General features: G+C 38.7%; 2 protein-coding genes and 1 long non-coding RNA gene across 3 annotated transcripts in view; 2 read left to right on the top strand and 1 right to left on the bottom strand.

Moving 5' to 3' along the window:
• The first annotated feature begins 23,752 nt into the window (after positions 1–23,752).
• On the top strand, positions 23,753–90,968 carry LOC121384666. The gene is made up of 2 exons (XR_005959419.1): positions 23,753–23,836; positions 90,484–90,968. It is a non-coding gene; the product is annotated as an uncharacterized LOC121384666 (long non-coding RNA).
• A 287-nt stretch (positions 90,969–91,255) lies between these two features.
• On the top strand, positions 91,256–92,992 carry LOC121384689 (neuropeptide Y receptor type 5-like). The gene has a single exon (XM_041515179.1). The coding sequence runs from the start codon at positions 91,366–91,368 to the stop codon at positions 92,521–92,523; it is 1,158 nt and encodes a 385-aa protein (XP_041371113.1). The 5' UTR covers positions 91,256–91,365; the 3' UTR covers positions 92,524–92,992.
• Positions 92,993–142,061: 49,069 nt separating this feature from the next.
• LOC121383770 (orexin receptor type 2-like) overlaps positions 142,062–144,179 on the bottom strand; it is a 62,378-nt gene continuing 60,260 nt past the window's right edge. Inside the window, exon 3 of the mRNA XM_041513865.1 lies at positions 142,062–142,259. Coding sequence (XP_041369799.1) covers positions 142,062–142,259 — 198 coding nt within the window. The remainder of the gene's footprint in view (positions 142,260–144,179) is intronic.

Below are 144,179 nucleotides of genomic sequence, written 5' to 3'. Positions count from 1 at the left end.
GTCTATAAGAAAAAAAAAGAAGACGGTTTCGGCGTATTTTAAAATTTTAATCCAACAGATACTAATATATCAACATCGTGGTAGTCGTCACGTCGTCGCCATCACCATCATTACCAGGGCCGTAGCTAGCGGAAAGCATTAAACAAAATAATTCTTAACTGTTTACGGAGTTTTAGACTATTAACTACTCAGTTGCCTCTCCCCCCCCCCCCTCCCCGAACAAAATATCCTAGCTACGGCCCTGATTACCATGCAACCTTGCTTCCTATTGACCTGCTAACCCTTACCTGATAATTCGAAGTGTTATCATGTCACTAGGAAATGAGTTATGCGCATGACTGGTGTTTGTTCAATTTTCAGGTAGATCGTTTTTTAATTTTTCAAACATCCATTTAAGGACATCAGGCGAGCTAAATATCATCCCAGTATATCAAACGGGGTATTATGGGTGTCTGTCTATACGTCCACGCATAATGGGTACCTATTTTTATTACAAAATGGGCACCTAGTTTTATTACAAAATGGGCCTTTTATTATTACAAAATGGATACTTATTACAAAATGGGTCTTTTTTTATTACAAAATGGGCCCCAAGAGCCGTTCTTTGGGATATATATATATATATATATATATATATATATATATATATATATATATATATATATATATATTCAGTTATTTGGGGGTAAATACTGTACAGATAAACACATAAAAAAGTCTTATGGATTTCTTAATTTTGTTTTCGACAGAGAAAAATACTCCAATAACACATAATAACAATAAAGATAGTATATTTCTCTTTCAGCGAATGTGACTAATGTGTCGGTATGTGCTGGAGTTTGGCTACAAGCCACTACGTTTTAATCACTTAATGCCCATTTGCTGGCACCAAGAGAACTACTAATGCACTCCCTTCTGAATGAGACATAGCATCTTTTAGCAGGGTTTGTGCATTTGTTTACAAGATAGCGAGCGCGTGGCGATTCTAACGGCTATGTCAGAAGCACGTGATGAACAAATCAATCTTCATATGCTAAAAGTAGCTTAAACACCTGCACGATATTTCAATCATGCAGTGGAAATGAGAAACTAGCAGACTGTTAGACAACTGCCTGTGAACATGTTCTGTCGTCTTCGTAATGAAACGTAACCGACGGATCTTGATACGGTGAAACTTCTCAAAACCGGACCCTCTGTAAATCGAAATTCCCCCATAACCGGACATTTTTCAATGGTCCGGGTTTTTTTTTTTTAATCAGTACAGAACTTAACCTCTCTAAACCGAATACTTCTTTAAACCGGACATTTTACTTGGTCCCGAGGGTGTCCGGTTTAAAGGGGTTTCACTGTATAAGACTTTTTTTCAAACGCCCTGATGTGCCTTTGCTGCTTATGGGCAAAAGTATTCTTCCTAGCCGGAAGTGTTCGTGTGATTTTAGTCCAGGTATCGAAGATATCCGATGTCAGCCATGTGATTTCAGCCGACTGGCGGAGAATCGATAACAATTGTTTTCCTCACATGCGATTGATGTCTGTATGTCTAAATCAGACATTCCTTTTTGAAAACCAAACCCACAAAAAAAAAATACACAAAGCCCCACAAACACACACCGAAAACCAAAATAAAAAATCAACAAATCAACAAAACAACAAAACAACAGAAACACACACACACACACACACACACACACACACACACACAGAAACACACACACACACACACACACACACACACAGAGAAAGATTAAAAAAAAGATATTAATAAATAATAATAATAATAATAATAATAATAATAAAACTTTAAAAAAGAAAGAAAAAAATATAAAGTAATCAAACAAAAACTAGCCCCAAACAAACCAAATAATAAAAAAAAAACCTGAGGAAAGAAAGAAGGAAACAAACAAAACACATAAAAAACAAACCCCATAAAACAACATATATTAAAAATACACACACACACACACACACACACACACACACGAACCCCCCCCCCCCAAAAAAAAAAAAAAAAAAAAAAAACACAACAAAAACAAAACAAAAACAACGCATTGGAACAACAGGAATAAAAATTGGCACATCTCAGAATGACGTGGATTGTCAGATCATTAGAGAGGAAGGACGCACTCAACACATTTTATTTAAGGTTATATGGCGTCAGACATATGGTTAAGGACCACACATATAATGAAAGAGGAAACCCGCTGTCGTCACGCAATGGGTTACTCTTTTCGATTAGCAGCAAGGGATATTTTATATGCATCATCCCATTGACAGGATAGCACATACCACAGCCTTTGATATACCAGTCGAACGAGAAATAGCCCAATGGGCCCACCGACGTGGATCGATCCTAGACCGACCGCAAATCAAGCGAGCGCTTTACCACTGGGCTACCCCCCGCCCTACTGAATCAGATGATGACGTCCAGTTTATGAACTACTGAACAAATTATATCCCATTTGTAATGACGGAATGATATAACTGGCACCATTGACACCGTGTGGAAACAAACACACAAACAAACAAACAACCAAACATACATGCATACAGGACAAGAAACCCCCCACAAAAAACCCAACAAAAGAGCACAAAAACAATGGCAATACAAAACATAAAAAAAACACAAACACATTTATAAACAACACCACCTACAAGCAAAAGAAGACAAAATATAATGAAAACAACAACAAACAAAAACATATTTAAAAAATGAAAACAACAAAAACCATAAAACATCAACAAAAAATAGTGTACATCATTATATTATATTTCTCGGGACATATTGACCCTATAGGAACAGTAATCAATGGTAGATTGGTAATCCAGTTCGATACGATAAACTGTATTATAGATGTTCCAGAAATAACCCAGAACGCCAAGTTTCTCTTCTGCGTAATGTAAAACTTAATGGATCGAGCTACAGTAAATTGGGACGACAGCAACGTTTACTCTCTCCACTGGTCTGTGTCAGTGGGTCAGTGCTGGGAACCTCTTAGGAGTTTGCCAAAACCAATTATCATCAATGTAGCTCTAACCCCTTTACCATGGAATATCCTGTTACGGAAATGCAAAAACAGAAAAGAAAAAAGAAAAGAAAGGACAGCAAAACAAGCGTGGTAACTAGAAAAACGTGTTCACTTAAAGGGTAAGACCAAGCGAGGTCCAATCTATTTTTAATGTCACAAACGTTGGTATATCACGTGACCGTTATAATTTTGGTTCGGTTTGTTTTCTCGTGCACGGTTCGCGCAATCAACATCCGATTTGTTGTTGTTCATTTGTGAGATTTTTCTTCACAGTAAGTGTCTCAATACAAAACGTTACAAACCCTTAAAACCAATAATTTTGCTAAGTCTTACGATATCTGGAGAGGGGATACAACCAGGACAGAACAGTTGGAACATGTCCAGGAGAGGTGAAACGAACGCACCCCAAGTCTGTGAAATTTGTCGTGACGTAGGCATTGTTGTGCTTCTACCGGTGACATCAGAATACTAACTTTCAAAATTATTTCAAGCAATTGGGACATGGGGATTCCCATGGTATTTATCGATATAAAACCTGCTTTTTCACTCCATTTGATAAAAACGTGATCTAAGTGTGTTACAGGTTTGTAGATTAACCAAATTATAATTTATTTTCGCTGGATGGAACTAGGGTGTGCGGCTTTAATGAAAGGCAAACAGATATTTTATTAAAGGGATATTCCTGAGTTTGCTGCAATGTTTAAGATGTTATCGACTAACAGAGACTTTATAACGATTGTAATTACATATCAAATACATTTTTCTGCATAAAATATTAGTGGCTGTATAGTAAACGTATTTCTGGTCGTTCTAATATTTGTACTAGGTTAAAAAAAAAAAAATATTTCCTAAAAAAGATTGTTTCGTACGTACGAAATCATTTGAAGACAAACTCCAGTTTGGGCTTCTTACAAATATTGAGAGGACCAGAAACACATTGAATATACAGATACTGATATTCTAAACAATTTTTTTTATTTAATATGTAAGTTTAATCGTAGAAATATTTTATTAGTCGGAAACATCTTACAATGCAGCAAACTCGGGAATGCCCCTTTAAAGTCTCACCTTATGTACACAATATTAAAATGCAAATGCGGTTTAGTGAAAGGCAGGCAGATATTTTATTAAAGTCTCATCTTATGTACACAATGTTAAAATGTAAATTAAAATACAGTATAACAGTACATAAGCCATTCCTTACAGGAATTATAAGAGATTGTGTACGTGTAGTGTTTTGTGTGTGTTTTTGTGGATGTTTTTTGTGTGTGTTTTGTAGTTTTTCTGTGTGTTTGGGGTTTGGGTTTTAATGATATACTTTTCTGTTCCAACTATTTATCCAGAGATATCGTTTACGTCTGTGAGTGTATGTATTCCGTCAACTTATTTTGTCACTGACAACTCATTACTTAAAACTTGTAGTTTTGTATTGCTAGAAATATCATGGAATCATTAAAGGGACATTCCTGCGTTTACTGCAATTTTAAAGATATTATTGACTAACAGAGATCTTTTAACGATTGTAATTACATATCAAATATATTTTTCTTTACAAAGTATTAGTGGGTGTATATAAACGTGTTTCTGATCGTTCTAATATTTGAACAAGGTTACATTTCATTATTTGTTTCGTATGTACGAAATTATTTGAAGACAAAATCCAGTTTGGGCTTCTTACAAATATTAAGACGACCAGAAACACATTGAATATACAGACAATGAAATTCTAAACTAGAAAACTTATTTAATATGTAAGTTTAATCGTACAAATATTTTATTAATTGGAAACATCTTACAATGCAGCAAACTCAGGAATGGGTCTTTAATTTTATACCTTCAAACTTGCCTAAAAACCTGCAATCTATAAAGAGATTTAAAGAAGATCTATCAGACCAGCAAATATTATAATGAATACAATCGCACTGAACTGAAAAGAAATCAAGCGTAATCAAAATACAACAAACACTGGAACGACATTGAACTTAATCATTTACATACCTCCATGTACAGTGTTCATTTGTACCGGATGTTTATACTTTATAGGGGTCGGAAGCGGGAAGGGGCAGGTGCAATGGACATCCTTCTAACTCTGAATATAGTCAATATACCCGTCCAGTTGGCGACTAGGGGCGGGACGTAGCCCAGTGGTAAAGCGCTCACTTATTGCGCGATCAGTTGGTATCGTCGGTTGGCCTATTTAGCTATTTCTCGTTCCAGCCAGTGCACCACCACTGGTATATCAAAGGTCGTGGTATGTGCTATCCTGTATGTGGGGTGGTACATATAAATGATCTCGAGCTAGTAATGGATCAGTTTTGCGGGTTTCCTCTCTAAGACTATATGTAAAACAATTAGCAAATGTATGATGTACAACAACCGATGATTAATACATCAATGTGGTCTAGTGGTGTAGCTAAGCAAAACAAACTAACTAACTACTGATGTATTCCGTTGGCGTGGGAAGCGGTGAGGGCACTGTGGAGACTGACCCCAAACTCGCTAAGTAATGCATCCCATGCCCGATGAAAGGCGAAGTAATATACAACTAGCCCCACCTCAGTTGCTTTTAGCTTCGACGCCTATGTATTTTTAGTTGCCTTTCACTGCGAAGATAAAACATGAATGGAATGAATGAATGAATGAATGAATGAATGTTTAACGACACCCCAGCACGAAAAATACATCGGCTATTGGGTGTCAAACTATGGTAATGCAAATAAATAAAGTGATGATCAACATCAATATAAAAATTCAAGGTTTAAACAAAAACAGTGTAAAGAACTGTTCAAAAATACAAATACAAATATCACAGAATTTTACGGACAACACATTTTACTCTAAACTTCAATTTGTGCTGTATTGGCCATTCTCAAAGAGGTGAGGTTACAGCACGCGCAGGGGAAACATGAATGGCTTCCAACTGAATATTACAAAAGACTTAATGAAGCTTGCCCTACCCACTTCACTCTGTCTAGTCTTGTTTCTTTAGAAACGTCTTAATATCTTCTAATATGAAAATTATATTTAGGTATTTTCCAAACAAATCCATTAATTACTCAACACTTGTAACATTGTGAACTGAATCACACGATAGACACAAATTAATCTAATCTATAGTTCTAAGCCAAGCCAAAGACACCCCTCTTTCTGTAGGTATCTCTCTATGTCTGTCTGTCTGCATGTATGATGTGTGTATGTATGCATCTCTCCGTCTGTCTGCATGTATGATGTGTGTATGTATGCATCTCTCCGTCTGTCTGCATGTATGATGTGTGTATGTATGCATCTCTCCGTCTGTCTGCATGTATGATGTGTGTATGTATGCATCTCTCCGTCTGTCTGCATGTATGATGTGTGTATGTATGCATCTCTCCGTCTGTCTGCATGTATGATGTGTGTATGTATGCATCTCTCCGTCTGTCTGCATGTATGATGTCTCTCTCTCTCTCTCTCTCTCTCTCTCTCTCTCTCTCTCTCTCTCTCTCTCTCTCTCTCTCTCTCTCTCTCTCTCATATTCATATTCATATTCATATATATATATATATATAGAAACTGACGATCAAAAGAAAGTATACCAATTAATTTTTCAAAGTATTAAAAACAACACAAAACACAAGTTGATGCAAATGTTATATTTTGAAAGTATAATAATTTGGCGATAAACAAACACGAGTATACTCAATGAAACCCACACAATGATAATATCACAGTGCACAACAGCACTAGGGGTGAAATGTTCGATTTCATAAAGGACCACTCATAACGAAGGTGAATAAATTTGACCACAAAGAACATGTTTCAATAGCGTGTATGTCCACCATGTGCAAGTATGCAAGCATGGACCCGACGTCGGACAGAGTTTGTTAAGCGCCTAATGACGACATCAGGTATTGCCCTCCACTCCTGCCTCAGTGCCTGTACTAACTGATCCCTGTCCATTGGAGGGTTAGGACGACGTCGAATTCGCTGGCCAAGATGATCCCACAAATGTACTATCGGTGACAGGTCAGGTGAACGGGCAGGCCATGACAAAACACTGACGTTGTTTGCGGCGAAGAACTGTTGCACCACACGAGCTGTGTGAGGTGTGGCATTGTCCTGTTGAAACAATGAGTCCAGGATGCTGTTGCACGAACGGTAACAGGACGGGACGTAAAATCTGTTTGATGTAACGGTGTGCGTTAAGATTTCCGTCAATGACAATAAGGTCTGTCCGCTGTTGGCCACAGACACTGCCCCAAACCATCACAGATCCACCACCAAACGGTTCAGTCTCCTGAACACAGCACGGAGCTGTTATCTCTCCTGCACGACGGTATATCCGAGTCCTGCCATCAGCTCTGAATAACTGGAACCTGCTCTCATCAGAAAAGAGTACACGTTGCCAGTTCCGATGTTGCCAACGTTGAAACTGACGTGCCCAACGTAAAGGTCGAAGTCGATGTTGCCTCGACAATGTCATCCCTCTGAATGGTCGATAGGCCCTGATACCATGCTGTCGTAGTCGACGTACAGTGTGACGACTGATGACATGTCCAAGGCCAGTCGCTGCAGATGACGTCACAGTGAGGAATCTGTTACGTAAGTGTAAGATGCGGAGATGGCGGTCCTCGTTGGCTGTTGTGACGCGGGATCTTCCACTTCATGGTCTGTCTGCAGTCCAGCCAGTCACCCTGTAACGCTGTATTAACCTGGTGATCGTCAATGTTGTGCAATTCAGGATTATTGCCACATGGGCATAACTCACACCCACCTGCACCATACCAATAGCTCTCTCTCTCTTTCTTCAGCAGTTAGCCTTGCCACGTTCGCTGGTGTTTTGCTGTTGACTGAGGGGTGTGCTAAGCAATGTCACCCTTTTTTATACCCTTATGTGCACGAGTATCATGTTTCTCGTGCAGTATAAATTTGATGAATAAACTCATTTTGCACGTGCGGCATCGCCCAAACCCAGCAATGTGCGACTATTCGTCATTGATTGCATTATAACGAACAATACTGGAACCTATCTAACCTTCCATGAACGTGTATTGTGTTTATTTATAATAAAAATAATTGGCATACTTTCTTTTGATCGTCAGTTTATATATATATATATATATATATATATATATATATATATATATATATATATATATATATATATATATATATATGAATTCTTTAACACAACAAATACTATATATACAAATCGGAAGTTTCTTTTTTTTTGTTCAGTATATATATATACTTTCTTTTGATCGTCAGTTTATATATAGTATTTGTTGTGTTAAAGAATTCATTGTGTAATGAAATTATATATGTAGTATTAGCCTTGAGCTGTATTATCAGGATTCATGAATTTTATAGATTACTTTTGCACTGTTAATCGTCGACAACATGAAATTCAATTTGCACGTGCATGCATGGTTCGACATGTCCCGTGTAGTTTTCGGTCAATTTGTTTTACTTATCTTACTGACATTGTTGTCAAGTGAACGAAAACGCTTTAAAATGTGTAAAAAAAATAACGTTTTTTACATTGTAGCATTTTTAGTATGCCAAGAATACCCAATAATTTACGCGAACGGGCGATTGGCATGCTTGATGCTGGCATGTCGACAGAAGACGTTGCAAGGCATGTTGGGAGTTCTAGTCGAGCGATACGAAGTCTTCGCGTAAGATTTCGAACGACAGGATGCACGAACGACTTGCCACGTCGTGGACGTCCGCGTGTTACAACGCGTGGTCAAGACCGCTATATCATGAACACGCATTTGCGCAATCGATTCCAAACTGCCACTGCTACTGCTGCTAACACACCTGGGCTTCATAATAACCGAATCAGTGGGCAAACTGTTCGTAATCGTCTGCGGGAGAACGGTTTACATGCACGACGTCCTTACGTCGGATGCGGTTTAACGCAACGTCATCGTCTAAATCGTCTTAATTGGGCACGTGTACACACTCGTTGGATACGGCGACGCTAGAATACCGTTCTTTTTTCGGATGAATCCAGATTTTCTATACAACGTGGTGATGGCAGGGTGCGCGTCTACCGTAGGAGAAATGAACGCTATGTTGACTGTTGTGTTCTTGAACAAGATCGTTTCGGGGGTGGGGGTTGTGTCATGGTCTGGGCAGCCATTGCCCATGGTTATCGTTCACCACTAGTGGTCATTGATGGCAATTTAAATGCTCAACGTTACCGCGATGACATTCTCGCTCATCACGTCATTCCTCTGTTCCATAACAACGCCAACATCTCGATTTTTCACCATGATAATGCCACCTTTCATACAGCTAGAGACACTGTAATTTTTTTAGGACAAATATCATTGATTTCATTGATGACTGGCCCGCTAAAAGTCCTGATCTCAACCCCATCGAGCATGTCTGGGATAGTCTGGACAGACGATTGAGACGTCGTCCCAACCCACCCACTAACGTCAACGAACTTCGTCAAGCGGTCATTCAGGAATGGAAGAATATTCCACAGGCAGAAATCAACACTTTAGTCAATTCTATGCGCCTGCGATGCACTGCAGTGGTCAATTCAAGAGGTGGTCATACCCGTTATTAAGTGGGTGTTTTTGTTTTTAACCCCTACCACACTTGGTCAAAATTTCTCCCAGTTTCTGTTAACCTATGGCCATGATTTTTGCACCAAACGATGCATCATGGAACACTCTTTAAACGCATATATAACAATTATTCCCCCGGTTTGTTTTCATCAAGTTATGTTCAAGCAAAGTTAGCGGAAGTTTCTTATTTTGTTCAGTATATATATGTATATATACTCTTCAGAAAAAAGTAGGGGAACCTGAGATATTAATGTTAATATCAACTATTAGACCGAACATACGTTTTGACCACAGATATCCTAGTAAAGAACGTTCAGGTCTGTTTATCAACACACCGAAACACATGCCATAGTTTGCACATGTATCACGCAGTTGCCCCGTACACGTGTGTGGTGTCATTCTCGATTTTAACAATTTCCAGAAAGGTCCATTAATTACTGTGGAACATTATTTCTGTCAATCTTTTTCATTCTGTTAATCTTACAGTTGTTATTGTTTTGGTTTTAGTCATTTTTATTATTTGAAGTTGCGATACACTGATAAAAAAGCCCTACTGTAATACTGAACTACCGGTTTCCCAATTAATTCACTATTATCATATAACCATTCCCCACAGCTAATATACCTTACAATTTTGGCAATTGTAAATTCTTATTAGAGTTCCCCTACTTTTTTTGAAGAATATATATATATATATATATATATATATATATATATATATATATATATATATATATATATCATTCTCTCTCTCTCAAAACAAAACCCACCAACAAAAGCAAAAGCAAGACGAACCACCAAACTCACACCAACGAAATAAGCTGCTGAAACTATTTAGTTTCCGCGCAATAAGCTGAAATTAAATATTAGATTCATATTAAAGAATTAATAACCTGCGGTAAGATGCGATATTCGCGCTGACATTTTACCGCTGAAACAAAAGAGCAGCAGCGCTCGCGGTAATTAGTATTTGCAGCCAATTTAATCACGATGCTCTAGGGAAGCTGTGGTGTGCGTTTGCTTGTGCACCGTGCACAGTTCGAAATTAAATGCCAAATGTCATCGAGTATTGGCTGCTGTAAAAGTACAACACATGCGAGAGAAATTTAATCGACTGATTAAACTTTGCTATACTCGTAATTAGACCCCGCGGCGAAAAACGAATACGGCAATATCCCGAAACATGTCCGAAAATGATCATTTGAAGCATGGCGTTTTTGTTGTGTTGTAGTCCCTAAGGCGAAGCAGTGAAATCATTCCTGCAAAGAGAACAAAAGGGTTTTGACATGTAAGGAGCATTACATTCCGAAGCCGGGATGCTTCATTACATAACTGAGTTTAGCGATGCTTTTTTCATCTTTCTGGTGGAAAAATTCTTACATAATTGTCACTGTTATAGATGAAAAACAACGGACGTGATAATTATAAATAAGCTGAGTTTATAACGCCCCATCAGTGGAGGAGGCTATGCCCACATCTCGCGAACACCTGATATCATCACAGTTTGACGGTCAGTGATCAAATGTCAAACTAATCCACGATAGGCTTGAAAACGTAGTCTGGGAGTGGCAGTCCTCTTTACAGAGTAGCAAGGTGTATCATCACAGAGAGTGGCTGTCCTCCTACAAATAAAATGTCCGACAGTAATTCATGAGTAAAAACATCTTGCAAAAATATCCTTTGGCGATTACACGACCTCTCAATATTGTAGCGGTTTTTTTATCGTCCAGATTAGACAGAGCTTGTTAATAACATGATAGAACTCTTGAAGAGTGATACTGCATTGCACACAATAGCGTAGAACAGACATAATTAACAAAAACACATCTAGATAAGATAATTTATTTCCTATAAACATTCCACATTTGTAAAAGCATGAACGCAATGACAAAACCGTTTAAAACTATCATTACAAAATGATAAAAAAAACTATGTTTTTAAAGCATTAATTATTATTAATAACATATCTAGTTAATTTATTCATTAAACTGGAAAACCAGCTTGCAAATAATACCTTTCTGGCTAGGTGTTGTACTTAAGAAAGATTGTAGCTGTAAATAAACTGAACTAATGTTGACCGTTGACATTAATAGTGTTTGCATTGTACATGTACCACGTGGTGAAGTAATTCATTAAACTTCAATGGCATTGCACTTATCACACAGGCGCTGTTCAAGAGGAGCGTAAGGTTATGTAATCATAGTTATTATTAAAATTCCAACATATATATTGAACTTTGCGCATCTAACAAGTTTGTGTACAGCACTGACTCATTCGACGAGACAATGCCAAGTACACTTTAGAGATCGACTGCTAGTGCTGACGCCTGTCTGTCCATGTCTGGCAATGGTAGTCGATAAAACGCACTTTCAGCGGCAAGGGGTCGTTCGAATATGACATGTTTTGTGAATATCTCTATTCATTTGGCGTGGACATCGTTCGACTGGAATTGTAAAAAGGTATTTTAATGCATTCATCTAGGCTCTTTTCCTAACAAAAGTATTCAGCATTTGCGAGTTTTCACAACCACACAATTACTTTACAAAGACTGTTTATGTGTTACGAGCGTGCAAACTACATGCATTTACAAGGCTTAAACACTAGCCTTTAACAGATAAAGAACAAAAGAGGCTTCGTAAATTCGACCCAATTAATGATTCTGTAACTACTCATCGTTTAGCTAGGTTCGCAGATCGGCTCAGTTGTTGACTTACAAATGGTGACTTTATCAGAAGGTTTTTTAAAATTATATATTAGCCACGGAATATAATATAAATACCCTTTAATCAAAAAGAGTGGAAGCAAATTGCGGTGACGTCACCAGCTACACACAAAGTGGTGACCTATCACTATCCGTAACAGTAACAGGTGTGGTTGAAATAGAGAATAATACAGGTTTCATAGTACCAAAGAAGAGAGTTCCGTGTCAAAAGTTGAGGTGCACCGTCAAATATTTAAGGAGTAAAAGCAGCTGTGGGTGTGATTGGCAGTAGTATGTGACATTGATTATTTGTGCAAATACTATTATCCATTGACAATAAATAAATACACTTTTATTTGTTATACAGTTGTTATGTAGTATACTAGTATACCAGAGGTTGAATCTAATGCGGGGTACCCCGAAAAATGGAACTGCAATTTTCAGCAAAAACGACGGTTAATTAAATCTCTTAAATAATACGTAAGCCCTAATTTTTTTGCAGGTAGATTAGTTGTGGGGTGCCACACTTTCTATTGCTGTACTTCCTGGGTGTGTTGATACGGTGCTTATATCAGTTTTATTAGTAAACGTTAACATTATCGGCAATAGGAATTGATTTGGTCTATTAGAATCTATAGCATATATTCACTATATTATTATTATTTTATATTGTGTGCCATTTACTGTTATTTGACAGTCATAATTGCGTAATTAGGTTACACTCAGGCATGGGAGTTCATAATGACCTTGACCTTGGCATTAATTTACTGTGCACTGCTGAGAATAAAGTTTGAAAAAAGTCTGTGCTGACGAATTGGAGATTTTGGCCCATATTGTTTTAAGCTTATTTATCCAAGGTGATGGACATATCATATAACACTAATCTTATTTAAGATAATAAGTCTAGGCAAGATGAAATAAGCTGTTAGTAATAATTCATTTTTATTTTTAAAATAATGTTAGCTGATATTAGGTTAATCTCTTAGATCTCCATTAACAATGTGTATTTGAATGCAATTGACACTGAAATGACTATATTTAAAGAACCTGACTACTGCTGTAATTTTAACTTACTTTTTAGATTGGTGAATTATGTTTTAGGCAAATATGGATTTCTTTACAATTGTTATTGTGAGTTTGGCAAAAACATTAAAATCTACAGAAGTGGGTTCTGTGTAGCCACTTTGCATTCTCTTCTTTATTTGTACAAAAATATAAGCTTGGTAATGATAGCTTTAGGTCAATTCATTAAATCTTGTCCATATATTCAGTGAGTCTTCTATAGTAAAGGGTATTTGAAGTATATACCAAGTACAAGAGCGATTTTGACACATTTGCTATCTACCTAGAAGTGGTTAGTATTATCTTCCATTATTACCACAGTTGTAAAGCTATATTTTCCAATATTGCTATGTATATGATTTTTTACATTACAGATTGTAGTAATGCATACAATATAAATATTATATTCAGTTAAAACAGAAAACAATTAAAGAAAAATGACTTTCGCACACTTTTGATGCTTTGAATGTGTTTTTCTCACAACAAATACAAAATAAAAATATAAAACACAAATGATAACTCTAGATATGATAAATGTCTGTAAACACCAATCACTGGAGATTATTAATAAAATATCAACAGATATATTGGTAGCTGTCAGTGGAATTAATAATGCATATATAAAAACCAACTACGCTGATGGGTTTGAAAATATTGCACTCAGTGACTTGACATCTAAGCATATTCCATACTTTGGTGTTTTCCCCACCATGATGTGTACCACATTAATTTACTACTGTTTGTGGATACAGTGGTGTTCATTTCAGATGCCACATGTAATATGGGTTTTTTTTCTAGTGAAGTTCTTATCATATGCCCATTAAAGTCTTTCAAAACACAGGGTCACTGCAATAAATGAGGTTTAAGGTAATTATTTTTTTGGAAATGAGAGACTCTGACTATGCATGCATACACTACATATACAACTATGCATACACAACCAACCCATAGTATGTATCTTCAAGAGTAGTATTTTTATTTATTATTTGTTTTAAATATGATACGTTGCATAACATTGATGCTTCCCGAGGTGTACATTAAATCAGGTTGCACTCTAGGAACAACACGTTCAATTATGTTGTCACATCATATCAGAACACAGAAGATCCCGATAGTCATGAAAACACCCAATTGGACACTTTTTTTTGGGGGGGGGGGGGGGGGGGTATAGGTTGCATAGTACCAAAGAAGAGAGTTCCGTGTCACAGTTCGAGGTGCACCGTCAAATATTTACGGAGTAAAAGCAGCTGTGGGTGTGACATTGATTATTTGTGCAAATACTATTATCCATTGACAATAAATAAATACACTTTTATTTGTTATACATTTATGCAGTATATACCAGAGGTTGAAACTAATGCGGGGTACCCCAAAAATGGAACTGCAATTTTCAGCAAAAATTACGGTTGCTATTAAAAACATTAATTAAATCTCTTAAATGATACGTGAACCCCCATTTTCTTGCAGGTAGATTAGATGTGAGGTGCCACACTTGCTGTTGCTGTACTTCCTGGGTGTATTGATACGCTGCTTATATCAGTTTTATTAGTAAACGTTAACATTATCGGCAATAGGAATTGATTTGGTCTATTAGAATCTACATGAGTGTCCGTTAGATACCATTTATCTCACAACGAGTTGTTTTAAAATGTATCTAACGAGCGAAAGCGAGTTTGATACGTTTTTAAACAACGAGTTGTGAGCTAAATGGTATCTAACGGACACTAATGCATTATTTTATTTGTTACATATCCTCAAAAACCAGGTTTTAAGCAAATTGTAACATCTTTATAGACTAAAATATATTTACAACCCTTTGAACTTGTAGCTGACTTACGCGTCACAGACACATGCTTGCCAGGTTAACTATACGCCACAGTGTACTCGATTTCCACCGTGCTGGGTTTTTTTATTAGACGTATGGCACTGGTGACCTGGTCATTACGTAAATGCAACCAGTCGTATGTCTTGAACTCGTTAACACATGTGTGTAAACAACTATGTGTTATCAAAAATAACGCATGCTGTTCTCACCAACGGGTGTGTAAGAAAACTCTGTCTATTAATATTAGTTTGACTCTATATAGTGAGTGACACGAACCCAGTGGGTGAGGTGAAGAAACAGAACTTGAAACGTGAACGCAGATTGATATTCCAACAAATGTTTCTTCAGATCTTCAGAGAAAAAGTAGGATATTGGATTTTGTTTTTATATCCAACCAATATTCTAGAAGACCATAGCGTTGGATATTGTGTATCTAAATGAAAAGTTAAAAAATATATTTTATTTAACGACACCACTTTATTAGTAATGATCAGCTATTTGGTCATTATGTCATATAGTCTCAAGGAAGAAACCCGCAACATTTAGTAGCAAGGGATCTTTTACATGCGCCATCTCACAGACACGAGAGTACACACCACTGCCTTTGATACACCAATAGTGGCGCACCGGCTGGAATGATAAATAGCCCAGGGATCGAGCTCTTTACCACTGGGCTACGTCCAGTCTCGTTAATTTGAATGCACCACCATCGTATTTAACTGCAATCGACTGTAGTCTTTTTATCCTCCCAGGCTTTACACTCTAATGTGTTTAGTCTGTTCCAGGGTAACGAAAGATCAACGGTTGATACCGTCTAACACAAAGGGCTAGATAGTCAGCAAGTCTAGTTAGACGAGCAGCAAATAACTACAATTCTACATTTGCAACTCACTTTTGTGAATGAAAGAAAGAAATGTTTTATTTAACGACGCACTCAACACATTTTATTTACGGTTATATGGCGTCAGACATATGGTTAAGGACTACACAGATATTAAGAGAGGAACCCCGCTGTCGCCACGTCATGGGCTACTCATTTCGATTAGTAGCAAGGGATCTTTTATAGGCACCATCCCACAGACAGTGTAGTACATACCACGGCCTTTGATATACCAGTCGTGGTGCACTGGCTGGAACGAGAAATAGCCCAATGGGCCCACTGACGGGGATCGATCCTACACCGACCGCGCATCGAGCGAGCGCTGTACCACTGGGCTACGTCTTTTGTGAATGTGGCTTATATCATCTACGCTAACGTAATAACATCCATTGTATTCCAGGGCCAGTGTTACTTGTATACTCTCTCGTGAGAATTTAATGAATTAATGAATGAATGTTGTTTAAACAACACCCCAGCGCAAACAACAAACGCGGCAGTTGGGGGCGTTAGACAAAGGTATATAAAGGAATGACAGTAGATACAATTTGTTTACTTCAAAATAATGCATGGAGATATGGTGAATAATGAATGAATGAATAACATTTATTTGTATAACTTTATTTTAAATGTTATTATCAAAAATAGTGTTTATATTTAATACACGAACGAAAGCTACAGACACACATCTCATAATTCCATCAATCACAGAACCAAGACTACGCAGCATAAAATAAAAGTCTACAATCAAATCATAGATACTCTGTACTGATTCCTGTTATAAGGTATGTAAACAAGACATGGCATTTGGGTGATAAAGGATATATTTCTAATGACGAAAATCGAAATTGTTGATCAGATCCACATAACATATACAAGTCCCAAATACCGACTACTTAACCATGGTCATCCTATCCACCACTGATCAAAGAAAAATGTATTAGTTTCAAATTAAAGCTCTGAATTGTACAGGGAGATGTCCAGTTTCTAACCATTGTAACTGTTTTTTGTGCCAATATAACAGCTTTAATTAAAGGGGCATTCCTGAGTTTGCTGCAATTTTTAAGATGACTAACAGAGACTTTTTAACGATTGTAATTACATGTCAAATATATTTTTCTGCATAAATTATTAGTGACTGTATATTAAACGTGTTTCTGATCGCTCTAATATTTGTACGAAGTTAAATTTCATTTTATTTCCTAAAAATGTTTTTTTTGTACGTACGAAATCATTTGAAGACAAAATCCAGTTTGGGCTTCTTACAAATATTAAGACGACCAGAAACACATTGAATATACAGACACTGATATTCTAAACAAGAAAATATATTTAATATGTAAGTTTAATCGTAAAACTATTTTATTAGTCGGAAACATCTTACAATGCAGTAATCAATACAATCAATGCATTTCTGGCCATCTTAATGTTTTTGATATCTCAATATGGAGGGGCGGGGAGTGGCTTAGTGGTAAAGTGCTCGCCTGATGTGCGGTCAGTCTAGGATCGCTCCCCGTCGGTGGACAAATTGGACTTTTTCTCTTTCCAGTCAGTGCTGCTAATGGACAAATGTGCGGGTTTTGTATCTAAGACCATTCGTCATAATTACCAACTGTTTGACATCCAATAGCCGATGATTAATAAACCAATGTGCTCAAGTGGTGGCGTTAAATAAAAACAAAATGTTAATTCAATATGGATTGAAACAATTGGGTAGTATATATATATATATATATATATATATATATATATATATATATATATATATATATATATATCTTATCATTAATTAGACACCACCTAAATTGTATTGCAGCCAGAGCAGTTGTCCATGCAGACGGGAGTTATACAAGAGGTATTGACAATTTTTACATATTATGTATCTACTCAGTATTTACCAAGATGACATGAATAAATTACTTATGCAAACCACATACACGTAACAGTGATGTCAGCTCCATACTTAATTACCCTACACTTTATGCAAATTTACGGTTTCTGTCTCATTCGCTAAGATACGTAAGCATCAATGCAATGACAATGTTACTTGCTGTCTATCAGTTGCGATATCCTCTATAAACATAGGATATTAATTTTGGTGTTTTAAATCCACGAAATAAGGACAAATTAATTGCCAATTATAAGTCATATGGTGAAAACTAGTTGATGCTCAATCAATTTCCAAGTGTACAGTACTTTGTATTTAGGAATTTTTTTAAAATGTTCATTTTTCATTTTAACTTATTTTCGAGCTTAGTTGTTAGTCAGAGAAAACCACCGAGTCGTTAAAACTCTCTCTGGTTGGAAATCGGTACCGGGCCTTATGTCCGATGGCTTAACCACGACACGGCCGAAGCTTGTGAACACGTGTTACTCAGTTATATTGCATGCGAGTAGAGTAATCAGGTCTTTTTGAATGACTACACACTAGGAAATAGCCCGTTTAAAGTCCGGAAAACACCCCAAACAACATTGTTGGTGCTCTTCAACTTGAGGGCTGATTTTTGGATGTTTTTACCGATTTTTTAACTGATTCCTGTTCTTGACATAGCAATCTGATTAAAAAAAATAATTACACGCTACAGGGGCCTTAATTTGCGATACATATCCAACTCGGAAATCTATTGTATCCTCAAGGCAACACATAGATGTGCTACATGATTAGAAAATAGCTTGTTAGTAGAAAACAGAAGGGAAAAACTCGTAGATTATTGTTTGATCATGTCTAGATCGCCACGGGCAATTGCAGACAGCCGGTTTTTTTGTCTCATTTTTGTGTTCAATGCATGGGTAGCCTCGTCGTATTCTTATCTTTACAGCATCTTTGTCTTTAGACGAGTCGGTAGGTTTATCATATATCTCCCCAGCTGTTACTGCTCGGCAGTGTATGTTATTCTCATCAACAACAACAACATAATAATGATAATGATAATGATAATAATAATAATAATGAAATAAAAATATATCAAAACAAAAGGAAACGAGATAAAACTGAAGAAAACAAACCAATTAAAACAACAAACAAAACAAAACAAAAAACAAAAACAAAAACAAAAAGCAAAGCAAAGCAAAGCAAAGCAAAGCAAAGCAAAGCAAAGCAAAGCAAAACACAAAAATAAAAGCAACTGAGTACACCCATTAAAAATAAAAGCAAAACAAAAAGAAGAAAAAAAATGTTAAAGAAAAGAAAATAGGAGAAAGGCTGAAAATAACATAAAAGAAAGTAAAATATTTAAATTCCAAGTCATTCCTGCCAAAATATTCACAAGATTTTCCATTTGGTTTAGAAGTACGTTTGGTACCAATAATGATTTTATTTCTCTTGTCTTATGTTTTCTACATGTTTTTCAAAATGACCATAGCTTTGTTGTTGTTGTTTATAATAGTGCTATGTTTCTTAGAAACATTCATAAAAGAGTATCCAGCCTGTGGGAAGCGCAAATAAAAGATCCCTTGCTGCCTGTCGTAAAAGAGTAGCCTATGTGGCGACAGCGGGTTTCCTCTAACAAACAGTGTCAGAATGACCATATGTTTGACGTCCAATAGCCGATGACAAGATAAAAAATCAATGTGCTCTTGTGGCGTCGTTAAATAAAACAAACTTTACTCTACTTTTCATAAAAGAGTAGAACATCGTATTCTATTTTCCTTTCCATAAACAGCTGCTTCGGTCGTTGATGTCAAGACACGTATACTTTCTATTACATCTACGATGTCCGAATTGACCACACATATTAACAAATATCTCCTAGTCATGCTCGTGATGGAAAGTCGAAATGAGCCGTCATATGTATTTTGGACAACAACTTGATTTGCCGTATCGCTCAATAGCAGGCATCAGATTGCATGCGTTGGATGATAGGGTTGACATGACAATCGTGTGGCCAGGCTTGCTTAGAAATCAAATTAATATCCGCTGTTATTTTGAACACTGGAATGAAGGTTGATCCCCTGTGAAAGAGACTCCAAGCGCCTTCACATGATCATCTTACGAAGGTATGCAAGCCACCGCAATAGTGGGCGCTGTTGACAGTTTTGTAAATATTCTTCTTTCGGCTAGATCGTCCATGCTTTGGAAAAGACGGACTGGCAGTTAAGATGGTTCTTTCGTTCAATATTCTAATACAGATTAATTTAATCCCTATTTATACGTTCTGGATCCTATAGGGTATTCTCTTTTTAACATGCCAGTACTCACAAATGATTCCATCTTAACATTCAGGAACTTAAAAAAAGTATTCCCTCTTAAAGGCATGTGGATTCTTAGAAATGTTATTCTTAGAACACAGTAATTGCTAGTGGTTTGGGGCTTGTAACTGGAAGTGTTATCGTGGTGTACACGTAACACTAAAATATTTACGACTGCTTCGAGTTACACGCCCCTGGAAACAAAAAGAGATATGATTGACGGGGTGTTGTACATCAATGCATAGGTTTCGACCGAGACATCGTTTAAATGTCGGTATATTTGCATTTGTTCTTAGCTGCTTAGAAACTGTGCAAAGAGAGTGTACCACAAAGTCCTTTCATACATGTATGTGGAATAAGTCTTAAAAATTAGAGAACAAACTAGTATCTTTTGTATGCTCTTTCCTACTCGTATGCCAATGCATACCATGGCCCTTGCTATGAAACAACGAGCGGATACTGCATTTTTCTAGGAATGCCGTGCAGTTTTTCAAAAATGACTCTTACAGTATTTCAAAGTACACTAGGGTGAATACAGGCTAACTTACGCATAACCAGAAACACCCAACGAACCACGATATTATCCCCGCCTATACACACACATGCGCGCGCACAAACACACACACACGCGTGCGCGCGCATACACACACACGCATGAACGCACAGTAAAATCAATAAAGTCATTACATTCATATGTTAAGTGCTAGAGCTTCAGGACACCTGGACGTTTGAGGACGATTGAATGCTCCAAACAGCCCTCGTTGGATGTCAGCCTGCAAACCGTTGAAAGCGAAATAAGCCAATGATCTATCGTTGGGGAAGAGGCGGATCCAAGGGGGGGGGGGGGGGGGGGGGGGGGGGGGGGGGGGGGGGAGACCCGTCCCCCATAAACATATTCATATTTATTTATTTAAAAAATGTTTAGGTGTCGGAGGGGGCATTGGAATACCCTTGTGACGGTACATGCTCTTATTTTTTTTCGCCTGTGGCGATGTTAATTGTTTCAGAGGGCCGTGTGCGGCGCGGTTACGTAATACCCCCGCGCGACGGTGGTAGTCTTGTATCCCAATATGCACTTAAGACCAAGTGGGCACCTTGTTACGTAATACCTCCGCGCGACCGTACCCCCTAATACACACCCAGACCAGGTGTGGAGGCCATGTGGCCAGTAGTTACGTAATACCTCCGCGAATTCTGTTTTACGACCTTGTATTCCTAGCGGAATGGCGACAGCTAGTCTGACCATCTAAGAAAAAAAGTCGTCTTGTTCCTGTGGAAAATTCACATGATAGGTGAGGGACCGCGTTGTGCCCCCAGGCGATATTCGCTGTCTCTGAGATTTTTTGAATAAATCCAGATATCGGGGAGAAACATAAGAAGGCTGCAGGGGAACGAACGTCGTCCACTGAACGAAATATATAAGTTCAGTTCAGACGTGGTAAATATATTTTTCTGCTCTGTTGTATAACCTTGATGTGATTGATGTGACTTTAAAAATTTTAATACTGTATTATACAAATATTATTTAGACAGTGTTTCCGGTAAACTGACGAAGTAAATTGTAGGCTTCACTATCATCCTAGAGGACCTAGGTAAACTGTAGGTTATTGTCTTTATTGTGATAGGTACCAGTATTAATTCTGTATTACAAGGTTACTGAATGAGTAGTTAAGGGTTAATTAAAAATTAACCAGTTAGGAATAGAGTTGTAATTCCTTTATTAATTAAGTTCCCCTGGCAGCGTTTCTCAATTATCACACGTGTGTGTGATGTATCACGGTGAAGTGATTAGAATATTGTGTAAACTAGACACCTAGTGATTAACTAATTAAGTGATTAGTTCCGGGTTGTTATTATTATTGTTGTAAGTAATTAACTGCGGCAAATATATTTGTCAGCGTAAGGTTAATACAGATTCCAAAGTTTATTGTGTTTTGTTGTGTTTTCTAGTGAACTAAACGTGCTATATTACATATACTTTATATAAGATCTTATCTCTGATATACCTAGAGCCGAGCCACTCGGGTATTGGACTGCCCGATACAGAGAGATCTAATAGATATACAGTTAGGAGAGATATTTGGATAATCTTGTTTTATTCAGTTACGGGAATTATAGGATCCCCGTGACAACCCTCATGGCGAGTTGCTCCATGTCCCTTTTCCCCGGTAGTACCACCTAACCCCACCCCTATCTCCGCAAAATATTTTCTGGATGGGTCCATTTGCAGGTCAAACCTACCAGTACATCTCACATTCATACCCACATTCGGCTCTTTTTTTATTTTGCAAGGGCCGGACGAAGACCAGTGGTAAAGCGCTCACTTGGTACGCGGTCGATGAGATATCGTTCCCCATTAGTGAGTCCATTGGGCTCTTTCTCGTTCCAACCAGTGCACCACGACTGGTAACCAAAGGTCGTAGTATATGATATCCTTTCCGTGGGATGTTGTATATAAAAATCCCTTGCTACTAATGGAAAACAAGTTAGCGGGTTTCCTCTCTAAGACTATATATGTCAAAATTACCAAACGTTTGACAACCATTAGCCGATGAAGGAAATGTTTAATTTAACGACGCACTCAACACCTTTTATTTACAGTTATATGGCGTCGCCCATTAGCCGATGATTAGTAAATCAATGTGCTCTAGTGTTGTCGTTAATCAAAACACCCCCCACTTTTAACGACACCCCAGCACAAAGAATACAATGTCATTTTCTGTTGAGATATATATATATATATATATATATATATATATATATATATATATATATATATGACATGTGACGTACGTTATATCCTATGGTTCACTCATCTTACAGTCATGACAGAACTTACAAGATAATTTACGTTTCAATAAAGTAATTAAGTTTGCATTGTTTTCATCCCTCCCAGGTATTATACAAGTTGTGTAAAAGTGTGAATTAACATACTCTTAGACAGCTTGAATGATCCCCTCCAATATAAATGTCTGGCCTCGTTAGAGCATGGAATGAAATGTTTTTTATTTAACGACGCACTCAACACATTTTAATTACGGCTATATGGCGTCAGACATATGGTTAAGCACCACACAGATATTGCGAGAGGAAACCCGCTGTCGCCACTTAATGGGCTACTCTTTCCGATTAGCAGCAAGGGATCTTTTATATGCACCATCCCACAGACAGGATATCACATACCACGGCCTTTGATATGCCAGTCGTGGTGCACTGGCTGTGACGAGAAATAGCCCAATGGGCCTACCGACGGAGATCGATCCCAGACCGACCGCACATCGAGCGAGCGCTGTACCACTGAGCTACGTCCCGCCCCGAGCATGCAATGAGTCTAAAACTCGTCTTTTCAAACCCTTCGGTAGGATCCGTCAGACATGTCCAGTATGAAGGCTAGTTTCTGCTTTACGAACTGTGACGTCACGCCATTTGTCCAATCACTTACCGCGGTAGAAGCCGACTGATTATTGACAGCTCACCGCATGGACTGTAGTATTTCTATCGCAGACCAGCAACATGTGGCATTCGTAAGAAGTTGGTGATCTCGGGAAGATACTATTGATTTCAATGTGCTACAGATCACTGTGAATTATTGCCGTGAGTAGAGGTTTTCTTTTTGGTTTATTACACAAAATACTTGTGATGATACATAATTATCCTAATATAATAATGAAGATGATGATGATGATAATAAAAGTAATAATAATAATAAATAATAATAATATTAATAATAATTGACACATAATTGCTGAGTGATTCAGGCTAACCTGAAAAGTCCTGGGAATAAACACACAAGCGTGCCCCCGCACACACACATACACACACGCGCGCGCGCGCACGCACGCACATAAAGAAAGAACACATTTTAATGCTTTGGTTTTGTTTAATAATTATAAATGTCAAAACTTTATACATGTTAACACATCCATACACCAGATAACTGTTATACCATTGATTTGCACAAAGAATCATTACTTGATTATTATGATGAAATGCCTTATTTTCATGTATATATCCAAGTATTAACCCGAAAAGTTAAATTATCATTGACCTATATATCTTGGGCAAGTGGTCCTTATTAAAAGTTGAGGGGGGGGGGGGGGGGGGGGCGCGGAATTTAGCATAGTCGGTTGAGTGCTCGCTTGAGGTTCTTGCGTCGCAGGATCGAACCACCTCGGTGGATCCATTGAGTTGATTGTTCTTTTTCTCGTTACAACCGATGCACCCCAACTGGACAAAGGCCGTGGTATGTGCTTTCCTGTCTGTGGGAAAGTGCATATAAAAGATCCCTTGCTGCATTAGAAAACATGTAGCGGGATTCCTCTGATGACTACGATTCGGAATTACCAAATGTTTGACATCCAATAGCTGATGATTAATTAATCGATGTGCTCCAGTGGTGTCGTTAACCAAAACAAACTTCTCCTTCTTCTTTATTAAAAGTTAATAACTAAGACCAATGGACAAACATTCCCACTTTTTAGTGGCAGTGTATAAGTATTACTTTATTGCCTACAAAGTAAACACGCATTTTTCAATTTTTTGTTACTTTTGTAAATATGAATTTCTCTTTGTTGTGAAAACATATTTTTCAAAACTAATTTAACAATGACCCCCTTCTATTACTCACTGTCTATCACTCATATACTGTGAAGCTAAGACGATACATGTCCATCATAATTATATGAAGTAGTTGTACCATTAATGCCAAATTTTCAAAATCATCAAAGTTTCAATGAATGAATGAATGAATGAATGAATGAATGTTTAACGACACCCCAGCACGAAAAATACATCGGCTATTGGGTGTTAAACTATGGTAAAATCATCAAAGTTTCATGTCATTTTAATTTCCTATGACCTAATTGTTAATCTAATTTATACATGTCGTATGTCAGCATGTAGCGAGGTTAAATAACGACGGGAATGGTAATTTGTGAAGCTATGTTGATCGGTGGCGAATATATGATACATTGTGTTTCCCTTACCTAATCATATATGTGTATTTGACAATAATTTTGTCCTTGCCTCATTGTGTTTACGGAGTGATGTCCACCAAAAAGCTACCCCTTACAAAGGTTTACAATATTAATTTATTAACTACAGACATGGGGTTGTTATAAAAACACCATGACATTTGGCCGCCAATGTCATACCAATTACGGATCTGCCTCATGTATTAAAGGTAGCGTAAACATATAATTACGGAGTCGTTTCTGTTTAGCAGGACGCTAGTAATAGAATGTTGTGTGTTTATAGACATACAGACAGACAGACAAATTATGTATTTACGTCTCACCTTGTGTACAGATTAAAATAAAAACAAGAATTCAACAGTAATAAAACAGTAATACTATAGTAAAAGTACACAAGCCACTCCGATGAAGTTATGAGAGACTTTAAAACTATTAAAAGACTATCAAATCATTTAAATGTATTGTATTTACAAGAAGTAAAATAAAAACAGTAATATATATATATATATATATATATATATATATATATATATATATATATATATGTTTATATGTATAAAAAATCTTTGACGACGTAATAAAATAAGAATGAAACTTTTGGCTGTAATGTTAACAATATCCGGGTGTCTTAAAAGTAAAGAAATGTTTTCTTTATCTAAAATGTTATTACAGTTTACTACAGCAACTACTGCCTTTTTAAAAAAAGATCTACTCTAATTTCACCATAAAGAGGACAGTGAATAGGAACATGTTCTTCGGATTCTACATAATTAAGACAGTTAAAACAGGTTCTTTTGTGAATCTCCAAATGTTCATATCTTCCCGTGTCTAACCTTAATGGCGCGGTACCAAAACAATAGTGTGATAACGCACGTCGATATGACTTAGGCATAGGCGCAGTAACATAACATTCAGGGGTAAAACATGCTTTAAAATGCTACATGTACGGATTTTATTTCTTCTTGTCACGTCCAAAACATTTGTCCATTTAATTTTGAAACCATCTAATGCTTTTATTTCCGTTTCTGTTATTGACATTGGATTATTAAAACGATTCATTGTATTATTAAAACCCAGAGCACCAAATTGTCTGCGAAATCTAAAATGCCAGTTTTGACAATGTGAACCTGATGTATTGTTCGACCATTCAAAACCTCTAAAATTCAGCCTATTAAAATTAAGTTTGAGTGTTATGCACCAATGCCTTGCTATAGCTACTGATTGTCTGACACTCACTCTTGTCCATCCCATATTCCAGCAACTGCAGCGTTTGGAGCACATTTTCGTAGACCCAGATAAAAGCGCATGGATTTGTTTTGTACAGCATTTACATATGAACATTCATTTAGTCCCCATATTGCAGCAGAATAGTCTATAGCCTGCCACACAAGTGAGTCATACAGTTTGGTAGACGTTTTGAATCAGACGTTGCCCATAGCTTCACACTTGGAGATGACGAGTCCTAATGCTCGTGAGGCTGAAGCTACAACATGCTTAGCCATAATACTCAAATCCAAATGTTCCGTCAATACCACACCCAAGTATGTGTATTGTTTCGATAGGTCAAGGGAGGGATCTCCACATATGAAAACAGAATCAGTTGTTGATAAACTTGGATTTCTAAAATATACAATCTGTGATTTGTTGTTATATATAAAAAGTTTATTATTGTTACACCATATGGCTAAAGCATCTAAAAAAATTTGCAAGTAATTTTCCATATTTGACTTATGCGATGTTTCCTTAGCCTAGCCAAATATTATGAAGGCTACACAGAAACAATATAAAGTGTGTTTTATTTAACGACACCACTTCATCACATTTATTTATCAATCATTGACTAACACAGAAAGAAATTAAATTAAATACAGCCAACAGCGCCGAGATCGTTTAATTGTAACGACAAAGAAATGCTTGCATATATTATATATACTACTCAAAAGAATTTAAGGGTCAAAAATTTATAACCAAATAAGTTTCAGAGTGTATTAGATTGATGATGTAAACTACACCAAAATGTTTACTTATTGTTCCATATTTACAAAAAACAACAAATAAACGTCACTGTATACAAGAAAGTCACATGACATGCTATCAAAGTTGAAGGTTGTCAAACATGGATTTTACACATTAGAACATTCGTTTAATAGTGTGTGAATCCACCCCTGGCGCGAATACACTCGACACATCGTTGCCTCATGCTGTTGATCAGACGTCTGAAGAACTCTTGGGGAATGGCCTGCCACTCTGCCATAAGAAGTTGACCCAGATCATGAAGGTTGGCCGGAGGGGCATGGTTATCCCGAACTCTCCTGCCTAATTCGTCCCAGGCGTTCTCTATTGGGGCCTAGTCAGGCGAATATGCTGGCCAATCCATCCTGGCGATACCTTGTTGTCTGAGAAAGTCCGTTACCACCCTGGCGCGGTGGGGTCTGGCATTGTCATCCTGCAGAACTGCCCCGCCGCCAATCTGCTGAAGGCCTGGGAGAACCAACGGCCGGATAATCTCATTCAGATAGCGGTTTCCATTCAGATTGCCATCCGCCACATAGAGGGGGGTCCTGTGGTGGATAGGGATGCCGCCCCACACCATGACGCTGCCACCACCGAACCGGTGACGTTGTCTAACGTTAACGTCAGCGAAGCGCTCCGCAGGACGTCTGTAGACACGAACCCGACCGTCGTTGAACTGGAGACTAAACCTGGACTCATCAGTGAACATCACTCGACCCCACTGAACACGTTGCCACCGCAGATGAAACGTGCACCAGTGACGTCTGGCCGTTCTGAGACGTGGTAGGAGTGGTGGTCGAACAGCCTGGCGACGGCAGCGTAGATTATTGGCTCTCAGACGATTGCTTATGGTTTGATCAGACACTCGAGTTCCAGTCGCAGTCCGCAGATTGTCACGTAATCGGCGTGCAGTGGTTGTGCGTTGACGTAGAGCCATATTGGTGATGTAGCGGTCCCCTCTATTTGTAGTGCTTCGGGGTCTTCCCGAACGTGGACGATTTCGAACAGAATTCGTTGCTGGGTACCGTTGCCACAGTCGGCCAACGACACTCTGACTGACACCAAGTCTCAGAGCAACATTTCTTTGCGTATTGCCATCCTGAAGCCAACCAATAGCCCTTCCTCGATCTTCGATAGTCAGTTGACGTCGTACCATTGTCGAATTTGGAGTGTGCACCGTACACGAACGCAAGCTCCAATTATACAGAAATTCAGCATTGGGAACATGGAATACACGTGCAAAGCGTGCAAATGAAGCGCTTTGTGAAAAAGCAAGTTATGGGCACTAAGCAGACCTTTCGCTTTCGCCCTAATTTACGTGCAAATGTAAGCATGTTTTCGCCATTAGAACTAGTCGACAGTGTTAATGACAGTGGATTTTAATTCATTTGTGCTTTGCTTAGACCCACTTTCGTAAAAATGGAACAATACCATGCGTGACATTATGGTCTAGCTAATATAATTGACATTCAGAAAATAATGTCGAAAATATCGTCTGACCCTTAAATTCTTTTGAGTAGTATATATATATATATATATATATATATATATATATATATATATATATATATATATTGTATATTATACATGCGCACCTTTCTATAAACTGCAAGAACTTTAGATTCTTACCAAACAGTAGTGACACACTGGTGAGAGACAAATGATGAGAGAGAGAGGGGGGGGGGGGGAGAGGGAGAGAGAGAGAGAGAGAGAGAGAGAGAGAGAGAGAGAGAGAGAGAGAGAGAGAGAGAGAGAGAGAGAGAGTCAGTACCAGGTTTTATAATGATTCAGTGTGTATTTGTTCAGCTTTAGAATATTAGAAATCTCGCATGTCTTTTTAAGTTCACTCAAGAAACTAATCCGAGATAGTGTGCGATGCGACGTGACAAATATATCATTACTTTTATGTATTCGCAATCGTATTTACGGTTGAACAAACAATGTTCAACAACAAAACGAATGTACGGTTACGCTTACAAAAACGCTTTCGAAATGGAAAAGCACGTTGATGTAAGATCAGCTTTATTTTATGTACTTGGGGAGACATATCACCCATTATTTCACTTTTGTTTCCTGTATGTTTATCTATATATATCTTCATGTTAAACAAAGCATAATATGTGTATTTATTCAGCAGTCTTTCGTGTGGAACGAATAACAACAAATACCAAACAAATACGTCCCCGTTGAATGCACGAAAATGTGTATATAATAATAACATACTAAATTGGTTTGCTGCATAATTTCAATTTGCTTGTGTTGCAAATGTTTCCTTCTATTCGGCTTCAGATTTGTTTTTGGATTTTTTTTTTTTTTTAAAGAATCATCCGATATACTGGAAGATGCGATAACTAGTAAAATATAGCTCGTCTCCACATTTGAACTTTTTCTGTAGTTCCTGAAAGTTGGTTACGTCGTCTGGTTGGCGTGGCGTTTGTTGTGTGCGATACCTGTAATACAATCATTCAGTTTTTTATTGGCATACGCATATTCTATGCACTATATATTATTGTACCATGATTTGGTGTTTTTCTCTTTGATGTCAACTGGGGTGTAACTGCAATACCATGGTATAACTGAAACTGTGCGGGTAACTGAAGTTAACTGCACAGTTGTTTTAGGCCACGCCCCTCACAAACGCGTCAATCGTGGTACAAAACCGTTATATCATTGGTTTTGATTCGTTAACTGTATTTAGACGGCGGGCACTCGACTCGTCAAAACCGTGATATAACTATTATTTATATTATGTACGTGTTAACATCGAAGAATTTGAAACACTGGTTCTTAAATAGAGTCGCATGCATAAAACAATTTTATTCTTTATATTTTGGACGAACGACGATCCTTCCTTAAAATAGTTTATGTTATAGGAGTTTAAATGATGTTCGCTACATGTGTGCATTCCGTTTCCAATTATGGATATAATGTGTTTTAGGAATCCCGTTTTTGAAGTAGGGCAGGTTGATTTGTACCCGACGGTAACAAAAATGCCCGAATCTGGATAACAGCATTTATTATTATTAGCACATTTTGTTTTGGTTAACGACACCACTAGATCACATTGATTTATTAATCAACGGCTATTGGATGTCAAATATTTGGTATTTTTTACATATAGTCTTAGAGAGGAAACCCGCTATATTGTCCCGTTAGTACCAAGGTATATTTTATATGCACCATCCCACAGGCATGATAGCACATACCAGTCGTGGTACACTGGTTGAAACGAGCAATAGCCCAATGGACTCACCAAAGGGAATCGATCCAAAACCGACTGCGCATCAAGCGAGCGTGTTACCATTGAGTTACGTCCCGCTCCTCATATTAGGATTACTGCCAGACAGCTGCAGAGGGTTTTACGTGGACTACAACTAATATTGCGATTAGAATTACTATGAGTAGAATTATGGAAGTACATGTTGAAAACGTTTCAGGCCAGCTCATTTTGGCCTAATATCTCTATCTGTTTTGCTCAAATTTGCTCCGACATTGGGGACGGAGGGGGGGGGGGGGGGGGGGGGCGGAGAGTGTGCATGTGTACCTCTTGTTGTACCCCTTGTCTCGGACGCTTATGTTTCTACATATCAGTAGAATAATTCACTCTTTCAGTGACTACAATGTCAGGATAGTCCATTTAAGAAAATTACTGAATATTTATTATGGTTTTTCCTTTGATGTTTCTGAAGATGCATTGTTGTTGTTGCCTATATACTGGACGAGGCTGAAGGCTCGCCAGTAATTGTAAGTAGAATCGTCTTGTGTGGGGCGTCCATAACGTGAAGTATTAAGTGTTTTCTGAGTGCCGTGGTGAATGCTTTAAGATTTACGGTGATGACCACCAGTCAGACCTACAAGTTTAACGCATTCCAAATGTTATGAACACAACACGGACGAGTATACACATCTTGGTAAGTCATTCACTGCCAGCGCATAATATGGAACATTGTAAATAAGTAAATAAATAAGTAAGCAAGTAAATAAATACAAGAAACATATTGTAATAATGAGTGTACATCAAAGGCTGATTCACAATTAAAACAATATGTATTGTTTAATTATGATTATCATAGCTCATAGTCGTCATTCTAAAATCGCCAGCACGGTTAACTGTTGTACGGCCTAGGTGGCGTCGTGGATAAGCCATCGGACATAAGGCTGGTAGGTACATGGTTCGCAGCCCGGTACTGGCTCCCATCCAGAGCGAGATTTAACGACTGAGTGGATAGGTGTAAGGTCACTACACCCTCTTCTCTCTCACTAACAACTAACCCACTGTCCTGGACAGACAGCCCAGATAGCTGGGGTATGTGCCCAGGACAGTGTGCTTGAACCTTAATTGGATATAAGCACGAAAATAAGTTGAGATGCTAACGGTTGTATGCTACGCACACATTCGTGATGTTACACGGTGAATCAATAATTGTATTCGTCTTCAGCGGATTACAAAACATCTCTGTTATTGGTGTTTTCACATTACGATGTCGCAGCAAATTACACACTCTCGTATAAATGTACTTAGGGCCGGGCTTCGGTTCTCAAACATCCACGTACATCTAAGTCACAGACAAAAAGGAAGAGCGAGCAAATAGGGATGATAAAAAAACCTTTGGTTTTAAAGGGCTCGATCAATCTGCATTTCCTCTCTAATTCCGCGATTTTCCCTCCAACATTTTCAGGATTGCCCTTGGGTTTTACAAACACGAATGTTTTATGTTGCTCTTCTCAAATTGTAAGTGCGCGTGTACTTATATGTATAGCGGCATGCACGCGTACATGAATTGTAGTGAACGTCGTTGCGATGAAAGTCAAAACATGGACCTGCTATCATTATCATCGAGCACGTGTACGGGGCAACTGCGTGATGCACGTGCAAACTATGGAATGTGTTTCGGTGGTTGATGTGTGTGGTCAAAGGGTATGTTCGGTCTAATAGTTAATATTAACATTAATATTTCAGGTTCCTCTACGTTTTTGAAGAGTATATATACTCTAACAAAACAGAAACACATAGGCGAAATATTCATGGAATTATCTCTTTAATACAAAGTGGCACAATTTCGTTATTTATGATCGTATCGCAGTCAAATTTGACATTAGTATGTGACAGTGTTCTTGCTATGGACTGACGGCAGTGGAGGCGTTTTTGTCACCAAACAGCGTCGCACGAGGGCGCTGGAATCAGTACCTTATGTGGCCACCAGCAGCAGAAATCACTGCGCGACAACTCCTTGCCATAGACTGAATGAGTCTCTGAAGCCGGGCACGTGGAATCCCAGCCCATTCTTCCTGCAGTGCATGTAACAGTTGCAGAAGCGTCTGAGGCTCCGGGTCACGCTGGTGTACACGTCTGTCCAGTTCGACCCATATATGTTCAATGGGGTTGAGATCTGGCGATCATTCTCATTCTCATTCTGTAGGAAATCCATTGTTACACGTGCCGTATGGGTCTGGTATTGTCCTGCTGAAAGAGTTCTGTCTGTCTGTTGATCCAAAATGGGAAGCATGTGAAGGCGAAGAATTTCATCCTGGTAGCGTACAACTGTCAGGTTGCCTTGTACGAACACAAGTTCACTTCTGCCGGTGTATGAGATGGCTCCCCACATGACACTCCCTCCACCGAATCTGTCAACTTGGGTGACGCAGTTGTTGGCAAAACGTTCATTGCAGCGTCTGTAAACACGTTGTCGTCCATCACGTCGCTGTAGAAAGAAACGTGACTCGTCGCTGAACCATACTCGCCGCCAGTTTCCCAAGTTCCACCCCTGTACATTCGTGCACCAGCGAACACGTAAATGTTGATGTTAACGTCGCAAGACGGGGCCAACATACAGTCTTCTAGCCGTAAACCAGCTTCTCGAAGTCGGTTCCGAATGGTTTGTGCAGACACCCTTCTCAAACCAGGTATGCATCCAGCAGTGTTCGTTGCTGTGGCAGTTCGGTGACAAAAGTGCAGAACCCGGATGTAGCGATCTTGTGCTGCAGTTGTTATGCGAGGTCTTCCACTTCTGGACCGGTCTTTAGCGGATTAAAACTGCTGGTACCTGTCCCAGAGACGTGAAATGGTGCTCTGATGGACTTTCATGTTGCGTGTGACTGCTGACTGCGATTCACCTAACTGGAGGCGGCCTATTGCAATGTCTCGATTCGGCAGGTTTAGTCTTGGCATCTTGTAACTCATCCACGTCGAAATGGAAATGAGGGATCATTGCGAGCATTGCAGCTTTAAATACTCATCACTACCCCGACCTCTTCCCCGAGTTTCACGTGCATTCGCCAAAATCTGACCATTTCACGCCAATTTCCTGCAATTGTCGCACAACGTGCCACAACGTGCGTTACATTTGTTTTAGGGTACATTTGAGCATATTGTCCCATTCCAGGAACATTAGCAAACATGGTCATTCAGCACAATTGCACCAAAAAACGAAATTTTGTCAAATCAAACACTATTCTTCTTTCAGAGTAAACAATATGCTATAATATAAAACTAAAACAAAAACAAATTGTTTTCTTTAAGTACTGTACGATTGATATCTCCAACAAATGTCATATATGTGTAACATGCGATTCCTTTAGGTTTTCATAACCTGATTAACTTGTGTAATCAACGGTGTGATATCTGTTTTGAGAAATATCAGGATTGTGTGCACTTCCTTGCACGGGAAACTCAAATAATGATCTTCTGCTTTACTGACCTACCTATATACTACATTTTAGTTTGTTCAGTTTAATGGCACCACTAGAGCACATTGATTTATTAATCATTGGCTATTGGATGTCAAACATTTGGTTATTTGACATATAGTCTTAGACAGGAAACTACCCACTACATTTTTCCATTAGTAGCAAGGAATCTTTTATATGCACCATCCCGCAGACATGATAGCACATACCACGGTCTTTTATATACCAGTCGTGGTGCACTGGCTTGAACGAGAAATAGCCCAATGGGCCCACTGACGGGGATCGATCCCAGACCGATCGCGCATCAAACGAACGCTCTACTACTGGGCTACGTCCCGCCCTATATTCTACATAAACATCATCATCTAAAAAAAAGACGTCTGTCCTACAATATTTATTTCTTATTCCCTCCATGACAGCCAATGTTTAAAATAGTATTACACCATACCTAAATCCAGGGCGCCGTTTTAAGAAGCGATCTTAACGTGACGATCACCTGAGGTGCATAAGCTGATCTTAGTCCTAATTCACACAGCTCTCTTACCCAATGCCGCATCGTCATCACAACTCTTTTTGCATCACACTGCGCGGTCGCAAAATGACGAGAGTGTAGCAAATTAGGCTAAGATCGCTTGGAAAAACGGGGCCCTGGTCACGACACTAATTTTGTAACAGGCGATTTCAACAAAGTTTAAAACTTTACACTGTTTTCAAATATCGCTTGTTTGCCAGGCTATTTTGATTTAATTATCCCCACATAGTCGTCAATTCATTCACAACTAGTGTTTCTTTGTAAGATGTCTGTTCGTGTAATTTTCTATGTTCCTTTAGACCAGTTTTGTAATGGACGATTCCGCCAACGTTAAAAAAATTACCTTTCTTCTAAACACCCCTTGTTTCCCAGGTTCGTTTGATTTAGGGTTCATTTATTGATCGAAATGTTTTATTTAACAACGCACTCAACACATTTTATTTACGGTTATATGACGTCGGACATATGGTTAAGGACCATACAGATATTGAGAGAGGAAACCAACTGTCGCCACTTCATGGGCTACTCCTTTCGATTAGCAGCAAGGGATCTTTTATATGCATCATCCCACAGACAGGATAACACATACCACGGCCTTTGATATACCAGTCGTGGTGCACTGGCTGGATCGATAAATAGCCCAGAGGGCCCACTGACGGGGATCGATACCAGATCGACCGCGCAACAAGCAAACGCTTTACCACTGAGCTATGTCCCGCCCCTCATTTACTGATGACTGGCTATATTGTTCACTGGCTATTATGGATGACTAATTGCCAATTTATTAAAATACAATTAACAAGACAACAACAAATATACTTATATGCTATATTTTACCCCCATTTTCATTCATCATTTCGCTCAGACCATACCCATAGTATATGAGGTAATATATAATTAGCATGTGCTATAGAACGTGAGCTAGTTTAAACAAGGTTGCATTCACTTTCATAGTGCCATACCCAAACATTTCTCTCTGGCAGAAAAACCGGAGTTGTATTAAGCTTGAGATTATATGAATATTAGCCTCGTGTGTTTCGGTATCGTCAATATCATATATTACGAACGAAAATAACGCATAATACAGTTTTATTTCTAATATATGATATTGACAATACGAACAAAAACACGCTGGTAATAACCTCTATATACACATACATCTGTAAAATGTCGAAGACCAACTACTGAACACGCAGATACTTATGACGTGAAACGCGTTCCCGGTTTCGACGTGTACACCATTCCATAGACGTTTAAAATCAGATCCTCCCCAAGGTGACGAGCGCTGCTGTTATTGGCGTTATAAAGTTTCCCCAAGTACCAGACTGCCACCAAATAAGTATACAGTATCAGTGGGTCTGACGTAGATTACAGCTATACATGCGACAGACACGCACATGCACGACAGCACAAATGGTGAACTTTGTAACAGAACCTTTTCCCAAAGAATAATTATCCCTAGAGAAGCACAATGATTAACATTAATACAGACGATATAATCATTTACTGATTGAACTGATACGTCAAACATCTGCGTCCTTCGCAATATCAGAGGTGCCAACTAGTACGTCGATAATTGGAAATTTAAAATGGTAGATGCTTGTCGTCTGTACCACTCGAAGAAATCAGTATAACCAGTATACCGGAAGGAAGTCAGAGATGAGCATCCTTCGTGTATCAAGAAACATACAAATGTACTAGATAGCATAACGCTAGTATTTAATAGTATATCACTGGGAGCTTCTAGACACGGAGACATGTCATGTGGGTGGGTGTGATGGAGAGGTTGTGTTGGAATGGAGACGTACTTTGTTCAAAGCACTACCACTCATAATTCAGCATTTCAGCAAAAGTACTAATTAATATGATTATTGTCTTTACAATGGCATTTAAAGTATCATTAACTCAGATCAGATTATAACATCATAAATAGTTATGCCTGATGAGTGTGCGTGTGCGTGTGTATAGAGAGAGAGAGAGAGAGAGAGAGAGAGAGAGAGAGAGAGAGAGAGAGAGAGAGAGAGAGAGAGAGAGAGAGATAGTAAGAGAGAGAGAAACGGAATAGAGAGAAAGATGAGAGAGAGAGAGAGAGAGAGAAGAGAGAGAGAGAGAGAGAGAGAGAGAGAGAGAGAGAGAGAGAGTAAGAGAGAGAAACGGAATAGAGAGAAACTTGAGAGAGAGAGAGAGAGAGAGAGAGAGAGAGAGAGAGAGAGAGAGAGAGAGAGAGGGAGAGAATGAGAGAGAGAGAGAGAGAGAGAGAGAGAGAGAGAGAGAGAGAGAGAGAGAGAGAGAGAGAGAGAGAGAGACTGGTAATACTGACTGAAGATATCGGAGAATGCTGAATGCCACGAGGCTCCAACGAGTGACATTCCCCATTCGACCGTTAAGGCGTTTTGATACTTTATTACTGTATTCAAATTATAGTTTTCCGATGACATACATGTATACGGGATATCGTATGTTATATAATATTATATTTCCTGAACAAAGTTTTTTCCATTTGGGATACTTCCGCAAATCGACCGATTCACATTAAATTTCCGCAGCGGACCCTTAAGTGAAAATTGTTGGTTATGCCTCCCTCGTTTACCAGTTAATTAGTTGAAACAGACGACAGGCCTTCAGACAGGCGATTTAGTGTTTTCCACTTCCATCCCTTGAGATATATTCTGTCGTAAAAGCGTCACCAAGGGAACGGTTTAGGGGCTATAAAACAGATTTGCGCAATGCTTAGCGATACTGTATTACTCGTTAACGAAACTGCTCATTAGGGTAATAGACGTCTTCACAGACAACGTACGGAAACAAACGTGTATTAACAATAACACCTACCTCATTGCTCAGCTGAGACGTGCTGCTAGAAGTGTCCATACAATAAAGCAATGAGAACAGGCGAGGTACACTGTACGTTCGTCAAAAGTAGGTCGCGGTGACCTAGGTATAGTACGCAATACACTGCTATCCCAAGTTGTACGGGGCGGGACGTAGTCCACAGGTAAAGCGCCCGCTCGATGCGCGGTCGGTCAGTGCATCACGACTGGCATATCAAAGGCCGTGATATGTACTACCCTGTCTGTAGTATGGTGCATATAAAAGATCTCTTGCTGCTAAACAAAAAGAGTAGCCCATGAAGTGGCGACAGCGGGTTTTCTCTCTCATAATCGGTGTGGTCCTTAACCCTATGTCTGACGCCATATAACCTTAAATAAAATGTGCTGAGTGCCTTCCTTCCCAAGTTGTACTTGCATGCAAGGTTTGATGATCCTATATGAACTGATAAGGAAATATATAGCCCAGACACGTTATTTCCTTTAATGTACAGAAATGCGTGAAAAGTAGGTCACGATGACCTAGTTATGATACGCGACCCTCCCCCCCCCCCCATCGCAAGTTGTATTTGCCTACTAGGTTTGATGATACTATATGAATGGATCAGAACGATATACTCCGGAAATGAAAAGTTTACCGACGGACGGACGGACGGACGGACGGCGGATAACGCCATATAATAATACGACCCGTCAAAGACGGACCAATGGAAAAAAAAGAAAACTCTGCCCTGGATCAGGGACACGAATGAGAGGGCGGGGTATAGCTGAGTTGGTTGGTCTGGGGTGCTTTGTCGAAGGATCGAACCACCTTGGTGGATCCATTCAACTGATTGGATTTGTTTCTGTCTTTCCAACCAGTGTACCACAACTAGTCAAAGGCCGTGGTATGTGCTATCCTATTTGTGGGAAACTGCATATAAAAGATTCCTTGCTGCATTAGGAAAAAAATATTTCCTCTGATGACTACGTGTCAGAATTACAAATGTTTGACATCCAATAGTCAACGATTGATTATTCAATGTGCTCTAGTTGTGTCATTAAATAAAACCCACTTTAACAAAATAATCGTAGCTAAGGTTAATTGTAGTAACTTACGGTGAAGTTTACACCGGGTACACTTAAGCATTACAACCGTCCATTAAAGCAAACTTTACGGTAGTCGTAAGTGCATCCAGGCCCATATTTAGAGAGGGGGGTTCGGGGGGTTCGTCCGAACCCTCCCACAAAAGCTGAGGTCCGCGTTTTCCCCCATTTTTAATATTGCACTAATACTTGATTGAAACTTTTGCAACTCTCCCATAAAACAATATTTGTCTTCGTCATTTAGCATCCCCCTTACCAAAGCTGCAGTGTACATGGTTCTGAATTTCTAACTAATCTCGCAAAATTAAAACAAAGGAACCTACATGTAGCAAAATTGTTTAATTGTATTGCTTGCTAGAGATTCAAATCGACACTGGCTTCCACATATTATATCAAGCAATATTCTTCGGTCATTTTGGCATAGAAGTTGCTTTATGATGCCGGTTTTTTCCAAGTATTTCAAAACGTTTGACTACCAACATGCAGATGCCATTTTGATGATATGACGCATCAGTGACAAACATGAAATGGGATGCAATACCTTATGCAATACCTTTTGCTGAAAATGTTTGAGGACTATAGGGTTGCAAACGAATCACTACACATTTGTATATGGATTACAACTAATTTTGTAGGTGGAATGATGGAAATAAATGGTAAAGAAGGTCTCAGGTTAGCACATTTTGGTTGAATATCTCCATAATGTTTGCCCGAATTTGAGGTTTTGCTCTGCTCCGCCCCCTGTCTCGTACACGTATGCACGTACATTTTCTGTTACAGGCGTTATAATAAGCAAGTGCCAATACCCTTAACTCCTTTTGTGTGCTAGAATTTCATTATCTTAAAAACAAAACAAATAAATAATCGTAATAACAAAAATACAATCTACAACTTAGTCGAAAATCATTATTTTAAAATATCCATTTTTAAGTCCAGATGCCAGGAAAACTCGTCTTTGCCGTCCAGAGATTTCAAATTTTCCAGGACCCCACCTCCCAAAACGCCTTCAGACAACGTCATATCCAATTTAAGGCTCCAACAAATACCTAGTCGAACCCTCCCACTCGAAATGCTGGCTACGGGCCTGGCATCTCTAACGATTAAAATATTCCGTGCTAAGAAGTTGATAATACATTGGTTACTGACTATTCGTGACATCTTAGGTATTTTCAATGATATCGACATCCACGAAGTAACTTTGTTTATTTGTGAAGCGATAATGATATACAATGAACATATCCTTGCCGATAGGGGCCTGTGATAAGCAACTACTTTTTGGAAGTGATCTTCTGGACAATGCATTACAATAGACCGTCATTGTTGTTTACACTTTTTATTTACATTTAAGCTACATATACATTATAATTTATATTCGTTTGTGTTCTTCTACCTAACGTATGAAAGTTTCATTGTTGTTTTATCAAAAACGTACTTAGTTTATGTGCTCTCTGTTTCAGTCTCTATCTGTGTGTCTGTGTCTCTCTCTCCCTCATGTGTCATCAAGCCACCGCATTTCCTTTCACCCCTCTCTCTCTCTCTCTCTCTCTCTCTCTCTGTGTGTGTGTGTGTGTGTGTCTCTCTCGTTCTCTCTTTCGTTCTTTCTGTCTGTCTCTCTCTCTCTCCCTCTTTCGTTCTCTCTTTGTCTCTGTCTCTCTCATTCTCCCTCTCTCTGTCTCGTTTTCTTTGTCTCTCTCTATCTCTCTCTCTCTCTCTCTCGCTCTATCATTCTCTCCGCCTCCTTAATCAGTGCACATGCTATATTTATAGTTTTCGTACAACACTTTAATTAGAATTGAATGCGTGCATGTCGACAGCAGTTTCCAATCTTGTCACTTAAAATGTCAGCAAAAAATCAATTTTAGTAGATGTTTTCTGTCCAAAGACAACATTTGGAAGCACTGAACCCACTCTAATTAAACTGACAAGACGGACGAGCGACACGGCATCGAGGGAATGTACTAAGTCGTATACTGGCAGTATGGTGCGTTTAATTTAACATAAATCTTAAGGCTTGTATAGAGACACCTAATACACATATTCAGGGAAACAGTCTATCTATTAATTATATTGGAAAACAAACCCTTACCAACGTTATCTAGTTCTTTGCTACTATATGTACAGAAGCTATTGGTAAGCAAAGCATGTGGTAATGATATCAGAGTAAATCGTACAAGACATGAAGTCCTGCGAGTGACGTGATTTCATTAATGTATTTATTAAGGTAGACACAGCTTTTGGAGAGAGAAAAAGGAAGGAATGTTGGTTTAACGTGAACCGTTTAGTTTGAGACTAGTAGATGAGATTGCTGTGACCTAATTAGTGGTGTTCCAATGATCGATTATAATCAGAAATTGATCGGCGTGGTTTTTACGATGTGATGATCGATTATGAAAATGTTAACTGTAACTGTTCCTCCAGTTTAGATGATAAAATTGATGGAAATATACAGTGGTTTGGGTTTGTTTTCATGTGTGCATAAAGATAAATTATATCAAATAGTTAATAAAGGTACAAATAGCCATTAGCTAATTTGCACGCGACAGTAGATACATGGTCCTTATAATTCAAAGCCTTCTTATGGTCATGGAATTCTAACCGATTGTGTAATCGAAAGTTGATCGGTTGGTGCCAATCGATTATAACAGATGATCGATGATGAGATCCCAACCGATTCCCATCATTAGACCTAATACGTTCAACTAACCCTGAGTTAGCGACTACCTCAGTTTCACAACCAATCTGTTTTGATATGTCAATACTATATTAACCTAAGTCATTAAATGGTTTTACACACTTTTTATATTTAACATACATAATCATTTCCATGTATCGTGAACAACCATGAACCGGGCTTCCCCATAAACCGGTTTATTTACGTTTATCTTGTTTTTACGAAAATCTGCATACGACTGAACCCTGACATCAAAATACTTTTGTTGAATTAAGAAAACTTCCCAAAACAAAGTGCACAAATGAGAAAAGAGACAAGTAGACATTAAAATATGTGTATACATAGGGAAATCAATACACAGCAGCCATGTTGCACTGTTGGCACTATATTAAATGGCTGGCAATATTAAACAAATCTAAATGGACAAACGTTTTACACCGCTGTCATTGTCAAAGTCTCGTCTGCTTCGCAGATTCATTGCACAAGAGACTTGGTGATGTCACGTGACACGCGTCACTCTTGAAAACATTAGACCGGTTTACGACAGTAGCTGAAGAATATCAACATTAGACTACGACATACATTTAACCTCTTCACAGCAGAAAATGGCATGGATATTAACATTTGTTGGTTGATTTTCACAATAAAGTGAACAAGGTAAAACATTACTTTTGCAACATTTAAAAATACAACTCATGGTCTACGAAACTTTTGGGCCAGCTGATCCACGACTACAGTCTTGTCATAGTATACAACACACTAACCCAAACACTTGATTTGTTTTCGTCTTCCTCACATGATTACTCTGTGTATTTTAATCTTCAATACGACGCCGTGGACATCTGACATTGACGCCAGGAAGATGGACGTTCAGGCCAACCGATTACACCGTGGACGTCCCCCGGAATAACTCTGTAGCAAGGATCACTATAATCGGAATGCATATTATTAGATAGTCCGTTATTTCGCACAGCAATAATCATCTATCGCAGGTCTGCCATGTCAAACCTGTGTGTGAAAGATCCATCAAGCCCGACAGAAGCCATCATTTGCAATACATTAGAGCGGCTGTCAGGGCCTATTAAGAAAGTCGTGAGTTATATTGTGCTCCGAGTGTACAGCCAAACACACCAGGCTGGTTCGTAAACAATATGTTGTCATAACAAATAGTCTTCAAAGAGTCTGACGTATTGATTTCTTTAATTATTGCTCTGCTTGTTTGACGTTAACAGAAGGATGACGGGTGCCAATGGTTCGTCCGCAAATATGGCAAAACTGGCAAATATGTCTTGTATTTGGCGGACTGTGAAAGTTATGTATGTGCGCGTATTGCGCAGGTTCTGTGTCCGTACGCATACGTCCACCCACATGTTTTAAACATGTGAGTATATGAATGGTGCTGTGTTTGTGTCCGTGTGTGTGTATGTGTGTGTGTTTGTGTGTGTGTGAGTTTGTGTATGTATATATGGAAATATAGATTAATGCATGGGTAGTTGGATGGACTGATGCATAAATGTTTAAATGAGTGGATGTGTGTTTTTGTGTGTGTGTGTGTGTGTGTGTGTGTGTGTGTGTGTGTGCACACGCACGTTTGTGTTTATCCATCGGTTTGTATATATGGAAACATAGATTAATGCATGGGTAGTTGGATGGATTGATGCATAAATGTTTAAATGAGTGAATGGCTTCCTGCTTCTTTTTAAGCCCCATTTTAGCATTAACCATTATATGGATAAAACGTCAACTATAAACACCATGAAAGCTTTTGGTGTGGTTTAGAAGAATTCTGACAGAAAGTACAAATATAATTCTTAATTTCGTAATAATCAGTTATGTCAAAATACTGTAATTAACAAATTGCCGGAATATATTTCACTACGAATACACTCATCATATTTTTGTGTATAGGTAACTTCACATGACATTGGTCTTTTATATAAATAAATAGCTGTTATGGTGACTTACCTAAACATATGTATTCAAATCTACACTTGCCTTCATTATATGTTGTATGTCAACAGAAGATCCCGCTACCGACCCTATGCCTCGTTTTACGAAGCGAGCTTAGCTACTATTGAACTTAGTGACTAAAGCCCCGGTCACACTGTCAAGGATTAGAACGCCGGGTTAGCCACGGATACGATCCGGCATCATTCGTGACAATCCGTTGTGGTCCGTAGCTGTCCGTATTAAATCCCTGATCAATCGTAGTAGTACGTGTTTGTCCGTGAAAATTGTCCAAAATTTATCACGGATCGAACAACCGTAGTACATCCTTAATGATCCGTCGAAGAACGTAATAATCCGTTCTAATCCGTAACTTAATCGTAGTAATCCCCGGCCTCAAGTCCCGGTCACAATGTCAAGGATCAGGACGCCGGGTTAGCCACGGATACGATCCGGCATCATTCGTGACAATCCGTTGTGGTCCGTACTAAACTGTAGCGATCTATGCCCCATTTTACGAAGCGATCTTAGCTACTATCGAACTTAGTGACTAAAGCCCCGGTCACACTGTCAAGGATCAGAACGCCGGGTTAGCCACGGATACGATCCGGCATCATTCGTGACAATCCGTTGTGGTCCGTACTAAACTGTAGCGATCCGTAGCGACCCGTAGCGCTCCTCGTTGTCAACTAACCCCTATCCTTACTAATCCTTGGTTTATCCGTCGAAAACAGTGGTGCATCCGTAGGGGACCGCGGATAGACCGCTATCCGGGGTCATCCGTGAGGTTTTCATCCATCGTGGATCCGGCCAGACGATCCTTGACAGTGTGACCGGAGATTTAAGGTCGATTTTATGCTACGGATCGTACAATTTACAGCCTGGTGCTCTCTTGCATTTGCTGGCGCCGACGGTCCCATCTTCCTACTACCCCAACCACTGCGTGCGCTACAACACCTTGCTCTGAATGTGCACGTTAAACCCAATGACCTGACCTGACATTTTCACAAAGTTTACGTCTGCGACTAGAAGTTATGCCGGGAATACATTTACACGTGATTGGCATCTATTTCAGAAAGAAAAGTATACCATTGCGGAAAATGAAGCATTTTAAGGATGAAGAGAAATGAAATATGTATACTTCTACCTATATTTGTTGTGCTATAACAGTAATAAGAATTGGAACTGATCTCACATGGACCCAATTTCACAAAACACCGTAAGCCTAGTTTTACACATAAACGTAAACGTAAGACTAAACCACAAATTTAATATAGTTAGAAGTGCACATATTTCAGTTTATTCTGTCCATAAAATGATGTAATTTTCTGCGTAAATTGATGCCAAACAGGTGTAAACGTATGACCGGTGTAACTGTTAGTCGCAGACGTAAACTTACTATGTTTTGTGAAATTGGTCCCTGATGACGCCAGCTATCCAATAGTCAGTTCTATTTCTGCTTCAGTATTTGTTATCTTCGGCATGGGCTATTATCTCCAGAAACGGAACCAAAATGTCTTCACTATATTAACTGTCATGCCGCGTTCTATCAAATAATCAGAGGGAAATTAATTTCGTCTTGCTCTGTCTAGTGGTCACTTAATCTGAAAATCCCACGATTTAACTGTCGCGTTGTCCTTCAAAGATATAGTAGCTGTCTACAGATAACACGATTCTCTTATTGACTTAGAGTTATAGGGAGTTCACAGGTACCAAGTATGTGTGTTATCGTGCTATTTAATAAAACGGCTCTTTTTTATTGCTTGTACTACTACTACTACTACTACTACTACTACTACTACTACTACTACTACTACTGCTGCTGCTGCTGCTGCTGCTACTGCTACTGCTACTTCTACTGCAATTGCTAGTACTACTACTACTACTGCTACTACTTTACTGACTACTACTGCTAGTACTATTGCTAGTACTACTACTGCTGCTGCTGCTACTGCTACCTCTACTACTACTGCAATTGCCAGTACTACTACTACTGCTGCTGCTACTACTACTACTACTACTGCTACTACTTTACTGACTACTACTGCTGCTACTGCGACTACTACTGCAATTGCTACTACTACTACTTTACTGACTACTACTGCTAGTACTATTGCTAGTACTACTACTGCTACTACTACTACTACTTTACTGACTACTACTGCTAGTACTATTGCTAGTACTACTACTGCTACTACTACTACTACTTTACTGACTACTACTGCTAGTACTATTGCTAGTACTACTACTGCTACTACTTTACTGACTACTACTGCTAGTACTATTGCTAGTACTACTACTGCTACTACTACTACTTCTACTTTACTGACTACTACTGCTAGTACTATTGCTAGTAGTAGTACTACTACTACTGCTACTACTTTACTGACTACTACTGCTAGTACTATTGCTACCACTACTACTGCTAGTACTATTGCTAGTACTACTACTGCTAGTACTACTACTACTACTACTACTGCTACTACTTTACTGACTACTACTGCTAGTACTACTATTGCTACTACTACTACTGCTAGTACTACTACTGCTAGTACTACTACTACTGCTAGTACTATTGCTAGTACTACTACTGCTACTACTGCTAGTACTACTGCTAGTACTATTGCTAGTACTACTACTGCTAGTACTATTGCTAGTGCTACTACTGCTACTACAATCAAGGCCGGATTTAGACATTGGGGGCCCGGGGCATTTCAGGTTCGGGGGCCAACATAGAAATTAAATTACATGGCAAATACAAAAATGAAATAATTTTATAATTATTAAAAAAATTTTTATAAAGGAAGAAGCAAGGAAATGTTTTATTTAACGACGCACTCAACACATTTTATTTACGGTATGCGCGTCGGACATATGGTTAAGGACCACACAGATATTAAGAGAGAAAACTCGCTGTCGGCACTTCATGGGCTACTCTTTTTGATTAGCAGCAAGGGGTCTTTTATATGCACCATCCCATAGACAGGATAGCACAAGCCACGGCACTGGCTGGAGCGAGAGAGAGGGAGCGAGAGCGAGCGAGAGAGAGACAACGGATGTTATTTCATGATGGTTAATTATATATATGAGCAAAACGTTTCCTGACTGTAAAAAGAACCATCCAACGTTTACACTCATCCCCGTTTCCTTGCTATACCATCCTTCAAATGCAATGTCATTGACGGGCGTGCTTTTAAAACCCCAGACTTGATCAGGCACATTAAACAATTTGCCCTGCCTTGTTTAGACTTCATTTAAAAACCGACCAGACGAAAAGTGGTCCTAGATACTGTTATGTTCGCCCACTTAAATTATTGATGAACTTATTGAGAAAGGCTGGATTTGAAAACTTAATAAAGGCATTACTGCGCATCTCAAAGATGGGGAAATGTCACGTTAAGTTGCTAAGCTATGTACGTCGCCAGACAGGAGCTGCGAATAATCCAAAACCATGGTCATCTCTCCCGCATGACAATCAATTTAATCCATCTAGTTTAAGAACATTGATTTACCTAGTTCATCAAGATTAAACGAGCATGAGGCCATATTGACATTCACCACGCAAACGACAACATTTACCAATAACATAGCATTCTTGAAAGATACACCTGGGCCCATGCTTATAAAACAATTTGAGTGCTGACTCAATTTCTCATGACGTCATACGCATACAATTTGTGCTATAACAAAACGAAACCCCAACCCCCTCTTACCCCTCCAAATACAAAATAAAACACACACACACACCGAAAAAATCATACAAAAAAACAGCCTGCTTCCCCCCAAAAATAAATAAGTAAATAAATAAATAAGTAAATAAATAAATAAATAAATAATAAAATAAAATAAAATAATAAGAATATAAAATAAAATAAAATAAGATAAAATAATAAAATTCTGGTCTCAAACTGATTTATCCATAATTCTACATCTTACCTGTCACATACATCGTTTAGCATTTTAATACGTTCTCGTTAAAATATTTAAATAGTATATAAAACAATACGAATATTTAAATAATGTATATAAAACTATCAACATGCGTATTCCGGTGAATGTAAATGAACGAAAATAGTACGACAACCTTTCCCTTGTTTATAAAACGTTACCATCAATACTCCCCACTCCGACTTCCCTACCTACTCCTCTATTAGTGTTTCTTTGACACGCGCGGCATTATAAGTAGGCAATTGCAACCAGTGACAATTTCCCCGAGATCCGGCTATCTGTAATTAGTGTCGATAGACATGCACTTTATTAACGTGGCAGGTCAAGGGAGCCAGCTGGGCGCAGGGAAATAAGGTAGCATAGAGAATGTAGTACTTATCTCGATTTCATAGTACATGGACATTAACAGTATCGGCAATTTCCTTTCAGAGGAACTGGGTATTTTCACAAACTAACTCTTGGTATTTGTTTTCTTGAATTGTAAGAATTTAGGTTTTGCGCTATTGTTGTTGAGATTTTTTTTAAAGTCGTAGAACCTAGATTGTAAACATTACGGAATGTTTTGTTTTACTATTAGAACCTTTTTGATAATCTAATTAAGCATTGTTTACGTTTTATTGTTTAGATTATTATATCTACTTCCAAACCTCCGAAGTGTTTTTGGTCTTCCTGGTGTTTGTAATACCACGAATGGATTTTTCATCATTTTAAAAAACTCACGTAGCCAGGGCTCGAAACTCGCTAAAACATCTGGTAGCCCCAAAACAAATATCTGGGCCTCTAAAATTTCAATTCCAGTGGTCCAAACCTGCTATAGGTAGCCCAAACACGAAATATTCATATTTCAGGTTTTAAGTGAAATTTTTAAGTAAGCATCTACAATGTGCTTCAATAAAATACTGATTTGAAGAACCACTTCTAGATAGCAAAGATACCAACATACATCATATTGAAAGGAAAAACAAAAGAAGAAACTACTGACTTGATGTTGTACTTCAGATTGTGATACAGTTATTTTCGATGAACCGGTCTGTCATATTGGGAACAGACTGGAAGAGCAGCTAGCGAGGCAACAAATCACATGATTGCATTTACAGCTGCGATCAGTCAATGACAGGACCTTAAATGTTAAAAACGTACATATTTTTGTTATCAGAGGTTCGCATTTTTTTAAAGCGAAAATTATGCTTATCAACATTTATGTAACTAACATAATCACCATTGATGAGGTTTCGTGACAACATATCAAATGAGCACTCGACATTTTGTCATCGTGGTAAATCCTGTCTACAACATCAATGTTTATAATATAAATGAATGTTAGTAAATTACGGTACACTGATACGTTCAGTGTTCCGAACCATTAGCAAGATTTTAATGTGGAATAAGTATATGCAATACAATTATTAATAGTGGCTCATATGCTATAAACGAAGATCGCACAAATAATATTATTTGGGCGATTAACGCCATTATTTTTTAATATTTAAGTTTCCCAAACGGGACTTTGGTCGCGTTTGGCGACCTGGCCACAGGCCGTTTCGAGCCCTGACCTTTGAGTATATGTCCGTCAAACTATCCCCACTTTTCTGGACAAACAACCCAGATGGCTGAGGTGTGTGCCCAGGATAGCATGCCTGAACCTTAATTGGATATAAGCAGTTAAAATGAAATGTAAAATTATCTGTTGGTCTGTCTGAGTTCGTAACTGAAATAAAGATGAGGATATTTAAACGTTTCAACATCACAGACTCGTCTTTCACTGTATTCTATCTTTATCGAAATGTGTTACAGATTCATAGATTAACCAATCTTTGTGTCCATTTCCTCGTCTCAAATTAGACTCTGCAACGTTTAGCAATCACGCTTTCCAATAGCCGATTATTAATGAATCAATGCGTTCTAGTGGTGACGTTAAACCAAGCAAACACGATTTTAATAATCACGTTTCTAAGATGTCTACATAACAGGTTAACGATAAACGACTGCAACTTACGATTTGTCTAAAGAGGAAGTGACGATCCAGATATTGGTAGATGTCTTCTTGTACTAGTTACCTGTATGATTTAGGTTTCGTTCGCTTTGTTTTCTATACGTATATGTCGAAAGTAAATTTCTAAAAATGACAACATGCCGAGTTGAATGCACACAGCAGCAGCTTACAATGAAAATAGCAGAATGTTGTGGATAAGTCTTTGTTATCTCAAAGGGACATTCCTGAGTTTGCTGCAATTTTATAGACTAAGACTTTTTAACGATTGTAATTACATATCAAATATATTTTTCTGCATAAAATATTAGTGGCTGTATATTAAACGTGTTTCTGATCGTTCTAATATTTGTAACAGGTTAAATTTCATTTTATTTCCTAAAATATAATTTTTTCGAAATTATTTGTAGACAAAATCCAATTTGGGCTTCTTACAAATATTAAGACGACCAGAAACACATTGGATATACAGACACTGATATTCTAAGCAAGAAAATATATTTAATATGTAAGTTTAATCGTTGAAATAGTTTATTAGTCGGAAACATCTTACAATGCAGCAAACTCAGAAATGTCCCTTCAAAGATGTTATAGACTAAGACTTTTTAACTTATGGTTATAACAATACCAATGGTTTCAGTGCCATTTGAAGTGTGGATCCAAACAGATTAACACTTGCAATCTAGGAGTAGGACGTTCAATGGTGGGCATTCTTCCTGAGTCGCGAATATACATAATTTACCAAACGTCTATAAAAAGGAGGTGGGGAGCAGGAGCGTACTTCAACGAGCTACTCTCGATTCACTAATATCAAAACCTATATTAGCTCGGCCATTTACCTTTCGACCGACCGTTCAAAATTGCGCCAAATTCCCTCAATCAAAATTGCGCACCCTTTTCTTTTTGGCATTAACTGCTCCATTCAAATTCCATAGCACCACCACCACCACCACCCGCCTGCTACCGATTTGATCGGGCTGCTGGTGATCCCTTGCACCTGCCAGTGCAGGCGGTCGCTCCTCTCCCCTCCCCCGACCTTTCCTGTCATGGACGGAGGAGCCGGCCAAGGCCGGCTCTTGTGCCCACGGCAGGCGTGCGCTACAACAGCTTGTTCTGAAGGTGCACGTAAAACTCTATGACCTGACCTGACCAGGGGCGTACTGCCCAAAAATACGAAACAAAATTCTTATAGTTTTAAAGTGCCATTCTGTTTTCAACTAGAAAACACGCCATACATTTGTGACCTGATAGTCACGTTACTGTCTCTCTTTCCAGTTATTATAGGCTAAATACGTCACTGATAACATACAACCAATAGCCTATGCAGCAATTAAACTGGAAAAACAAGTTCACCTTTCTACCGCGGAAGACGACAGTAGCTAACTTGATGTAATTCTGCTATCGAATTACAAGTTCTCCACTTGGAGGTTGAAATATTACAACTCTTTACTTCACAAGATCCAAAAAGGAAAGCAACTAACATTAAATGTCAGTAGGCAAGCATAGCACTGCATGATATGACTTTAAATTATAGATGCAGAAAGGACAGGTTTATTTTCAATGGAACTCTATTCTTGAAATAGTGAGTTCATCTTTAAAGTTGTCTGAGGTGCTTACATCGCAGGATCGAACCACCTCATATATTTCGACTCCACGATTAAGTTAGAGTAGATTTAATATATATATATATATATATATATATATATATATATATATATATATATACTGAACAAAATAAGAAACTTCCGCTAACTTTGCTTGAACATAACTTGATGAAAACAAACCGGGGGAATAATTGTTATATATGCGTTTAAAGAGTGTTCCATGATGCATCGTATGGTGCAAAGATCATGGCCATAGGTTAACAGAAACTGGGAGAAATATTGACCAAGTGTGGTAGGGGTTAAAAAAAACCAAAACAAAACCCACCTATTAAAGGGTATGACCACCTCTTGAATTGACCACTGCAGTGCATCGCAGGCGCATAGAATTGACTAAAGTGTTGATTTCTGCCTGTGGAATATTGTTCTATTCCTGAATGAGCGCTTGAAGAAGTTCGTTGACGTTAGCGGGTGGGTTGGGACGACGCCTCAATCGTCTGTCCAGACTATCCCAGACATGTTCAATGAGGTTGAGATCAGGACGTTTAGCAGGCCAGTCATCAATGAAATCAATGTTATTTGTCCTAAGAACATTTACAGTGTCTCTAGCTGTATGAGAGGTGGCATTATCATGCTGAAAAATCGAGATGTTGGCGTTGTTATGGAACAGAGGAATGACGTGATGAGCGAGAATGTCATCGCGGTAACTTTGAGCATTTAAATTGCCATCAATGACGACTAGTGGTGAACGATAACCATGGGCAATGGCTGCCCAGACCATGGCACAAGCCCCACCCCCGAAACGATCTCGTTCAAGAACACAACAGTCAGCATAGCGTTCATTTATCCTATGGTAGACGCGCACCCTGCCATCACCACGTTGTAAAGAAAATCTGGATTCATCCGAAAAAGAGAACGGTATTCCAGCGTCGCCGTATCCAACGAGTGTGTACACGTGCCCAATTAAGACGATTTAGACGATGACGTTGCGTTAAAACGCATTCGACGTAAGGACGTCGTGCATGTAAACCGTTCTCCCGCAGACAATTGCGAACAGTTTGCCCACTGATTCGGTTATTATGAAGCCCAGGTGTGTTAGCAGCAGTAGTAGTGGCAGTTTGAAATCGATTGCGCAAATGCGTGTTCATGATATAGCGGTCTTGACCACGCGTTGTAACACGCGGACGTCCACGACGTGGCAAGTCGGTGGTGCTTCCTGTCGTTCGAAATCTTACGCGAAGATTTCGTATCGCTCGACTAGAACTCCCAACATGCCTTGCAACGTCTTCTGTCGACATGCCAGCATCAAGCATGCCAATCTCCCGTTCGCGTAAATTATTGGGTATTCTTGGCATACTAAAAATGCTACAATGTAAAAAAACGTTAATTTTTTTACACATTTTGAAGCGTTTTCGTTCACATTGACAAGTAAAAATTGACCGAATACTACACGGGACATGTTGAACCATGAATGCACGTGCAAATTGAATTTCACGTTGTCGACGATTAACAGTGCAAAAATAATCGATAAAATTCATGAATCCTGATAATACAGCTCAAGGCTAATACTACCTATATAATTTCATTACACAATGAATTCTTTAACACAACAAATATTATATGTACAAATCGGAAGTTTCTTTTTTTTCAGTATATATATGGTATGTGCTTTCTGCCTGCGGGAAAGTGCGCATGAAAGATCACTTGGAAAAATGGAAACACAAATGAAGCAGGTTTTCTCTAATGACTACTAGTCAGAATTAACACCCAATAGCCGATGGTTAATTAACCAATGTTCTCTCTAGTGGTGTAGTTAAACAAAAAACAAACTTTAAGTTTCATCCCTAGAGATGATCTACACGGATACGACAGAGATATTCTATTTCTTATTTATCTCTGGATTTTACTGGTCCTGTTGGTTTGTTTCATTTTACATCTGATCGACACAGCTCCTGCAGCCGAACCAACACAAGTGAACTCCTAAGTGTCCTCTGTCGTTTGATAGATCTCTTCACTGGGGGAAATACACTTGAAGCAATTCGAGTTCTGTCTCTGTATCATGTAGCAGTGTGGAGTTGGACTCTCGAGGTCTTACGTGATGGAATCCGATTATCACCAACAGCTGCAGTCGATGTGTTCAACCTCTTTCGAGCAAACCAGAGAAGGGAGGCTGCTAGGCCATGTCTTAGGACAAAGACTGATAAATAGAATGATCGCACCAGGATACAATGGATAGCTATAAAATTGGAGAAATCAATTTAGAGACGGACAGTTATCGAAGACGAATTTGCTCTCTAAAACGAATAAAATGTCCCCTGAAGTGTGTTTGTCGCCCGCGTTTTAACCTGAAAGCCAGTATATGTTTTCAAGCATTAAATCGGTTTTCCATTAATGTGGTAGCGAGATGTAACGGCATGGCGGAGTGATAGCTCAAGTTGTCATGCGGCATATAGGAATTGGGGCATGTTTCCCTCATGTACAATTACTCTGATATATTGCTATTATTATTATTATTATTTTATATTATATACAAAGGAGTGATGGATTGTTATGTGTTATTGTTTTATCAATTTGTCATATAGAAAGTATAATCAGTATATATATTATTTTATATCTATTAGCCAGCCATTGAATCATGTTTTACTGGCTTATTTTCTCTTTTCTGGTCACACACGCATACACGCACGAACACACACACACACACACACACGTGTGTATAAACCGGACTCTGAACAATTCGAAATCCTGTTAAAATCGGCCAGGTGTCATGATTACTAATTTTCTAAATTCTAAAACGCGACCCTCTAAACACCGGATCCTGTCTAAATCGGATAAATATTAGGTCCTCGACGTGATCCGGTATATATATATATATATATATATATATATATACATATACATATACATATACATATACACACAGAGTGGACCTCTTACGAACAAAAGCAGATATTATCAGTTCACACTATATGATAAGGTATTGACGTTTTGTCGCAGATTACTTGGTGAATTGCTTTTAAACTATTGTATTATTATTGCGTTTCAATTACACGTTAACAAGAGTGAACATAATTAATTCTGAGACATGCCCGTTGTGCTTCAAAGAATTTAGATGTAGCTTAGTATATAACCTTTTTCTGTGTATCGCCAATGTCATCGCTGTCATCTGTGCTATGTTTCAGCTTCATTATTAATACTACATACAGCAGTTCTTTATTAACCATGAGCGTTATATTACATCTGCAATCTGTGTCTGAACTTGCACGCCGTGCTGTTGTGAACTTGGAACATGATATGATGATACGACAGATGAAATCCCGATAGTGATACATGTCGTTGGCACCGAAAGGTACATAGATCATTAGAAATGCTAACATGACAGAAGTCTAGACCTGTCTAATTATATGTGTTTCTTCCATTTATGACACATCACACGAAATATTGAATATATATATATATATATATATATACAGTCAAACCTGTCTTAGCGGCTACCTGTATTCAGCGGTCATCTGCCTAAAGCGGCCGTTTTTTTCCTCCCAAACGATTTATAATGTAAATGCACCTGTAATAAGCGGTCACCTGTCTAACGCGGCCAGCGGCCACCTAAATCGGATCCCAAATCGTCAAAATACCTGTATTAAGCGGCCACTTACTATGATAATACACCACATGAAATAGGAATTAAATAATGAAATGGAAAAAAACTTGTTTGAGAACTGTTAATTTAATACATTCCATTTGCATTATTTCTGAAGGAGACGACATGTCAAAAGTTGATTTATAGTCAACTGTGAAGCACATATCCGTAGCAGTACAGACGGTAAAACAAGAAACAACAAGAACTGTTTTAAAGACTATATGTGGCAACCTGTACTCAGCGGTCACCCGTCTATAGCGGCCACGTTTATCTACTCACTTGTGACAGGTTTGATTGTGTATATATATATATATATATATATATATATATATATATATATATATAGCTTAGCTTAGTAACTTGTTTAACGTGTCCATATACCACTAGGGTTTCGAACACGCCTATCCCGAGTCCGGCCTCCGATAGGATCGGGAGTCTGACTCGGGACAGGGATAACCTAACAAATAGGGGAAATTTTGAAAATTAACGCCAAAAGTATGAAAAGGGGGAAATTGGGGTTAAAAAAGTTTGGCTGCGCCTTGAAAGAAACTTATCAACATTACTATCCTATATAAATTATTAATATAATATATTTTCGGCGCAAATTTAGATGGGCTGGTCTAATATTAATAATAATTCTTAAACAATATTCATTAAGCCCATGGGAGGTTAAGAGGAAAGGGGCTGCCAGTCATATTTTAAACATTGGTGTGACCAGGTGAGGGTCGGGAGGGAGGGGAGGCCGGCCCTACTCAAAACCTAAGGCCGAACCGCCTATATATATAATGGCGGACTGAAATGAAAGTTGCGTGTAGAGTTTCCTAAAACACGTTGTATTAAGCTTGAAATTATATGATAAAGAAAATTCTTACACACCCGTTGGTGAGAACATCATTCTTTATTTATGATAACAAATACTTGTTAACACATGTACGTGTGTTAACAATTTCAAGAGATACAACTGGCTGCTCCTAGGTGATGACCAGGTCACCAATGACATATATCCAATGAAAAACAACACGAGGGAAATCGATTACAATGCGACGTGTAGTTAACCTGACAACCATGTGTCTGTGACGCGTAAGTCAGCTATAAGTGCAAACGGTTGAAAATATATTTTCGTCGAAAAATATGTATAAATTTGCTTTAAATCTGTTTGTTTTTTTGAGGATATGTAAGAAATAGAATGATATATTCGTGTCCGTTAGATAGCATTTTTCTCACAACTCGTTTAAAAACGTATCAAACTCGCTTTCAACAACTCGTGAGATAAACGATATCTAACGGCCACTCATGTATTATTCTCTCTTTATTACCCACATGGTGTACAGTAAACGGTTACATAAATGTCGTATTTTCCCCATGTGATCTTTATTGCTTGGGTCATAACAATACCTTGAAAACTCTTATTGACACTACTGACGAGTCGCTATATCAGCTGCAAGCTTGCGACAGTCGCGGGTTCTGAAATTGACATCATTTGACACCGCTGGATGTTATTAAGGTCGTCTGTAAAGCGATTACAATCACATTTAACGTTTGTTCAAAATCATAGTTTGTGGATAATAAATAAATTATAACATTCGCAGGAGTGCCATTCGTAATTTATGAAACTCGTTTCGGAATTGTTTTATACCACTTGTTCTCGCTTGGGAAATAAACCAATTCCCAAACTCGTTTCATAAATTCCGTTTAGCACTCCCGCTCATTCTATAATCTGTCTTTACAGTACAAAAACTGTATCGGTCGTTAACCTTAATCTGTATCCATGACAGGCCAGTGGGCGGATCCTAAGCTCACACTTGACGGAAGCTGGTGTTTTTGAGACGAAGTTGCCAGAGTTTTCGGTAAATACGACATGAAAATTGTTCCATGGATGATATTAAACGGTATAGGTAGAACGATTATCAATCTAGGAATCGACCGAAATAGGTTTTGTGTCGTAAATGTCTTCTTTTCTTTTTTTTACGGTTATTGTTTTTAGTGAGCGGGGATTTGTATTTGATCACATTGATTTGCCGACCTCTAGTCAATATATACGACAATACAGGGTACGCGAGTGGTACAAACTAAACACCCATACACTCCAACAAGGGCCAAATTTCACAACACATCGTAAGCCTAGTTTTGCACGTAAACGTAAATCTACGACTAAACCACAGTACTTCTTGTTGTTATTATAGTACAACAAATATAGTTTGAAGTACACATATTTCATTTTCTTTTGTCCTTAAAATGCTCCATCTTCCGTAATGATGTAATTTGCTGCGTGAAATAGATGCGAACCACGTGTAAATGAACGACCGGTATAACTGCTAGTTGCAGACGTAAACTTACGATGTTTTCTGAAATAGGCCCCAGGGCTCAGTTCCACGAAGCTATCTTAGCACTACTATTGCTGTAAATACCTACCATCGCGAACTTAATTTGTATCTACGATCGCCAGCCCGTTCCACGACGCCGCGTAGCTTACTATCGTCGTAAATTACTGTGAAAATGTAATACGAGGCAATTGTAAGCCACTAACGTAGATATCAAATGGCAGTTAGATTATGATTTGATCATTTTCTAAGAAGGATACTAACTTATTGTGTAAAAATAGATCTAATACATACCAAATACCTTTTTGATGAAACTCGGCGTTCCATGAAAACTATTCTAGGCCGTACAACCTTCACACGAAAATACGGGATGCATTCGGCAAGTTTCGCTTAGCACATAAACTGACAAAGTTACTTCATGCATGTCGAATAGCAATAAATGCATCCAAGATGTTCCGAAATATCGGTAACCAATTTATTATTGAAGTAATTCGCACTTCTTTGCAAATAACATATTAATCATTAAAGGGGCGCTTACGACTGCCGCAAGGTTGCTTTATGGAAGAGCTGTAAAGTCACTACAATTAACCTTAGCTACAATTCGTTCGTGGAACGGGGCCCAGGACCCGAATAGTCTGTTAGCGATTTACTCGTTCCATCGAGCGGTACTAGCTAAGCACCCATAAACGCCAACCATGACCCGAACACCCGTGGTATTTTTCACTGGATATATTCTGACATGGAAACCGTATTGATCTGCACGTTATAAACTGACGTTGATGTGCAACCTTGTGAGCCATTTATCAGTACAGGCTGGAAACAGAGATACACCTTGGTGGCTGTTGTTTCGATCTCAACTCTAGCTACACTGACGAATTGTTTGATCTTCTATCTCAAATATGCATTTTCCCATATCTTGTGCCGATAACATTGTAAAATAGATCTGAATGTCTTATGTTAAAAGTGAAGTATCACAGTTGCGCCTATATTTTTTGGTAAAGTAATTAAATAACATTTGCTTAACATATCACAGAAGCGAGCGATCGGTTATTTCATTGTGGCTGCTGGCCGTAAGCGTTTAAAAAAAAACCAAAAAAAAAAACCGCTCGCATCGCACGCACCCAATTAGGCTTTCAACACAACTACTAGTAAGTGATAACCCCACTGAGACGAAATGCAGCTGGGCAATGAGTCTGAGTTCAGCCAGACCAAGCAGAAACACGTCCGCTAGACTGGTTTATGCGCTACGCGCTAAACCGAATGACCAGTTCGGCAACCAGTCAAAATAATTAGAAAAAGTTAGCGAACGCGACGAAAAACGGGCTGAACCAAATGTAGCTCAGGGAATAGCGAATTCTGTACCTGGCGCGTGTCTAGGATATTATGTGGGGAGGGGGTTGAGGGTCTAGACCATGGCGAGTGAAGGGTGTTTTTATATTTTTTTTTTATTTTTTTAATAATTTTTTTTTGGGGGGGGGGGGGGGGGTGGGGGACGTCGGGACATGTCCCCCGTAAAGTACATTTGAGAAAAAAGGGCTTCGCGTGGAGGCGGGGTCAACCCCCCAAAACCCCCTCTGCACACAAACCTGCATACGTCAACATAGCCCTAGCACTCTGTCGTTGGAGAGCTAGACGGACATTTGGACGGTCATGATCGCTGTCTTATGACCAATGTCCGTCTAAATCTCCAACGGCAGAGTACTCGGGCCAACGTCAGCACGGCCTGTCCAAAATGCTTTCTACCAAGGCGCGTTTTATACGAGTTAAGCGATTTTATGACTCGATTTAACGGGCATAAACTTGGTATTGGCGATGTTTAATGGCACGCAGATGTTTGAAACGACATTTTGCACTCATAATATTAAGACCGACGATGGGCTGAGTATATCTGCGTGCACATTAATCACAACGCGGTTCATATTAATCAGTCATAATGAAACTAACTGCGGCAGTGATTAGCTGTGGTAGTACAAGGGGCGAGCTGTAAACATTTCACAATACCACGATATATATTTATCGCCGTTGTAGCCCTACATGCTTTTGGAATGCTTATTCTGTGTCCATGTAAACACGTTATGTTTGGGACTCTTGTTGTCTGTTAGGTGTCAAGCAAACGTGAGTATATTTTGGGTTACCCGTTTGTATGTATGTATGTATGTATGTATGTACACGTGTGTGTGTGTGTGTGTATGTATGTATGTATGTATGTATATATGTATGTATTTCTATGTGTGTGTGTGTGTGTGTGTGTACTGATGTTTGAATATTTATATATTATATGTATGAGTGCGTACGTTCGTACGTACATGCGTCTGTCTATGTATATAATAATATCTTTTCTCAATCTAATTAAAATTAGCTCCACTATTACATGTGAATCTAACAGCAGCCCTTAGGAGCTTATGTCCAGCTGACCTTTCATTCGACCAATCAAAACCTTACTTGCAAAATCATGCCAGTGATTTGAAAAGATTATTCGGGATTATGCCGAGGGTATACGAAATGATTCAGGCGAATTACGAAGTATGCCGAAAACTAATTTCAATATAACATTTTATATAAAAGTCGTTTCAAGACGAAACAAAACCAAAACGTGATGGTATAGCCATAAAATATGTTTATACTAGTATACAATCCAGAGTTTATTACTGCACCCCCCCCCCCCCCTGTTGTTTCAATGTTGAAATAGACCAACAAGTTCACCTATTGCATAAATAGTCTCGACCGATATTTGTAGAATTTGTATGCCCCCGAATAACGTTATAAAAGGCGAAGTGTAATTGGTCGATATTTAAATTGTTATTTATAGATGAAATGTCACCTAGACATGGGAGTCCACGCAATGCTGTTAGATCTACTGGCGAGACCAGTAGAGCTAATTTTAATCAGATTGATCTTTTCTTACACACCCGTTGGTGAGAACAGCATTCGTTATTTTTGATAACACATATACGGGCGTTAAGATTTTAAAGACATACGACTGGCTGCTCCTACATGATTACAAGGTTCACCAATTCCATACCATGCAATGAAAAAAGAAAAAAAAGAACGATCGAATCGATCACTCCGTGACGTACAAGTTAACCGGAAGTTATCTGTGACGCACAAGTTAACTAGTGTAAGCGCAAAGGCCATAAATAGGGTTTCGTTGGGAAAAGGCATTTAAAATTATTTTAAAATTGTTTTTTCATGATATGTAAGAAATAGAATACAACATTCGTGTCTGTTAGATACCATTTATCTTACAATTCGTTGTTTAAAACAACTCGTTGTAAGTTAAATGGTATCTAACGGCCACTCATGTAATATTCTCTATATCCAACTCGCTTTCGCTCGTTAGATACGTTTTAAACAACTCGCTGTAAGATCAATGGTATCTAACGGCCACTCATGTAATATTCTCTATATCCAACTCGCTTTCGCTCGTTAGATACGTTTTAAACAACTCGCTGTAAGATCAATGGTATCTAACGGCCACTCATGTAATATTCTCTATATCCAACTCGCTTTCGCTCGTTAGATACGTTTTAAACAACTCGCTGTAAGATCAATGGTATCTAACGGCCACTCATGTAATATTCTCTATATCCAACTCGCTTTCGCTCGTTAGATACGTTTTAAACAACTCGCTGTAAGATCAATGGTATCTAACGGCCACTCATATAGTATTCTCTATTTATTACACACCAGTGTAAGATATTGGTCATGTCATTACAATCACTCAATATTTAACGTGGCGTAGTTCACTTGCTGACACAATTCGTAGAAAAATAACGTGTAGTAGGTCTCAACATCTGTTTACTGCGATGCGGCTGTTTGCAGTTGGTCTGTTTTAAACTAGCTTTCCTGTCATACCAATGTTTATGAAACTCGTGAATAGTGTTGGTATCTGACTCGCTTTCGCTTGTCAGATACCAAACCTGTTCACTATTTTTATAACAATGGTATGATAGGCAAGCTCGTTTGGTATTCCATATGTATATAAACGCGTGTGCGTGTGTGTGTGTGTGTGTGTGTGTGTGTGAATGGTTTCATTCATGACAATGAAAAGGCAGCTTCAGCTGTCATGTGTGCTTTGAATTTGCCCCATGCCATTGTTAATCTTCCATACAGTACTTTTAAACATATTAACATATATATACTGATGGAAAGAAATAAAGGATCACACAGATTACAACAAGAAATAATGACTGCATCAAAAATCGATTCATATTGTCAGAAATTCACTGGGAACATACAGGCAGCACATTCAACACTACAGACATTCAATCCCTCATTACAACTTCGTATCAAATACAGACATTACTACGCTAGTTGGGAATTAAATTTGGTGTACAATTTGATGTGTCCCCTTATTTCTTTCCATCAGTATATCTTTTTCGACTTGTCAAATTGAAAAATCTTCATTCTGTCAAGTCGGTCCTGGAGGATGGCAGTCCTCTTAAAGAAGGTGCAGGAAGGATTAGGTCGTTTTGTGTCAGACACGTATAACATATGCATGCATTTAAAAGATGGACCCTCCTCCTCAATGTGAACATTGCCAGTGTACTCCGACAGTGCGCCAAATTGTGGTGGATGGTTTATTTTGTAATGACACCACTAGAGCACATTGATTTATTAATCATCGGCTATTGGATGTCAAACATTTGGTAATTGATACGAGGATACCCGCTACATTTTCCCTAATGCAGCAAGGGATCTTTTATATGCACTTTCCCACAGGCAGGAAACCACACACCACGGCATTTCTCCAGTTATGCTGCACTGGTTGGAACGTCTGAGAGAGGAAGACATTTGGACATCGTGGAACTAAAGACAAATACAGGAAAGTAAATGTGTTTGTCTGTGGCGATTTTGCCAAACTAGCTCTGGGTCTGTGATACAGACATACACGAGTTAGAATGCGTTAATTGTTTCTGCGGTTTAAGTTCGCAAAAGGAAAAGCTCTGTATCATAAAGGACACAATAACCCGATTTCCCATTGGGATGGAACAGCATTCATCGCTAATACAGAAATCATTGCACGGAACTATCCTCTATCCTGTCAGGAAGCAGAATCTCTTCCCAGGGGCGTAATTTGTATATTTGTTTCGGTAATTGGCCGTAACTATTGAGCACACGTTACACCCTACACTGACACTAGAGAAATGTACTTACAACTCAACAGAAGGGACGTATCCCAGTGGTAAAGTGCTCGCCTGCTATCCCTTGTTCTTAATGGAAAAATGTAGCTGGTTTCCTCCAAAAGATTATATGTCAAAATTACTAAACATATCACATCCAGCAGAAACAGAAACAGAGACAGACAGAGACAGAAACGTACAGACAGACAAAGAGACAAATACGGAGAAGACGACGAAAAGAGAGATCGACATACTAAAATATAGGGTGAAAAGAAAAGAGAGCATGTCCGCGTATGTATATATACGTCTGAGTTTTCATTGGTTTGTGTATCTGAGTGCATCTACACGTGTCCAAGTTAGTAAATGCGTTATATGTCTATAAAAGATCTGCTGAAGGCATTGTGTACTATACATATTTTCCTTATATGGACGCACTTATGATGTGAATTTTATATAACACAATGTATGTTTGTTTGGTGCGCTATTACAAGTGCCTACAATCCTCAATGATACCGTGTCTGATGCACGGCTATCATCTCAAACCATTACTAGCTTTGCACTGGTCTTTGCAGGTGTTTACCTTGCCGAAAGCAGGAAGAACATTTGTATTCGTAATCCTCTACGATTTTAAATGTGTGATTGAAAGTGATTTGTCGACAATTCTGAATACTTGTGGGTCTGTTTTGCTTCCGTTGAAAATGTAACATACATGTAGCATTTCTGCGTTACATCATGCCTGATGCCAGACAGATTAACACTGAATCTGTACGGCTAATTCCTAGCAATGAGAAATCGTCAGTTTTGTTGGTGCGACTGATTGGATACTATAAAAACTCATTTATATCGAACTGCGTATAATTCTGAATTCAAGTTGACGTGAATAAAATATATAGACAAAATCATCCGCATCTTTTAATTATGTGTCAATTAACAATACTAGAGAATATTACACTTTTAGCATTCAGCGTAAACAATAAAAACGCCAAAATTCCGTAGCTAAAAAACACAACAAACAACAACAACAATAATAACAAACAAACAAAACAAACACCAACAAAACCAAACAGTAAACCAAAACAACAAAGAAAAAAAAACATGAGGTAAAAAAAACTAAAACTACGTCATATCTCCAGGCTCCTATACTACGTAAATTGGTCTATAGTTTTTCTTTTGATTTTTTAAACTGTTGTTCGGTATTGTTTACGGAACAGTGTTGTCTTACCTGTCGGTCATCGTGTGCACGTTTCCGAACTACAAAATAAAATCAGCAAATTAAACTGCAATGTGTTTCATTCTAATTTGCCCAGTGGTAAAGAGTTCGCCTAATGCGCGGTCGGTCTAGGATCTATCCTCGTCGGTGGCCTCATTGTGCTATTTCTCGTCCCAGTCAGTGCACCACGACTGGTATATCAAAGGCTACCCTGTCTGTGGGACGGTGCATATAAAAGATTCTTTGCTACTAATGGAAAAATGTAGCGGGTTTCCTCTCTAAGACTATATGTTACAATTACCGAATGTTTGACATACAATAGCCGATGTTTAATAAATTAATGTGCTCTAGTTAAACAAAAACACACTTTTCATTCTATGTTTTACATGTGCAGCTGAAGGTACCATATAAAATGTTTTAACATAAGTTAATAAACTATAACAGAGCTTCATTAAATATTACATTTAATACATAAAAACAAAAAGTAAATTTAAATATTCCTGAAGGAAATTATTAGAGACTTTGATAAAATAGCAAGTGGTTGATATGACGTGCCTTAATATATACGCTAGAAAACGAGTAAATATTACATTAAAACAAATACAAAGCATTTAGTTTTTCTGTAAAAACAAAACAAAAAACCAGACAATGGCCGACGGAAGAGTAGACGATTAAACAGAAGAGTCCAATTCAATGCACGACGACTCGTTCGCCGTCAATTATCATGTTCTCGTGTGGCTGGCCATGTGTGCATGTACCGTCATTATGTATACACGAACTGACATTTTTATCTAATCTAACCACGCACGTCTTTAATAAAACTCAGCAAAAACATTGATCCTATGGTACAAGAAAGAAAAACAACGGCAGCAAGCAGTGCATCAACAATTCCAACGGCAATACGATCAGCGACGTGGAATTTTTAAGCATTGTCATTGAAACAAAATTCTTTAGCAAGAGAATTTACTCTCTTTCCATTAACTTAATATCGCACAGTTTGACTTTGTTGCTTTCCCGCCCAGACAGTGTTTGTGTCATAATTGATTTAAATCCGGGTCGTTGCTCTTCGCCTTTCAAGTGTCAAGCAAAGGAGGACTTCACATTTACTCCGTTCCTGTCGAATGCGTCATTTCCGCCGTTGTTATGCAAACATAGATTTTTAAAGTGTGGAAACACGGACGACTTAAGTAAATAAACAGAGAATCCAGTATCCGTCTTTGAATACAGTCGCCTCTGAGTCTGTAATTGAAAAGTACGTCCATCTTTTCAGTATAGTTGGCATTTTCCCAATAAACTTTGACATGATTGGGAGATTGAAATAAAGTACATCTTTCTTATAAACTGACGGAACCGATAATTTGGCTTTTCAACTATGTAATAGGCTCGGCGGAAGAATGTCAATATCGATGGTGGCAGGAGAGGTGATGGTGGTGGTTTTGATATTGATGTTAATGGTTAAAATGGTGAGAGTTAATTATGAGGGTGGTGCTGTGGTTGGTGGCGATGGTATTGGTACTTTAGGTGGTGGTGGTGGTGGTGACAGGAATGGTGATAAACTATGTAGTTGCTGTTGCAGTGTTGGTGATAGTGGTGGTTGAAGTGTTAATAATGATGGTGGTTGAGGTGGTGGTGGTGATGTACTTAGAAATTGTGATAATGGTGGCTGTGGTTGGTGTTGATTATAATGATGGTTGATGTGGTCGTAATCACGGTGGTTGAGGTGGTGGTGGCGATGATGATGATAGCACTGGTGATAATGGTGGATATAGCTGATGTGGTGATAGTGGCGGTTGAAGTAATGGTAATGATGGGTAGAGATAGACCTGGAGATATTGGTGGCTGTTGTTGATGCTGTGGTGTTGGTGATATTGATGACAGGTGGTGATATTGCAAATAAAGTTTGTGGTATTGGTGGTTGTGGTTGATGGATGAGGTGGTGGTGTTGGAGGTAGAGCTGGTGATTGTGGTTGATGTGGTGGTGTTGGAGATAGAGCTGCCTATATTGGTGGTTGTGGTGTTAGTGATAGGTGATAGTGATGGTTGAGGTCGTGGCGATGATGATATAGACAGACGCGGCGGAGGACAGGGTATGGCTGAGACTGATTGTTTTTTAAAAGATGACAGTTCGCCGATGTTACGATTTCAGCTAACTTGAATTTATAAACATACTTATTGCAAAGGATAAACCACACTATACTCTACCACACGCACTCATCGATTCGAAGTCATTGCAATTTATTTGTGGTTTGATCTAGGCATAACAACCATGTGAGTCTGGCGCCGTGCTTATGAACTTAAGAGTCTTAGACTGAAACCTTGCTTATGAACTTAAGAGTCTAGACTCAAGGTTTCAACAGTGTGAGACTATAACGCCATATAAATTGTATAAAATGTATGCATGTATATGTGCGTGCGTATACATGCATAATCACATTAAGGCTGGAGCTTTTGATGTCTTTTTATTAATTATATAAACGACCGCTTTATTGTCGACATGAAACAAAACTGGTTTTTTGTTGTTGTTGTTGTTTTTAAGGTGAATGCCCCATATTGTTAAAGCTACTACTGCTGGGAATAACTCTAAAAAGGTAATATCTTTGAGGCGCCTTGGACGCTTCCCATCAATTATGCTTAGACGACCTAATAACGACTGTAATTATTTAAGTGTAACCATTTTCATTGTAAGTACGAGTTGGATACCCTCTTTTAACTCATTGAGTTTTTCAGTAGGCAATTTCAGTGCCATCAAATCTGTAGCATCTATTCCTAGACATGTTGAAATTGAAGTGGGTCCCACGATTTTTCTCATTAGCCAGTGGGACCCCAATGTCTTCGCAATAGCATTCAGAGACACTAAGAAGGTTGTAACACTCATTTGTCCCATTTTCGGCCCCCAAATAAAAAGTCATCTAAATAATGAAGGATATTTTTTTTTCTTCAGATATGAGCCAATTGATAAAAGTTGAGAATTTCTAGAAAAGGGCGCAACTAATAGAAGCCCCAATGGAAAGATTTTTTATCAAAATAATACTGTCCGTTAAACTGAAAACCTAGAAAATCAAAATCTGATGGTGAGATGGGTAGTAACCTGAATGCCTCTTCGATGTCGCAGTTTGCAAGTAGCGCTCCCTGCCCTAAATCTTGAATCATTAGTACCGCATCATCAATTATTAAGTATTATACAGAACATTTTTATGGGTCAATAAAATCATTAACGAACAAATTACCTGGATAAGATAAGTGATGAATGACCCGAAAATCTATTTTTGTTTTCTTTGGCACCAATACAAGAGGAGAAATTTGCAAATTTGGAAGTAGGCTACCCTATAATTAAAAGTTCGTGCAACTCTACCAGCTTTTATTTCCTTAAAATAAAATTTCCGCAAGTGTATGTGGAGCTTTTTTGACACTAACTAGGTGGTTTTTTTGCCTCCGTGGCTTCCCAAGGATCTGTACATTGCAATGAAAAAAATACAAATTTAAAGTCACTGAGCAAGCCTGCTCGTCCTGGCAGTTACTTAAATAAAAATGCAATACATTGCACTTAATAGGAGTATAATCAAGAGCATAAAGTTGTTTGTTTAAGACGGGTTTAGCGGCGAACGTTTGATCCCAGGGGACGAAAACACATGAAACTGGGGTGAGCTCCCCCACACTTATCGCAAATGTGGCTGAATTTGCAACGCGTGTTGAAATGACATTTTCCCTTGTTATAACCCAAACACAAATCAGCCGAGTGGCTTTTGTCGAGGTAAACTTTTCAGAGCCATTAGTTTCATTTGCACGGTCCGAAAATGGTACCTGGTCGTAACTGCCTACCGTTCTGGTTTCAGATCTTATACATACATAGACCATTTTTCGGAATCAATAGTTCCCCATGACGAATTTGGAAATTTCGCCTTTTTAAGACGATATTGTTCGTCATATGTAATCCAGCCTGTCGATTTCGTGGCTGCAAATCGAATGTCCTTTAAATACTTCAACAATTATTGAGCCATATTGGGAAACATATTTTCCACGGGTTTATTTGGCGAATTTTTCACTGCAAGGTAACATTCACTGATTACGACATTCCCACTCAAGTTCATTGGCCGATTTTAGTAATAAAGATAAACCAATATAATCCCCCCCCCCCCCCCCCCCGTGTTCCGCCACCTTATCAAAGCTACTGTCTACTAACACTGGGGACGCTTGATTAAATTGATATGTGGGGGTGGGCATGCGGGGAAGACCACTGTATTGGCGGCCTGGGGTGTTGGCAAAAAGTATGGAAACGTATAATGGTATCATCTCTATTTTCTCTCAAAACCATGTATGCGAGGTCAGCCGACAGTGGGTAGAACGCACTTCCCCGTCTGCCATTACCATGGTGTCTTCGCCCGGACGTGCTGAAACCGAGGCAGATGTTGAATTTGAAAATTTAAACTGTGGCAGCCGGACCTCTTCTTCTTTTTATACCTATTCCTCTGGCTGGGGATCTTCTCGTTCGTACTGAACGTTTCCTCGAAGGTGGCATTTGTTTACAGAAGAAGAAAAAGAAAACCCTCCAACTTATCGACTGCAAAAAGCGTGTTGTAACCTTGGATTAGTTGAAGAAAAACCTTGGCTCAGTTGATGAAAACCTTGACACAGTTGAAGAAAAACCTTGGCTCAGTTGATGAAAAACCTTGGCTCAGTTGAAGAAAAAGGAGGTGGCAGCTAGCGATAATTCGTGACGTAAACTAGCCCATGAGTGGCGTGAAACAGTGTATGATGACGTCAAAGCAACCGCGAGAACGATTGAATTCAAAACTACATTAAATTCAATTATCGGGTATCGCCGCTAATTGCTATTATAGGCATTAGCGCGCGTGTACTCCAATTGTAGTCACCTTGACTTGCCCAACAGAAGTAGTGTTACAGTTCTGTCCTAGGTGTTCTCTTTTGCTATGTTAAAACTCGCACATAGAATGGATCATCAATTGCATAAGAACACATTAAACCATGTTTCATCATTCCCTAAGTTAAACATTCCAGACCAAAGCTAACGCAAATCGCAAACATCGAACCAATGCGCGAGTGTAGAGTTGACCGCGAAGTCGATTTTTTGTTTGGTTGCCCACTGTCAACATATTTGATTGTTGTTAATAATCAGGGAATGCTCTAATCGTTACTAACACTTTTTCGATGCAGAGTTATTACAACAGTGCATTAGGTCACCGCCAGCGGCGTCACTTTACGAATTGATCGAACTGCCTGAAAATAATGGATCACTCAGTGACAAGGGTTCAACTCGCAAATTCGAACACATTATAATGGAAGAACTGAGGCCAGTGATTTATTTCAACAGTAACGGAATAATAATAAAACTAGTTTAGAAAATAAAGTGAGTTTTGTTTAACGACGCCACTAGAGTTCATTGATTTATCAATTATCGCCTATTGGATGTCAAACAAATGGTAATTTGATATATTATATTAATGTCTTAGACAGGATACCCGCTACATTTTTTCATTAGTAGCAAGGGATCTTTTATATGTACCATCCCACAGATGAGAAAGCACATACCAACTCTTTGATATACTAATCGAGGTGCACTCGTTGGGACGGTAAACAAACAACAACAAAAAAACAGTAAGAGAATAGGTCCACTGAGGTGATTCGATCCTACGACGCAGTCATCTTAGGCGAGCGCTCTACCGACTGAGCACAAGTTAGAAAGGAATTAAAACACACACACACACACACACACACACACACACACACACACACACACAAACAAACAACAAAAAACCCACAAAAACCCCACAAAAACCACAACCTTCTACATTAACTTTTAGTCTGCGAAAAAGGTCCAACCTTGTTTAACTTTAGTTTTAATCAAAGACCTGGGGCGCTGATAACAAAGGCTTCCAACCTGTACAGGCGCCAATATGACTTGTTTGCCTCTGGCTTTATAACAAACACATCCATATTGACCTTGGAACTCAATGCAATTACACTCACGGCAATTATGGTAATTTACTACAAGATAGTTATAAGCTGGAGAGCACGACTAATTAACACATCACATTCAAAGCATGCCTGCTGTTGTATTTGTAATACACTCGCCCTAACACAACTGCATTTTAAAATATTTATATATGAGATAAAACAAAATAAACATGGCCTAAAACAGTGGTTGTGTCAATTAATGTTAAATCCATATCTATAACTTAAAGATTTGATTGATTACTTCTCGATACACGTTTCAGTCGTTGGACATGCTAGGAAATGGTTAACCCGGAATTATTTTTGTTTTCTATTTCGTAAATCAAATAGTCAGACCACACTAATATTGATGCCACCCTTATTTACGAAGCTATTTTAGCACTAAAATTGTATAAAGGCGACGCCACACGATACGAGTGCCTCGTATAGGAATAGCCACGAGAATCATCCACTGTATAGCAACCGATGAAATCGTAATGCTTGTCTTGTCAGTCGGCTATTCTCGTACAATGCACTTGTATTGTGTGGCGTCGTCTTTAGGTAGTTAGACACTAAGATTGCGTTATAAAATGGGGAACAGTGTCGCGAAACACAAATTATTATTTATGAATTATGGATGACGTTTACGATGGTGCACTTAGAGAGAAAGAGAGATACAGACACACACACACAGAGAGAGAGTGAGTTAGAGAGAGAGAGAGAGAGAGAGAGAGAGAGAGAGAGAGAGAGAGAGAGAGAGAGAGAGAGAGAGAGAGATAGATAATCAAGTTTAAGTTCATTTGACTTTCATTAGAAGCTAAACATGTGCAGGAAGAAGCCAAATTAAATAAAATGGTTTTACCTCATTTAACTTTTGGAATAGTTTAGAAAAGCAGGACGTTCTCAGACACCCATGAATCAGTTTTTATTATACTGAGTCATCAACTACTACAGTAGATAGTCGATGTTAACGACTTAAATCAATTAATGCTTTCACATCTGGTTTTAAGTTTGCTTATTCGCACCACATTGCTTAAATTCATTACTATATAGCACATAAAACCATCGGAAATCCCTTACACTTTAACAGCGGAAACATACAGGTATTATCACTCTAGTGAAATTAGTTTGTGTGTGTATTGTGATTTCAGAAGAATTATGACTTTTACTAGTCCTGTAAATTAATAATATTAGTTGTGTTATATACATGAATTTTAAAGTTTGAAAATTAATATAGTGCATGGCTTGACTCTAATAAACTGGCTAAGAATTGGCTTAGTAGCCGCTTCTGGAGCCTATTTCACAAAACATCGTAAGTTTACGTCTGCGACTAGCAATTATTCAGATCATACGTTTACACGTGTTTGGCATCTATTTCACGCAGAAACTTACATAATTATGGAGCAATTTAAAGACCAGAGAAAATTAAAGTTTGTACTTCAAACTACATTAGTTGTACTGTTAGTAGTGATACGAATTGTGATTTAGTCGTAGATTTTACGTTTACGTGCAAAACTTGTCTTTCGATGTTTTGTGAAATTGAACCCGTAATCTTCATCGTTCAAGGGGCGTGGTCTAGCTCAATCGGTAGAGCGCTCGCCTGAGGTGCTTTGGTCAAAGAAACCGGAAGCGTTGTCATCGTGGTTAAGCCATCGGATATAAGGCTGGTAGGTGCATGGTTCGCAGTCCGGTACCGGCTCCCACCAAGAGCGAGTTTTAACGACTGAATGGGTAGGTGTAAGACCACTACACCTCTCTCTCTCTCTCTCTCTCTCTCTCTCTCTCTCTCTCTCTCTCTCTCTCTCTCTCTCTCTCTCTCTCTCACTAACCACTAACAATGAACATCTAACCGACTGTCCTGGACAAACAGCCCAGATTGCAGAGGTGTCTGCCCAGGACAGCGTGCCTGAACCTTAATTGGATATAGGCACGAACCTCCTCGATTTTTTTGCTACTAATGGAAAAGCATGTAGCGGGTTTCCTCTGAAGTCTACGAATCAAAATTACCCAGTTTTTGACATTCAATAGCCAATTATAAATAAATCAATGTGCTCTAGTAGTGTCATTAATCAAAACAATTTTTAACTTTAACTTCATCGTTCAATATATAACGTAATATACAAGTGACAGCAGACTTCTAACAAGTGAAAATGGTTAATCGCCCTTATGTCCCCCCCCCCCCCCCCCCCCCCCCACACACCCCAACCAATATAATAATTCTGTCGCAGATGCAGTCACAGGACACAGGAGCATGTCCGGGATGCAACTGCCAGAAGGTCGAGTCGATAGTGGCACGCCAACCAATTTCCGATACCGGTACAAAAATATCCTTCTAGGTTATAGTGTTCGAAGCCTTAGTGGTATATGAACACGTAAAAAGGTTACTCTCTCTCTCTCTCTCTCTCTCTCTCTCTCTCTCTCTCTCTCTCTCTCTCTCTCTCTCTCTAGGTTATAGACAGTTAAACAAATTTTTAAAAGTGTTTGTTTTGTTTAACGACACTGTTACAGCTACAGCACATTGATTTATTAATCATCGGCTATTGGATGTCAAACATTTGGAAATTTTGGCATGTAGTCCTGGAGAAATACCCGCTAGATTTTTCCATTAGCAGCAATGGATCTTTTTATATACACTTTACAACAGACAGGACAGTGTATACCATGGCCTTTGATATACCAGTCGTGTTGAGGGAATAGCACACTCAGAGAATGGATCCCGCGATTGGGTTAGACACTGCCATCAAACCTCGGGCGAGCGCTCTACCCACCGAACCCGAGTAATCAGGAGCAAGAGAGCGATCATAACCGTCCAAATGTCCGTCTGGCTCTCGAACTGCAGAGTACTCAGGCTAGATTCCGCCCGAGACTGGAAAGAGACTTAACGAGAAGAATCAAGTGTTGTTTATTAACACTACACAACAATTAAGAACCACTCCAGACATATTTGTCAGATAGCTAAATATCACTTTAAGAGTCTCAGCGGTATGATAGTTTGACGGACTTACGATGTGCATCGATATTGAAGCCGCATTCTTTCTTCTTCACCCTATAAGTTACTGCTGCAAAATACAAAGATATTAAGAGTTTTAATCAATGCAGATGTTTTCACTGTAAACAGATAACGTCAATTGCATAATATGCAAGTTATAAGTCTCCTTGCCATTGTTACGGGGCGGGACGTAGCCCAGTGGTAAAGCGCTCGCTTGATGCGAGGTCGGTCTGGGATCGATCCTAGTCAGTGAGCCTATTGGGTTATGTCTCGCTCCATCCAGTGCACCATGACTGGTACATCGATTAGCAGCAAGGAATCTTTTATATGCACTATCCCAGACAGGGTAGCACATACCACGGCCTTTGTTACACCAGTTGTGGCGCATTGGCTGGACCGACAAATAGCTGGGAAAGTAAGATGCTGAAGACAGCTTGTGAACCATATTGTTTACTGTCTAAACACTACAAAAACAGAAAGACATGGAATTCAACAGCTGCATTCCATTGTATAGCCCCAGGACACGTCGTCATTTTCAATACAACTGTGTGTCAATATAACATGGGGTTGTATATCTTACGAAAAAAGACCACTTTTAAAAAAACAATGTTTGTTTTGTTTAACGACACCACTGGAGCACATTGATTAATTAATCATCGGCTATCGGATGTGAAACATTTGGTATTTTTAACTCGCAGTCATCAGAGGAAACCCTCTTCATGTTTCCTAATGCAGCAAGTGATTTTTATTTGCGCTTTTCCATATACAAGGAAGCACGTACCGCGGCCTTTGACCAGCAGCAACACCACTTTTAAATGCTTATCACTAAAATGCACTAGATGCTGCAGCTTTAGCACGCGGTGTATCGTCAATGACGGGTCCAATCTGATGGCTTGGATATCCTCATCCCCGTATCTGTTATTCAAAATACCATTTGTTTTACGAGTACTTTTAAAAGTCATGGTCACTATTCTTGCTATACTCAGTTTGACGTTTTAATAGTAGCCTATTATATCACTTACGATTATGTTATATCCATCTTTCTTTTAAAAAATGGACACTAAGTTTAGTTAATCTACAGACCTGTAACACATTTGGATAAAGTTACAGCAGAGTGAAAGAAGAGTCTGTGACGTTTAAAACGGTAAATATCCTTAAAAATAGACTAAAACTCGAATCAATAACCGATTCTTCTCCGACGCACGTGCGTTTTTAAACATATGAAAAATGCATTTAATGGTATTAGAAAAAAACACGATGACCAGAAACACTTCGATTCTACGGAAATGGATAATCTAAACAATAAAATGTAAGTAATGTTTGATTTCAGTGATCATAAATAGCTCTAATAGTGAAACATATGCTGTAGTGTTTAAAAACTAGGGTCTGTCAACTATTATAATAAAATGAAATCAGAAAACACTACTTCAGCCCTACCAGAAAAATATTGGTATCACCGGTGTACCCGATATTGGTAACAACCCATTTGAAGCTAATCCTGTAACTTCTTTTGGTATTCGTATTGTTTTAAACCGGCATCGGTGGCGTCGTGGTTAGGCCATCGGTCTACAGGCTGGTAGGTACTGGGTTCGGATCCCAGTCGAGGCATGGGATTTATAATCCAGATACCGACTCCAAACCCTAAGTGAGTGCTCCGCAAGGCTCAGTGGGTAGGTGTAAACCACTTGCACTGACCAGTGATCCATAACTGGTTCAACAAAGGCCATGGTTTGTGCTATCCTGTCTGTGGGAAGCGCAAATAAAAGATCCTTTGCTGCCTGTCGTAAAAGAGTAGCCTATGTGGCGATAGCGGGTTTTCTTTTAAAAACAGTGTTAGACCATATGTTTGACGTCCAATAGCCGATGGTAAGATGCAAAAATCAATGTGCTGTAGTGTTAAATAAAACAAACTTCACTTTTTGTTTCGTATTTTGTAAAGGCGTACTCACCTGATGTTCATCCATGTTAATTAATATTTAATATAAAATTGCGCAATAATATGCATGGTGTCAGATCATAGTTTTTATTTTACCGTTTGACGTAAAAAAAAGAAGGTAAAACATTAAATTTTTGGTGCTCTGTGATCAACTTCCATAGGTGCAACAATAAACCAAGCTTCATTGACATATGACTTATAAATGCAAAACATCAACATTAAACTTTAACACAAACGTTGACGCCGCCGCCATCGGCAAAATAAGACCCATGTCTGCCCTGTTTACTTCGTCAGTTGACAAACGAACGATATTAATAAAAGGGAGCTAAACTTGATAATGTCTGATACCAACCATATTATTCTGTTCATTAGGCCTACCAAGCTAAAAAAAGATTCTTGGTTTCAGGAGAAATAAATTGTTGTTTATTTTGCTTTTGACTTTTACGGTTGTTGTTTAATTGATACCAAGAGGCTTTGTTGTGCTATTCGTGATTTCATTTACTATAGTCCCTGACCATGAAGCGCCACAAACAGTGATTTGTACATCCATTACAATGAGATGGTTAACCTATGCGATTAACCTGCGGGAGACTCAGTGTACGTTCGCTCAGCGACATGGTTCCCCATGACACGGGGTTGACCGCTCACTGCCGTTTGCAAAACTCACCGCAATTTGTCTCGAATTAACACAAATTACATTCTCCTGATACGGCAACGTGCTAATTATTTCTATTACTAAGTAAAATCGCTAGTTAGTACAGGTTTATTATGCATGCCACCTCAATTATTGTCCTCCTTCCATTATATTTGCAACGATCTTGGAAACCAGAACGCGAAAATAAACTCGTTAGTTTGTTTCCTTAGTTGGTCCTTGTGTGCATGCAATTTGCAATTTGCAAAATCAACTGCGCGTTATTGAAATTAGCTGTAGGACAAATATGTTATCTAAACAGGCGAGCATGCCATTAATGGTTTAGAATAAAGGATTTTATCAACCTTTCATATACTTGCTTCCTAAATGTATATAGGTTCTGTTCATTATTTTTGTTGATGATGATTATGATGATGATGATAATGATGAAGAAGAAAAGAAATATAAGAGAAGAATTTGATAAGAATTATGATTATTGTAAATGCGTATATAATGGGTTTTTAATTCTGATAGTCATCATTTTTTTATAAAATCCACTAGCCACAATTAAAAAATTAAAAATTCACTAGCCCTACTTCACTTTAAAGTTAATACAACTTTACTAAATAAAAGTAATAATCAGATATGTCACCTAAACAGGGAGATGGAGCTTTAAAACACTAACATTTGGGGGTTGGGGTGGGGAAAGGATATTCATATTTACAAAATACTCAACTGCAATATTTGACCAAAACAATTCACTAGCCGTAATGCATGACAATAGTATTTATGTACTAGCCCAACATTGAATATCACTAGCCATGGGAGTGGGGCTACCATAATCTAGAAGCCCTGCATAAACATCAGAAAACGTTTTTTTACAAAACGGCTCTTTCAAACATAAATATATCTAAAGACGGATATACGTACAACACAGCAACTGGTGGCTAAGAAGTGTAGGTAAATGACAATATATAAGTCACCACGTTATGCCCCAAATTCAATTAGTATTCAGTTGTCAGTTGACAAATGAACGATATTAACAGAGGGAGCTAAACTTGATAATGTCTGATACCAGCCATATTATTCTACTCATTATGTCTACCCAGCTATTTTATTGTCTTCTGTTATGTTCAATGTATAGAAACAAAAAAAAAACACAAAAAAACCCACACATTGTTCACAATAAATAATGAATTCGCCTGTCTGACTATTGGCAGTATTAGTATATATTTCGTTTGTTACTTTTTAAGATAAGTCTTCTATTAAATGCTTCTATTTAAGGAAAATATTGAAATGTCTTTTCTAAAAAGCAAAACAACAACAACAACAACGACAAACTGGTAGCAATTCGATACAATCTAAATATTTATTACCTGATTATGTCTGCATTGTCATAACCGTTTGGATGCTGGTCAGTTTGATAGGACATCGCATTGTTCTAAAAAGTGCACGCCATTGACCGATGAACAGAACAAACGGTCAGCAACCCTGAATGACGTCAATGAAGTCGTCGTACCAGAAATGTCTGACTACAAGGCTAATGGCCTCAACATGCAAAGAGATGGCATTTTATATGTGGAATATGTCATTGGTTTACGTTACGATCCCCGCCAGTGGGCCCATTGAGTTATTTCTCGTTCCAGCCAGTGCACCACGACTGACATATCAAATGCCGTGGTGTGTGCTATCCTGTCTGTGAGAGACTAATCGACTCGACATGTACAGAGATACGATGACATTTTATATGTGGAATATATCATTGGTTTACGTTACGATTCCCGCCGATGGGCCCATTGAGTTATTCTTCGTTCCAGCCAGTACACCACAACTGGTATATCAAATGCCGTGGTATGTGCTATCTTTGCCTGTGAGACGAATCGCCTCAACAGGTACAGAGATAAGATGGCATTTTATACGTGCGATGTGTCATTGGTTTACGTTACGATCCCCGTCAGTGGGCCCATTGGGCTATATCTCGTTCCAGCCAGTGCACCACGACTGACATATCAAACGTTGTGGTATGTGCTAACACTGTCTTTGAGATGATGCACATAAAAGATCTCTTGCGGCTAATGAAAAAAAACGCAGCAGGTTTCCTCTCTAAAACTAACTGTCATAGTTACAAAATGTTTGACAGCCAATAGCCGATGAATCAATGTGTTCTAGTTGTGTCGTCAAACAACAACAAACAAATAACTTTTCACATGAGATAATTGTATTAATATGGTTAGATGGGAGTACACCTACACAACCTTTAACACATTCAAAATTGTGTCTATGCACAATACAGATTCCAAAGGATATTTTAACAACACTGATCGATCACAGGAATCAGCCAAGTGTTTTCTGTATAAGAATACTGCCACTCCTGATGACTACCGCCTTCCTAAAGCTATGGTCCCATAGAGCCTGCGTTGGTATACGATGGGCTATAATGGTAGAATCGTGGAGCATCGTGGAGCCTATCCTGCGTCGACGTACGATTTTTTGGCCTCCGAGGGCCATCGTAGGTTGGAAAATCATCTTTTGAAATGTTCAAAAGATGGTATGTGATGGTCGACGTCGTAGACCATCGTAGGATCGTCGTACGATGTCGTAAACCATCGTACGACCACGTAGATAACTTTCACCTATCCACAGGTAAATGCCAGACACGTACGATATCGTACGGCATCGTACGACGTCGTAGGATATCGTACGACGATCCTGCGAGGACGCAGGATCATCCTGCGTCCTCGTAGCTATTTTGGGGGTAGCTACCTTTGGGGTATATAAACCCCAGCCATCACTTCATCATCATTAATTCGAGCCGACTTGTTCAGAGTGATCATCATGGCGCTGATTCCACTCCAGAGGCTGAGGAGGCGTCAAGAGCAAGATGACGTTGACGTTGACATGATCGCTATAGCTGTTCTGCTGAGAAGGAGTCAAGAACAAGATCAAAGAAGAAGAAGAAGAGAGTTTGGGGTTGGGTAGACTTGGAAGAAACAGTAATACCGAGCTGTACGGCGCTGTCGTCAGACTATTGGTCAGTCATATCAACTGTGGGGCGCTACCTATCACGCCCAGCGGGGATGTCTTTGTCCTCACTGGCACGTGGCCCTCCAACAAGGAGAAGTTGTCGAGGACCAACTTGTTCCTACTCGTAACGTGGTTTTCCCCGACCTGGACTTCACGTTCTTGCAGCCCCTCCACCTCCCATAATTGCTTCTCTGTGTGGTGTATCATGTACGTAGATTCTTCCCCACCAGATCTAGCCGAACAAATGTCTTTGCCTTGTCATTCAGCAGCCGCTCCTTCATCTCAACCTGCTTGAAATCCTTTCTGGTTTTGTCTCAAAAGATTGGGTGTTCCGAAAACCACTCCGCCAGCTCAGTTCTGGCACGGATGTTGTCTGCACAGGCCTGGTCTTGGTCTTCATTTTCTTGGCTGGGCCGGCCGCTGTTGGTTCCTCATCACCATCACTGTGCTCTTCTCTCTGTTCAGGGTCTCCCCTGTTGTCCCTCTTCGCCTCTGCCTCTCCCTGCTGCATCAAGTCTCGTTCTTTTGGCTCTTCCTCCACAACAGGTGCTGGCTGACATTTTTGGGTTACCTCGGCTACCACCTAAAGCTATATCATACGATGACGCTCGTCATCGTACGATGGTCGTACGATGGTCGTACAATGACGTGCGTCGTCGTATGATGGCAATAGCATAATATTTTAGTGTCTACCATCGTGGGCCATCGTAGATTTGGGCAATCGTAGCCCATCGTATACCAACGCAGGCTCTATGGGACCATAGCTTAATCCGTCGTTAGGAACACTGCCAGTTCCACACATATCCACTGAACGTCTAGCTCTAATTCAAGATGGAAATGTTCCATGTCGCTCATTAGTACATGCTTTCTGTGTTTATATTTCTGCATGGAGCGTGCGCGTATACATGAGAGTGTATGCCATTTTGTCAGTTACATTAGCCAGAATCCGTATGCAAACAGTAGTGTTATGACCAACGTAAAAAAAATTTAAAAACATTGTTTTGTTTAACGATATAACTAGAGCACATTGATTTATTAATCATCGGCTATTGGTTGCCAAATATTTGGTAATTCTGACATATAGTGTTAGAGAGGAAAGCCTCATTAGTAGCAAGATATTCTTTATATTCACCATCCCACAAACAGGATAGCACATACCACGGCCCACAGACGGGGTTCGATCCTAGATCGACCGCGAATCATGGAAACGCTTTAACACTGGGATACGCCCCGCCCCCTCACAAATGTAAAATAATTGCAGCTTTAAACCGACTGAACGACGTTCTAAATATATAAATATGTCGTCCTTATTTGACTGAACGTCTTGTCCGTGATCCAACCAGTGCACCCCGACTGGTATACCAAAGACCGTGATATGTGCTTCTGTGGAGAGCTTGTACGTCGGGTGCTAGACGTGCAAAGCTTTCTCTGCAGTATGCTACAAAGATTAAATCAAAACCAAAACATCATGCACACAGTGCGGTGTTTGATAATAAATATATGAAGTTATTTGAACCGAAACCGAATGCGATTCGAACATTTGGTCTTCGCATTAACCAGTTTTTATCAGTTTCCAACATTTATTTAACAGACATTTTGAAAACGTCTTCATATTTTATTTTGTCACCTTGTTGTATCAAGCCACCAAATATTGTATTCAATCTTGTGCATCTAAAGAAAGATCGCACAGATGCATTTATTTATAAACAACATTTCATGGAAATCCAAGAGCGGTACTGTGATGACATTCCTGTTTACATAGACGGGTCACGGGATGGGAATTATGTGGCTTATGCTACAGTTTTTCCATCAGACGCAATAATTGCCATGAGATTGCCCGATTCAGCATCAATCTTTACTGCTGAAATTTGGGCAATCATTAAAGCCCTGGAACAGATTAAGGATTCATGTGCATCCAAGTATATTATTTTACAGACTCACTTTCGTGTCTCCAAGCTCTACAGTACATGGAATTGGAGCATCCCTTAGATGGTGATACGAAAGTGTGTCTTTTTATCAATTGCAAATAAAGATGTTATATTTTGTTGGGTACTCAGCCATGCTGGCATTAAGGGTAACGAAAAGGCAGATGTTGCTGCCAAGTCTGCTTTGAACTTGCCCCATGTCCATGTTGGTGTCCCCTACAGTGATTTTAAATTTCATATTAACCAATATATCTTTTCGACTTGGCAAGATGATTGGGCGAATAAGTTTCATTCTGTCAAGGCAGTCCTAGGAGAGTGGCAGTCATCCTACAGGAAGGATGAAGTAGTCTTATGCCGTGCCCGCAATGGCCATACATATTTGACGCATTCATTTATTTTAAAGAAGGACCCTCCTCCTCATTGTGAACACTGTCAGTGTACATTGACTGTGCGCCACATTTTGGTGGAGTGTGATCATCTCAAGCCGACGAGAAATGATATATTTGGCAACAGAAATGTTTTGGAATGGTTTAAATTACATCCAGAATTAATTGTAAAATTTTTAAAACACTTTGACTTCTATACAAAATGTTTTAAAATACATTTAACTTGATATTATTACCCCCCCCCCCCCCCCCCCACACACACACACAGCTCCTTACACTGTGGTTTTACATGAATATATATAAATAATATTTCCATATACTTACCATTTGTGACACCCAATAGCCGATATGTATGTTTGTGCTGGGGTGTCGTTAAACATTCATTCATTCATTCATTCATTCCGTGTCTGTGGGATGGTGCATATAGATGATCCCATGCTACTAATGGAAAAATGTAGTGAGTTTTCTCTCTTAGAATATATGTCAAAATTACGAAATGTTTCACATCCAATAGCCGGTGATTAATAAAGCAACGAAATCTAATAGTTTAGTTAAACAAAACGACTACATACCGAAATGGATCTTTAAACCGACTGGCCCGCGTATTGGTCTATACGATTACATTAAATTCAGTTAGAAAATAATTTAAGCGTTGCACATTTTCGATGACCTATCTAAATATGACGTCCTTGTTTCACTGGACGTCTTGTCCGAGTTTTCTTTGACGCGCGCCGTTCCAATTAAAGATTAGCCACGTACGCCCTATCCTGATCTAGATGAGAAATACTGCCTGAGAGAAATAAATGAACACGACCTATTACGTCAGTACCAAAAACCGTGTGTTCGACGTAAAGCGCAACAAGAAATGTTAAAGATAGACTAATTACTACTCCATTAACTGCTCATTATTCCAACATTGTAAATGCTAACCACATTTGTAGCCACGTCTCATGGACGACGCGTTGGACAAAAACAATTTCCAGTAAGCACATTTTGTTAAGTCATGCTAAATGCATCTACGCGATCGAAGAGTTTTTGGGAGACTTCTTCAGCTGTCTGTGTTACTGCGCGAAGAGCAGGTATTACTTGAAAAAACAAACATTAACGAAGTTAGTGCAGGCTATTAGTATAGAAAAACTCGATAACACACGTTGTTACTTAGAAACCGGTTTTAAGGAGGTAGGTACCGTACTGAATGCGATTCCATACCTGTTAGGCTGCATACCTGTTAGACAGCGTTTCAAAGTCTGGTAGGTATATAGTTTATTAGCTTTAAGCCTTACGGCTCATAGGCATATACATATATATTCAATAAACAATAATACAAACAGATAATATATACAATGGGTGATTGTGTAATTGGAGATGGACAGTTATATATGCTTAGAACGTAAAAAGGTTGCATATTTGAGAAATTTACCGAGATTACATCGTTCTTTTCTGTTTTGAACTGATAATAATTGTACAATTTTAAACAGAGATGGTTTGAACCAATAATATTTGTTTATGTAAGTAATTCGTAAACCTGTATACAATGGACATAGAATAAAATGATATTCGTCTTCTATATCGTCCTTATTGCACAATTTACATTTTCTTTCAGATCTTTCTATACTATAATATCTTCCTTGTTCAATGAGCAATTGATGGGAAGATACGCAAAATTTTGTAATAAGCGTGGCATAACATTCAGGAATTGATATTCTAAGATAATATTGCAAACAAAAAGTATCTATCAGCAGTTTATATAATGTACAGTGTGGAGATTTGTCTATTGTATCATCTTTCTCTTGAATAAACTGGTCCGTTAGACGTATTTCTAAACATTTTAAAAATGAGTTAGCACTATCTACATGCTGACTACACCAAACATCTCCGAAACCTATTGATAGTAGTAAATATCTTACCTGGTATAGCCAATTAGAGGGATTCATGTGTTCTAACATATCTTCATATAACGATTTTAAGATACAATTTCTGGTTTGTAGTAATTTCAACCAATATTTAACTATTCTAATTTTTCGCATAATACTTAAAGGAACTCTTCCAAGTTCTGTCAAAACAACTACATTTGTGGTGCATTTCTTAACATTCAAAATTCGTTTACAAAAATCCATATGTACATGTTCAATATCATGAGCAGGATGAAAACCCCATATTTCGCATCCATAATTTAAAACACTAGAAACATAGGTATTGAAAACGTGTAACTCTGTGTCCTTATTAAGGCATAGATTATAACATCGTTTTCGTCTGACCACTTTAACAATCTATTATTTAAAATTGCAGTGAATTTTTTTTCCAGAGAGCTGACAAGTGTAATACCTCTGTAATTATTTGTATCATTTACGTAACTTTTCTTGTATACAGGAATTACAATACCTTCCGACCAACTTGAAGGAAATATCCCACTATCAAATATAACATTAAAAATTCGAGTCAAAAAAGGAACAAATACATCTTGGAACGTAATAAAATATTCATTAAGTAAATGGTCTTTTCCTGGTGATTTTCGTGATTTTAAATGTATTACTGTGTGAACCTCTTCTTCAGTGATTGGGCAGTCGAGCATGTAAGTACCCTCGTCGTGTTATTCTGCAGCATCTGGAGGGTCGTCTGTGTTACTGGCTAAATCTTTAAAATGTTTTTAAAAATCATCCAGAGATAAATCTGTTTTCGGTTCACGTTTGCGCTTTTTAAATAAACTAAAGAACTGCCGAGGATTACATTTTCTTAGGAAACCAATCCTATTGCCTTCAAATCTCAAGTAATTTCTTTTAACTCTACGCTCATAAGTCTTGTATATACGTTTAGCTAAAACTAAAGCTTGCCTATTGTTTACATTACGTTCAGTATTAAAAACATGCAAAGAATTTCGATAACCATTGTGTAATGTTCTGCATCTATCATCAAACCATGGCTTATTAGTGTGAACAGATTTCACGTGTGCATGGCCATGGAACAGCTTGGATGTTTTCAAACAGTATGGCTCAAAAATGTCATTAATTAGAGATGTAAAGTCCACAAGCCCTTCGCTGACAGACGTTTCGGATGACTGCATGTTGTCAATACACTCATGCATGTCACTGGATTTCTCATACAGTTTTCGCTTCATTTCCTTTAATTTGTCAGCGCTCCATACGTAAGATGTAGAAACTGATACGTCATCAACAATAGGACGGCAGTCATGAAGTTGTTTACAGTTCATAGTAAACGCTATAGGTGCATGATCTGACCACTCATTAAAATCGCACACATGCAGTTCAGAAATTGTATCGACGTTATCTTTGTGTTCAAGAACGTAATCTATTACACTTGAACCTAAATGGTTGTAAAAAGTAAAACGGCCACATTCGTCACCTGGCAAACGACCATTGCTTATGCGTAAACCTGTAGTTTTACACAACGTTATTAATTTTCTACCAAAAGAATTAACGGTGGCGTCTTCGGTTACACGTTTCTTCATCGCCCTGTCAGCGTCATACATCATAAAGTCCGATAAAATATCTAATACTGGTTTACCTACAACATCTGTTTCTATATAGTCAACCTGATTGCTCACACGACTGTTAAGGTCACCAGCAACAATAACTGTACCAAGTTCACAGAACTCGCAAACATCATTCAAAATACAATCAAATATATCGCTGTTGTATATTATAAAACACGTTGTTTTCATGGGGTATGTACGAGAAGCATATATACACATTAGACGAAAATAGTTGTTCAATTTTAAACCAAATTAATGAATCTTCCACATATTTTACAATCGAAACTACATGTGATAAAACTTGCTTGTACAACACGACAAGACCCCCACCTTTACCTTTACTTCTAGGAAAACACTTGCATTCATATTCGTTATTGAATAGCTCTAGATCTAGTTCGGTATCGCTTTTGATCCAACATTCACATAGAAATATAATGTCATATTGCATTAATAGTTCAACAAATTGCTTATCATAAAATTTCAACGTTCCTGTTTATGTTCCACGATAAGACCCGAAGTTGTCCTACCTCCGTGTTTTCCTACGCAGTTGATACTGACGGTTGAGTAGGGGATTTATACAAAACATTGACAATATAAAGTTTGTTATACACACGTCGTGTGTCGTGTCCTTGCTGTCGCTTTTCTTCCATGACTTTGCGCAGTTCTTTACGCTGATTGTTTATTTCAGGTGGAAAATGCTCATTGATATAAAAGTTTGTACCTTTCAATTCCCGCGATCTACCTTTTACGTGTTGTCGTTGTTTGAAGTCGCTAAACTTTGCAACAATCGCTCGGGGTACTAGGTTCGCATACCAGTGCAAACTTCCATCCTCCATCCTAAGTGGGTTGTATTAGCTCATTACGAAATGAGACAACCATAAAGAGGCAAAGGCTAATATGTTTCATTCACTTACAATTTACATATTTTAAATATTTACACTAGCAACAATCTTCAGTTTTATTGTACCTTGTATTGGTTTTAATCTCAAATGTACCTTGAAAATACCACAATATACGCAAAACATATTTACTAACATTATAAATATATGGTGTATTTACTTCTTCCATGTTGGGGCAAACAAACGGCGATATTGCGATGGGGAGCAATGAGTTTGATTGGAAACCGTTAAACCTGCTTCTCAGACACTCAAAAGTTAAACACGTCCAACCTGGTCGCTCCCCATGGAGAGAACTCATCAATAGTGTGTCGGTGCGCCTCTTGCAGCGAGCAATTGAGATGCAATATTGTGTGGATGGAACAAAAGGCATAGGAAGAAAGCACTGTAATGTATAGGATATACTAAAGTTGTTTATCAAAGATACTATTTTCAGGGAATCAAAGGAAAGACTACGAGTCAAAATTACCAACTGTTTGACATCCAGTGGCCGATAATAAATTATAGATTAATAAATTAATGACTCTAGCAGTGTCGTTAAACAAAACATGCTGAGTCTTTGAAAACATGGTAGATCAAATGGCGTGGTATATCATATCTTGTCTGTGTGAAAGTGCATATAAACGATCCCTTGCTGCTAATGGAACAAATGTAGTCTGTTTTCTCTAAAACTCTAAACATCAGAAGTACCACAGGTATGACATCCAATAGCCGATGATAAATACACCAATATGCTCCAATGGTGTCGTTAAAAATATTATGAATTTCTACCCCAACACATCATTAGTACATCAAATACGAGACTCGGAAGACAAATTTGCAAGCATGTAGATATAATGCTGTTGTAATATCATCTGATAATATGTTCAAGGACACGTTTATAACATTTACTTTATTTTTCTGTGTTATTGTTTACAGAAATATGTTACCAAATGCTATTTTATATGTTTTGCAGTTTTGTTATTTTAACTGGCAAATATTTAAAACGCTATATTTACATAGTTTGTTTACAGACCAAACGAAAGATGCTTACTGAAGCATATTTTGCCAGTTCGTTTACTTGTAAACACATATTGTTGGTGTAGCATCTGTTTGGCAGGTCATTGTTCCTCGTTTCAATCCATACACAGGTTTCTTTGTTTTCGGTTTGCAAAAGCTGTTACAGCAAAAACACTACGCCAGTTTGCTTTTAATGGCTTTATTGATTGAAATAAGTTGTTGATTATGAAAAAAATTCGTATTTTAGTTTTTTGCATGTTCTACGTCCTTTTGAAAATGTCTATATTTTCCATAATCTTATCTATATACTCATAGCTGCATTATCTTTATTAACAGTATTATAGACAGTATAAATATAACATGAATAATACTTAATCAGAAATACTTTGTTATCGAGTTATTATATATATATAGTTATATGGAGTTGTTTAATGTTTGCAGCAAAATGCAACAAACATACACACACAAACGCACACAAATACACATACACAAAAACAAACACACAAACAGAGAAACAAAACTAACACACACACACACACACACACACACACGCACGCACACACAAAGGCCACACACACACAAAGGCCACACACACATGCATACAAAAGCAGACTCTTTATGTATCTAAGGAGCTCTTTTACGAGAATATGCAACCAAAATCGTGTAAGCCGACAAAGGCAGGTTATTGGAAATATTGGTAAACCATAAATCTTATGTGCTTACTATTGGTTGTTAGCACCACAAGAACCACATTACATTTGCATTTAAATTACTCAATCATTCTTGATGCAAGGCTATAAAGCCAAGCGAATGGCGTATTGGATTGAGTTATCTAACATGGAATTGATAGTGATGCTGCCATAACCCCTTGTAATCACGGTTCCTGCTATCTACTGCGAAGTCACAACTTCTCGGCTTGTGAATCGTTTGTCAAAAAGTACTGCATGGAACAAAAAACGTTTCAACATTTCTAAACGTGTACACGTAATGGTGTCATTTTGGATATTATTATATAAATATATATTAGTGCATAAGGTTTGTTTTTTTAATTATTAGTTTGTTTTTGTTGTTGTTGGGTTTTAGTAGGGGGGTAAAACACGCTGGATAACTTTCATTGTAAAGTTGTTTTTTTAGAAATGTTTGATGACTTTGAATGCATGCGTCAAATCAGGAACATTGCCTTGCTACGTCTGCTTAATTGTTAATTAACCGAGTGTCGTGATCAGATTAATTTACATCTAATGTCCAAAGTTATCAAATAATGAAGGTATGTGATGTGAAAAATATCACATTGTGTTATTTTATCGGATAAGCTACCTATTATAAGATATGCTTTGATATGCTATAATATGCTATGCTGTGCTATGCTATATATTATGATATGATATGTTATGATATGACAAGACATGACATGATATGGTATGATATATATGATATGATATGATATGATATGTTATATGATATGATATATATGCTTTGATATGCTATACTATGCTATGCTGTGCTATATATTATGATATGATATGTTATGATATGACAAGACATGACATGACATGACATGATATATATGATATGATATGATATGATATTATATTATATTATATATATATGTATATATATATATATATATATATATATATATATATATATATATATATATATGCTATGCTATGCTATGCTATGCTATGCTATGTTATGATATGCTAGGTTACATTACATACTGTTACTTCGTCTTTGCATGGTCGCGTCTTCGCTGTTAAGAGCATTTTGTTTCACAAAAATCGAAAATCGAAATCGCGTTTGATGTTGCTATTACTAGATGGGCTTACTTCCAGGTCACCAGTCCAGGTCACCAGGATTCTTCCCGGGGTCGAATCCTATCACATAAGTCTATTATAACACTGGCAACTACGTTAATGGCTAGAGCTGGTACCATCTATTATTATTATACTAGTATTATTTATTTATTTTATTTTTAATTTTTTAATTAATTAATTTATTTATGAGTGTCTCGCTTTTACGGTGGCAGTGGCGGTGGTGGCGGTGGTGGTGGTGGCAGTGGCGGCGTTAGCGGTGGTGGAGGTGGCGTCAACGTTTACGTTAAGGTTTAACGTTAGGTTGGCGTTTAGATCAGTTTATCACAAATTGTAAGACCTAGGTCAGTGGAACTTGGTTTATAGTTTCACATATGGATGCGAATCACAGTACACCGTCAACATTTATGGTTGGCGAGATGTTTTATTCTGTGGAAGTCTTGATTATTTCTTTATTTCTTTATTTGTATTTATTTATGTTATTATAGTTTTTGTTTCTACAACAAAGCTATTTCTTTCGCTGAGTCTTGACCGTAAATACACTGTTATAAACTACCATCCTAATGGATGTCGCATCTACAGGAGTACCTGCTGTTAGTGGACATATGTATGGAACGTACCTAGCTGCATGTGTCACAGTAGAAGTAATCCACACACCTTAGAAAATGCAAACACGTATACTGTTATAGAAGATATAGAGAATACTCAACGAGCTACGAGGCAATATCGTTTATCTTGCATGAGTGAATTGATGTTTCACGAGTGTAAACTAAACGGTATTGCTGAGTAGCGAGTTCGGTATTATAGTTATTACCCATTATCAATATATATCATTTTATGGATGATTTTCGAACGATACTGTTGTATCAAAATAGGTCTGCAACTTGAAAACAAGAGGCAGCCTTACGTCATAGCTGTGCCCCTACGTCGGCTCCAAATGTAACGGAAAAATCAACCTCGACGGAGAGGATTCGAACCATAGACTTTCAGTACGAGAACCCAGCGCTCTACCAACTTAGCTAATATGGAAATTCCCACTAGCTACTGAGATCAGGTCATAGGGCTTTACGTACACATTCAGAGCAAGCTGTTGTAGCGCACGCCTGTCTTGGGCACAAGAGCCGGCCTCGGCCAGCTCCTCCGTCCAGGACAGAAAAGGTGGGGGTGGGGAGGAGGAGAAACCGCCTGCACTGGCAGGTGCAAGGGAGCACCAGCAGCCCGACCGTGGTCGGTAACAGGCGGAGGTGGGGAAGGAGGGGGGGGGGGGGGTGATGGTGCTATAGAATTTTGATGGAGCAAGTTTAATGCCAAAGACAAAGGTGCGCAATTTAGATTGAGGAAATTGGGCGCAATTTTGAACGGTTGGTCGAAAAAGAAAGTTTTGGAGCTAACATAGATTTTGATTTTTAGTGAGTCAAGAGTAGCTCGTTAATTAGACCACTATGATGCTGGTGTGTCTCCCTAGGTTGCCCATAGGGCCCTTAGAAAGGGTCGGACCGCTTCCACTAGCTACTGCCAGTAGGAGCATTTTATACCAACACTACTAAATATGTATCGCCGATGACGTAAGTCAGTTGTTGACATGACTTCTACTATGGAAACTATTCTTACACACAAGTAACCGCCTATAATGAATCACTGTTTATGACGTCAAATTGTATCTAGGGGAAGAAATGCTTTTGGGTTTTTTCCCAAGGGAAAGATCACTTTTCTTTCCCCACTTTTCTCTGCCCATATGGGTAATAATCCGCATTATTACCCATATGGGCAGAGAGAAGTGGGGAAAGAAAAGTGATCTTTCCTTTGAGAGTAGCTCGAGTATTCTCTAATTACTGTGCCTTCAGCTCAGTTGATAGAGCGCTCGCAGATTTGAATTTATCTCGTTCCAACCAGTTCCACTAAGACTGATATTACAAAGGCCGTCGTATGTATTGTCCTGTCTGATGAAAAGTGTCTATAAAAGGTCTCTTGCTGTTACTGGAGTAATGGAGCGGATTTCATCTAAAACAATGTGTCGACATTATCAAATGTTTGGTATCCAGTAGCCAATGATTACTATATCAATGTACTCTAGACTTCACTGTGCCTTGATTCCCCTTTTTTTGCATTGTTCTCTGGTTATTTTAGTCCGGACATGTCCATGCCAGCAGATGTTTGGTTCGGTAACAGAACACTATATAATAGACTGAGAGGCATAAATAACGCAATGGGTACTTCACTGAATAATCTCTTATAGAAATGTCAAATCATATAATATATTGAATATGCGGACAAATGGCATATTGGTAACAACTGTAAGTGAAAGTTCAAATAAGAAAAAAAGGAATAAAATGAGTTTTTGGCAAACAGTATAACTTGGGTGTTTATTGCAACAACACAGCATTGCATATGAAAATATATTTGCATGTGCATTGCCTGCTCTCGTCCCCCTATAAAAGCAAACATTGTTTTGTGTGTTTTTTTCGTTTTTTTTTTTTTTTTAATATGCCACGGTAAGTAATGTTAAACAATTGTTGTTTTATTGCAAACAAAAAAAAAAAAGACAAAAAAAAAGAAACAAAAACAGTCAAAACAAAAAAAGCACAAAATTCAACAAACAAACTACAAAACAAAACCCAAACAAGTTTTTTTTTTTTTTTTAAATTCCGAATTTCCATAATATCTTCTTTCAGTTACAGTTGTTACCAGTATGTCATTTGTCTGTATGCCCCATATAAATGACATAATATTTCTATAAGAAAATAACAGCGAAATACCCATTGCGTTATTTATGCCTCTCAGTATATATTATTGCAATTACGGTACAGCTAGCTGCTCATTTACAGTCTGCTGGAGAGTCATACTCAAGCCACTCATTTCCTGGAACGCGAAAATCAGTCAGCGATAATTAAAGACTGGTGTCTTCCCACATTGCATCAGGTCACCACCAGAGACTATAATCTACATTAGCGACAGAAATTTGATATTATTTATAATCACGGCTTTGTTGCTGCGAATATTAATAACTACTTATAGAATATATTGGATTCATTAACGACGTTACGTGGGTAAGATGATATAGTGCATTTCACACGTATTCTTCTGACTGTATGCGTAACATAGTTTTATGCTTAGTGTAACCATGGTTTTCTTAAAGAGAATGTTAAGATGATGTCGACTAATATAGCCTTTGTAACGACTAATTACGTATTAAATAATATAGTTTCTCTAAATAAAATATTAGTGGTTGTATATTAAACGTGGTTTTTTTTTAATCGTCCTAGTGTGTACTAGGTCAAACTTTTATTGTATTTTCCTCATATGTATTTGTTTCTACGAACGAAATTATTGAGAAACCAAATTCAGTTTGGGTTTCTTACAAATATTAGGGCGATCAAAAATGCCTTGAATTTATAACACTGATACTCTAAAACAAGAAAAATATACTTAATGTGTAATACTAGTGGTTACAAACGTGTATTAGTCGAAAACATCTTACAATGAGGTAACCTCATGATAGTCCGTTTGAAAGGTGTACTATCCCGTATAAGCTGTACAGCATACATTTATTTATGCCAGTTGTGCGTCATAAATACAATATTTTTTACCTGCTTACGCACAATCTAAGTAACATTTTATTTCTTATTTTTCAGAAGTCATACCCATCAGGCACCCACTGAGAGAAACATGAACAACTGTTGGATATATCTTGAAAAAGTCAAACAGATGAACACGTAATGAGCATGATTTGTTGACCAGCTATGGAATACGTATAACCAATAATACGGAAAATCACTTGTGTTTAGTATTTTATTTAAAAAGTGAGGTAACGTGCGATGATACATGCGATTCCACAGAAGGTTGTTGGGGAAAGCAAGAATGTTAGACTCGCACAAGATGGCGGCAAACGATTAGTTGTGGTAGCAAAAAGTGCACAACCAGGACTTCAAGATTCGCTAGATGACTTCAAGGTCCGGTAGATGAGTTAATTATCTACTAGATGACTTCAAGATCCGTTAGATGACTTCAACGTCCGTTAAATTAGTTAAATACCTATTGGATGACTTCAACATCCGTTATATGACCTTTGGCTAATTAAGACTTAAAATTCCAGTCTTAAAATAAAGATCATAACGTGGAATATATTTAATTCAATTACGCCAATAGCTGAAAGTCTGACACAATACATATTTAGACTCTCCCGCATTCATCAAGGGGGCTGCTAGATTTAGCTAGAGCTTTGACGTGAAAATATTCTTGAAATGAGAAGGAATTGTATTCATTTTGTATTAAACTAATTTGTGTTAAAAAGAATATTGTGAAATAGCAACACTGTTGCTTCGAAAGACATTGTTTGAAGACGAATCAGATCTTTAATGTTTCGAAGTGTGTTTCGTGCATTTTTGTTTGCAGGTGTATTCCAATCGCAATGATGTTAACGAAGGATTTATTAATTTGAATGTTCATCTATTTTAGGAAAATTTCATGTGATAATTACTGGCATTTCTATGTTGAACAACTAGAGATAAAAGACTATGGAAAACTGGACAAGTGTTTTGGAAGCCCTCGACTTGGATGCTTACGATTTGCCAAACAATTTTTCCATGGATGATTTACTGAAGGCTGCAGTGCAGTATGATGACGCTGGACACTGGTTTGACTCCAGCGCTGAACTCTTTCTCATCCTCTCCTTCAGTATCGTCATCGTGTTCGGGATTACTGGAAACATAGCCGTCGTTGCCGTAATATGCAGAAACGGCAATTTAAAGTCATCACGGAACCTCTACATCTTGAATTTATCCGTCTCCGAGATCTTGGCTTGCATATTTTGCATGCCCTTTCTGTTGATCCGGATGACTCTGAAGAACTGGAGTCTAGGGACTGTGTTGTGCAAGATGGTCCCCACTCTTCAGGCGACCTATGTGTTTGTGTCTACTCTGACCATTGTTTCTATTTCCATGAATCGCTACAAATCCATAGTGTGTTCCATCACGAATAACCAACACAAGCACAGGACTAACATAATTATTCCTATGATTTGGATCATCTCCCTTATAATGTCTGTTCCCGCTTGCCTTACCCACCAGATCGAACACGTCCCGGGGGTGTCTGGGAACATTATGTATTCGATCTGCATTGAACACTGGAGTAACGATACGCTGCTGAGGATCTACACGGTGACCTTGCTGGTCATCCAGTACATATCCCCGGCTTTGGCCATCGTCGTCCTGCATGTGCTCATCTGCAGGTTCCTGGGCACGCGGATCGACTCCCAGCAGACGTCTTTCCACGAAGTTAACCGTGCGAAACGAAACATGGTCAGACACAAGAAGAACATGTTGCTGCTGACGAGCATCGCAGCTCTGTTTATGATAACCTGGCTGCCTCTGACACTCATAAATATCTTAGCAGACATGGATCAAGGAATCTTTCAGGGAACCGATTTCCGTCTCCTGCACTCTGTGGGCGTGTTGATAGCCCTGTGTTCCGTGTGCATCAACCCAGTGGTGTACGGATGGTTCAACACGAACTTCAGACGCGAGCTGAGCACGTGGAAGATATTCAAGCCGTTCAAACCGTTAGCCTCGTGCAAAATATTCAAGTATGACGCGAGAGAGGACCCAATGCAGGAGTCCAAGTATGACACCGACTATGCCAGTATGTGTCGAACGACGCGGGTGACGCAGATGTGAGATGTGCCTCTTGGACAGCAAACAATGCTTCTGACAATTAGGAGAACGATAGAATCGTTTGCGTGTCGCTGGCTCAGGTCTAGCTTCGCGTAACCGATGTTTCGTTCGCGTATTAAATTTTAGAACATCATTGACATTTTCATAACGGGTTTCCTGAATTTGTGTTTTTTTCGTAATTCATAAATGATTTACGCCAATTTTCTATTGTCACTCGCCTGTAAACGATAATTTACATCCATGTTAACGAGACATCATGTGTATTTGATGGTTGACAAACCTGACAACATATAGGAGATATGTTTCACAAGCTACGCCACAACAGCAGATGTTACAAAACACAAGTTACTGCACCAGTTGTCAAAGTTCGACAATTGGATCACCTATGCTATCGTGTTAGAGAATTTCCCGTGTTGCCCCCTATTGTTTGACATCCAGGTTAATGGTTCGTCGTTTTTATTTCATGACAAACAACTTGACACAATATAGAAAATAAAATATGTTTTTGAAACCATACCAACCAGATTTTTTTTTCTCTAAATATCAGCAATTATATTGCATGGCAGTATCATACAATTGTATAAATTCGCATAGTGTTTGAGCATTTCCATTTTTGTCATATAGGCTTTCCTTTTCAGTTAAATGAAAAGATTCATTTCTGCCTTGTGCGATTTGGAATGCGGAGACTGTTTTGTCGATCAGATGTCTGTGTATTCGCTCACTGCATGCACAGTGACTGGACCTAAGATTTCTTTTGTCCTACCATTGTCCTAAATTCAGCACTTGCTGCAACTAACAAATACATACCTGAAAATACATTATTTAGGAAATTGACTCAAACTTAGTATTATGGGGAAAACCCATTGTGTGTGGACTTCCTATCGCTAATTAGCAAATATGACAGAAGAACGTGTTGAATAAGGTATTTTGTTATTGTATGACGTCCAAAGAAAGAATGGAGATAAATGTTCAGTGAAAAATCTGTTCGATGCGCCCACAGCATTCGTCAAAACCACAAACAGTCAAAATGGTAATTCACAAGCAGGGTCGTCTGATGAAATCACAGGTTCAGAAACACGTATGACCTCCATGTGTACCCACAACTGCAAGGCAACGCCTCCTCATTGACTGCCTGATGCGTGTAAATACTATATTAGGGATACGGCGCCATTGTTACACTAATGAGGCACCAAGTTCCTACAAAGTCTGTCAGCACAACCCAGACGTGATCGATGGAATTCAGGTAATTCCATGTCCGTCTGGGGTCTGGCGTTATCATGCAGAAATATCAGGCCTGGACCATAAGCTGCCATGAAGGGCACAAGTTCCTGGGCCAGCACCTGGTCGCGGTATGCAGCAACGTTGAGAACGGATGACAAGAAGTTGAGAACGGCAATTTCCACAGAAAGCACCCCAAACCATTACACTTTCGCCTCCGAATCTGTCAACTTCACTGACACAACACTGAGCATGACGTTCACCATATCGTCTCCAAACCTTCTGCCTGCCATCAGCAAATCGCAGTGTGAATCTTGATTCATCGCTAAACACGACTCTATTCCATTCCCTCTGAGTCCAACGCAAGTGGCGTGGTGCCCACAGTTGATGTTGACGTCGATGAAATTGGGTCAGAATGGTTCCAACATATGGGCGCCGTGCGTGGAGGTGAGCGGTTCTCATCCGATTTCGGATCGTTTGCGCGGACACCCGACATCTGTAAAGTTCATTACTAGTTGCTGTAGTTGTCATGAAACGGTTGCGGAGGTGACGTGACACAATATGACGGTCATCTGCCTATGACATCATATGTGGTCTACCCGGTCGAGGGCGATCAGCTGTGGTGACCGTTTGTTGTACTCGTGTCCGCAGTTCATAAATTGCCCGTTGACTGCAACCCAACGCCCTTGCATCGTCAGCTACTGACGTTCCCGCGTGCAACATGCCGACGGCACGTTCACGCTGCATTTTGTGAGGCGTGGCATCGAAACAGGTCGTAACAAATATCGTTTTAATGTGTTTTATCATTGTGTCAGACTACTGTGAGCAAGTAACGATGAAAACACGTGTGCTATTGTAGTCACCTGACCAGTGACACGTGCAAAACCACTTTTGCCTTAATGTTGCTGTGCACGTGCTATGGGTCGGGTCACGTGGGCTGTGATGGCCTTCAAATGGAGTATAAACATTGCCATTACAATATTTATTCCTGAAAAATACCTGCTTTAAACACTCATTGACTTTATTCAAATGTTAGATTGTGAAGTTTTTAATTTAACTCAGTATATAAACTGGACTCTTTGTTTAATTAGGGCGGGACGTACCCCAATTGTAAAGCGTTCGCTTGATGCGCGGTCGGTTTAGGGTCGATCCCCGTCGGTGGGCTCGTTGGGTTATTTCTCGACCGGTATATCAAAGGCCGTGGTAAGTACTATCCTGTCTATCCGATGGTGCATATTAAAGATCCCTTGCTACTAATGAACACGTAGCGGGGTTTTTCTCTAAAACTATATGTCAAAATATTTCCATATACTTACCATTTGTGACACCCAATAGCCGATATGTATTTTTGTGCTAGGGTATCGTTAAACATTAATTCATGCCTATGTCAAAATTACCAAATATTTGACATCCAATAGCCGATAATTAATAAATCAATGCGTTCTAGTGGGGTCGTTAAACGATACAAACGATGGATGTCCATTTCTTCATTTGCCGAAAGTATTATGGAATTTAATTTAAATGACAAATTATTTTACCAATCCAATTGTTTATAGCAATCTAGTGTTTATACATTGGACTTGCAATAATATAAATATAATTTGACCAAGAAGATATGTACATATTACGTCGTGGGATTATTTGAAGTGCCTCAAACATAGCACGTCTACGCTGAGGTCAACTTAATTGTGTAGGCTTGTGATCATCATTTTAATAGAAAAACTGTCCAAACATTCTTAATTACATTACGTTTTGACGGGCTGGTTTGAATAGCTCACAAATCCCATCATCCGCCAGAAACTTCCGTAAGGTTACACACCATCATTAATTACTTCATGCAGTTCAATACAATTTCTATGTCAGAATATATTCTGTAAAAAAACTGTCGATAGGGTCACGTGACTACTAATTTTAGAAGTGCTCTCATGCGTCTAGTACCGTGTACAAAATCAACACACGTCGACCACGAAATGTTTCAGTTAACAACCCCATACCTTGGCACCGCCATGTGTTGTTGTTATGCAAGTGACCACTTGCACAGTTGTTATCAGTTAGTACTACATATAACAAGTACTTTCAAACCAATGGGTTATTTAAATACTACAGAGGTCATCCTACGTGTAATCATAAACGAAAGATTTCAAAAAGCATATCAGAATTGTTTTTTTTATGACGAACTATTTCCTAAACCGGACTATATTAAACAGCTACAACGACACGACGAATGGTGGTGTGTTGTCTTAAGATCTCCTGTAAATCACATGGATCTAATGATATTTAATACATGCTAAGCCATATTACAAATATTCAATCACATAAATAAACTGACCATTGAAAAAGCTATTGGATGTTGAACATTTGGTAATTCTGACTCGTAGTCTTTTCTTAATGCAGCAAGGGATCTTTTATATGCACTTTCCCACAGACAGAAAAGCACATACCACTGCCTTTTGCCAGTTGTGGTGCACTGGTTGGAACTAGGAAAAACCAAATCAGTTGAATGGATCCACTGAGGTGATTCGATCCTGCGACGCCAGCACCTCAGGCCTGACCACTGAACTGTTTTCGTTTGTCGTACTAGTATACAGCGTACACGATTATGTCTGCCCTAATGTGAGTATGTACAGTACTATCTATGTGTTCCAGACATCGGCTGTGTTTTGTTTTTCAATTCCATGTGATCATCAGTAAACTGGAAAATAAACTTAAACTTTGTTTTTCAGTTTAAGAACAAACAAGTCATTTTTATTTTAAATTATCTTGATAATTACCATGAAGCTTGTTGCAACGGATTAACACTAATGTTTTAAATGAACACGAATATCTTAATTGGAACGAACATGTAAATATCAATTCAAACGAACAAAAACAAACCCCGTCAACTTATCCAGTCGTATCACTGCATAGAATAAGCGCCCCAGGTATAATTATACAAATCCGTGACAAGGCTACAAAATCAATATAAACATGTGCATTGCTTGACTTCATAAGACAGCAAAAGAATGAACGTGCGGTAGCACAGCGGAATCAGTTATCTTGATGATATTTATATCAAACGAAGACAAAGACTAGAAGGATATTTGTCATTTAATTCCCTACCAGAAACAATTCTTTGTCCACGGTCGAAAATCTGGAACTGATAGTAAACTTAATATTTTAAATATTTTTAGCACGTTTACCAAAATATATATTTTCCTCTGTATTTCGTATGTTCTGATATCATGTTCACTAGTGATTTCAACATTTACAAATAACCCCCTCATATTGTGCTAGATTCCTTTTTGGATATCGAACCCTGCTGTGCGTTGATGAGAGTACAGATAATGTGTCCAATCTGCAGTAAATGTGTTTATCTCGAGCTGTATCAGCCGCATTAGGGCGACGCATAGTAACAGTATATCCACACAAATCTGGCTAATTTCACCCTTTTCTGGCTCAGTTATTTAATTAGCAGTATTAGTCAAGGTTCGATATTCGTCTGTGACTAGTATTATATGCATTAAGGCATTAAGATGATATCAAATGGCTACAATTCTGAATAGCTACATACCACTCTTTAAGCTGCGCGTAATTTGGAACATGAGAAAGCTACCGGAAGTGTTAACGCCCCTGCATCACCACTGACGTTTTTGTTATATTTGTGTGCACTGCTGTTAGTTAAATCTTTACATAGCAGATGGCGAACGAGTCTTGTTTCATTTCAACTTATTTTCGTGCTTATATCCAATTAAGGTTCAAGCACGCCGTCTTGGGCACACACCTCAGCTATCCGAGCTGTCTGTTCAGGACAGTGGGTTAGTTGTTAGTTGGTTAGTGGTTAGTGAGAGAGAAGAGGGTGTAGTGGCCTTACACCTACCCACTGAGCCCTAAAGAACTCGCTCTGGCTGGGAGCCGGTACCGGGCGGCGAACCCAGTACCTACCAGCCTGTAGTCCAATGGCTTAACCACTGCCCCACCGAGGCCGGTACGAGTCTTGTCGTTTTGCACCAGACTTAAACTCAAACATATATAACAAACAAGTTTGGAATTGAAGGTGAATTGATGTTGTAGAATCGCCTTACTTTTGTCTTGCCAGAACATCCGTTTACGTTCATGTTAGACTTCTGTGGAGTAGTTAGCACGATGCACTGCAGTCACCATGATGTATACACCTGGAAATTAACTAAACACTGCCTGAATTGTATTGAGAGCCAAAAAGGCGCCTAGAAGTAGTTGTAAATACGGACAGAGCTTAAACGAGAAATTGAGAATTTTTACATAGTCTGTATCTATCGGGTATTTACCGAGATGACATGAATTAATTACTTAAAAGAACACATCTGAGTGTAGTGATTCCAGCTCCATTGTTCATTACATACATTTTCAAGCATATTTACGGCTTTTGTCTTTATCTTTACCCACGAATGTACTAAATATTGAGGTGACAATAGTCTTACCTGCTGTTAGTCTGTTTCACTGTCCTCTGTATCAAAAGAACATTAAATTCAGTGTTTTGTATTCACGAAATGGTCATAATTACTTACGAACTATAAGTCACTGGTCAACACTAGGTGGTGGTTAATTAATGATTTTGTGTATGTAAAGTATTTTAACTATCGGATCCGCAAGTCTGAACGACAAAAACGGTTGTCCGCGATCAACACCGTATCTCTGCGCAATACAGAGTCGAATGGGGATGTGACAAACTAGTGGTTGATTCCATCAATCTACATAGTGCCTCATCTATAGAAGGACAGCCACTCCCGAGAAGATCCTTTACTGGGCAATGCATCCTTCAATTCATTAGACTGATCTCGGACATAAGGCTGGTAGATACTGAGTTCGCAGCCCGGTACTGGCTCCCACACAGTGCGAGTTTTTACGACTCAATAGGTAGGTGTAAGACCACTACACCCTCTTCTTTCTCACTAACCACTAACCCACTGTCCTGGACAGATAGCTGAGGTGTGTGCCCAGGACAGCGTGCTTGAACCTTAATTGGATATAAGCACAAAAATAAGTTGAAATGAAAAACAAAATCATATCAAATCATGAAATGAATTTTTCTTGGTCTGCTGTTCATACCATATTGCAGTTCACTTATTCACATTCGGATTACCAGTACATTAGAGTGAAGCATCGCCGCATCAGTTCTAGAACTTTGGTCTTACCAGAGACCGATTTTGTTATTTCGGCTTTAATGTTAGAACTATCATAATATATTGTACAAAGGAAGGAAATGTTTTATTTAACGACGCACTCAACACATTTTATTTACGGTTATATGGCGTCAGACATATGGTTAAGGACCACACATCAGAGAGGAAGCCCGGTCGCCGCTTCATGGGCTACTCTTTTCGATTAGCAGCCAGGGATCTTTTATATGCACCATCCCACAGACAGGGTAATACATACCACGGCCTTTGATATGCCAGTCGTGGTGCACTGGCTGGAACGAGGAATAACCCAATGGGCCCAGACCGACCGAGCATCGAGCGAGCGCTTTACCACTGGGCTACGTCCCGCCCCTCGCAATATGCAAAACCCACATAGTAGCTATTGAGTATCACAGTGCACAGTGTGCAATGATTATTACATGTAATACTAAACCAAATAACTTCCAGTTGGGTTAAAGTTCGAGGTACACCACAAGTTGTGTGATTGGTGATAAATGTGAGTGTGTTGGTTGTAAACAAAATTAGTTTCATGTCCGCAAATAATGTATGCAATTTTATTTCATTGTGTTAAGTAACCTTGTGCTTGAAATATGTATGGGGTACCTGTAAAAAAAAGTATTAAAATTTTGTTCTGAATTAGGGTAGTCATAGACGCTACCCGTTATGTCTGGAATGTCCAGCTTGACCCCCATTTTGTCTGATTCACTTTAAGGGTGAGGGGTGGTAGTATTTATATCCGTGGTGTTTATGTCGATTGTTACGCTGCAGGTACGAATTTTAGCCACATATGTTACTATTGTCGTCTATCAAAATCAAGTCGGTCTTATGTCAGGCTGTAATTCCAGAATTGGCGAGGCGATGCTTCTTTCTTATGTAAATGTATGGATTTCACAGAAAATGTGGGTATAGTTTGTGTTTATGTCCTCCTAATCATCCTCGTCCCCTTCTCACTGTCCATGGTGCCCCTCCGTTGCCCTGGTACCCTAAATGCTTTTCTACACATCTTCCATTTAGCCGAGGCAACTTTTATGACTTCGACTTTGCCTTGAAATGTCACCATTTGGACCCACAATGTCAGGGTGCGTCACACTATTGTTATTTGAGCGCAGCATTATTTCTGGTATAGGTGGTGATGTTGTAGTTACCATGGTAAATTTGAAAACAAAAATGTCGGGCGCTGATATTTTCATTTTTAAGTGAACGTTGTTTCTTTCCAAACAATAATTTAAAATGCGCGAATATAAAACAGTAAGAAAGAAAATGTTCATGTATGGACTCAATCTAATTAAAATTAGCTCCACTGGTTAATTACTATTACCTGTGGATCTAACAGCACCCCGTTGGAGCTAATGTCCAGTTGATCTTTCATTTGACCAATCAAAACTTTACTTGCAAAATCATGACAGTGATTTGAAAAGAAATTGAAAACATTCGGGATTATGCCGAGGGTATACGAAATGATTCGGGTGAATTACGAAGTATGCCGGAAACTAATTTCAATATATAATTTTATATAAAATTCGTTGCAAGACGAAAAAAAAAAAAACCATGATGGTATAGCCATAAAATCTGTTTATACTAGTATACAATCCAGATTTTATTACTGCACTTTTCCCCCTGTTTTTTAATGTTGAAATAGACCAACAAGTTTTTAGAATTTGTATGCTCCTGAATAACGCAATAAACGGCGAAGTGTAATTGGTCGATATTTAAGTTGTTATTTATAGATGAAATGTCACCTGGACATGGGAGCCCACGCATTGCTGTTACATCTACTGGTAGACCAGTAGAGCTAATGTTAATCGGATTGGTAATGGACTATGGCTTCAGCTTACGTGAATGACAGAAACATTTCCATTGGTCGGCTCTTGACAAGTAGACGATACCGAATTGAGGTTAAAATGGCAGATTAATTCCGAGAATGTAGAATGTAATAAGCATTAGTTGCTTTTAAAAAAGAAAGAAAGAAAAAAGAAATATATATATATTGAATTTGAATTTTGTTTTGGGATATTTGACTTTTTTTTAATAAAAAAGAATAATCCTGAATTCCACATAGGGGACAATTCCGTAAAGTCGCCCTGGTTATTGTTTTATCTATTCCATGCGGGCACATAACCCGTTAAACCACACTCGCGCTCGTGCGTACATATTTCTTTTCGTAATTACACAAAAACATATTATGCATCTGGTTCAGTAACTCCCCGACATAAGTTACGACAGTTGAGCGCACGCACGCACGCACAAAAACACACTTCTTTTCGCATTTATACAAAAACATATCTAAATCGTACACCCCAACATAATATAACAGTGACGTTTATAACGGTATGCTTATTGATCGATTGATTGCTTCGTGGTAGACCTATCAAAACGTAGTCAGAGAGAAGCAGATCTTGATTTGATTGCCCTATCGTCTACGATCCAGACGTACCAATCCTCCAAAAGCCACGCGAACGCCGTGCACCCTACGCATGGCTGGAAAAAGGGGACATATCACCGATGAAGACCTTTATCTAAGTGCGATGTGTCTTATAGGGTCACTTGCTCGTTGTCGATCTCAATAGCGACGACAAACTTTTGTGGTATGTCTGTGAACCCGTCTAGACCAAGACTTAGTGTCCGTATGTAGAGGCCAACAGACACTAAAGTAGTGTCGGAAATAGAATTTTCGTCGATGGTGTCTTTTATATTAAACTGATAAGTAAATATTTTGTAAATATCTATTTAATGATACTCTACCTAATTTAACATTTACTTGTTTCGGCTCTCACTGGATTACAAGGTTAAATGAAATTAAATGAAAGATGTCAGTAAACAGGTGATTTGTGAACTTTATTGGAACAGACTATAACAAATTTTGATCGACATGTGTCAATTTAATTGCTGTTGCAATATGTGAGGGACCGTCTCTGATGACTGTTTAACCCTATCCCTCTCGAAAACAAAATATTTGTAGACATTTCTAAGTAACTTTTGAGCAAAACTGTCAGGAAGCATTCTGAGTATGTGATCTATTACACCGGTATTAAAGGTGCTATGTATTAATGTTGCATAATGACAGCTATTGCAAGTAATGTTTAAATTAAATTTGCTTTACAATTTAAAGACTATACCTTCAACTATATCCCCATAAACAATTATAACAAAATAATTTTATCTACTAGTAGAAAATACATTTTTATTTGAGAATCTTTATCACAAACAGATGCTCACATATAACTATGATATAGCACCTTTAAGTGGTTGCAAGATTGAGTAAATTTCTAATGTACTTATATTGAATTTATATTCACTAAATATGCTGATAATAATTAATAATTTATGCTGCAATTCAAAATACCCAGTTAACTTGCAGTTTTAAATTAAAAGTTTGTTTAAGGGTAAATGAAACTGACACATGTCGATCAAAAGTTGTTATAGTCTGTTCCAATAAAGTGCACAACTCACCTGTTTACTGACATATTTATTTTAATTTCAAGAGTAAACACCACATTGTACATCAATGAGAGCCCAAACAAGTAAATGCTAAATTAGGTAGAGTATCATTAAATAGATATTTACAAAATATTTACTTGTCAGTTAATATGAAAGAAATAATCGACGAAAATCAGTTTTATTCTATTTCCGACACTACTTTTTTTAGGCGATTGGAGGCAGCGATAAGGGATACCATTATGTTCAGAAATCGCCGGTCCAACGGCAAGTGTGCCACCACACGCCTGTTGTTAATCGCGTGACGTCTGCTGATCAAAATATACAACGCTGTCGTTGACTAACCGGCCTCGGTGGTGTCGTGGTTAAGCCGTCGGAAATAAGGATGGTAGGTACAGGGTTTGCAGCCCGATACCGGCTCCCACTCGGAGCGAGTTTTAACGACTCAGTGGGTAGGTGTAAGACAACTACACCCTGTTCTCTCTCACTAACCACTGACAACTAACCATCTGTCCTGGTCAGACAGCCCAGATAACTGAGATGTGTGCCCTGGACAGCGTGCTTGAACATTAATTGGACATAAGCACGAAAATAAGTTGAAATGAAAATAATTGTGATACTCTTGTGATCAGCGCACGTAGTCGTGCAACCCTTGCACAAGATAGTTAAACGAGGTTCGGGTGAAATATCGGACCGTTACCCCCCACCCCCTATTGTTAGGGTTAGGGTTAGTTTTAGGTTTAGAGTTATATTTGGGTTATGTTAAAGTTTTCTCTTAATACATCTATCAATATAATGGGAAGTAAAAGGCTAACAAATCAGCGCTCTCCATTAATTCACATGATATGGGTTTTTTACGCCCCCCCCCCCCCCCCTTTAAATCGCAATTTTTCAAAATGCCAACAAAAAGGAAGATTCGTTAACTCTATATACAATATTAATGGACAGACACAAAAGAGAGGTGATCAAATGTGTTTATATGAACGTGTGGGCCTACCTTTTTTATATATCGTGTCAACATGAGCTTTAATATCCAAGTAAGCTTCTCACAATGAAAGAAACGGAATGGAATATAGATATATTATATAGATAATAATACTTGAGTGGCCGTTAGATACCATTTATCTCACAACGAGTTCATTTAAAATATATCAAACGAGCGAAAGCGAGTTTGATACGTTTTTAAACAACGAATTGTGAGATATATAGTATCTAACGGACACGAATGTATTATTCTGTTTCTTACATATCCTCAAAACCCAGGTTTTAAGCAAATTCTAACAAATGTTTCGACTGAAAGTTATTTACAGCCGTTGCACTTTTAGCTAATTTACGCGTCAGAGACCATGCTTGTGAGGTTAACTATACGTCACATTGTAATCGATTTCCATCGTGTAGTTTTTCATTGGATATATGGCAGTGGTGACCTGGTCATCACCTAGGAGTAGCCAGTCGTATGTCTTGAAATTGTTAACATACGTACATGTGTAAACAACCATGTGTTTTCAAAAGTAATACATGGTGTTCTCACCAACGGGTGTGTACGAAAGGTTATTACACACCAGTTTAACATAATATCCGACATTCTACAACCAAGTAATGCAATTTCGTTTTTATTATACACACATAATACATATGACTAAATTATATGTATTATTGTCGATATTTTGGTCGTTATTGTTTAATAAAAATTCTTGCTAAGAACATGTTATTTAACTTTCGTTCACTATGCATATAACAAAGTCAAAATGTGCTGCTCAGTTTAAATGCTTTTAATACAGTTTGGATGAAAATACCATGCGTTTGAAATACAGTGAAAAAGGTAACACAATATATGCAACTGGTTCTGCAAATCGCCAGAAATGATCTCCAGTCGTCCACATTTATAAAATTAGGCCACGTTTTACAAAGAAATCGTAGCAATAAAATCATCTTAAGTGTCTAACTATTAATGTGATCTTAGGACTAACATCGCTTCGTTAAACTAGGTCCTGGTCGGGTATCGTGTGCCTCCAATCGTCCAGTGTGTCACTCGCTGACTACATTCTAAGTACAGACGAGGCGGGACGTAGCCCAGTGGTAAAGCACCCGCCTGCTGCGCGGTCGGTCTGGCATCGATCCCCGTCGGTGGGCACATTGGGTTAAGTATTATTCCAGCCAGTGCACCACGGCTGGTATATCAAAGACCGTGGTATGCGCTATCCTGTATACGGGATGGTGCATATAAAATATTTCTGGCTAATAATGAAAAACATGTATCGGGTTTCCTTTCTAAGACTATATATCAAAATTACTATATGTTTGACATCCAATAGCCGATGATTAATAAATCAATGTGTTCTAGTGGTGTCGTTAACCGAAACAAATTTTACTTTTAAGTACAGATGACCCGACGATTTGGAGCTGACGACTAACGATTGTGGGTAGGCTAATCGCCTGGGTATCTCATCACCTAAATTAAATTGACTTGTATACATAAAATGGCCGTTGTTTGACCGCGTATTAAAAAGTGCTATCATCGCTGTACGTGATCCGTTCGGGGGCAAACCGCTGGTCATGCCAGCAGTATGGGCCAGGTAGGACATAACCGATTTTTGAAAGGATGTGGGCATATAAAAATTGTTTCGAGTCGAGCTGTATGTGTACTACCAAAGCAAGGGGTTAAGCATTCGGATTTAATCAATCTAATTAAAATTAGCTCCACTGTTACATGTGGATCTAACAGTAGCCAGGCGGAGCTCATGTCCACCAATCAAAACCTTACTTGCAGAATCATGCCAGTGATTTGAAAATAATTTGAAAACATTCCGAATTATCCTGAGGGTATACGACATGTTTCGTGTGAATTACGAATGCCTTAAAAGATGTTTTATTTTATAAAATAAATAATTTTTAATGTAAAATTGAAGACTGATAACCCGTCCCGTACGTATTGGTATGGTTCGCTGTACTGCGGCCACTAAAATAGACTCGCCCGATATTTTTAGAATTTGTATGCTCCCAAATAATGTTATAAAAGACGAAGTGTGATTGGTCAATATTTAAATTATTATTTACAGACGAAATGTTACCTGGGCATTGGAGACTACGCAGTGTTGTTAGCCATCTGATTAAAATTAGTTCTACTGGTCTAAATAAGGCATTCGTAATTCACACGAAACATATCGTATACCCTCAGGATAATTCAGAATATTTTCAAATTATTTTCAAATCACTGGCATGATTCTGCAAGTAAGGTTTTGATTGGTGGACATGAGCTCCAACTGGCTGCTGTTAGATCCACATGCAATAGTGGCGCTAATTTTAATTAGATTGGGATTTAATGTTCGTATTTTCGCACCACGGTATCAGCTCCCATCCAAAATGAGTTATAGTGGGCAGGTTAAGGTCACTACACCGTTCTCTGCTCTGGGTGTATGAACTCCTGCTATTACAGATTTGCATCAATATACACCACCACCCGCCCCCCCCCCCCCCCCCCCCCACACACACACACTAAAAGAATACTGCACTGTTTGACACCACGTATCAATGATTACTTCTTGTTTGTTATGTAAAACGCTGTTACGAAACACAAATCTTAGCATTGCCTTCTTTTTACTCAAAGAGAGAGAATACTATCTAAAGCATGCTAAATATATAGCAATACTAAACCTAGGTTGTTGTTTCGTAATGTGGAAATATCACACTGACCAAAGCTATGAATTATTAGCATTCTTTGGAATAGGGCCAACTGAAGTCATGGCAGGTTAGAAGAAAATCTTTGGCAACATGTTTTAATTCAGCTTTTGTTCAACACAAACATGCATTAGTCGGCAAACATCGATGACAGTTGTTAAGTATTCCCAGCCCACAAGAACGAATTATCGGCGTTGACCAAACTACAACCCTTGAACCCTTGATGTTGTGTATTTGCCTTGTTCTGAAATGACAGGTCACCTAATGCAATACCATAGCAGCGCTCTGAAAAATTAGAAAACCAGAGTGGTTTGTTTTCGGATATCGCTCGAGCAAGTAGTTTTGTGCAAGGCATTGTTCTTTCATGCAGTGAATTTAAGACATCATTTTCATGAGAAAGATTACCCAAAATAGAAATGAGTTATCTGACTTTCTTTTGCGTAGCTAGGTTAGGCAATGTTTCAGTACTAGGGAGTCTTGCGCGGAAATCTAATCCTCGTATTATATTTAATTTACAATCTATGATACAGCAATTCAGATTTTATCACACAACCATCCAAGCAAACACTGTCTGAGATATGTGGTATCACGCTACTGGCAACTGGCAACTCATTTTGCGTGCCCCTATCCACTAAGGTTCAGGCACGCCCACCCCGGATTCAGCCTCTTACTTCGCCAGTGACCGACTCCGGGGCGGGAGGGGGGGGGGGGGGGGGGAAGTGTGTGAGAGAGATGAGGGTGACAATTTTTAATAGTGTGGTAGGACCACTTAAAAACGGGATCACAAAATTAAAAATAATTTGGGGTCTATCATTACATATGTTTATTTATTATATTAATATAATAGCACCATAATTAGAATTAAACCTATAACATTCTATTATTTTATAATATATTTAGTAGGTGCACAATTGTAGTTAAATTTTCAATCGGGCAGTTCAAAAAATAATATATACTATACTTATATATTTAATAATAATATTTATACATATATATATATTATGTATATATATACTTAACTCCAAAAGAAACGCGAATACGTAGATTGGAGGTTTTGAGTGCACTCATTGAAATACGTCCCAAAGTTCTTAAAATAATCGTTTCTATGAAAAACTTAAACAATTCGTAAAGATGAGATTTCATGTTATTGACATGTTAAAAATCGAGGTCGCATTGTCATTTGAAATGTCAAGGCCATGGCGCTTCTTCAATGGCGTCACATGCCACTCAAACATGTCCACTAATAGCGGGTGTGTCCGCCATTGCTGGCCATGACCGCCGCACACCTCCTACCCATGGAGAGGAAGAGGTTCCTGATGAAGGCCCTGGGCACGTTGTTGTAGGTGTCCACGACGGCCTGGCGGAGCTGCTGCTGTGTCACCACGGGAGCAGGGCGTTGGTTCATCATGCGCTGAACCTCGTCCCACAAGTGCTCGATGGGGTTCAGATCCGGGCTTAAAGCTGGCCAGTCCATTGTGATGATGTTGTGCTGTGCCAGGAATGCCTGGGTGGCCCGTGCCGTGTGTGACCTGGCGTTGTCGTGCTGGTAAACCATCTGACGGTGACCCGCGAAAAAAGGCACCGATCACGCATGTGATTTCGGACGATGTAACGGTCCTGGCGCTGTGACGTCACTCTGGGACGGCCGCTACGTGGACGGTCGACGACGTTGTTGTTCTGTAGAAATCGGTCTATGAGACGGTAGATTGTCGAGACATGGACACCGAAAGCACGTGCAACCTGCCTGGCATCCATTCCGGCCTCCAAATTCCCCAAAGCTCTATGTCTGGAATCAGCGTTAAGTCGTGGCATCGTTGTATCGCTACTCGTAAAATGAGTTGAACATTGCTGTCTGGCGTTTCTTTTATACCCAGGCCTGGTAGTGTTTCACGTGCAATTCGCATCTTTCATGATCCACCCGTTTTGCATTCCAGATCGATTTTGGTCGTCAATTTCAGCACGTGCGTGACGTCACACTGTACTCGTTTTTTTCATGCGTTATGTGGAATTGGATACGCTGACAAGATGGCTATTGGTCAACTTAATCGATTTGTACATAGTTTATTCAAATGTGGGTTTTTTAATATTTTAAAATTTTCGCGTTTCTTTTGGAGTTAAGTATATATATATTTTTTATTTTATTTTATTATTTAACTTTTAGCCCTAGAGGAAAAAGGATTCGCAAAGGGGGGAACCCAGCGTCACCGAGCAGTCCGGCGCTCCAACAGGCGGGGGCCCAATAAGGTAAATCCGGATTTCCATGGGGGGCGTTCCGGGGGGGGGGAGGCCTCCTAACAGGCATCCCTACCGGCCCAAACCGCCAACGCCCTATCGCTCCCAAATATGCACCCTATCACGGCGTCCCCCCCCCCCGATCCCCCCCCCCCCCCCCCCCCCCCCCCCCCCCCCAGGTTATCCATAGAACACAGATGGGCCGTATTTAGATGATATGAATGGTATGAGTATAATGATATATGAGAATAAACCCGCGAGCCGCCGTCTGGTGTGGTTGTGAAACGTATAAGATGTCGTTGTTGTTGTTGGTTGACAAGTGGATTGATCCAGTTCTTGGAGTGAGGTGCCCTCGCCGTTCTCCTCAAGCATTCGTGAGCTCTACACCCCAAAGGGTGCGCCACCTAAACGGATGACAAATGTCATTGCTATATAATCCTCGGTGTCACCCAAGTAACCACTTATTCGTTAAGTGGGTGGCTCCGAGTACCGGTCAGGGTTTTTTTTATTTGTATATATACAATTGACCGATCAAATTAATACCGTTTAAAACCTGTTTGATTAAAAAGAACGGGTACATGTAAATTAAAATAATAATATTTTAAAATGCTAAGAGGGAAGATTTAACAATAATAACTAAATTTATTATAACAATTAATTAAAAATATAATAACTATACCATACTTAATTAAAAACTAAAACACATTCACACACAGCCATATATTCCGCCCGTGAAGGGCGGCACAAACACTGCCAGGTGTCCGCGCCGCCAAGTCAAGGCGGAAAGAAAACAACATTCACGCAACCACTCTCACACTAGGTTCAAATTACAGTTTTGGCCAGCTATAAGCGCGGAACAAATAGAAGACATTTATAACGGGACCGGGTTCTAATTGGTCAGAACCCGGGCCCAGAAAGCCAATCGCCCCAGCACCCAATAGTTAATCATTCCAGTAAAGATAACAGTAAAGAGTAGACGTGCTAGCAGCGGCCAGCAGAGAAAGAAGAGAAGTGAGGCGAAAGTTTCCATACGATTAAGATGTGGGAAGTAATAGAGGATACCGGACAAGATAATGTCCCAAGGCTACCCACGGCAAGACCCGGCTCTCCGGATATCACCGAATGGCACCTCGAGAACACTCGTGAGCGGCATTCAGCAGTTAAAACAGAAGAAAGAATACACAGTGTGTGTTAGAAGTGAACCGGATCGATATTCGACACTCAGTATGGAAGGGTGCGTTGCGATTGGCTGAATCTCGATCCCTAGTCGGAGCCGTGAAACCCCTCATATCAGGGGACTAGAATCTGATATCAGCTTTGGCCAAGAACATGTTTTGATACTATTTGTTTTATATATGTAACAGGAAATGAAGACAAAAGAAGAATGGCTGATTTTTGTCCCCCTCTTCTCTAAAACTAACATTGACTAACGGACAGAAAAGTGTAAAAAAAACAAAGTCTAGCCGTATTAAAGAACTGTAAAACAGAAACTATTATCAGCTTACATGTCCCGAGAGTGATTCTCACAACTTAGTATTCACAGGGGTGTTCTGTCGGTGGATAAATAGTTTAACCACACCCAAGTACATGATTTAATCAACAGCTGGTCTCTATCAAACATTATTGATTGTAACACTCCGTCTAAAGTGTGCTAAAAGAAATCCCATTCTCTCTTCTTCTTTTTTTTAAAGAGAACAGCTGATTATTATGGAATTTGTTCCCCCTGTGAATATATTTCTGAAGTTCTTTTTGTTTTGTTTTGTTTCGTCTTCTTTACTAACAGATAATGAGTTATATCTCAGAGATTCAACAATATAGATATTTCTAGTCCCCTCTAATCGTCCACGACTGGCATTTAAAAAATGGGTATGTCCTGGTTCTGGAAAATGAGATGCGATAGGTCGCAGTGTCAACACACCTCGGTTGATCCTTTGTTTGTTAGAAGGGGTATCTACAATACATCTTGCTGCTAATAAAAGACAAGGTTTATCGGTCTAGGGACCTTGTGTGTTTAATTTTAATTTTTTAATTTTTGATTTTAACTAATAGATGATAAGTCGTAGATACTTTTAAATTTGTTAGGTTAAATTTATATTTAATTTTCGTTTTAATTTTATAATGATTCACACATTTCAAATTTAAAAAAACCCCGCCTATCTAAAAACTGAATTTAACTAAATCTGAGAGTCATTATACTGAGTTTAAGAACTATCCAGTCAAAGCTCTTGGATCTGTTCAATGTTAAATTTCTAATTAAATATTTAAAATTTAATTTAAAACTTCCAAAATATTTTATTGTTAATTTGTGGAGATTGTGCTAGCGAATAATAGTACAGGTTTCTGAACTATCCGATCATAATGCTAGAAATTGTTTTATTTTAAATGTTTTAAAGATCAATACAAATTCAAAATTATTTTTATATTACTTTGTAAAAACAGCCTGAAAATCATTGTACTGAGTTTCAGAACTATCCAATCAAAACTCAGGAGAAGAGACATTTTTAAATTGTTATTGTTAAATTTCTAATTATATAGTTGAAATTCAATTTTAAAATTCCAAAATTTGAAACTTCAAAAACAATAGTTTATTATTACTTTGTCATATAACACAGTGTCAGAACTATCTAATCAAAACTCCAGGAGAAGATATACTTTAAACTTTCTATTCTAGAATTCTGTTTAATTTATTTTAATTTAATAAAAATTCTAAAATTAAAAATATCTTTGTATTAGTCTGGAAGAAGATATTATACAGTTTCATGAAAATACAAATTTCCGAACTAGCTCTCTATTGATTTATGGAATCTGCCCCGGATCATTGTACCAAGTTTTAAAAAAACAAAAAAAACAAAAAAACAACAACAACAACAACAAACAAACAAAACAAAACAAAAAACTAATAAAAACAATGAACATTAGGAGAACACATATATCAGAGGGAAAGTTGACGGACGGACGGACACATCGGTATTAGAAAAGCTAACGTATGTCACTAGAAATATATACAGATAATTTTAACTAAATGCCGTGTATATGCATTACGGTTTGTATCCCTTGGTTCTACTGAGAAAGAAGTACCCATTTACATTTAACTCTTATTTCTTGTTCCTCTCCCACTCCAGGCCATAATTGGCTTTCACTTCTTAGGCCGGCAGATAAAACAATGCTCTCGAGTTGTCGGTGAACGTGAAGGACTCTTTGTTGTCAATAGCTGACATGGAAACTGCATTGTGTAAATGTCAGGGTCGGACAGTCTGGTGTAAACAATGCGGATATAGTCCTGCAAACAAGGTCGCATAAACAGAGGTCTACCGGTACTAGCAGGGTAACGTTAGTTCACATGGCTAGACTTATTCATTATGGTGTGGAGATCTTGAAACCACTTGATGACACGTTTAAAACTGCGAACGTTTCGCATGGCAGCCATTTCCCAAGATGGCTGCCGCCATATTACAGAAAATTATATCTCTCCTAATTTTTCACATATTGAGGTAATTTTGGTATCAAATATATATGTGTTTTGGGGTGAATAATATGAAAAACATGCACCAAGAAAAACTAGATGTAGTTTTAACCATTTGTCAAGATGACATATCTCGAAAAAATAAAATGACCATTTCATGGCCATAACAGAATTACCCATCAGCGCTGACAGTTCGTGTTAATTTACGTTTGTTAATGTGAATATATATATATATATATATATATATATATATATCTCAAGCTGCGATAATCTCATCACAGTGAGACATATATTTTGAGAGTTATGACTCCAAGATGAAATCATTTAACGATCAGTCTTTTCCCGTACTATTATCAACTCATTCTACACGCACGCTGTCCTGGACACACATCAGATATCCGGGTTCCATGACTAGCAAAGAGTCCCTGTAGTGATTTCCACCATCTCACTAAGCCGTTAAAAGGTATTTTGGACTGGCGCATGCAACGAGATACGAACTCATAACCTGCCAAACTGAGAGCCGATCAGCCAGTGGTAAAAAGGTGAATCCACATTTGACCAGCACGATTTATGAAGTGTAACCCATGTCAACAAAACTGCGTTGGATTGTAAACTGAGAGGTTTACAAGACAACGAAAGCCTGTGAGGTCACCAATCAGCAGTGATTTGATCCATGGGGAGTACAGTCTAGTGTGCGTTATGCTTGCTAGAAGCTCGTGGAATACAAATTAGAACACTCTCTTGTCTCACTCCCCTCGGGAACAAAATGGAATATTCTACAAAATTATACGAACTAATCAAAATTAAATAATGTATCACCGTTATTATTATTATATATAATAATATATTGTTATTATTGTTAAAAACATACATCGGTCTATCTGGCGGTAATTTCAAACAACGATACAACAATCACACGAAAAATACTCGAAAGAAACCGAGCTATCTAAACATGTCTGGGAACTAAAAAAACAGCGAACAAATTATGAAATAAGCTGGCAAATTATCAAACAGTCGAACACGTACAAACGAAACTCCGGCCAATGCAACCTGTGCATTGAGGAAAAGCTCGCCATCCTACAAACAAAAGACAAAAACAATCTCAACAAAAGGACTGAGCTCATCTCAAAATGCCGTCACACCAGTAAGCCCAAACCACGCAACCGCACTACACAAAAATAAAAACCCTGCAATCTTTTCACCAGTGTCAGCTATCTGAAGATCGTCGAAGGGCGTGAAACTCGGAGTAATAGCATAGGACAAAAGTGCAATATATACATTTATTGCATGCTCTACTCTCTCTTGAGCACCTTTCAAGCCTTTAATGATAACCACCAGTATTCTATATATATATATATATAGATATAGATATAGATATAGATATATATATATATATATATATATATATATATATATATATATATATAAGGCAAGTCCACCCTAATGGAGGCTCTTTAGCCGTATTTTACCCAACAACCTACACAAACATATTCACCAGCGTGTTGGAATTGCATTAGCTAGTTTAGCATGTGCGGCTAGATACAATGTTATTTCCCGTGAAAATAATATTATATTCATCATACAACAATAAAAAGGCATACTTCACACTCAACACTAATATACTATAAATCTTCCGACGTGGTACACTCGTATGTGAGTATGAACCATTAATGGGGTTTTTTTCGTACGTACGAAATTATTTGAAGACAAAATCCAGTTTGGTCTTCTTAGAAATATTAAGACGACCAGAAACACATTGAATATACAGAAACTGATATTCTAAACAAGAAAATATATTTAATATGTAAGTTTAATCGTAGGAATATTTTATTAGTCGGAAACTTATTACAATGGAGCAAACTCAGGAATGTCCCTTTAATTATGGTGGAGACGAAAATGTTAGTATCGGCTCTATTGCAATCCCAAACCGATCACTGTGACGTAGTACACAAGTGTGCTAAGTGCTGAATTCGCTGACTACCACACGGTAGACAAGGAACCCCGCTATAATACAACAAAAAGTCTAAGTTTGACACTACATACCTTTACATTGATAATTTTCGAGCTCGCAGACAACAAATATTTTATATAGTAACCATTAATACACACACTACAGGAAGAAACCCGACAGCACCCCTTTCGGTCAGGTCAGGTCAGGTCATAGGGCTTTACGTGCACATTCAGAGCAAGCTGTTGTAGCGCACGCCTGTCCTGGGCACAAGAGCCGGCCTCGGCCGGCGGCCGGCTCCTCCGTCCAGGACAGGAAAGGTTTTGGGTGGGGGAGAGGAGGGACCGCCTGCACTGGCAGGTGCAAGGGAGCACCAGCAGCCCGACCGTGGTCGGTAGCAGGCGGAGGCAGGGGTGGGGTGGGGTGGTGGGGTGAAGGTGCTATTGAATTTGGAATGGAGCAAAGTATTATGCTAAGAGAAAAGGTGCGCAATTTGGGTTGAGGAAATTGGGCGCTATTTTGAACGGTCGGCCAAAAAGAAAGTTCCAGAGCTAATATAGGTTTTCACATTAGTGAATCGAGAGTAGCTCGAGCACCCCTTTCAATAATGTTCCGGTTAAATACGTGGATGCTGACGGGTTTCTTCTTGTAGTGTGTGTATAAGTGGTGAATAAGCGACATATCTGTTATCGGCGAACTTGAAAATGTCCAATATAAAGGTATGTAGTGTCAAACTTAGATGTTTTGTTGTACCGTGTAGTAGTCAGCCATTCCGCATTTTCGCTGTTTTCACTGACGGCAGATAGTGATAATAATCGTACAGTAGTCCGTCTAGCTCTCGAACGGCAGAGTACTCGGGATAACCGGCCCCCATCAGACCACGTCTTGACGGTTCATGGGACAAAATTAATCAAGTACTAGTAGCTACCTCTCGTCAAATAAGGGTGGGGCATAGCCCATTGGTAACGCGCTTGCCTAATGTGCGGTCTGTCTAGGATCGATCCCAGTCGGTGGGCTCACTGAGCTATTTTTCTTACAGCCAGTGCTCCACAAGTGGTGTAACAAAACTGTGGTATGTACTATCCTCTCTGTGGTTTGCTGCATATAAAAGATCATTTGCTGCAAATCGAAAAAATTAGCCCATTGTTCTGTTGTTCTATAGTTTATTGTACTTTTTTATTTTTTTTACTGCAAATGCACACAATGTTTGTAAATAATCTCTGTGTATCACCGTATGGTGATCTGAATGTAAATAAAGTTCTGTTCTTCGATGGGTTTTCTCTCTCATTATCTTTGTGGTCCGTAACTATATTATGTCCGACGCCATATAAAGGTAATTAAAATGTGTCGAGAGCATCATTAAACAAAACACCCCTCCATTCTCGTCAACTAATTAATAACAGCAAACCAAGAATAGTCCAAATAACTGTGCGGTGTGCCCTGGACAATATTCTGGAAAAGTAGTTGGATATAACTACAAATATAATTAAAAATAAATGCAGTCACCCAAAACCGTCCTACTTCCAGCCCTCCCCCAAAAAAACAATAAATAAATACATACATACATACATACATAAATACATAAATAAAGAAAATCCCACACAAACAAACAAATCCACAAAAATTATCTTTCATAGAAAATTCCAGATCTACAAAAGAACATTTCGGGGGGGGGGCGGGGGGTCTAAATGACTGAAGAGTTGATGTGGATATGCTGTTCTGGTATTATATTTCTTTACAAATCGACTATAGGTAATAAGTGTTTGTGTGAAAGTTTTATAACACATTGAAATGCCATTTCAAATCTTTCTCTGGCGATTATAAGTAGATAGTATTTAAATAACCCATTAGTTTGAACTCACTTGTCATTTTAGTACTAAATCAGACTGATAACAACTGAGTAAATGGCAACTTGTATAATAACAAAATGAGGCCGGGTGGATAGTCACTAGCAATCTCAGTACCGGTTATTTTCCACAGAATATAATCAGACAGAAATTATATTTGAGACGCATGGAAAAGTAAATTGTTATGTGCAACCTGGTATCAAAGGGGAGTAACTATGTACAAATCAAAATGTCTGGTTCCAGGTATTATTTCCCTTAGGCGCATTTAAAATTAGCATTTTAAAATGTTTAGTGTGTCATATAAACACTTTGTTTCGGAGACTAAAAAAGCCCCATTGTTTAACGAAAATTGAGACATGTGGGTCTACTTAATTTAATTGCATAAATACCTTTTTCACCAGCCTCAGTCTAGCTGTTAGTTAGCCATCAGATTTAAGGTTTATCCCTTTACAGGTGTTCTCCAAATGTTTCCAACATTGGGAAAAACATGTTGGCATAAAATAAAGAATAGTCAGCCATAAGCAGGAAGGGCGAAAGCAAATGAACATTAGTGACTAACTGACTGACTGAGATCGAGATCGGAAAACCTCAAGATTTCTAGAGAGGAAATTCGGAAAAGAATATTTTTTTTTTTTTTTTATGAAATGCAATTTCAGGTATTCTTTAAGTAAAATTGATCATTACACATGGTGACAAATGCAACACTTTTTAAATGTATTTTCCGCGAAAACATTTGTATATATGTGTATATTCTGGATATACAAACACCACAGTAATTATGTAATTATCGTGGAACTATGCTTTCTGTGACCTGATAACCCCTACATGATAATTATGTGTTATTATGTCACTGCCTGATAACACCTTCGCTGCTAGCATGATAACCTTAGCGTTGATATGTGTTATCAGGTCACTAGGAAATCATATGAGATATGCGCATGACGGTTGTTTGCTCAATTTTCAGGTAGGTCGTTTCCTGATTTTTTAAACATCCAATTACAGTAATAATTGATGAACTGCATAAATAAAAAATAGCATTTACACTTCCCGTAACATCGAATTACCTCTTATTTTCAATTCTCCATTGTTCGCTCCCACACTAGCAGACAGTGAAGTGATGTAGATTTTCTTCAGGTCACACATAAACTTGCGTTTATTTGCACAGAAAAAGGTACAGAAATTGTAATGCAACACAACATACTTTGAAATATAATCAAAGTATTTTATTTAAATTTGGAGACACACAACGTTTTGGTTGGCTATGCCATTCCCAAAATGCTTTTGGGCGCCTGTTACAATTCGGCTTCTGGTAGAGTTTCTACACGATAATACCAATAGTTTGTATACCGCTTTTTGACTGAAAATATAACTTTAAAGTGGTTGCATGATAAAAAAAAAAGAAAGAAAGAAATCAGGTTACTACGTTTTGATATCGTGGTTATTTGGCTCGGTTCGATAACGGTGTAACAGGCTCGCTGAAGCTCGTCTAATGCACCTTTATTTAAACCTCGCGAAATAACCACGATATCAAAACGTAGCAACCTGATATTCTATAGTTGTAAACCTGTGTCCCAGGAATACAACTCGAATAGGCAGAGGCGGATCCAGGAGGGTCAGGGGTCCCGTTTTGTCTGAAAATATTCAAGTGTCGCTTTTATTATTATTTAAAAAAAAAAAAAATTGTCATCTGGGTGTCGTTTTAACGAATTGGTCCATGGTCCGTTTTCCGGTTAGTCCCGTCACCCCAACTATTTCCTGGATCTGCCCTGGTACCGGTAAATGTGATGTATGTTTCCGGCCAGAGCGCGTTTCTCTTACCGGAATAAGAACAGATTTCTAGGGGTTTTTTTTAATCGATATTGGAACTGCCAATTAAGGGCACGTAACTGCGCAACGATTAAAGAAAAACAGAAGTTGTTTCCCCTTAATTTATCAGTAACTGGAAAATCGATGGTCAAAGAACATTATATTTATGACACCTCGACTGTAGTGATTTTGTGGTATTTCTTGTTGCTGGGTGTTTGCACAGATATATTGAATGTTCTACTTTCCACATCTAGATTAAAACAAGTATTTATATGTGTGTGTTGTTGAACAAACCATAATTTAGAATTCAATGCTATCATTTATTTTATTTGACTTGTTGTATTTCTTGTTGCTGGGTGTTTGCACAGATATATTGAATGTTCTACTTTCCACATCTAGATTAAAACAAGTATTTATATGTGTGTGTTGTTGAACAAACCATAATTTAGAATTCAATGCTATCATTTATTTTATTTGACTTGTTGTATTTCTTGTTGCTGGGTGTTTGCACAGATATATTGAATGTTCTACTTTCCACATCTAGATTAAAACAAGTATTTATATGTGTGTGTTGTTGAACAAACCATAATTTAGAATTCAATGCTATCATTTATTTTATTTGACTTGTTAAATCGGCTCATCAAGGTGAGCTGCGTGGTCTAGTGGATAAGCTGCTGGACAGTCAAGCTGACGACAGTGGTTCAAATCCCATCAAAGCTGGCTCACACATTCATTCATCTTTCTCATCTATCACCATCTGCCTATCATTCTCATTATCTTAATATATACTAGTATATAAACAATCTAATTAAAATTAGCTCCACTATTACATGTGGATCTAACAGCAGCCAGTTGGAGCTCATGTCCACCAATCAAAACCTTACTTGCAGAATCATGCCAGTGATTTGAAAATAATTTGAAAACATTCCGAATTATCTTGAGGGTATACAATATGTTTCATGTGAATTACGAATGCCTTATTTAGACCAGTAGAACTAATTTTAATCAGATTGCTAACAACACTGCGTAGTCTCCAATGTCCAGGTAACATTTCGTCTGTAAATAATAATTTAAATATTGACCAATCACACTTCGCCTTTTATAACGTTATTTGGGAGCATACAAATTCTAAAAATATCGGGCGATTCTATTTTAGTGGCCGCAGTACAGCGAACCATACCAATACGTACGGGACGGGTTATCAGTCTTCAATTTTACATTAAAAATTATTTATATATATATATATATATATATATTAAAAAAAAAAAAAACCTAAATCAGTCTTCAGTTTTACATTACAAATTATTTATTTTATAAAATAAAACCTGTTTTAAGGCATTCGTAATTCACACGAAACATGTCGTATACCCTCAGGGTAATTCGGAATGTTTTCAAATTATTTTTAAATCACTAGCATGATTCTGCAAGTAAGGTTTTGATTGGTGGACATGAGCTCCAACTGGCTGCTGCTAGATCCACATGTAATAGTGGAGCTAATTTTAATTAGATTGGTATATAAAAAAAACTTTCCAATTTCTCCCACGATTTTAATCTGTTTCGACCCTTTCTGTAGGTTTCCTTAGACTTTGTCATCTTAGTTGTCCATACCATCGCCTCCTGTCTCCTTGCATCCGTAGTCAGACTAAACCCACAACTAAAAGCTGATGGGGAATAACAGGTGTATTGCACAGATAGCCACACGAGACAAGCACCTGTCGCGGTTGGAGAGACCAGGACTGGGATGTGGATGTGGACAGCGAAAGAAGTTGAAAGATAGGAAGAATTGCCAGATCGGGAAGAAATGAGATGGAATTGAAAGGAGAGAAAGGAAAGTGGGCAGTGGGAAAAACATAATCGGCTCAACAATATAAGTTGCCACATAATGACAAAACAACTGGTTCGCATTCTATTGAAAGTATATTCCAAAAGTTTCGTTTTTGTTTTCGTTCAACTGACATTTTATATTATGTATAAATTACTATTTTGTGTATTATAATACTCTGTGATTCAAATACCCTATTACGAGCATGCTATTCAGGAATACGTTGCGTTGAATCCGTTGCGTAAAACCCGATACTCTTAACTACTGATACAAATGGACGAGTGCAGTAGGTAACACAATACCAAATGTCATTTCACTGAGACGTTTGAATTGCCATCAACTTAATGCAGAACACTAAATACGAAATAATCCCATATCAGTGAACGAACCAGGTACTGTTGTTTTTAAATTGTGTGCAAGGTCCCATTAAATTAGCATTACACTTTTTTTTTGAGTGGAACAAGAAGTCTAGAACGCTCATATAATTTGGTTAAATTTAAGGGCAAATTTAAGGGTAATTATATAGCATTCACATTTAGATTGCATATGTTGACTAAATGATCATATATGCTATCTTTGTCTTCTGGGCGGGACCACGCATCCCAGTGGTATTGCGCTCGCTTGGTGCGCAGTTGGTATAAAATTGATTCCCGTCGGGCTATGTTTCGTCCCAGCCAGTGCAAAACGACTGGTATATAAAAGGCCGTGGTATGTGATATCCTGTCTGTGGAATGGTGCATTTAAAATATCCCTTGCTACTAACAGGAAAATGTAGCGGGTTTTCTCTCTAAGACTATATGTAAAAAATACCAAATGTTTGACATCCATTAACCGATAATTAATAAATCAGTGTGCTTTAGTGGTGTTGTTAATAAAACATTTTAGTTGAATGATGTAGTAGAGGAAAACACTGCAAAAATACTAAATGAACTGAGTCGTCACTTGTTTGCGTTTTATCTTCGGTTAGGTGGCTTTTGGCATTTCAGTGCATATAGTTGTATTTGGTGGGCTGCTTATGCTATCCCGGAAGTCTAATACATGGAAGGTTCTGATTCGACTCCATCCGTCGCATAAGATGAGTTGGCATAGTTGATTGTATATCAAAGGCGACACACATCGTTCGACACGTTCACCGCCAGCGGGATTTTTTGCCTTGAGACATGTAAAATATTCAATATGAATCAAGGATTAATTCAGCCCATCAAAAATATATTTCAGTACCATGCCACTGGCTATTTTTCATGTTCCCCACAAAAAGCATGAATTTCCATATCCACGAGCAGCAAATCGTAACGCAAAATACCTTCCAGGACATGTTAGCAGTGTCTGGTGATTTCGCATATGTTGTAATGCTTGACATTAGTAACAATATACTAGTACGTGAAACAAAATTAGTAATCAAACAAACACCTGTATGGGGCACATAATAATTTAATAAAGTAAAGTGTTTCCCGCCGCAAATTTCCGTGTACAATTATTTAATATAGCCTTGCAGCTACATTGCATTAAGGCCATAACGAAGAATACATTATAAGACACATACATACAGGGTCAATGCCTTCAAACATAGACAATATTTCGGATAGGATGGAAGAAAACAGCAACAAGGAACGTGTGTTTAACGACGATTAAGCACATTTTAAACTACAGTTGACTGGGGTCTAACATAGTTACAGTGATGTCGACACTGAGTATAAGATAATGCTGAACATGCATGATATATGCAATTTCCCAGTCAGGGAAGTACAGTCTATATTCTTAATTTACGCCAGCCGTGACAAACTTGTTTACACTTTGAAAAGCATTGAGCTCATAGAAGAGAATCGATCCTACACACCGACGCGCCTCAAACGGGCGTTCTTTAAGTTACACACCGCCATAGCGTTGTAATCTTCCAGTCATTTTAAGCACAGTTCAGCCCACGAAAGGCCCCAGAAGACATATAAGAATACGTTCTAGGTACCAAATAAATGCGCCTTTTTGCACTGACAGTAGCAATACAAATCCTTTGTGTCTGTTAATAATAATAATTGTGAGACTGAATTTCAAAATAAACTGTACTGCAGTGCCTTGTGTGGAATGCTGTTCTGTTGGAATGGATACAACGATGTCACGGCCTTGTAACTGCAAAAATACTGATATAAGAACAATCCTCTTTCTGCAGGAATCAATTAAGAAGGGACATAGGGACTGTTTAATTCGAACATTAATTTTATTTTGATCTATTTAGAACTGAAAGCAGGAAATTCACTTAGATGTTTTTGAGCTTTGGTGGGATTTTTTTTTTCTTGTTTGACGTTTCCTTTTTCTTTTCTTTCTTTCTTTTTTTTTTCTGTTTTTTTTTGTTGGTTGTTTTTGGGTTGTTGTTTTTTTATACGAAACAACGCATACCTATATTGTTAGGGCAGATGGTCTGGAAACGGTCATAAATGAATAAATTCTCATGCGTTCACGTCGTTTGCAATTAAAATTAATTTACAGTTGTGACGGAACATGCTCTTTTCTTTTTTTTCGCCTGTGGCGATGTTAATTGTTTCAGAGGGCCGTGTGCGGCGTGGTTACGTAATACCCCCGCGCGATGGTGGTCGAGCTGTTCCCAATATGCACTTAGACCCGGGTGGGCACTTTGTTACGTAATACCTCCGCGCGACCGTACCCCCTAATACACACCCAGATCAGGTGTGGAGGCCATGTGGCCAGTAGTTACGTAATACCTCCGCGAGTTCTGTTTTACGACCTTGTATTTCTGGCGAACTGGCGACAGTATGTCTGGTCATCTAAGAAAATATATCGACTCTGGGAGTGGTGGAAATTCACATGATAGGTGAGGGACCGCGTTGTGCCCCCAGGCGATATTCGCTGTCTCTAGATTTTTTTAATAAATAGATAGGATTTTAGAGATATCGGGGAGAAACACATTGGAAGGCTTCCGGGGAACGTGTCCGTTTGGACTGGTAAATATATATTTCTGCTCTGTTGTATAACCTTGATGTGATTGATGTGACTTTAAATATTTTAATACTGTATTATACCAATATTATTTAGACAGTGTTTCCGGTAATCTGACGAAGTAAACTGTAGGCTTCACTGTTCTAAAATTATTAAAGCTTAACCAGTCATCCTAGAGGACCTAGGTAAACTGTAGGTTATTGTCTTTATGGTGATATGTACCAGTATTATTTCTGTATTACAAGGTTACTGAATGAGTAGTTAAGGGTTAATTAAAAATTAACCAGTTAGGAATAGAGTTGTAATTCCTTTAGTAATTAAGTTCCCCTGGCAGCGTTTCTCAATTATCACACGTGTGTGTGTTGTATCACTGTGAAGTGATTAGAATATTGTGTAAACTAGACACCTAGTGATTAACTAATTAAGTGATTAGTTCTGGGTTGTTATTATTATTGTTGTTGTTAATTAATTAACTGCGGCAAATATATTTGTCAGCTTAAGGTTAATACAGATTCCAAAGTGTATTGTGTTTTGTTGTGTTTTCTAGTGAACTAACGTGCTATATATATATACTTTATATAAGATCGTATCTCTGATATACCTAGAGCCGAGCCACTCGGGTATTGGACTGCCCGATACAGAGAGATCTAATAGATATACAGTTAGGAGAGATATTTGGATAATCGTGTTTTATTTAAAAATCAGTTTCGGTAGTCATATGTTAATTTCAGTGGACGTTTTGGCTTCGATAACTGGGTCATCAACATGAATCAGTTAACGAGGTGTATTTAAATCGATCTCATGTTGAATTATTTTCTCACTGCACAAATTAGTTACGATACTGTTTCAAATGGGTAAGAAATTGTCATAACGTCACTGGATAAAAGTCTATCGATTATTAAAATAGTTATCATCTAGCTAGGTAATTTGCTGGTATGGTACCGACAATTGAATTTATTTCCGTGCTATACGTAATCCAGATTTCTATTTATCAGAATACTAACACCGATATTCCAATTATATTATTGACGCTTCTATGTAATTGTTACATATTAAGTCGGCTGTCTTAAAAATAACCCAATTTTGGTATCGATCAACGTGTTTTTATAGGTAGTACTAAACCAAATAACTACCGGTGGGGTCAAAGTTCGAGGTGCACCCAAGTTTTGATAAGAGAAGTGAACACCACAAGTCCTGTGATTGGCGATACACGTGAGAGTGTTGGCCGTTAAAAAACCCCAAATAGTTTCATCTGGGCAAAATAAATGTATGCAATTTTATTTCATCTAGTACTATTGTGTCAAGTAGCCTTGTACTTGAAACATGTATGGGGTACCTGTAAACAAAATACTCGAACTTTGTGCGGAAGTAAGGTAGTCATAGACGCTACCCGTTATCTCAGAAATGAGCAGCTTGATTCCCTTTTTTTCTGATTCACTTAAGGGTGAGGAGAGAAAGGAGTGGTAGTATTTATATCCGTGACGTTTATTTTGACTGATACGCTGCAGGTAGTTTTAGCCACATGCATGCATGTTACAATTGTCGTCTATGGGATTTGATTTGGTAGTATACACCCTATATCAATATTTATTAAAGGGGCATTCCTGAGTTTGCTGCATTGTAAGATGTTTCCGACTAATAAAATATTTCAACAATTAAAAATATTTTCTTGTTTAGAATATCAGTGTCAGTATATTCAATGTGTTTCTGATCGTCTTAATATTTGTAAGAAGCCCAAACTGGATTTTGTCTTGAAATAATTTCGTATGTACGAAAAAAATTTATTTTAGGAAATAAAATGAAATTTAACCAAGTACAAATATCACAACGATCAGAAGCACGTTTAATATACAGCCACTAATATTTTATGCAGAAAAATATATTTGATATGTAATTACAATCGTCAAAATGTCTTGTTAGTTGATAACATCTTAAAAATTGCAGGAAACTCAGAAATGTCCCTTTAAGTATTTCAGTTTGAACATGAAAAAAATCTGTTTTGTTTAACGACACCACTAGAGCACATTGATTTATTAATCATCGGCTATTGGATGCCAAACATTTGGTAATTTGACATATAGTGTAAGAGAGGAAACCCGCTATATATGTTTTCCATTAGTAGCAAGACATTTTATATGCACCATCCCGCAAACATGATAGCACATACCATAGTATTCTATATACCAGTCGTGACATACTCGGCTATGCTGGCTGGAAAGAGAAATACGGTGGGGAACACGTCTTGACCCACCGCGCATTAGGGTAGTGCTTTACTTTACCACAGGGTTATGTCTCTCCACCCCACCCCTCACCCCCCAGTTTGAACATGAGTGCAAAGGGATTTTTTGTTTTAGGAAGCTACACGAGATAGGCGCACCGCTTCTTTCCGCCGAATCTGTGTGGTCCTTAACCATATGTCTGACGCCATATAACCGTAAATAAAATGTGTTGAGTGCGTCGTTAAATAAAACACTTCTTTCTTTCTTTCTTTCCGTCGAACCAAAACAGCTGTCCAGTCCAGTCAACTGCGTGTCGCTGACGTTTGCTAGACTGATGTTCACGCTATACAGTAAACAGAATTACCTCTCCGGGAACCAATCAAATAAAATGCGAACGTTAGTGAAACGTTCGCTGGCTGAACTTAGAGCAGTTTAATATGCTCCAACTAAATACACGACGCAGGCAAACTGGTTCTTGCGGTTTTTTCTTATGCCAAACAAATATATATATATATATTTGATTGAGGTCGAGAACACTCGCTTAGTTGAAATCCCGGCAGAAAATGTCCTAAACAAATGTTAGCATGGAACCAATCTACTGAAAAGAGCCAGTCTCATCTGAATATGTAGGTTTGCCGTCCTCTGTACATACAATTATACCACTCTATCAAATAGGCCGATTTAAAGAGGATGGAGGCTGTTCAGGTTATTAATAAAGTAATTTAATAAAAAACCAATGGCAATATTGGAATTATTTGATTAATGGGAAATCATTAATGGTGTGAAGTATCCAGTCTGTACGAGCATATAGCAAATCCAAATATTGTATGAAAATCGCAGTTTAATGTCACACATTTGCACACGTCTTAGTCGGGATTTATTGTAAATTTGTCCTAAGTCCTCACTGGCACCGGCTCGCCCATCGCAGTTTAAATGTTTCCATATTTCATGACCTTGCATCCACTTTGAGATAAGCTATATTTGAAGACTAGCCCCAAGGCAGTAGCGAGTTTGACTGATCCGTGTTGCTCTGGGTTCAAGTCAAGCTTTCTTCTTTCTTTTACGTAATGGCTTTCTCAATACTAATTACACTCGTTAAGAAGTAAACTAAAATTAGAAAACACCCTCCGACTCTTTACTAAAATGGTCCAATTATGTCACTTTTCGCGCATTGCCTGAAATAAATCAATAATTTACGCTATTTAAAAGATCAGGAGCCCATTTCACAAAACAGCGTAAGTTTACGTCTGCGACTAGCAGTTATAACGGTCATACGCTTACATGAGTTTGGCATCTATTTCACGCAGAACTTTAGGCTACATCATTGCAGAAGATGGAAAATTCTTAAGGACAAAATAAATTAAAATATGTGCATTTCAAAGTATATTAGTTTACTATTAGTAGTAATAAGAATTGTGGTTTAGTCGTAAATTTACACTTACGTGTAAAACTAGGCTTACGATGTTTTGTAAAATTGGGCCCTGAATGTACAAAAAAAACCTTCTAGACAACAATTTTTAAAATATGTACTTTTCCCAAAAAAATTAATATATTAATATAGTGATTAAAACGAAGTTAAAGTTTGTTTTATTTAACCACATCACTAGTGCACATTTGTTTATTAATCATGGGCTAATCGTGGGTAATTCTGACACATAGTCATCAGAGGAAACCCGCTACACTGTTCCATTAGTAGCAAGGGATCTATTATATGCACTTTCCCACAGGCAGGAAAGCACATACCACGGCCTTTGACCAGTTGTGGTGCACTGCTTGGAACTATAATACAACCCCAAACAGTTGAATGGACCCACAAAGGTGGTTCGATCCTGCGACTAAACTAATTCCCGCCCCTGATTCAAAATATAACAATGAAATAATCAAAATTAAGAATCGGTAGTAGTAGTAGTAGTAGTAGTAGTAGTAGTAGTTTTAGTAGAAGTAGTTTTAGTAGTAGTGGCAGTAGTAGTAGTAGTAGTAGTAGTAGTAGTAGTAGTAGTAGTAGTAGTAGTAGTAGTAGTAGTAGTAATAGTAGTAGTAGTAGTTTTAGTAGCAGTAGTTTTAGTAGTAGTGGTAGTAGTAGTAGTAATAGTAGTAGTAGTAGTAGTAGTAGTAGTAGTAGTAGTAGTAGGTAGTAGTAGCAGCAGGAAGAATATGAGTAGTAATAGTATAATTAGTTGTGATTGTTGTGGCTGTTGTTGTTGTAGTAGTTGTATCTTTGTTGTATTATTTATTTATTTATTCATTTATTTATTTTGCCAATCAAATAATTGGCAAAAGTTAGGTTTGCTTGCTGTCGCTATAAACACATCCGATCTAGAGAGGAAAATAAGGGCGATAACTCTTATTTATTACTTATTCGCCAATTGTCCCTAGGGTAACAAAATTACACGTGCAATCTGCGGTTGTAAAACCTGCCTAAGAAATCCCCACTTGCCAATACATCTTTACATACTGACATGCTTTTATCGAGACACGATTTACAATCATTCTAAAATTACGCCGTGAACGCTACAACTAATTGTAACTACAATCATTTGAAGAAACGAGCAGCTTATATCAATTCTACGCTAACAGCGATCCTCGGGCGACGGGTTTATTGTACTTTCAAAATTGGACTCGTATTTTCGATGATTATTTACGCTGACTGCTGGTCTACCGTTTGACTGAATAGCATATCAGGTGCGGTCTGTACGTTTCCATAGTCACTTTCATTCTCCCTTAATTTCCTTTGTAGATTTAATGTTTTACTTTATCTACTAATATCCGACCAGACTCATATCATACGAATGAATGAATGTTTAACGACACCCCAGCACGAAATATACATCGGCTATTGGGTGTCAAAGTATGGTAATGCAAACAAAGTGATGATCAACATCAATATAAAAATTCAAGATTTAAATGAAAACACAGTGTAAAGAACTGTGCAAAAATACAAATATCACAGATAGATACTGACTTTTACTCTAAATTTCAAGTTGTGCTGGTCGACCCTGTAAACTTTGAAAGAAAAATTGTTTAAATACCCTACACTGCCCTACTCTACCTTCCCATTCAATGTTCTGCTATTAATATGTTAAGTACATATTTCTGTGGTAGTTTTCTTACGATTTCAGGTTTATTTTACACTTGGTGGAATGATGCCTGCCAATTTATTTATTTTTGTTTTAGACATCTGGAATAATAGAAAAGAAACCCGATCTAGTTAGAAAATACCGTTATAGGGCGGCTGCAGTGCTTTTAGGGAGGGATTGCAACAGTATTTCAAGAAACATCCAATCGACCAGGAGTCAATTTTATAAAACATCGCAACTGCACGTTTTTTGTTTTTTTTGTTTTTTTTGTATCTGTTCCATGTAGGAAATTAAGTCCCTATAGAAAATGAATCACGAGCAGCACGCAGCCCAGAGGTAAAGCGTTCGGCTGATGCGCGGTCGGACTGGGATCGATCCCTATCGGTGGGACAATTGATATCCAATAGCCGATGATTAGTAAAGTGCTCTAGTGGTGTCGTTATACAAAATAAACAAACGATTTTGTCCTGGTAACAATTATCTGACAATCGATCTTGTCCTGGTGACATTTATCTGACAACCTGTCATGTCCTGGTGACATTTATTGACACTTATCTGACAACCTTTTATGTCCTGGTGACAAGTATCCTGCCTGTAGGATGGTGCATATAAAACATATCTTGCTACTAATAGAAAATATATCTGGTGTCCTCTCTAAGACTATATTATGTCAAAATTACTAAATGTTTCAAATCCAATATCGGTAGTTAATAAATCAATGTACTCTAATTAAGTAATAAATCAATATGATTAATTAAGGTGCATAATCCTCACAACACATTGCTCGGTACTTCAGGTTGAAACTTAGGTTTCTTACTAGGTGCCGGTCTCAGCCCCAACACCCCTCCCCTTGAACCCGCGCCTGCCGTAAGCCGTTAACTTGGTAGTTATTTACCGGCGTCGTGGTTAGGCCATCGGTCTACAGGCTGGTAGGTACTGGGTTCGGATCCCAGTCGAGGCATGGGAGTTTTAATCCAGATACCGACTCCAAACCCTGAGTGAGTGCTCCGCAAGGCTCAATGGGTAGGTGTAAACCACTTGCACCGATCAGTGATCCATAACTGGTTCAACAAAGGCCATGGTTTGTGCTATACTGCCTGTGGGAAGCGCAAATAACAGATCCCTTGCTGCTAATCGGAAAGAGTAGCCCATGAAGTGGCGACAGCGGGTTTCCTCTCAAAATCTGTGTGGTCCTTAACCATATGTCTGACGCCATATAACCGTAAATAAAATGTGTTGAGTGCGTCGTTAAATAAAGCATTTCTTTCTGGTGGTTATTTCTTAGAGGTAGCCTGGGTCATTGAACCGAACATTCGTTTTACTTGTTTGTTCTCTTAAAGGGACATTCCTGGGTTTGCTGCAATTATTAAGATGTTATCGACTAAAAGAGACTTTTTTAACGATTGTAATTACATATCAAATATATTTGTCTGCGTAAAATGTTAGTGGCTGTATATTAAACGTGTTTCTGACCGTTCCAATATTTGTACTAGGTTAAATTTCATTTTATTTCCTAATTATTATTTTTTTTTTCGTACGTACGAAAATATTTGAAGACAGTATCCAGTTTGGGCTTCTTAGAACTATTAAGACAACCAGAAACACATTAAATATACAGACACTGATATTTCAAACAAGAAAATATATTTAATATGTAAGTTTAATCATAGAAATATTTTATTAGTCTGAAACGTCTTACAATGCAGCAAATTCAGGAATGCCCCTTTAATATCCATGGTATTATACAGCTTTGGCGGAGCTATTTTGGGCATGGATAAGTTCTACGATTATTAGGTACTTGGATTAATCGAGATAAACAGATATTGTATGGATATGGAATCGACGAAAAATCGCTGTGACATCAAAGCATATTCCATCGCCATACAAAATAATAGTGATTCTCCCATTACAACAGGACCAACATCCTATTTAAGTAGTTGTGTATGAATACGGAATGATCATGCTAACGGATTTAGGAGGGGAAAAAAGGTGCATTGTGGAACTCACGAAATCAATTACTTTGCGATGAAAGTGTGCAAGACGGTTTCCCACAAAAGCACGTGTGGTCATGACAGCAGATGATTCGGGTTTTTTCTCTATACTCTAACAATGCACTCTATGGTTTTATACCCTCAATAACCAGTGTTTTTCTTCGTGCTGGAGTATGTGTAAATTTTCATTTATCCATTGCTTGAGCTTCACAAAAAATAACATTACTTAACTGCGATGTCAGTAGCCGGTCGATGGGTTGTTTTTAAAATCCCGTGAATTGTGGTAAACTGCCTTTACAGGGCAATTTTAGGAACGAGAAAAGTCAAGGTCACATATAAATAGACTTATTGAGCACGCGCATTGTCAGTGCACTCTGGCACTGACGAAATGCAATTATTTAATGTAAGTTAGACCAAATATTTATTTTATGCATGGACTATGGTGAAATCGTTTCCATTACACGTATTTTTCACTATTAGAGCCGTTCGTGATAACCGAAATCAGGCATTAGATTATCCATCTCCGTACATCCAAAGTGTTTCCTATCAACCTTGTGATTTTAATACTACGAAATGCATTTTTCATAATTTTAAAAGCATACATATTTCTGAGAAGTAAGTTATGGAGTCTATTTTGTAAGGATATTCTGTATTTCAACGTCACCGACTCTCGTTTAACTGTATTTTAACGGTATCCTAATTCCTTACATGTTTGTAGTTTAAGCAAACTTATCGTCCATTTTGCACAGGCTGACACTGTATTCTAGACTTGAAGGATCCTCCTGTCGACTATCGTTTGACATTTCTAAACATCAATAACAAACTCCCATAAGGAAAACGGACAATTAATATTACTGTATGCTTGTTAGGTGTCCAGTTCAAGGCATCTGTAAGGTGAACACATTCGAAAAGATAGTGTCGTGGGAGTCCATATATGCTGACATCAGTGAATGTTTCATATGAACTGTCACCACCGAAATACATTTCCCAGAGGACTGTACACATGTTCGCGTCGATTACTAAGTACGTGTACTGATGTTATTAAAAACAACAACAACCAAAAAATAAAACCCACAAAAACCCCCACAAAAAACCCAACACAGAAGCCATTTTCGTTTCTTCCCATTTTTTAAACAAAAACCCCTCATTTACATCGCATGCCAACTATATGAACGTAACACAAACAATTATTCCCAAATTTTAAATTATTTTTTATATTAAAGAAAGAAAGAAAGAAAGAAATGTTTTATTTAACGACGCACTCAACACATTTTATTTACGGTTATATGGTGTCAGACATATGGTTAAGGACCACACAGATTTTGAGAGGAAACCCGCTGTCGCCATTACATGGGCTACTCTTCCGATTGGCAGCAAGGGATCTTTTATTTGCGCTTCCCACAGGCAGGATAGCACAAACCAAGGCCTTTGTTGAACCAGTTATGGATCACTGGTCGGTGCAAGTGGTTTACACCTACCCATTGAGCCTTGCGGAGCACTCACTCAGGGTTTGGAGTCGGTATCTGGATTAAAAATCCCATGCCTCGACTGGGATCCGAACCCAGTACCTACCAGCCTGTAGACCGATGGCCTGCCACGACGCCACCGAGGCCGGTCTTTTTATATTAAAAGACCCAAAAACGTTTAACACTCCTACAATAAGTCTTAAGTCATTCATAGAAATGTCCCAATGTGTTGTTTGTTTGAGGTTGTTGGTTGTGTTTTTTTTTGTTGTGTTTTTTGTTTTTTTTGTTTTTTTCGGGGGGGGGGGGGGGGGGGTTGGAGTTTTTTGAGTTTGTTGTTGGTTTTTTTATCTTGATATCACTAGAAAGTGGATTTCAGTCATCTGCAATAACATCATAGAATTTCGTTGGTATGATTACGTGAATGTTGTAATGAACTCCATTCAAAACGCAGCACCCGATTTTCACATTTTATTTCATTTTCAATGCTGTATTCAAACTATTAAAACGATATGAGCTTTAAAAATACTTGAAATGCAAAAAAAAAAAAAAAAAACCCTAACAAAACATGACATTTAGCATTTGGACACAAAAAGATACGCCATGGCGAGTAATACGGTATAAATTTATCTCACTAAAAAAACAACAACCATAGATCACATCTAACATGTATAACGATAAAGCCACGAGAGACACCCCAGGAGCGAGAACATGCATTAGCAGCATCAGGCTGGAATGTCTACACGCGCCATATAACAACGGTTCGGGTTCAGCAATAATGAAGGAAGGAAATGTTTTATTTAACGACGCACTCAACACATTTTATTTACGGTCATATGAAGGGTCACACCGAAATTGAGGGAGGAAACCCGCTGTCGCCACTTCATGGACTAATCTTTTCGATTAGCAGCAAGGGATCTTTGATATGTACCATCCCACAGACAGAATAGCACATCCCACGGCCTTTGATGTACCAGTCGTGGTGCACTGGCTGGAGCAAGATATAGCACAATGGGCCCATCAATGGGGATCGATCCCAAACCGACCGCGCATCAAGCGAGCGCTTTACTACTGGGCTACGTTCCGCCCTCAGCAATAATGAGATGATATAACGGGTTCCACACAGGATCACTCCAGGCGTGAACAACAGCGAACGACCACAGCCAGACATGATCGCAATGTTGTACGCACACACATCTCAATCTGCCGAGTGCGTGATATGACACTTCGGGCTGTTAGACGGCATCTATAGTACTGAACATCTACGTCGACTACATACTGCAGTCCTGCATGCTAGGCCCTAACTCCAACCATAACCCGAATATACAAGTGTTGGGTTATCTACTGTTTGTGTGATATCGCTGTGCGACAACAAAAAACACAGATAGTTTTTTGTTGAACGAGTCATTTAGTAAATTGTTTTATGACACGAGTGTCAGACAAATCGATTTAATGAGCTCCATGGATAGACGAAGAAGTTTGTTTTGTTTAACGATACCGCTAGAGCACATTGATTTATTAATCATCGGCTATTGGATGCCAAACATTTGTTAATTTTGACATAATATAGGCTTAGAGAGAAAACCTGCTACATTTTTCCATTACTAGCAAGGGATGTTTTATATGCACCATTCCACAGACAGGACAGCACATACCGCGGCCTATGATATACCAGTCGTGGTGCACTGGCTTCCATGGATAAATATTAATGAAACACGTTAGTAGCAATATGTATAGTTTTCACTGCATTTAGCTTCGCCCTAAGTATCATGTGACGTAATCAGCATGTTGAAACGGCCACCTGGACGACGGGTCCAAATAGCCATTAAAACAAAGCGATTTAACATCTAGGCGTGTAGGCGCGTGCGCAAGGAAAGGATATAGTGGTCGAAACCTGTCCCTGCTTAACCAAATGTCCTTTTATTAAAAAACCAAAAAAAAACCCACCCCAAATGTCCGGAGGAGCATGACTCGACCGCCTAAAAACGTCGGACGCCAAAATCTAGACCACATCATGTGATACAATTCCTGCAGACGCCCCATCGAGTGTGAACGTTTTGACATTTTTATATCATCTGATTGCTCTAGTAAGAAAGTTTCAATAACGTGTTATTAAAGCCGATTATCCCGAATGTCGGTAAAGCTCTGATTCTGCCGATCCACCCGGACTGACGCTGTCAATGCGTAAGTAATAATATTCCATCGTACTATCCCCTAGAGTCTTGTAGTGGTTAATTAAGATCTCAAAATATTTTAAACGTAACGTTGTGCCTGCTTTGCAGTGCGTCTCGACGTGAGTTAGTGGAATTTAGCTCAGTCGGTTGAGTGTTCACTTGAGGTGCTTGCTTCGCAAGATCGAACCACCTCGGTGAATCCATTCACCTTATTGGGTTTTCTCGTCCCAGCCAGTGCACGTCAACTGGTCAAAGGCCGTGGTATGTGCTTTCCTGTCTGTGAGAAAGATCCCATATAAAATATCCCTAAGGGTGACCAACCATGCAGAATGCAGAATGATAAAATCGGTTTAATAAACTAGGGATTTAAAAATATAGAAAATGATAGCGAATTTGGTAAAAATTCCGGATATTTGGCATTAATTCCGGAATTCCGGATATGGGTTAAAAACTCTGAATTTTTCGGAAAATTCCGGAAAATTGGTCGCCCTGTCTCTTGCTGCATTAGGAAAAATTTAGCGAGGTTCCTCTGCTGACTTCATGTTAGAATTACCATATGTTTGACATCCAATAATCAGTATTATTGTGCTCTAGTGGTGTTGTTAAAACAAAACGAACTTTAAACTTTCGAAGTCACAGTTACTGTTCTGATGGATGGTAGTGTCCACATTGTATTCCACGGGATCAAAGATCGATCAAATTGAATCCCCCTTCCCACCCCGTTTAAACCAAGGTCCTACAAATGATACAACAAATACTGTCCTATCTGTGTTGTTCTGGGGAGATGTCAGATGTTGGTAAAATTATATTTATCCTGTATGTATTACTATATGTATTGTTCAGTTATGATGACTAGATTAATTAGCTTTTAGTTATAATCAGCAAAGAAATGTTGTATTGTTCAAAGTTACATATTATTTTATTTCCAGTTGATTGTTTTGATTTAAAAAAAAAAACAAACCCAAAGCTCTGAGTTATATGGTGCTCTGTCACTGAATTGGATGACGATCTACCACTAAGATGCATGTAACTCTACAACTGAGCTAGCCCGAGTACTCTGACTGTAAGAGAGCTAGACGGACATTTGGACATAAATACGCTCTCATTACAGTCAGAGACCAAGCTATGTATTTTTTATTTGGCAATTCCCAACAACCAAAAAGTTGGCAAAGATTTCCGCTCTAATACCACAACAATCCTATGTTTGACGTCAAATACCTTTACATCGATCATTTTCGAGTTAACTGATTAAAAAAAATCCACATATTAATCACTAATACACATAGTACAGAAAGAAATCCGACAGCACCCACATTCAGCTGCGCTTTGTGACACTCCGTCGCAAGAATTACAAAGCTCGGTGACCTATTTCGTGACGTAAATCACGTGATCGCCCACTGAGCGATTCCGCCTAGTAGACGATCATGTGAGGCAACGTCACGATATAGGTCGGCGAACTTAGAATTCTGCTGTCCGGAGTTTGTCGAAGCTTAGCTGAATGTGGGTGCTGTCGGGTTTCTTTCTGTAGTGTGTGTATAAGTGATTAATATGTGGATTTTTTAAAATCAATTAACTCGAAAATGATCGATGTAAAAGTATTTAACGTCAAAAATAGGATTGTTGTGATATTAGAGCGGAAATCTTTTCCAACATTTTGGTTGTCGGGAATTGCCAAAAAAAATACATAGCTTGGTCTCTGACTGTAATGAGAGCGTATTTATGTCCAAATGTCCGTCTAGCTCTCTTACAGTCCGAGTACTCGGGCTACAACTGAGCTAATTGTCGCTCTACCACTGAGCTACACGAGTGAAAGAGAAGTCAGTGACATTTCTCAGTGATCAGTTAAAACTCAGTTTGAGTTGCAGCTAGTACTGGCATAAAATCCTAGCAACCATTACACTGTGGGACGGGACGTAGCTCAATGGTAAAGCGTTCGCTTGATGCGCGGTCGGTCTATGATCGATCCCCGTCGGTAGACCCATTGGGCTATTTCTCGGCCCAGCCAGTGATCCACAAATGGTGTAACAAAGGCCCTGGTATGTACTTCCTGTCTGTGGGATGGTGCATATAAAAGATCCCTTGCTGCTAATCGAAAAAGAGTAGTCCATGAAGTGGCGACAGCGGGTTTCCTCCCTCAATATATGTGTGGTCCTTAACCATAAGTCTGACGCTATATAACCGTAAATAAAATGTGTTGAGGGCGTCGTTAGATAAAAAAAACATTCCCTTCCTTCCTTCCATTAGACCTTGTGGTAGCGGTTTCAGTGTCTCAGACTCGACAGCTGCTCATTAAGCATCGCACATACATATCTCGAGACAAGTGTCCTATTATATTATTTTGGTGACAAAACCGTTTCAAGGTTATTTCCTCTTCTGCTAATTGTCCAACCAAAGTACAATGCTGCGTGCCTGGAGTACTGTAAACCCAGACGCATGTTCAGGAGGGACAAGTAATTGCGATCGTTCGCTAGATTTCACACACCACACAATAGAGGTCAAGTATTACAAATATGATTGGTAGTAAATCTTAAGGCAGAGATGAATTTCACTTGTAGAATACAGGAAATTACATTTCAGGACATCTAGTTTTCAAAATGCTATGGGGGAATATACTTCGAAACCCCCTAGATGTTTTACGCCCTCGATTTCAGTCACCCCTCCAAATCCCTGAACTGTCTACTTGCTTCCGCCATACCTGCCATGTAGAGTACACCAACTGATTAGGAGAAACCGGTGTTTTTGTATTAACATTCCTTCAAACATATTACACACAGCAGGTTGATATACAAGCCGTGGAGCTCAATCAATATCGATATCCCACGTACATTCCTACTCAATTACGTTTATATGTCTACAAAACCCACCCAAGTACAATGATGAAATAAAAGCCGTAGGGAACAGGCAAGGTCTACAGTGGTCCAAGGAAGGAAGGAAATGTTTTATTTAACGACGCAATGAACACATTTTACTTACGGTTATACGGCGTCAGACATAATTATGGTTAAAGGCCACACAGCTGTTGAGAGAGGAAATCCGCTGTCACCACTACATGGGCTACTCTTTTTCCATTTGGTAGCAAGGGATATTTTGTATATGCGCCATCCCACAGACAGGTTAGTACATACCACGGCCTTTGATACACCAGTTTAGGAGCACTGGCTGAGATGAGAAATAGCCCAATGGGCCCACCGACGGGGATCGATCCTAGATCGATAACGCATCAGGCGAGCATTGTATTACCGCGCTGCGCCCCGCAGTGGTCCAAGGTGACACCAGTTCAAGTACAATGTTACTACGAAGGCCGTGGGACATGGCAATGACTCTCATTCTCAGTCTTCCCAAAGTGGCTTGTCGGGTACAACTAGGCTCCGTGCATTTTATAGGATCAACTATTTATTAACCGCATTGTTCAATATAACATAATTAATAAACAAAAAACAAGACAAAAAGACAAACAAACATACGAAGCACACGTCTAATAACAAGTTAATCACGTGGCCATTGGATGACATTATTATACAGGGCCGTAGCTAGCGGGGGGGGGGGGGGGAGTTGCCCGAAATCCTGAAAGCATTATAGAAATTTAAAGAAAATTCTCTTCTTAACCGTTTAAGGAGTTTTAGACTATTAACTACTCAGTTGTCCCCCCTCCCCCCCCCCCCCCCCAACAAAAAATCCTGGCTACGGCCCTGTTATGGGAAGTGGCGTTGCGACGACATTTAAAACTGCATACAGCTGTGTTTGGCATTGAATTTGTTTTATTGCTTATGTAGTGGTAATAGGCGATTTTTATAATTTAGTTTTGTTTTTGCATGTTTGCCTTGTTCTGTTTGTTTTGTTTGTGTGTTTCTGTGGAGGATTTTTGTGTGGGATTTTTGTGTGAGTTTTTGTTTTGTTTTGTTTTTATAAAAACATGTTTTACACGAGTATGTTATATACCAAACAGCAAATAACAAAATAGGACACTGTGATGCCATTAAATTGTGTGGATCCATATTTTTCAGACACCTAATTATTGTTATTCAATTGCAATGGATCATTTGAAGATAACTACATATTTAGTTGTTTTGATTTTGACACACATAGAAAAACATATTTCTACATCATTCATCACCCATTACATAACGTATTAACCAAACGTGGCAAAACGTTCACAACATGCCTTTGAGCCGTTTTCTTGACATTTCGGTTCGCTGCCTGGGGACGCTGACAAAAGAGGCACTAATGTTTTATTTGTATCGCCATCTCTTGATAGTTACCGTAAAACCACATAATGATTTCTGTCGTTACTAAATTGACCGAATGTCACGTGGCGGTTTCACAAAGTTGTGACAAAAACGGTTTGTGGCATTTCTAATGATGGCCTACGTATGAACACGGAAGTAACTCTTTCTTACAATTAGTCGCTAATGAAGTAGACACGCTTGAGAATTTGCGTTTCGCCTGTGTGCGCCATGTGTACTCCAGATATTATATTTGCTGTATCCCACTGTTATTTCGATCCCATCGTTTTAATAATAATAAGCTTTAGTTTTTCCTGAAATAAAACCAGTGGCGAATTCAGAAAATCCATTGGAGGGGGGGGGCAAGGTCATGAGGCGGAATGCCAATGGAACTTTGGGGAAGGTTTGGAGGAGATCGTAAAAAAAAGAAGAAAATTAATATATAATAAAATTATAACTGTCGCAAAATTTAGGGGGGGGGGGGGGGGGGGGGGAGCATTACAAAATATCCCCTGCGCGTGCTGTAACCTCACCGTGGTGGAGGGGTGTAACATTCTGTTTGAGAATGGCCAATACAGCACAAATTGAAATTTTGAGTAAAAGTCAGTATCTATCTGTGATATTTGTATTTTTGCACAGTTGTTTACACTGTTTTTATTTAAATCTTGAATTTTCATATTGATGTTGATCAACCCCTTATTTGTTTGCATTACCATAGTTTGACACCCAATAGCAGGACCGAAAAAAGTCCGGAAAGCATTATAGAAACTTAAGAATTCTCTTCTTAACTGCTTAAGGAGTTTTAAACTATTAACTACTCAGTTGCCCCCCCCCCCCCCCCCCCCCCCCCCCCCCCCCCCCCCCCCCCCCCCCCCCCCCCCCCGCCAAAACAAAAAATCCTAGCTACGGCCCTGAATAGCCGATGTATTTTTCGTGCTGTCGTTAAACATTCATTCATTCATTCATTCATTCCATTACAAAATGATGGTAAGCCGATAATGACAATAAATCTAACACAAGTCGTACCTTTGATTTTAACCGTGGTGATCCCATAGTTAGATCTAAATTTAGCGATTGCTGAATGGCTAAAGAAAGTTACGCCTACAAGTCGCATAGAGTTCAGCAGGAAGTAAATTAGAACATTGTTTTAAAAAGTAACACTTTCTCTAACATTAGTAATAGCTACACTATAAATCTGTAAAAATAAAACAATTAAAAAACCAACAACAACAAAAAAACCGCCACAACAATACCAAACTAAAATTAAATAGTTTTGCTTTATTTTCCATTACATTACTAATCTGCTGCAATATTTTAGAAAGGCCACCTCCAGGACTGAGGGAGATAGCAGTGTTAAAAGGACGCTCATAGCAAGGACTGCAGAACAGGGGGCCGCAGAGGTTATGGTACACAACCCACTTTTCCCTGTTATTCTGTTCAGAAGACTTGAAATGGCGTATTGAAACACCTGAAATTCAAAATGTTCTGAGGGAAGCATGTCCCCACAACAACCCCCTCCCCCCGCCCCGAAGGTTCGGGTTCACAAATGCATGTATTTTCATTCAGACTTTCGCCCCATACCCTCCCCCATTTTCAAATATACTTCGTGTGCCCAGTATAACAGTCTTGAAAAGTTCACTTCTCCTCCCCCTCCCCTACACCCCCAAACTACCTGTTGTATATATACTGAACAGCATTGAAAAGGCACCACCAATTAATGTGTTGTGAACAGCAATAGATGGATAATTGATAATGACAACAAACAAAAGAGGATGTACAATCATTGATTAGTTTTAATTCATCTACGTATGAAAGACACGTGGGGTCACAATAAAAAGTCAATATTTCGTATAACCACCGTCTGCCGCAACACAAGCCATGCAACGTCTTCTCATAGACCCGATAAGTCTGCGAACAGTGTTCTGGGGGATTGCATTCCACTCCTGCTGTAGTACGTTTTCCAGTTCTCTAAGGTTAGTCATTTGTGATCGACGTGAGATGCGTTGACTAAAGTTATGCCAGGATCTCTATTGGCGATAATTCAGGGGACAGTGGTGGCCATTCAAGCAAAGGGACATTATTTTTCGCTAGATGCTGTGTTGTAACACGTGCTGTGTGCGCTCTGACATTGTCTTGCTGAAATTTGTGCATATCCCGATGCTGATGAAAGAAGGAAATTACGTGATTTTGCAAGACTTTATCCCGGTAGTAAATGGCATTCATTCTGCCACGGCAAACATGGAGTGCTGTTCGCTGATGATAACTGATCCAGCCCCACACCATAGAACTCTCTTCACCTCATCGATCCGTCTCGACAAGGCAGTCGTTGTGGTAACATTCTCCACGCCTACGCCACACCCGCAACCGACCATCAGCATTCTTTAAATGGAAACGGGATTCGTCAGAGAATAGCACATCATGCCAATGTTGTAATCTGCCAAACGTAGGCGCTCATTCCGATGTCGCTCAGTCAGGATAGGTCCAACATATGGTCGTTGAGCACGCATCACAGCAGAGCGAAGACAGTGTCTGCGCTGATAACCCCTCGTCGACCTTGAACAGTCGGCGCAGTCCTGGCAGCTGGCAGCGTTCGATTCGTCTGTCGCTTCATAACAACTGAAAGATAATGTGGGTGCCCCTACCCCTTAATATAAAGTCATGGCCAAGCTAGTGCAAAATTTAACCAACATACATATTTTTACACAATAATTATTAAGCTGAGCAAGTTAAATTACGTTACCCACTAAAAAGCAATAAATGCATTGTATTCACCTGCTAAACATTTAATTTTCCCCCGGGAACTTCAAATTTCGAGGAGGGGTTACGCAGCTCTCTCTCTCTCGCCTTGTATCCGCGGCTGTAATATCATCGAAGTCGTCGTCTTAATGAATTAGTATTCCCGACATAGTCCAAGGCAGGCCCAATAAATTGCAAAACCCAACATGTATTTGCTACGTCTGATTCGGACTACGAAGCAAGGAGCCCGCTAAAAATAAATTATAAAACGTCTTCACGACCATGGTGATGTCATGGGCGCGTGGTACAAGTTAGTTACCTCATCCATCACTGAGATTCGTCTAGTAAGACAACGGTTATAGCGGCCGTTGAGTGACGGGTGTAATAGATCTCAGGCTACGCCCTCGATAATTACGCCCGTCACTCAACGGCCGCAATAACCATGCTCTAACTTGACGAATCTCTCGTAAAAGGATGATGTAACTATAACATAAAATGATTACAAAAAAGAAAAATTCACCTGAAAAACCAAACAAAAAACCCAAACACTTTTTACTTTAATTATAATGCAATGTGATAGCACAGACAAATGTTTTTATCCATTTTCATCAAAGCGTATTTGTTACATTATCAGTTTTTATCCAAGTTCGAAAGAATGGCTTCCAGAATACATATGGCTGACGGTCGGATTCAACTCAGTAAACTATTAAAATGCATTAAAAAAAATATTGGATTGTGTTTGTTAACAGCTACAACCGACTGAAATGATCTAGAGTCATGATGTATAGGTAGTATCTCACTGGGCTGCCACTGTTGGCGACAAATTGCGAACGGCATTCGCGAGGGAGTTTCCAAAATGTCTCGAAACGTTCGCGGGGGTTCTCAATTTCCTAGCATGAGTCGCAGGGCCTCACTCTCGTGATGCTAGAATTTTGAACATAAGTCAGAAAGTGCGAGAAATGTGAGACAACTTTGTGAGGGGTTGGCGACCTATGAAACTAAATTGTGACTGATTGGAGACAAAAATGAGAATCCGGGTGCGAGACAGGCGCGAACTGGCTTGGGACCCATGGGAGCGCGACAAAATTGCGAATCAATTGAGAATAAATTGCGAAACAATTGCGACATAACTAAGACACTTTGTGACTTAATTGCGACCACAAAATGTGCACGACATTCCCACGAATGTCGTAATTTATTCGCAGTTTCGCAATTATGTCGCAATTTGTTTGCAATTACGTCATATTCCCCACGTGACCCGGCCATATATAAAGCTTCTCGCAAACGGCTCGCGGTCATTTTCTAGAACTCACGCTGACACAACTGCGACCGAGAGTTTCACCATGCCATGCAAGAAAGGCAAGGCTAGGGGTAAGGGGGCTCTCTTGGAGTGTGACTTCATCATCCAGCTTCTGAGGGCAAATGCGTCATCACCAACAAGGAAGTATGGGACATCAGTGTCACCACCTGGCAGGGGTTCACTTGGTGGCAGACCAGCTTCGTCCTGCTCCAGAGCATGATACAGTCGACACTCCCTGAAGATTCCAGCATCAGAGTCAGCACCATAAGCATCCACATACATACACTTGTAGTTGGCATCCACCAGGGTCAGCATGATGATGGAGTAGAAGCCTTTGTAGTTATAGTACAGACTGCCAGAGTGAGGTGGAGCTTGCATCCTCACATGCTTGCCATCTATACAGCCACAGCAGTGATGGAAGTTCCACTGGGCCACCTCCTTCCACTCCTCTTCTGTTGTGGGACACTTGAAAGCCGTCTTGTGGTAGTGGTCGTAGATGGCTTGGCACACCTCTGGCACAACACTGACGATGGTGTTGGGTGCCTCCCGGAACCCATAGGCCAGTGACTTGTAAGAGTCCCCAGTGGCTAGATACCTCAGAGTGATGGCAAGCTTGAGTCCAGGGGACAGAGGCTTTCTGCAGTTGGTTGTTTTCTTCTGAAGCCTAGGGGTCAGGTCTTCCACCATCTGGTTGAACATCTCTGGGTCCATTCTGACAAAGTTCCTGAAGGACTTGACATCCCCCTCTCTGAGGTGCTTCGTGAGCTTCTCATACATGCCATACTTGTGTCTCTTCAAGAGCCATTATTTCACCCACACACTCCTCCTTTTTCTTTCTCTTCTGACCCTCCTTTCCCTGGATTTGGCCTTGGCCTTCTTGACCGAAGTAGCAGCAAGGAGACATGCTGCAGCCTTCAGCGTGTGAGCCTGGTCCTCATCCAGGTTGGGGTCCTCATCCAGCAGCTTCTGCACTTCTTCTCTGAGGTCCATCTCGCTTGACGTCTGATGACAAAATGATTGCTGAACTGGTCAGGTCAGGCCAGGTCATAGGGCTTTACGTGCACATTGAGAACAAGCTGTTGTAGCGAACGCCTGTCCTGGGCAGGAAAGGGGGGGGGGGAGAGGAGGGACCGCCTGCACTGGCAGGTGCAAGGGAGCACCAGCAGCCCGACCAAGGTCGGTAGCAGGTGGGGGTGGGGGTGATGGTGCTATGGAATTTTGAATGGCGCTAAGTATTATGCCAAAGAGAAAAAGTGCGCAAATGTGGTTGAGGAAATTGGGCGCAATTTTGAACGGTCTGTCAAAAAGAAAGTTCCAGAGCTATGCTGGAATGGGGAGAGGCCCCGTATTTATATGGTCCCGATTTCGCAATTGTCACGCATAACTGCCGTGCGAACTCCAGGCGAATTTTGGCCCAAATTTTGCCGGGAGTTCGTGCGACTTTCGTGCAATATTCGTGCGACATACGCAAATGTGTCGTAAGTACCAATTCAGTGTGATTCCAACTGAAAATTGTCGCTAATTCGCGTATGTTCTCGGAATTTTGTGTCTCCAACTAGTCGCGAGCTGTCGCAGCCCAGTGAGATACTCCCTTTAGTAATAGTTATATCATGGTTTTGATGAGTTAACTGTATTTAGACGGCGGCACGAGACGGAGTCGAATGTCCACCGTCTAAACACAGTTAACGAAACAAAACCATAATATAGCTGTTTTGTACTATGACTGACACTGTGACAGCTGTCATGAGACCACGCCCTTCTTATGACGTCCACGCCCTTCTTATGACGTAATCACGTTCGCGCCCATTTACTTAAGTTGATCTTGCGTCAGTTCTGCGCTAGCGGTGACGCGATTTGGTTAGAAAATGGATTCGACGAATTTTTTAGATCTTGACGATTACGCATTATCGCAGCTGGCTTCCAGCATGGAAAATGATTACGTGGATGATCTAACATTATCTGAAACCTGTGACAGATGAGATTATCGAACGTTTAATTCCTGAACAGCAGACCAAACAGACATGTTATGTATATGATCATTACTGGTTGGGAAAAATCTAACATTTTGATTATTATAAATGATAATGTTCCTTTAATTATGTTTGAGAATGTAAGGCTATTTTGGTATAACGTCGATGAGGGTGACGTCACGGGTTTATCTTTTCTTTTTGCTTTGAATATGACGTCGCGTAGTTTCTGTTCTTTTTATATATATTCGGTTCTTGTCTTTAAAAATAATATAGATCTAATATGATGTCATGAGGAAAAACGTGCTTTTGTTTTTGTTTTGGATGATATAACACTTTTACACACAAAAATACGAGATGGGCGATTAAAATGTTCAACGAATGAGATGATATTTGAGATGATATTTACGACTTGCATAAAATGGACGCATGACATTACAAATTAGTCTTTGTTCGCCTGTTGTGTTCCGAAATTGAAGTTTACATTTCTAATGCTCGGGATTTACTCCAACGTGCACTTTTACGTTAAAATAATTGAATAGGACTACAGAATAGATATAGGCTAGTTTGTTTCTGTGTACATGTAACTTTTATTTTTATTTTTTTTTATTTTTCTTCTTCTATTTTTTGTGTGCATTGTTCCAAGTTTTGATCTAAAAATACCCATTTGTCACTCTTTATTTACTTTATATATATATATATATATATATATATATATATATATGTATGTATGTATGTATGTATGTATGTATATATATATATATATATATATATGTATATGTATATGTATATGTATATGTATATGTATATGTATATGTATATGTTATGTATATGTATGTATATGTATATGTATGTATATATATATATGTATATATATACTGACACACAATGAAAACGCAAAACAGATATTTTTCAATATTTTGTTGTGATTAATGAAAAATATATTTATTGGACT

This window comes from Gigantopelta aegis, chromosome 10 (genome assembly GCF_016097555.1).
Source record: "Gigantopelta aegis isolate Gae_Host chromosome 10, Gae_host_genome, whole genome shotgun sequence".
Lineage (NCBI taxonomy): Eukaryota > Metazoa > Mollusca > Gastropoda > Neomphalida > Peltospiridae > Gigantopelta > Gigantopelta aegis.
This window is presented reverse-complemented; position numbering and strand designations above follow the sequence as displayed.

What these genes read in the sequence shown, in the direction of transcription:
- LOC121384689 (XM_041515179.1), top strand. Translation starts at nt 91,366, where the DNA reads ATGGAAAACTGGACAAGTGTTTTGGAAGCCCTCGACTTGGATGCTTAC.